Consider the following 118,399-nt stretch of genomic DNA (forward strand, 5'->3'; position numbering starts at 1 on the left):
GAGAAAGAAAGAGAGAGAGAAAGAGAGAGAGAGAAAGAGAGAGAGAGAAAAAGAGAGAGAAAGAGAGAGAGAAAGGGAGAAAGAAAGGGAGAAAGAAAGAAAGAGAGAAAGAAAGAGAGAAAGAAGGGGAGAAAGAAAGGGAGAAAGGGAGAAAGAAAGAAAGAAAGAAAGAGAGAGAAAGAAAGAAAGAGAGAAAGAAAGGGAGAAAGGGAGAAAGAAAGGGAGAAAGAAAGAAGAGAAGAGAGGGGGGAGGGAGGAAGAGAGAGAGAGAGAAAGAAAGAAAGAAGAGAAGAGAGGGGGGAGGGAGGAAGAGAGAGAGAGAGAAAGAAAGAAAGAAAGGGAGAGAGAGAAAGAAAGATTACAGAAAAGAAAAAAACAGAAAACAGACTGAATTGTGAGAGATCATGACTTTGGCCTAGACCTATATGTGATGGATCCTTCTGGCAGTCTAGTGGAGCTTAACATCATTATGGTATTTGTTTCTTTATAATTTAAAAAAAAAAAATTTGGAGGCAATTTGGGTTAAGTGATTTTTCCAGGGCTACATAGCTAGTATCTGAGACCACATTTGAACTCAGTCTTCTAACTCTAGGGCCAGTCCTTTGTGGCTGAAGCACTACTGAACTGCCTTGCTACATTCAAAATTAAAAGAAATTTTAAATTTCATTTAGAAGTTAATGAAGGAAAAATCATTTATTAAATGCTTACTATGTGGCAGGCATTATAGTAAGCACTTAACAGATATTATCTCATTTGATCTTCATAATACCTTGGGAAATAAATGCTTATTATTATTTCTATTTTATAATTAAGGGAACTGAGACAAACAGGGTTAAGTGACTTGCCCAATGTCACATATCTAACAAATATCTGAAGCTGAATTTCCTTCTTTTTCTTTTTTTTCTAAGACAATTGGGGTTAAGTGACTTGCCCAGGGTCACACAGCTAGGAAGTATTAAGTGTCTGAGACTAGATTTGAACTCAGATCCTCCTGACTTCAGTGCTGGTGCTCTATTTACTACGCCAACTAGCTGCCCCTGACATGGGATTTCAACTCAAGTCTTCCTGCCCCTGCCAGGTCTAGCATTCTATCTACCATGTCACCTAACATGGCTTTAATAAAAAAGTGATTTTTTTTTTTTCCATCAAAGTTTGGAAGCCCTAGAAAATCAATACAGGGTCATCTGGTATCCCAGGATAGAAGAAATCTGGGCAAGAGAAGCTGATAGGTTTTTTTGTTTGCTTGTCTATTTTAAGCTCATGGAATCCCAGAATCCCAGAATTGGAAAGGACCTGAGAGATCATGTAGTCCAATCACTACTTGAATAGGAATCTTTCCTATAATAAAATCTCTGTCGGGCAGTATTCCAGCTTCTGTTTAAAGACTTTCAATACCAGGGAACTCATTATCTCCTAGTGGAATGCTCCATTGTTGGACAACCTCGAGCCAATCAATACAAACAGCCCAGCTTGGAGTAAGTACCAAGATTCCAATCCAGCCTCTGGTCTTTACTACCAGTAGTATAATTTTAGGGTACTAAACCTATAGACCTCAGTTTTTTCATCTTAATTATTCTTAATTTATGAATAATTATTACCTCAGGATTGATATAATTAATTATAATTAAATTATAATAGCATTTAGATAGCTATGCAACCCTATTAGGAAGTAGTACAAATACAAAGTAAAACAATGATACCTGAAGTGAAGTATACTATAATAAATGATAGAAATGATATCTTTATAAGATGTATAAAATGCTATCTAGATATTATCTTACTTGGTCCTCACAGTCCAAGTTAATAAAAATTTATTAAGTGATACTATATGCAAGTCAGTATGCTGCGTCAATCAGTCATTCAAATAACAAGCATTTATTAAGCACCTACAATGTGCTAAATTCCAAATGAAGTAATCGCTGCTCCTAAGGAGTTTTTCTATCCAGATAGACAATAAGTACACATATGAATGTTTGTGCCTGTGATATGGAGTCAGTGTTCAAAATAATAGCCTAGCATTGGTAGTTATTATCATTTCAAGTTAAGTGGGGTTCAGAGAGATGAAGAGATGTATTATTAAATCCTAGACATAGTCAGCGTTAGGATTTGAATCCAAGTCTTGTCTGACTCAGAGTAATGAGTAGGTGATGCTATGTTATTTCCTTAAACCCAGACCTAAAACACCTCCAAAGTCTCAGACTTGGAATCTATTCCAGAGAGTTCTACTTTTTTTTTTTTTTTTTTTTTAAACAATTCTCCAATTTTCCTGTTTTCTGGTACTGGTCCAAGTGTCTCAGAGGTCAGCAATGGCCTGGTAGTGATTTGGCATGAATTCACTTGCCTTATGGGATCCTACAATGGAGAGAAGGAAGAGGAAAAAGATTAAAAAGTATGAAAAGGAAGAAGGAAGCAGGATGACGTGGTGAGGGTAAAGGGGAGTTAAGTCTGAATGCTGAGCTTCAAGCCAGGATGGCTTGAATTTAAAATCCAGCTGTGTGATTTTGGGCAAGTCACTTAATTTCCTTCTGCCTCAGTTTCTTCAACTGTAATATGGAAATAATAATAGCACCTCCCTTCCAGGGTTGTTGTAAGGATCAAATGAGATATCCATGAAGCAATTAGTCTAGTACCTGGCACCTGAGAAGTGCTTATTTCTTCTTCTTTCCCTAGAGAGCACCCTGGGAAATGGGTACATAGTAGTGAGAGTGTTAGATTTTGGTGTTTAAGGCTTCTAGATTAAAATCTTAACTTCTGTCTTTTCTTTGCTATTTTTGCTCTTGACTTTCCAGTCCTGTTCTTTCTGCTACAGCAGCAGTGGGTGTGAAGAAGAGACAAGAGGGAAATCCAGTAGGACCAGTCTTCAGAGGAAGAAATGCAAAGTAGTTGCAATACCTTTGTTTTTTTTTTTTGGTTTTTTTTTTTGTGTGTATGTGTGTGTGTGTGTGTCCATCATTCTCAAAGAGGACATCAGGAGGAGATGTCATGACCTTCGAGTGAACTGGATTTCAGTGAGGGAGAACTGGGTGAAGGCGCCTGTCTCACTTTCCCCTCCAGAGCCATCTGGGTCCAGTGGCCAGATGTAGATCAGGATGGTGGAGATGGCCCTGCATAAAATATATATAAAACATGACATAAATATATAATATTACATATATATATATATATATGTATATATATATATATATATATATATATATATATATATATATATATATGTATATATATAGATATATCTCTGACAAAGGAAGACCCTTTAGGATCAAAGGAAGACCAAATATGTAATATCTTTAAATACACTGAGAGGACATGGATCATAAGCACCATTGCTGTCAACTCAGACAATATGCTGGGCCCATAGAAACAAAAGTGAAACATTTCTCAGGCCACTTATAGTCCACTGGGAGAAATATATGCACATGTAAGTTAATATAAATTGACAAGGATAGACGAAGCCAGGTGGCTGAGTGGATATAACACCAGGTCTGGAGTCAGAAAGACCTCAGTTGAAATCTGTCCTCAGTCACTTACTAGATGTGTGATCCTGGGCAAGTCACTCTATTTGCCTTAAACCACTGAGAAGCACACCATGAACCACTGCTGTATCTTTGCCAAGAAAACTTGATGGACAATATGATCTGTGGGGACATGAAGAATCAGACTACTCATATACTGCCTCAACAATAAGATACAAGTAATTTTAGGAAAGGGATAGACTAGGAAAAGTCTTTCATGTAGGATGCGGATTTGCTTTGAGGGAAGTAAAGACTTTATAAGAGTCAGAGATGAGGATGTACCCTCACCTTCTATCCCACATCTCTATTCTCCCCCTGAGGATTCACACTTATAAGTTTCATCCCCAGAGTCCGGCTGTCTATAGGATTCCAAGTAACCATAAGGGTTGGAGTTTCTCATATTATTATTACTCAGGGGTCCCTACCAGTGTGCCTCCATCAATAATAAGGCAGTAGCCTGCACTAGCCTTTAGAGAAAGGAATTACTGAGCTTGTATAATAAGAACAGATGGTAGAATATTGGTATAAAATAATCTCCTTAAAAGAGGGGTTACACATTTTTCATATAAAAACAAGATCCTGGAGAAAGGTGTCACAAAGTATAACAGAAGAATAGAGGTGGCAAAGGGCAATACCCTTTGTAAGGTCTGCATGAAGTTCTCCTTGGCTCTGTTAGCTCTGGGCCTTGGTATTATTACTGAGTCTGCAGGCAATACTCTGCTGGCACTGTACTTGGATGCTGTTCTTGTCCTTGGGGACTGTCTACATCTATAGGTGTTTCCTTCCTCATTGACTCTTACTGATCTAATGAGATCTCTGCATTATTAGAAAAGGAAAAGGAAGAGAGAGATTCTCTGCTTCTGCTTCTCTCTCCTAGGAGTTGCTCCATAGACTTAGCAGTTTCTGGACATTTGAGAGTTCTGAATTGGTTTGTTATTTTTATAGATAGATTCAGAAGTCTGTCCTGTTATGGGCCAGAACTTGAAACAAGGTGCTAAGTCAGTGGAATTGATAGAAACAATAGTTATCTAATTTAGCATGGTGCTTAACAGTTCTCTAGTTCAGTACATGTACTTAGTACTTACTATAGTTCTACAAGATTCGCACCTTTGATAAGACAGCATATATATGCTAGGAGCCTCATCCAGGATTCAGTTGGGGAGATTCAGAAGCCAGAGAAGGAAGGTGGGAGCTCAAGCTCTTGGAACCAAGGCCAAACTGAAGGCTCTTCAGAAAACTACCCAGCCCCAGGAAGGAGATAAGGGATCTGGACTATAAGAAAGCTAAATGGTCCACAGGAAAGGAGACAAGACTTGGAAAGAGACAAATTTAATTCCTGATTACTCGTGTGGTGATTACTGAACTGAAACAAAGGCTGCCTCCAGAGACCCCAAGAAAACCCCAACAAGAGAACATGACATTTTAGAGAGAATATTACATTTTGGCATCTGAACATGGGACAGACACAATCCTGATTTTATTGGAAAAGTCTCTGATCCTGATTTCTTTGGAAAAGTCTCCTCGATCCAGAAATTAGGGTGAGTACAAAAATAGACAGCAAAACTTTGTTAAAGGGCTAAAGTAGTACTTCATCTAAAATGTTTAGAAAACAGCCTTCTTTTCCAATTCAAGGAAAATGTGTAGAGAGCATTGTCAGACTTATGAAAAGCCAAGGTTTGATTATAATTTGGAAGCAGATCACTGAACTTTTAGAAAGTGCATATCTCCTTGGATATGGAAAAAAGAATTGGATCTAGAGGAATGGAAATTAGTTGCTCTCCTAATTCTACAATGAAAATGGACCTGAATCAATTTCCAAAGATACACTTTATACATATAATTTAATACAACTGGCTTTAGGAAATTATATAAGTTATAGAATAAGGAAAAAGAAGAAAGAGTAAGAGGGAGAGGATTCAGATAAACTAGGTGAAAAGGATGAAGAATTAAACAAGAAAGGAGTTAAGTACAAAATTGTACTTAATTGTATTTAATTGTATTTAATACTTTGAGTGTAGTGCTTCACAGCAGAAACCATTAGGGCATTCCCCATGTCATGACCCTCCTCCCTCAATTAACCCTTCATGAGTGAAGGGAGAAGGCAGAGGAGAAGGGGCAGTGACACAATCAGCACCATCTATGAAGCAACCCATAGCAAGATTAAAAAAAGCACTGGTTAAGGCAAAAAATGGACAGAATGTATCTGATTTAATAAATGTATACCCTGTGATTGAAGAGCTTGATTCTTCAGGTCGACAAAGGAGAAGACACGCTCCTTTTGATCTGGAAAAAAATAAGGATTTGAAAAAGGATTGCACTCTTTATGGGGCTACATCATCTTATGTTAAGATGTACTAGAGAGTTTGGCTTATGAAATTTTAACCCCCAGTGATTGGAAATCCATAGCAAGAACATGTTTAGAACCTGGACAAAACTTGTTGTGGTTTTTGGAATATAGTGAATTATGTAAGATTCAAGCCCAACTCAATAAGCAAACTGGAGTTAACATACAAATCATCTTTGACCAACTTGCAGGTGAAGGTCAATATGCAGAGAATTGAGCACAGATTAATTACCCCATAGGAACGGATAAGCAAATTGTTGCTGCTGCTATAAAAGCTTGGGGTTCCTTCCCAGGGAAAGATCGAGGGGAAGCCATCACAAAAATAGAGCAAGGTCCCATTGAACCTTTTGCAGATTTTGTGGGACATCTGCAGACAGCTGTCACAAGAACCATTGGAGAAAATGTAGCTACAGAAATAATGATCAGATAACTGGCTAAGGAAAATGCTAATGAGATTTGCAAAATAATTATATGGGGACTACAAAAAGATGGTCCTTTATAGGAGATCATAAGATGCTGTGCCACGGTGGGCCAAATGCTTATTATACCCAGACTATGATGAACATGGGAAGACAAGGTCCCTCTTGACAAGGGACTTCTTGAGAAATTCTTCAATGCTTTCAGTGTGGAAAAATAGGATATCTGAGAGCCCAGTGTAGATATGGAAATAGAGTGAGAAGACAGGGTGAGAGAAGACCTAAAACCCTATGTCCAAAATGCCACAAGGGCTTCCACTGGGCCTCAAAATGTAGATTGACCCAGGCAAATAAGAGGTGAGGCCCAGCTCCAAGACCTCAATCAAAAGACAGGTAGGGCATGATGGCAGGTGAAGTTATACCTTTAGAAATTCAAAACTATGATGTGATCAATCAGCCAAAAAGCAATCAGGTGGCAGAAAGGGATTACAATTGGGGGGAATATAGGCTTTTTTTTTAACCCAACAGAAGGGCAGTGTCCAGTGTGAGCAGCTCCATTGTAATTGCCAGGCCATGAGAAGAGATTTAAAAAGTGGTAAATAGAAGGGAATAGATAGGTTAATTGCTTGGGAGAAAGGATTTGTTTGCATTTCTATAGATGAAGAAGGAATCAGATGGATCCCAAGAAGCCATATTTGCCTTATCCATCAGAGAGAGACAGAAAAAGGAGAAAAACCTCAAAACAAAGGAGAAAACCTAAGAACAAAATCTGCAGGAATCATTGGATTCCATAACACATGATGAGACTATTGCAGGACTTCAAAACTTGCAGGAATTACTGGATTCCTGGCACATGAAGGAATGGACAATATATTCCTTTTGGACTATTTCTAGGACTTAAGGACATGTGTAATTCCTCATATTGTTTTATGTTATTTGTTATATCACTACTAGCCTATGTTACTATGTGCTTATGTAATTTATGTAATTATGTGTACTACCTCCCATGTTGATGGATTTCTGTATACTAGTTTTAAGAGTGAGCCCCTAAGAAACTTGATAATCTGATTGGATTTCCCATTTCCTTTGATGTTTTTATCTCCCTTTCTGAGAGTCAGGGAGGGAGGGATCATGTCCTTTTATGGTGTTTTCACCCCTTTTTTGAGCAGTCAGGGAAGACGTGATCACCTCTTTTTGGGGTTCTCACCTCCTTGGGAAGTCAGGGAGGTCATGACCACCTTATATTCTAAAAACAAAAGAAAGCAGGAGATGTTATGGGCCAGAACTTGAAACAAGGTGCTAAGTCACTGGAATTGATAGAGACAATATTTATCTAATTTAGCATGGTGCTTAACAGTTCTCTAATTCAGTACATGTACTAACTACTTACTATAGTTCTACAAGATTCACACCTTTGATAAGACAGCATATATAAACTAGGAGCCTCAGCTGGGGATTCAGTTGGGGAGATTCAGAAGTCAGAGAAAGCACGAACCAAAGCCAGACTGAAAGGCTCTCCAGAAAGCTGCCCAGCCCCAGGAAGGAGTTAATAAAGGATCTGGACTATAAGAAAGGTAACCAGGCCACAGGAAAGGAGAAAAGACTTGGAAAGAGATAATAAAGGATTTGGACTTTAAATTCTGGCTACTTGTGTGGTGATTACTGAACTGAAACAAAGGCTGCTCCCAGAGAACCCCAAGACAACCCCAACAAGAAAACATTACATTTTAGAGAGAATATTACATGTCTAATTCTTTCATCAAATCTCAAAATATTTCCTTTATGGTTCCATCTATTTTTATCCAATGATCAAAGCACTGGATCATTCCCAAAGTGATCAAAGTTATGTTTAAATCATGTTTCCATTTCTGATTGACTCATTTAGATGTCTGAGCCTCCTGGAGACTGCTAGGTAGTTCAGTGGATAGAGCAATGGTCCCCTAAGTCAAAAAGAGAGGAATTTAAATATGACCTCAGATGGTTTCTAGCTGTGTGATCTCTGGGTAAGTCACTTGATTTCTGTTTGCCTCAGTTTCCATTACTGTAAAATGGGGATCATAATACCATTTACCTCCTAGAGTTATTGTTTATTGAGAGGATCAAGTGAAATAATATTTGTAAAATGTTTAGTACCATCTGGCACATAGTAGGTGCTATATAAATGCTAGTTATAATAATAATGACAATTATTATTTTTATGTAATTATATTAATAGAGATGGAGTTATCATCCTTAAACAGGCAAAAAGGATAGACTGTGTAAAGATAGGGAAATGTTATACTGTATGGCAGGAATAGCAAGAATGCCAGTTTTGTTGTAATATAAAGGGAGGAATAAAGGGGGAAGAATGTGAAATAAACTTGAAAATATAGGATGGAGTCAGATCATGAATGGTTTTACACATCAGAAAGAGATGTTATTCTGTCCCTAACAGGGTCTCATTAAGGAAGGGAGTAGCAGGGCAAAAGCTATGCTTGAGGATATCACTTTGTTTGTGGAAGATGATTTGGAGCATCTGAAGGCAGAGACCAATTAGAAGGCTATTGGATAAGTATAATATTAGGTCAAAAGAATCAAGAAGGGATCAAAAATGCTTTATAAAGGTGCAAAAACGAAGAGCTGGGGAAGTGGAGTGGGGGGAAGGAAGAAGAAAAGAAGGAGAATAGGGGAAACCTCCTTGAAGAATCTGGGCTGAGGACAGAAGGAATAGAAGGCTTCTGAAAGGTAGAGATGAGGAAGGCTTGGGAAATGGCCTGTATGAATGCACCAAAGCTGAAGATGAAACGTTGAGTTTGAGAAATAGTTCTGGTTGTCTAGTTTAAAAGCATTGATTGAATGCCAATCTTTCATTCTTTTTTTTTTTTTTAAAGGATTTTATTTTTCCAAATCCATGTGAAGATAATTTACAACATCCATTTTTGTAAAACTTTGTAAAAAAAAAAAAAAAACTAAAATTTTCTCCTCTTCCTTCTTACCTACCCCTCCCCAAGATGGCAAGCAATCTAATAGAGGTCAAATATGTCCAATCCTTTTAAACATATTTCCATATCTATCATTCTTTCATCCTTTTTTGACTTGTGCCTCATGATGGTAAGAAAATTTGCAAAAGCTCTGTCTATAGAACAGAGGTTCTAATATTGTTCAGCTGTTTCAGTTCTATCTACCTTACTTTTTGTGACCCCACTCGGAATTTTCTTAGCAAAGATACTCTGGAGTGATTTCCCATTCCCTCCTCTGGCTCATTTTATAGTTGGAGAACTGAAGCAAACAGGGTGATGTGTTTTGCATTGGGTTATATTAGCTGGTGTCTGAGGCTGGATTTGAACTCAGGCCTTCCTAATTCTAGGCCTAGAGATATGAATTTCTATCAGGTCCTGCTATTCAGGAAAGACTTTTAGTCAGCAATACTCTATTTGTCATTTGCAGAATTAACTGAATGAAATGTGGAGAGGGTCATCACCAGACGACCGGCTAAAAGAAGGAAACAATTTTTGGCAGTAGCAAATCACGAAATCATTTTTTAAGATGTGGCTGATCTCTGCTCTAAATTAGTATAAGCAATCCATGCAAAGATAAAAAATTAATAAAGATGCCAATATAAAATATATTTATATATAATATATATTATATACGCACATATGTGTACATATTCATGCATATGTATGTGTCCATATGTTTATATGTTGATATATGTGCACACACACATATAGCTTTATATTACTACACCACATATAGCTTTATGGAAGATTAAAAGATGAATAAAATGCAGTCCCTATTGTCAGAGAACTTACACTCCCATTAGATTATAAAACTCACTGAGGGCAGGAGATATAGCACAGTGCCTTGTACATACATAAACACCCTTAACTAACATTTATTCAGCTGAATTGTAGACTCTAATAATGGAGATAAAAGATGGAGGCAATATAGCCTATTGGCTAGAAAGCCTGTATGGATTCAGGAAGGCTGAGGTTCAAGTTTCAGATTGGTTTTTAGTTCTATATCGGTAAAGGGGTTTTCTCTTAGACCATTAAGTTCAAAAGAAGAAAAAAACAAAACAAAACATAGACACAAGTTATTGAAATACAAAATAGCACATGGGAAATGCAGAGGAGACAAAATATTGAGTCCTGAGAAAGGAGGGACCACTCACTACTGGATGGCTGGAGAACAGACAACTTCATGGAAGGCTTTCTTCCTTGATATAAATAGAGGAACTGACCTCATTGTTGTAATCCTGTGAAACCTAGAAAGTATACCAGTTCCATGCCAGGAAGCTAAATTGCTTCCATTTGAATTGACTTAGGAAGATTCTGAAGATCACCTGGTGGGATAAGGTACCAACACTAAGGTCCTTTCTTAAACTAAACTGCCAAGCATTCCAACTCTATCTGCAGCAACTCTAGCCCAGCTCTGTTGGGCTAGCCACATTATTCAAATGCCAAGTGTATGCTTGCCAAAAAGATTATTTTATGGAGAACTCACACAGGGCAAGCACTCACAAGGTGATCAGAAAAAGCAATACAAGGACACTCTTAAGTTCTCTCTTAAGAACTTTATAATTGATTGTATGACACGGAAGACACAGGCACTGGACTGCTCAGTATCAGAGAAAATGCTATGAAATTGAATTAGCCCAAAGGAAATGTGAGATGTGCATCATAGAGACTATGTGTGTCCTACCTGTGGCAGAGCATCTTGAGCTTGTATTGGTCTGCTCAGCCACAGCTGGATACATTGTAACTAGACTCTAACTTAGTAATGTCATTCTGGTCCTCTTCAAGAACCAAGGACAACAACCAACCAATTAGAGTGTTGAACTAGATAATAATCTCAAAAGCCCCTTTTCAGTGCTAATATTCTATGATACTTAGATAAAAGACAAATTATACACAACTGGAAATTCATTCATCCAAAAATTACTTATTAAATCGATTACTCACATATACACTTTTGTGCCTATTTTGCTGGAGAAGACTAACTTTCCTGGAGCAATTAAGTAATCATAGTAAGCAGTTCATGCTTAAGGCCTTAGAAGAGTGATGGAGATATTAAAAGCTGTATGTGATGAAGGGCCAAGTGATTTATCCCTTCTAGATAGATGGTGAAAGTGAATATGAGAAAGGACAGGCAAAATAAGTTAAAGGAAGAGCTAGTTGGGGGAGATCTTGTAGAAAGAAGAAAGGAGAAAGGAAGACTGTTGGATGGACAGAACAGAGACTTAAGGGGAGGAAACTTCTGGAGCACTGTATTCATTTCTGAGTGCCATATTTTATGGCACTTTAAAAGTGGGCAATCAGAATGGTATAGAAGAATATCTGAATATTAACCTAACATTTCTTAGTTTGGTTTCCTCATCTATAGAATGACTTTGTTCTACATTATCTCTAAAACCTCTTATAGATTGAGAGACAATGGTGAAAAGACTTGATGATTGAAATAATTATTAAACATTCAGATTTACTGTGTGCCATGTAATGGAAATATAAAGATGAAAAAAAAATGAAGTCTTTACCATAACAGAACTTATATTCCTATGGAAAGGTAAAGTGTATATATACAAATAACTATAACATGTATATAAAGAAATTTGGAAAGAAGTAAAAACTATTAATAATTGGGGACTCCAGGATGGGAGTAAAAATAAAGAACAACTCAGGAAAGGCCTCATGTAGGTCTGGAGTGGTACCCATGTGTCCTTGAAGGAAGTCAGTGATAGTAAGAGTTAGAAGTGAAGAAGGGATGGCATCCTGTGGGAGGCAGAGAGCTAGAAGAGCTAGAAGAGACCTCAGAATTTACAGATGAAACTCAGATTGAAGATGTTGAATTCTAGTTAGTCAGATTTGTGAAAAGCTTTAAATGCCAGACTTTCCAGAGCTTGTATTTTATTTTAGAGGCATTAAAAAACTTTTGGATATTTTTGAGAATAAGAGAAGGTGGGTGACTGGATTAGATTTGTGTTTTAGGAATATCCATCTACTTGGAGTATGGATTGGAGATGAGAGGAAATGGGAGTCCAATCTGAGTTCAGAAAAATTGATAGATGTTAGTTTTTTAGAGGTAGATTCAAAGGCCATACAGCAAAACTGCTGATCAATTAGTAATCAAGTCCAAAAAGTATTTATTAAGCACTGAAGTTATTGCTTGTTGACAGCACCTACTCTGCATGAAACTCTGGACTAAGCCTGTAATACAAAGGAAGGCAGAACAAAGTTCCTGCTCTCAGGAAGCCCACAGTCTAAAGGAGGAAGACGATGAGAAGTAAGCAACTACGAAAGAACAATACGAGTTCAAGAAAAATGTTTACTGTCCAAAAGTGGAGTAAAAGCTAATAGGAATTGTCCGCTTAATGGAGATTTTAAAGAAACGACCTGAGGGCAATTGGTTTTATTTCATTCCAGGCTCTTAATTCTTTGCCCCTTTTTCCTGTAAGGGATTCTTGCGTAGTTAACTGGTTGGACTAGATGGCTGAAGAAGGAAAGGAGATTGATGGGCTGAGGAGAAAGTTGGAGGCTCCCCGTTACGACAGTCAAGGAAGGAGAGAGACAAATCGGGTGTGTGAAGTTGGAGGAAGATTTCGGAATCCGGGGGACTTCCAACAGGAGTGAATGGGAAGGAAAATGGAGAAGGCAGGAGGGAGGATGGGGAAATGAGGCTAGCCGAAGCTGGTGTTAATAAGCCACCCAGCAACCCAGGAGGGGTGTGGAGGCGTGCACGTTCCCAACTCCCATATGGTGGAAAGGAAATTAGCCACAGCGCGCGTACACACACACACACTCCCTCACTCACTCACTCATGCACACGCACTCCACGCAGCCACCCCTCCGTATCCACAAAACACAAAGATATTGGGCGGGGAAGGGGAGAGGAGGGAGAGGTGTGGCGAGCCCGGAGCCCCGAGGACTAAGACGCCCAAGTCCGTGCAGCTCCTCGCTTACAAAGCATTGCGCAACAGGCGGCCTGGGCTCGCGGAAGGAGGCGGAGGAGGGAGAAGGGCGGGCGGTCGGGGCTGCTGCGTGCAGAAACAGCAGCTGCGGGGACTGTCGGGGAGAGGAGGGCGGGGCCGCAGCGGCTATAAAGCGTCCTCGCCAGTCAGAGCCGGACATAAACAAACCTCGCGCTCTGCTGCACGCTTGCTGCGCTCACCCACGCTTTCGGGCTCGGAGTTCCCTGCTGGACCCCAGACTAGGGCGCGGCTGAGTGTCTTCCTCGGATCGGCGCTTCTCATCTCCCAATCCTTACTTTCCCCCCAGGTAAGGCGAGCCACTCGCCCCCCAACTCCACCACGTGGACCCTGATGGGGAGCCCCGGGGTCGTTGGTTTTCCCTTTCCGCCTGGATTGAGCCCCGCGCCTTGGAGCCTTGGGACCCCGCTGTGCGCCCCGGGCGCAGTAGGCTGCTGGGGTGGGCGGGGTGCAAAACTTGGGGAGAAAGGGATGCTGGAGGGTGGCAGGGGTTTGGGGTTTGATGGGTTGGGGAGCGCTGATTGTCGGCTGCAACTTGGAGGTGAGGCAAGAGGGCTTAAAAATGGGCGTGCTCCACCCAGTCCCTCTAGGATGACCCCACGAGCCCTAGGGTGGGAGCCGCGACCCCTTCCGATGGAAGTCTGTGAACTATGAGTGCATATGTGTACACACATGGAGGGTTGTGAACACCTGGCACACTTCGCCCTGGTTCCGTGCCCAACTTCACAGCTGGCGCCTCTGCCCGGGGAATCATGCGCAGCGTGGGCGCTTCCCGGGTTTGGGCCAGAAGAGGGAGGCGGGCCAGAGTATAGACCAGAAGCCCGGAATAGGGCGCTTCAGCAGAGAAACCTCTCCTGAGACAAGGGCAGAGGGTAGCGTGCGGGCATGGGCGTGCATGAAATGTGATGCACACTTGTGGGAAAAAAGAGAATGCGAGTATTTTGACAAAAAGGGTCTATTGTGGGTTTCGATCTCGCACTGGGAGGTGAAGGAAAGAGAAGGAGAGTGAGGGATGGGGGTGGGGAGGGGTGTCTTGCGGCTCTTGGGATGCTAGGGTGGCGGAGCTGTTCTGTCATCCGATTCATTTCGTACTTTTAAATGACTCGGTTTTAGAGAGTAAGCCTTAAGCACCCCTCCCCCCTGCCACTCCTGGCCGACCTCCCTCTCTCACCCTCGGTCCGGCCAACCCCTATGGCTTACAAGTAGTGGAAACAGCTGGAAGCGCGCAGATAATTCTTCTGCAAGAAGCTTTGCCGCTGGCTTGATTCTGCTTCTTTGAAAGTCTAGGGAAGGGTAGATAGGGATAGAAGACCCTGTCCTCTCTCTGGGAAAAGTGCTTGCGCCCGTCCGGTTACGAACTGAAGCTGCCATTGATGCCAGCTCTCTCTGACTCGTCTGACTTTCTCCCCATCATGTCTCCTGGAGGGCTGCTCCTTGGGCAGGAGATGTTTTTGGAAACGGGAGTTGGACTTGAGAAGATGCAATTCTGCCCTCTTGCTTTTGAGACTGGCAGGGAAAGAGCCCACCCAGGACTGGCAGACTTTAGTCTCTTTCGTCATCTCACTTGCGCTTCAATTCTCCAGACTGTATATCCCAGTTGAAAAAGCCCTCCTCTCTCGGCTCTTATCGCCGATCTCCCAGATTTTTTTTTTTTTTAAATCACAACTACAAGAACCCCACCTTCTACTAAACCTTTCCCAACCCTTTATCATTCTAATATTTTCTATTTATCTCGAATCTAACTTGCTTTGTTTGTATGTTTGCATTGGCTCCGCCCATTAGCTTGTGAGTTCCTGGAGGAAGGGGACTATTTTTATATACCCTGCTTAGATAGCCCAATAACTACTAGTGGGCGTGGAATTGATTAAAGTGAGAGTTGGACTAGATCAGCCTTTCCCCACGGACCTCAGAGGGTTAATGAATAGATTTCAAGTGGTCTATGAACCTTCAAGGGAGAAATAAATTGCACCTTTATTTTCACTACCTGAATCCCAGTATTAAAATTTTTATTAATTTTTTTTTTAAAGAAAGGGAACAGGGATTTAACTAGACTAACAGGTTACCGGGGAGGGGATGGCCCATGATACTAATAAAACTAAGAACCTCTGATGATGGCTTCAAGTCCCTTCCAAGTCTTAATTCAAAATTTGCTGCTGTGTTAAACCCTGTGGAAACTTATAGAAAAATTACATTCTAGAGTACTCTGGTTCTAGGTAGATGGCTAATTATTTTTTCTTTACTTGCCTGGGGTTGGAGTGGGTGGAGTTTTGGCCTAAGAACTGGGGAGACAAATTAGAGGCACCCTATTTCTTTTTTTGCTGAAAAGCTTTGTGATTGTAGGGGATGTCTTTTTTTTTTTTTTTTTTTTTTTTTTTTTTTGTCAGTTTAAATAGACTTTGTGTAAGGGTCCTAAGTTATTTCCTTATACCTCTAAAGCAGTAACAATTCAGAAGACTGAATTGTTGACTGAAGACAGAAGTACCACCTCCTTGGCAGAGCTGGGGTTAGTGCCTGTGGAACAAACGATATTCTATCTTTATTGATTGTTTTTTTCTCCCCACAATAGTATTATATCTTTATTGATTGTTTGCTACAGCTGCCGTTATCTTCACTGGCCTTGGTTACCATTCCCATTTCATAGATAAAGAAAACAGACTAGACCAGAGTGCCTTGCCCGGGATCACACAGCAAAGGACCATAAGAACTTGGACTTTGATTCAGTTTTCTTGCTTCCTAAGTCCACCAGTCTTATAAAATACCATAACGCTCAATCTACCTGGCTTGATTTCCAGTTTTCTGGGCAAGGGCTGTATATTGGATGACCTCTAGGGTGGCTTGACTTACTTTTTCAGAGCTTCTTCAAAGGGCAGTTGAAAATAAGACTTTTTACTGAGTATGTAATAAAATGAATGTCAAAACATAGGATACTAGATGGTGGAGCTGGAAGGAATTCTTAGAATTTAGAATGTTAGAACACTGCATACCAAATATTATTAATAACCACCAGTATTTATATAATACTCTAAGATTTACAATTATTATTTCACTTAATCCTTATAACAATCCTGGGAGGTAGATGCTATTACAGATGAGAAAACTTGAGGTAGGCAAATTCCAGAGTCTTGTCACACAGCTAGTATCTGTGACTGCATTTGAGATTGGTCTTCCTGACTTCAAACCCAGGGTTCTCTACTGCTCCATCTAGCTGCCTCCTGGAAAGATGAGGAAGTTGGACCAGAGCGGGGCTTCTTAACATTTTTAATGTCATAAACCCTTTTGACAACTGAAGCCTATGGACCTCTTCTCAGAATAAAGCTTTTAAATGCATAAAATAAAATCTATAATATTTGGAATGATAGAAAATTGCATGTTCCATATCAAATATTATTAATAACAGCTAGAATTTATATAATACAATATGTAATTGCATTTATTATTGCATAATTGCAATTATGTTGCTTCCCTCAGCTGCTTTAAAGGCCATTCCAGCTGGAAATTCTATTTTTCAACAAGTCAGTCAGTCCTCATTTATTAAGCACCCTGTTTGCCAGGCACTATGCTGTGTGCTGGGGATACAGAGGCCATTTCTCCCAAAAGCAACAACAGAAGCATCAAAACCAAAGATTTATTAATGCATAGTGAAAATCCAAAGAAATAGTCTCTGTTCTCAAAAAGCTTGTTTTTTCAGAGAAGTAATAGTATACAAAAATAAATACGAGGCTATTGGGTAGAGGTCAGAAAGACCCCAGTTTGCATCTGACCTCAAACACTCACTAGCTGTGTGACCCCTTGCTAATCAGGTAACCTCTGTTTACATTGTAGAAGGAAATGGCAAACCACTAAAATATTTTTGCCAAGAAAATCCCATATAGTTTCAGGAAGAGTTGGACTCAACTCAACAATAATATGAACAAAGCTATTACTCTCCAGCTAAGAAGACTGGGAAATGTTTCCTGTAGAAGGTGATCTTTGGGTGGAGCAGTGAGAACCACCTAGGATTCTACTAGGCCGAGGTGAGGAATGAGTGCTTTCCAAGCATGTGGGAAAGAGCCAGCACAAAGAGTGAGAGAAGAGATGAAAGTCTGAGGGAGAAAGAAAGTCCAATTCACTGGATGGGAGAGGGTATGAAAGAAACTAACTTATGGGAAGATACCTTGGGGGTTCATGGATACAATTTGGCCCAGGTTGCTACCTTTGAAATAGACAAGGAAATTGAGTTCCCTAAGCAGGAGGGGAGTAGGATGCAGAGAGGGGGCTAGAATCTACATGAACTGTTCAAGGTCAGATCCTGCATTAAATCCTTTGCCAATTGTCCCACTGGAAAGGCCAATTCCCATTTTAATAATTTTATTTTGTTTTGCGGAGTGGGTGTGTAGACAGTAATAATGATAGAAATCTAATTTTTGTGAGGCTCCCAAGAAATGGGGGCGGGTTGTTGGAAGGGGAATAATCTAAATCATACATTCATGAGAGACCAAAAAACAAACTGGGTGACAGTGGGAGAGCCTGGGAGGTTGTTAGTAGGATTCCATTTACCCTTGTGATGGGGAACAATTCAGAACCCTACTGTTTGCCCCTTTGCTTTTTTTAAAAAAACTAGGGCACATGACCTGAACTGCACACCCACTGGGAAAGAAAGATAGTATTGTTTGATAATGGCCCTCACACTAACCGAGCTTGCCTGGAAAGAACAACAGAGCCATGAGTCAAAGATTTTGTACCTTCTAGACGCCCAGGATGACTCAATGTTGGAAATTCTTGCATTTGAAGCTGGAAGGGAGCTTAGAACAGATATGTTGGAGCTGGAAAAGGGTCTTAAAACTGCGTTGGAATATAAAGTGGTACCATTTGCACCCTTGAACAGAGGGAATTGGAAGAGTTCTTAGAATGCTAGAACAGAATCTTAGAATCTGGCAGTTGGGAGGACCATCTCGGAAGGCCATCTGCTTTCTACGTGCAAACTGACTAAGGAATTCTTTCCACTATGTCCCTTCCTCATTAGTGACTCAGGAAGAATGATACTTGTTTTTGAAGGGCTACTGTGTGGAAAGATTAGATTTTTTCAGTTAGCTTCTAAGGGCAGAGCCTGTAGCTATGGGTAAAAGTTGTAAAAGAGCTGATTAAGCTTGTAGGAAAAACAACAACAACAAAGAAATTTAAAAGACCAAACTTTCTAATACCTTCAGCTATTGGGCTGCCTCCAAGAGGGTGGGTTTCCCTTCTTTCTGGAGCCTTTGAAGCAGACTGGGTACCCCATTTTCTTGGTTGTGTTATAAAAACTTGGTTTTTAGTTGGGGGTGAACTTAAATGCCTCCTGTAGTATTTTAGGACTCTGAAATTCTGTGATTTCTGGTGGTCCTGAGTCTTGGAATACCTGGAATGAGAGTACCCAGTCACTCTTTAAATATAGAAAATTAAGGCCCAAATGAATGGTTTAAGACCACCTGCATAGTAAACAAGTGGGATTGCACCCAAACCTTGACCCTGAAATCTGATGCTCTTCCAATGTAGCCTGACTTGAAATTTAACTCTTGGAGTCCAGCCAGACCATAGCATGTATTTTCCATGCCTGGACAATAGCAATGACTTAGCTACACTCAAGAGTTTGAGTAATGTTAGGAGATATAAATAGATAGATAGATAGACAGACAGACAGACATAGATACACGTGTGTGTGTGTGTGTGTGTGTGTGTGTATTTATTTATTTATTTTTATTTTTTTCCTGGTTTGCATCTCTTTCAGTTTAATATTTGATGAAAAGGGCCTTGTGGATAATCTGCTTTAAGAGGCCCTCCAGTAAGCCAAGAGTCTTCTTTATCTAAGAAGTAAATCTTAGGGATTCTTCTAATTCCTATTATTGTTTCCCTGACATTGGGCCTGGCCTAAGGCCTGCCCACCTATGGTCTTTCCTTCTCCACTTTTACCCTGACATCTCCAGGGTGAGGTGTGTAATAGAGAACCTCATTAATATATACATTTGGTACTGAAATATCAAGTACCTCAGAGTACAGTTTTTAGAACTAAGAGACTGGAATCCAGCCTTGCCTTAGACTCATTGGAGTTACTGGGCAAGTGAATCACTCCAAGACTCATTTTCCTCATTTTAAAAATAGAAATTACATTACTTGAACTGCTTACCTCACGGGGCTCTCCTGAGAATCAAATGAAATAATGGATTAAAAAAAAAATTTGATGGGTTTAACCATCCACATGGGAAAAATCAGGTGGATGAAAAATTGTAATTGTCCAAATCATGCTAAACTTCTAAATGGGCAATTAATAGAACTTATCTATGGGAGTATATACATGTGTATTGATATCTACATATGCCTGTTATGTATATGTGTACATGTATATGTATATAAATATATATTTAACACAGATATATGTGTGTATATATATGTATACATGTGAATTATACAACTAACTAATAAAAAAAGCAGAATGTGATCAAAGCCATAATGATACTGTGGATTTGATTCTGGAACCAAAGACCTGAGTTCAAATTATACATGAGAGGTTAGACCATAGGGAAATAATATGTGTGCATATGTATGTACCTGTGCATGTATATTCACACATATTTAACATAAATAAATATATACAAATAACTAAAAATATATACAAATAACTAAAAAACAAAACAAAAGAAAAACTAGAATGTAAATTTAGGGCCATCATGATATTGTGGATTTGACTCTGGAGCAAAAGACCTAAGTTCAAATTCTGCCTGTGATACTTATTACTATATGACCTAACTCTCATGTATATGTATGTATGTGTATGTGTCTGTCTGTCTATCTATCTATATTTAACATAAACAGATCTATTTAACAATTTATACAAATAACTAAAACAAACAAACAAACAAACAAAAAAACCCAAACTAGAATGTAATTAGAGCCATGATGATATTGTGGATTTGACTCTGGAGCCAAAGACCTGAGTTCAAATTCTGCTTGTGATATTTATCACTGTGATCTAACTTCTCATGTGTGTATATATATGTATATATACATATATTTAACATAAACAGATGGATTAAAAATTTATACCAATGACTAAAAAAATGCAGAATATATCAGAACCACAATGATATTGTGGATTTGATTCTGGAGCCAAAGACCCAAATTCAAATTCTACCTGTGATACCACTATGTGGCTTAAACTCTCAGAGCCTTGGTTTTCCACATCTGTAAACTGGAGAGTGGGATGTTTTCTAAACACTGTGATCTGTATGTATATTGGATCCTTTCCCAAATAATCTCTTCCTTTTAATACACACTAATTATGCCTTTAAAGGAAATCCTTCTGTTACAGTGAATGTCATTGTAGCCCAGGGGCAGACACAGGTTCCAAATAAGCATGTGTTTGTTTTTTGTCATGCCCTACTGTAGTAACACTGGCATTGTTCATAGGATTACAGTGAATTCTCTAATAGCCACTGGGCACATAATTGCCCATATCTCAAGTTCAGGGAATAGTCCTCCAGTAAAACTAAAAACCTCTTCTTTTCCCCCTGGTGCTTATCCTCCGGGTCCCCTCTGCTCCAGTATTTCCATGCCAGGAAAAACCTCAAGCCTGCCAAAATACCATCTAGACAAAAAGACCTACAAGATCCAGGAACTCAGCAGAGGGGAAAAGGTGGGTGGGGTGCAGGGCCCTTCCCTAGGTCCCCTGCTGTGAGCTGAGCAAGTTATTTTCCTCTTGATTGGCTCAGTGCCACATTTAGTACAAGGGGGTCTGTCTCCCAGCCCCAAAGACTGGGAATGTGCAACCAGTAGCATTCCCTGGACCCAATAATACTGTACTGCCATGATCCTGTCTAACCTCCCAGAACTTCCAGACAAGGACTTTTTTTTTTTTTTTTAAGGGTTATAAACCTTTAAGAAATTGAGTTTTTTAGCTAGTTAAAATTTGCAAATACTTATACATTTGCTTTAAGCCACTCATTTAAAGTCAGCCTGGAATCATAATCTCTGGCACCTATTAATTATGTAAACTGGAGAAAGTTGATGCCTTAGGCCTTATTTTTATTTATTTTTTCAATCTGTAAAATGCAGAGATTGGACAGAAGGATCCTTATGGGGCAGCTAGCCTAGAGTCCAGAAGTCTTTTAAGTACAAATTCAGCTTCAGATACTTCCTAGTTGTTTGATGCTGCAGGTAAGTCATTTAATTTCTGTCTGCCTCAGTTTCATCATCAGGAAGATGGGGATAATAATAGTACCTACCTGCCTGTGTAAGAAAATTATCAAATGGTAATATTTGTAAAGTGTTTAGTATAGTGCTTGGCACCTAGTAAGTGCCATATAAATTATTTACAGGACCCCTTCCAGTATTAGGGAGTTAGCAAGCTAGTCTTCTCTAATACCTCTTTGCCTCTTTGAGATAAAAGTATTTTTTTCCAGTAGCTTCTTTCAAAAGTCCACTTGGTTCATGACTTTCCCAGTGCTTCTATTAGTTTTCCCTTCCACCTCAAGTTCTCTTGTAGTTACTGATTAAATGTAGTACTGACTACTAAAAAAATATAATCTGGCTTTAGTAGATTGTAAACTCTGGTACTAGAGCCATGCTTTATCCAATCCAAGAGACCAGGACCTGTCTAGCATTGTTCTAGTCTTTTTTGCTTAAGGAATCCAATCAGTCCTTACATTGCTAATGGAATGGGCATGTCAACTACCAATCCCTCAGACTAGACCAGGAGTTGTTAACTTGTGGCCTATGAACTTGTTTTTTAAATCACAAAAACCATATTTTAATATATTTGATTTCCTTTATAATTCCCTTAATTTTATTTTATTCATTTTAAAATGTGACTCAAAGAGGTCCGTAGGCAGACTTCCAAAGAGCATTCATACCACAAAAACTTGGTTAAAAACCTTTGGACCTAAGCCCTAACTTGCTTCTAATATAGAATTTCTCCCTATCAAACATTTTTAATCTGGGGTCCATCTCCCTTCCACACACACACTGTAAGGTCCTTGAAGAAGGAGACTTGCTCCTTTTAATATCAGTATTCTGGCACATGATGGTCACTTTTTGGAAACTTGGTCCCTTTAATATCGGTATTCTTCAGAGGCTTGGCACATGATGGTTACTCCTTGGAGACTTGGTCCCTTTAATTTGGTATTCTTCAGAGGCCTGGCACATGATGGTCACTCTTCGGAGGGAACCTTTATCTTAGTAGAAAAGACATTCCTGTCAAAGGACCTGGGATAGTCCCCTTGACTTGTGTGGGCTTTATCTGTAAAATGAGGTTGGACAAGATGATCCCTTTCTAAGGTCCCTTTTCAGCTCTGATTCTAGGCTACTTTAAATCTATGACAACCACAGGGCTCTGCATTTAATTTCTATAATAAATAAATTAGTAATTCAATAACAAACAAGGCTGGTTGTTATCCCTGTGATTTAAGTATTCTAATCCCATTATAACGAATAAGATATAAATTTCACTACAGGGGGAGAAGAATGGGGATGGCAGTAGAGAATTTTTTGCAATGGGTGTTTTTATAGTATTTATCAAATTCATTAACCTTGAGAATTTGAATATTCTATTTCCTTCTCCCTATTAAATTTTTTTTTCGAGAAAAACATTTTTTTATCCAAAAAACAATAGACTCACACTTTCTTGTTTATGGTTTCTGTAAGAAAACATTTAAAATTCAGTTTGCCAACATTCTTGCAGGCTTGGGGCTGAAGAAGGGCCAAGAATGTGTTTCAAGAAGCTGTATTTTGATCTCTATCCGATAATCCAGGGCAAAAAAGTCTATAGACTGCTCTCCCCAAGTGAAGCAGGAGATCTGAGAGCATCCAGCTGATGTTATGAACCATGCACTCATCGCTCCAGGAAGAACTTTGGCTTTGTATTTGGGGAGGAGGAAGAAGAGGAAGAAATAGGGATGGTAGTTAAAATTCAAATAAGCTATAATAAAGCATCAACAGAATTTTTAAAAATCCATCTTCTGAAGAGCCTACTGCTCTGGAAAGGACACTCAGCTCTCACGGACCTCTTCAAAGTTAGCCACTGGGAAATGGATGCACAACATAAGGCATGTTAATAGGATTGAAAAATATCTGGATGTGACCACAAGGAAAAATTTGGTGATTGATGATCAGTGGAAAACTTTCCAGCAAGCCTCCTCACTCTGTCCCCATTCATTGGGCCTGTTGCCCTATCTTAAACCACTCTAGCCTTGCCAACCCTCAATCTCCTACCAAGTCTGTTTTTATCTTAACAATCCAAGTGTAAGTCATTTTTAGGTCATATGTGATGATTAAAAAAAAAAAAAAAAAAAGCTGTGTATTAGTTGTGGAAGAAAATAAAGGACAGAAAGAGAGGAGCACTTGTTGAGACTAGTTGAGATTTCATTGGGAGCTGGGGGAATGGGGATTTCTCAGGTTTGGAAATTGTTTGCATTGATGGTAGATTGGAAATTCCATCCTACTTTAATTTGTGGTCTTGGTGACCTGGAGCAAACAAAGGCAAGCAGCTATGTGGGCAGGGGAGAGAGAGCACTGGGCCTGGAATCAGGAAGACTTCTAGAACACACTTGGTCACTTATAAGCTGTGTAATCCTGGACAAGTAACTTAGTTTGTTTGCCTCAGTTTCTCCAGATGTAAAATGGGGATAATCGTAGCCCATTTCCTTCACCCTAGTATGAATACCTAGAGTGAAATTTGGAATTGGACTCTTCCTTCTGTCTGGCATTCCTCTGTGTGATTCTGGACATATTATTTTAATTTTTCCCATGTAAAATGGAGGTGGGATTAGACTAGAAAAACATGTATGATCCCTTCCAGGACTAAATTCTGTGACAATATAGCTACAGAATGCCTTAAGCAACTATTAGGGGTAATACATGATTCTAAAGGTTGGACTAGATGACCTTTTTACATTGAATTTCATGAGGGTCTAGTCAAGACTTCCCAACTTAGCCAATTATTTCAGAACTGGGGTTTCTCTTACTATCCTCCCAATCCTTAGCCCACTGCTGGTGGCAAAAACAAACAAACAAGCAAAACATCATAGGACTCTGGAACCTTTTTAGACACTCCAGATTAGAATAAACCTCAAGTCATCCCCAGCCCATCTAAGATAACTGAATCAAGCAAAGTTAAATTGGTTGTTGTCAAGATGAGTTTTGTGACCCAGTCTGGCATATTGTAGCCCATTGGAATCCCAGTTCCTCCTCTTAAGACCTAGGTGACCTTGAGAAAGATTAGTCTTTTGGAGTTTGATTTTTCTGGACTTTGTTTCTTCCTATGTAATTTTTTTTTTTTTTTGGGGGGGAAGAAAACCCTGTATATGATCCCTTTTTGGTCTAAAATCTAGAATAACAACCATCAGCCTAACATCCTTTCAAGCTACAAGTCCCATATCTTAAGTTATAGGAAGGAAGGAAAGAAAAAACACATTATTATTTAGTACCTACTCTGGACTAAGCACTTCATAGATATCTCCTTCAGTCTTCATAATAACTTTAGGAGGTGAACATTCTCATGATCCCCATTTTACAGGTACAGAAATTGAGATAGATTACAGTTAAATGAATTTACCTAGAGTCACACACCCAGTGTCTGAGTCTGGCTTTGGACTCGTTTTTCTGACTCTAGGCCCACCACTCTATCCACCAATGCTTCAGAGTATCTTAGAATTCTTCACCGGGAATTGGAAGAACCTTCAAGGTCACCTTCTTTAGTCCCCTATTTCAGGTGGGCACTTAAGTTACTGGTAATTGGCTGGATGATTTAGTGTCTAAAGGAATTTGACGCAGGTTTTCTGGTTGAGTGAATAAACTCTTGAGGTTTTCAAACCCTGTGTTTCCTGTTCAGGTTTTGTTGGGCAAGATATACAGCTAAACAGTAGCTCCCTGAGGTCAGCAGCCCTTCAGAACCAATACTTATTAATCTGGAGTTTGCCCTGTTCCTCCTTGAGTCCCTGGCAGGGATGGCAAGGACAGAACCTATCTTCTAGACAGCCTGAGTATATGTACTTCTTGGGGCTCCTTGGGACTGCGATGTGTTCCTGGATGCCGATTTGGAGAGAAGACAACATCATTAAAAATAGTAGCCAGTGAGGTTTTACTGAAAGACTACTGAGGTCAGACAGTGGAGGAGTTGGGGTTCGGTGATAATTCCTAGCCTTTATGAAATGCATTACAAATCCTAGCTCCTTTTGTTCTTACAGCCTCCTTGTATGTGTCAGGTATAAATGGTTTTATTATTTATTCCCACTTTACAGATGAGGAAACAGATTGGCTAAATGACTTTCCCAACATTACACAGCTAGGACAGTCTTCCTGATTCTACTCCGTCCACTAACTGTCTATTATGATGGTAATAATAGCTCCTGCCTTGTCTCCTTCTCTCACTTCCCTATTTCTGTCAGTTAAACCCACCATCTGTTTGCCTGGCCAGACTCTTGTGCCGAATACCATAGTTCTGTCTTAACTCTTCCCTCTCTTGAGGAGACTATCAAGTCTTATTGATTGTATGTTTCTTGACAACTTTTGGACTCTTGGAATATCTTTATTATCAAAACCCTGTCTGGGCTTCTGAGGTCTTAAATGGTGACTTCTCTCCAGTCTTCTACCAATATCATAGTAGGTACTGTGACCACAGATTATGTGGATGTGTGTGTCTGTCCAAAACAACAACAACAACAACAACAAAAACCCTAAACAAATTTCCACCATTTCATAGAAGTCTTTCAGTGTTTCTCTGAATTCCTCACGTTCACATTTTTGTGTGTGTAATAATAGTCTGTTATGTTTATGTACTATGATTTGACCTGCCATTTATGAGTTATTTTGAAACTGTTATGCTGCTATGGTTATTTTGGTCCATACGGCACCTTTCTGTCTGTCATTTTAGTGACTATCCATAGTAAAAGAGGAAGAAATTGAGTCAGAAGGATTAAGGGACTTGGCTTTATTATTAAAGTGATGGAAATTTATTTCAAGGTAAGTAAGGGTCAAAACAGGATCTGGCATCCCACTATTATATCTTTCTATCTTAACCTTGTACCTATTTCTGTGTGTTCAGTGCTTTAGCTCGTTTTCTCAGCCTTGTCTTTATTTCTCTTACTTAGGCATTAGATGTCCTTTGCTCTTCTCTTTACCTTATGACCTTAGTTTTCCACCCCTCCATCTTTTCCTCCCTTTCATCGGTCAAGGTAATGCATTTTCTTCTGTTTATGTCTCTCCACTGAACTTACCTTGTAACAAGTCTATACTCTTGATATTAATTATGAATGCATTAGTATTAAAATATTATATTATATAATAAATATATTAATAATATTAAAGTCTCTATCATTTAATAATATTAATAAATGGCAACAAAATATCTCCAGTACTTAAATACAAAATGTTTCATTTATATTCTTTTACTTTAATTAATATTAATAATATTAAACAAAGTCTCCATCACTTAATATTAATAAATGGCAACAAAAGTCTCCAGTACTTAATAAAAAATGTTTCATTTACGTTCTTTCACTTTAATATTAATTAATAATATTAAACAAAGTCTCCACTTAATAATATTAATAAATGGCAACAAAATGTCTCCAGTACTTAATACAATATTTTGAGACTTATTAGTCTCAAATAACAAGTCTTAATATTTGAGGCTTATTAGTCTTATTCACATTCTTTCACTCCACACATCCAGCTGGTTGTCAAACTTTATTCTATTGCCATAACATCTTATGTGACTGACTTCTTTTCTGCTCACATAGCTAATATCTTTATTCAGGCCCTTTAAGCACAACCTTCAAATTAGTCTCTCCCTGACTCAAGTCTCTGCTGACAGGGGTGTCCTTTTATAGTTAAGTGTCCTCATTAAACTTCCAGTGGTTCAAGGAAAACAAAAGTAAACTCTTCTATTTGTCTTTTTAGCCTTAAATAAACCTGAAAATTAACCCTTTCCTAAACTCTATACTTTGACCAAATTGTCTGGTATCTTACAGGTGAGAAACTCTGAGTCTGATCTCTTTTTTCGCCTGCTGCATACTTCCAAAAGTGGTTACATCAATTTTTAAGTTGAAAGGAAATTTCATCTAGTCCCAAATTGTTAAATAATTGGACATACTCATTCACCAAACTTTTAATTAAGTACTTATTTTTTGCAGTGTGCTGGGCTAACTTGGCTAGACTCTGGGGCAATAATTGATTTCTTCAGACATTCATTATCTGTCTTATCCAATATATAGTTCCCAACTTTAAGATACATTCCCTGCCCTACTACATCTTAGTCTTAATAAGATGAGATGCAAACATTGATTACTGTAATATGTAGTAATAAAATATGGACTCTGGACTCCACAAGGTTACAACCTAATAGAGAAAGGTGTGTATAGGGGATGAAACATAATGAATAAGATGTGGACTTCAGAGAATACACTGGGCTCTGCCTTATGATTGTATTTGTCCCATATGTTCTGTTCTTCTTGGATTCTCATAACACTCCTGTAAAATTAGGCAGGCTTAATGCAAATTGAAAGCCAAGGGAAGAAGCCAAATCTTTGTAGCTTTAAAACTGGAAGGGATGTTAGAGATATTAGAGACTCCCAAGCATGAAGGGTGGAGACAAATGGCCTTAATCTTGGAGGCAGAAATCTGATAGATGGAGAAATTTGCTCTTCTGGAAGTTATATTCTCACTTCTTGATATCATTTCTTGATTCCTTTCCCAGGAATGTCCATTTTAGGGAACCAATATTGGGGGTGGATGGGTAAGGATAATAATAAAAAAAAATTATCACTCTATTTTACCAGTGAAAAAACTGTGACTCAAAAATTATACCAGGGCTTCCCATTACAAAACCAGTGGGTTCCTTCCCAACTCTTCCCCTTTCTTCTGAACACACTCTTAGTTGGATTAGAAATCTAGTTTTGATTTTTTAACTATATCTCTGTCTTCTCATAAATCTCCCCCCTTTAATTAGATTAATTTATTTAAAAAAATAATTTAATTAGACCCTCCCTGAGGGTCAGGACTGTTTTTTTAAGCTCTGGCTTGCCAGATTTTAGTCACTTAATAAACAACAATAATTAAACAGTCATTAAACAAGAGACCATTATGTAGACTGGACCCCTGTCCCCAGATCTTTTACTATGTGGGTACTACTGCCACAGGCACAGTGGCTAGCCCTTCCATTAATCTTGGTTCTTTAAGCATAGCCAGTTCATCTTCATTTGCAGTCGTACATCTTTGTTATGTCCTTTCTGCAGCTTATTTGCTGAAAAACCTGTAACATTTTACTTACTATTACCATGAATGAGCTTTTCCATCATCTTTGGGGTGCCCTGCCATTTTAGTTATTTAGAACCTGGCAATACATGACTCGCTGTCAAGTTAACAAATGTTTATTATTTATAATATTTACTAAATGGCAGGCACTGTGCTAAGTGCTGAGGCTACAAAAATTGGCAGAAACCATGGTAGTTGCTGCCCCACTCACATTCTAATGGGGAAAACAACGAACAAATAACTTTATATGCAAGATGTCAATCTTGCAGCTCTTTGGCTTTTGTGAGATTAAAGAAAAAGGGGCCCAAAGAGACTTGAGTGGCATGTGCCCAGAAACACAGCAGAAGCAGGGTTATCTAGAACCCAAGCTTGCATACGATTCATGCATCTACTAGCTCTCTTAAGTGGGTTTTTGTTTGTTTATTAGGTAGGACACTGACTGTGAATCACAAGGACTTTTTTTCTGTTTTTTTGCTCTAAGGGAATACTGCCAGGCCCCCAAGTTTTGGAATGTCCCTGTGACAGTGTAGGCGAGGTATTCTGCTGGCTGGGCCCTCATGACCACAGCACGCTGACTTTGCAAAGCCCCAAAGGAGAAAAAAAACAAAAAAACTTGTTTTCCCTCTGTTCCCACCCCTTCTTTGCTAACCCCCCTTTTTTTCTACCTCCCCTCCCCCCAAAAGAAAAACTTGCTGATCCATCACAAACTTTGTCTCATGAGAGATGAATAATGAAGTCGTTGGGGTTGTCTTCCTGGGGAAGTGGTGCTGTTGCTACATGGAGGAGCTCAGCCCAGAGTAGTGGGGGTGGAGTAGAGAGTGAGTACATATACATGTATACATAGTGTCCACTTTGCAATCAATCAGTTTATTTTTTAGAAATTGTATTGAAATCAGCCTCTGCCATGGAGTTGCCGGAGATGCCTTTATTTATCTGGAGATTCTCATGGAGTTGGGGAGATAGTGCTACTAAGGGAAACTGACAAGGTCCAAGTGGTTGAGATTCTCGTGGAGTTGGGGAGATAGTGCTACTAAGGGAAATTGACAAAAGGTCCAAGTTATTGAGATTCTCCTGGAGTTGTGGAGATAGTGCTACTAAGGGAAATTGACAAAAGGTCCAAGTTATTGAGAGTCTCCTGGAGTTGTGGAGATAGTGCTACTAAGGGAAATTGACAAAAGGTCCAAGTTATTGAGAGTCTCCTGGAGTTGTGGAGATAGTGCTACTAAGGGAAATTGACAAAAGGTCCAAGTTATTGAGATTCTCCTGGAGTTGTGGAGATAGTGGTACTAAGGGAAACTGACAAAAGGTCCAAGTTATTGAGAGTCTCCTGGAGTTGTGGAGATAGTGCTACTAAGGGAAATTGACAAAAGGTCCAAGTTATTGAGATTCTCCTGGAGTTGTGGAGATAGTGCTACTAAGGGAAACTGACAAAAGGTCCAAGTTACTGAGATTCTCCTGGAGTTGTGGAGATAGTGCTACTAAGGGAAACTGACAAAAGGTCCAAGTGATTGAGATTCTCCTGGAGTTGTGGAGATAGTGCTACTAAGGGAAACTGACAAAAGGTCCAAGTGATTGAGATTCTCCTGGAGTTGTGGAGATAATGCTACTAAGGGAAACTGACAAAAGGTCCAAGTGATTGAGATTCTCCTGGAGAATCACTGGGAATATAAATACAAGGAAGTCATCCTCTGTCCCTCAAGGAGCTTAGATTCTAATGGAAAAGACAATACAGAAAGGAGAGCTGAAGGGAGAAGTTGAGGTACCTGCCCACAGACATGGTGACAAAGTCCAGAAAGTCAAAAGTACAGCCATAAGGGGAATGAAACATCCTTTATTCATGATTATCTCTTAAAAAGGAGATCCCAGGAAGGAACCTCCACTATGGGAGAGGGCCAGCCTGGAAGCAGAAGTTCTAGGAGTTGAGTGCTTTGGTGGTAAAGTCTGGAGAGTGAGAAGAAGATGGAGAAGTGGGCATTACAAAATTGTGCCATTCTATATCAGGGAGGTCCGTGAGGAATATCTGAAGACCACACTAGTCCATTTATTAGCTGTGAGATTCTAAATAAGCAACTTTTTCGGCCTTCATTTCTTTGCTTGTAAAATCAGGGCATTTGCTTACTGCTTCTAACATTATTAATTCAAGTTTACTTCCAATTTGAGCCCTTGCTTTTTTTTTTTTTTCTGCCCAAAATCTATAGAGGAAAAAAGAATAACAAGACGTTCATTTGTCCCAGTTCATTTGTCAGTAAAGAATCTGGCCTTTCTGGGGGTAGGGAGAGGAGAGAGTAGGCCGGAAAAAATTCATAGCAATTGACAGCAAAAATGTTTCCCTTTTCCCTATACAGGCCTCTCCTTCACTGCCTGGGGTTAGTTTCCAGCAGAAGCTAACCTCTGTGGGCCTTGGTGGTGGCATGGTGGCAAGGGCCCTTGCCTGGCACACAGCAGGCCTGACCAGCCTCTGCCCCCTTGCTGAGCTGGTGATTCCCAGCAAATCCCTTTTCTTGAGCGCCTTGGGATTTTCCAATTTTAACATGAGGTCATTGATTTAGGTGATCTCTGAGGACTCTTCCCAGCTCTGACCTTCTGTGTCCCTAGGGTCCATCAGCTAATCTGAGGGCTCATGGTGCAGAGGGATGGGCAGGAACTGTGGGGAAGCCAGTCTTGGGGTTTTTCAGTGTTTGTCTTTGCCTCCCACTGGGAGACTGCCTGCTCACTCTCTACCAGACATGGCAATCCAAAGACCTGTGGCCATGAATACTGAAAATGCCTCCTATTTCACAGCTTGTATCCTCAGCTCCAGATAGGGCTGGCTCCCTGCTGTGCAGCAAATACCATATTTAGATTTCCCTCAATGACTTCTTGCTTTTTTAGCTAAGGTCATAAGCTGGGTCTGTGCATAGATTTCCTGGGGTACATGAACGTGAATGAGAATCCCTTTTCCTTCCCTCCCTGCCCCATGCAAATGTGTGTGTATGATATATATCTATATATAATATACATACTCACATATATGATATATATATATATACTCATAATATTTTTGTGTTTATATAAATCTGTATATAAATATACATATTTACACATACATACACATGTACATATGCACACATATTTTTGTTTATGTAAATCTGTATTATACATACAAATACATACATCTTTGTATATAATATACATGTGTATATATACATACAAATATGTGTATATATTTTTGTGTTTATGTAAATCTGTATATATAAAATACTTATTAATACATATACAACACATATATATTATTTGTGTTTATATAAATATACCTATGTATACATACATACATATATTTTGTGTTTATAAATTTGTATGTTTATATATATATATATATATATATATATATATATATATATATATATATATATATACACATGCACACACACACACATATACACACACACACAAAGTTATAATATAAAAAGAGAGTTTTTATTTTCACCAACCCCTAACTGAAGTTTCACATTTCCTTCAGTTATTTAAAGGGAAGAGGTCTGTGGTCTTCACTTGACTGCTCAAGTAGGCCTGTGACATCCAAATAGTTCAGAACCACCTCAAGCACCCAGTTTTCAATCTCACTTTTCTTTTTCTTCTCCTTTATTACATTTAGTCTATATTGCCAAATTGGATTAATATATGCAGACACTTGTGTCACCCAAGTTATAAATTGAGCTTGTGAAAAGGAAGGTTTAGGTGAAACGTTAGAAAAGTCATTAATTCCTTTTTTTTTTTTAAATAAAGTTTTTATTTTCAAAACACATGTATAGATAGTTTTTAACAGTCATTTTGTTCCTTAGGTCCAAAGTTAAACAGAAAAAAAACTGAAGGTTTTGGAGGAGGGGGAGAAACAGGGAACTGGAGGATCTTTGATTTAGTATTGTAAAGACCTTTGTAATTACACTTTGTTCTTGTGTACCTGTACTGTCCTTTAAACTTTGCTGCATTCATTCATGGTACAGTGAACAAAGTATTAGATTTGGATCTTCAGGTTACTGGAAGGAGGAGGTATGAGGACATAAAGGTATATGGCTTTAGGCAAGATGGCTCAGTTATTTATTCTTGTACAATAGGGAGATTTGCCCTAACATTCCTTCCAGTTCCAAAGCTGGTATGAAAACTCCAGAGAGTCCTTGCTCTTTGTAGAATCTTACTAGGAGACTTAAAAAAAGATGTATTAAGGGTCTATCAGATAGATGGTCTAATATTAAATGGCCTTAAGACAGGCTGTTTTTAAGTCCCATAAGAGACAGCGACAGCTATAGGAACTGTGAAATAGAGGGAAAAGGTCCTGTATTTGGAGTAGGAAGATCTGGATTTTAGGCCCAGTATATTCATGAGGTTGCAGGTTGACTTTAAGCCAGGCCTTTCACCTTTCTGTGACAATACTTGTATGACTTCTCTTGTAATTATAAATCTCAGTTGAGAGAACTTGAATGAATCCCTTTGGGATGTTAGAAAGTGCTGTACAAATGGAGAGGTTATCCATGGGAGACTTTACGTCGTCCTTTACTACTCTCCCCTCTACCCTTAATTCACAAAAATCTCTATCTTATGAGCTAATAATGGGCACCTTGAAGGCATTATACAGTCACAGAATGTTAAGAGTTGTGGGGCACCGAAGAGCATTTAGTCCGGACTTTTCATTTTGCAGGTGATGGAAGCATGGATTTAGCGCTGGAAGGAAATCTTTGAGACCATCTAGTCCAGACCTCTCATTTTATAAATAAGGAAACCTAAGGTCAACGAGATTCAGGTCACTTGTTTAGCAAGTAGCCGCATCAAGAGTTGACCCAAATCCTGACTCTATTCACTGAGGCCCAGGGACAGGAATCAAATGTTACTTCTGAGATTCATTTGCCGGCCCTGTCCTGTCAGGATGGGAGTGGGGTGGGAATTACAAGTGTTCATTAAGGGGTCTTTGAGCTCTTCCCTCAGTACAACTTTCTACTGGGAGGGGTGATTATAAGGGGGGAAATAAAAGTCTGGAACAAGCATTACTGACCCTCCTTTCTTTGGTTTTCATTCTTTTCAGGTAACAGTCTGGGACCATGTCGAGAGATCTCCAGGAAGTAGACCTTGCAGAGATCAAGCCTCTGGTAGAGAGAGGAGAGGTAAGAGAAAAAAATTAATTTTTCATCTTGGGCAATCATAAACCCTAAACTGTTAGCTTTTGGAAAGCTTGAGAGATGTCCTGTGTGAGAAATTATAAAGTGATTAAGTTTTTAAAATGGGAATCTGGTGAACTAGGTATATTTGTGTTTATTCATTACCTTTTATTTTATGGTTAAAATTAAAAAAAAATTAGTGAATTCTGAGAACAGCTACTTAGAGATTACCATTTTTAATCTGGTAGTCTTTGAGGAAGTATTTTTTTAAAATTAATTCCTTTCTTTGTTTGCCCAGTAGTTTAGTTAGAGATCAATGCTAATTAATAGTAACCTGTATAACTGATCACATAGTATTATAGAACAGGTCTTGGAGAGCAAGTCCCGCTCCTACCCAAAGCATAAATCATCACTGCAATATCCCCAATAAAAAACAATTGTCCATCTTTACCTTATTCCTTTTGCTACTAAAGTTGGACAAGTTCAAGGAGTTTTTCCTTATGTTGAATGAAAATTTGCCTCATATTTTTTACCCTCTGGTCCTAATTTCTGTCCTATGGGGCCAAGGAGAACAAGTCTGATTCTTCCTCTATGTGATGGATATTTGGAAACAGCCTTATGGTCCCTCACAGAGGTCTTCCTTTCATAGATTGCATACCCTGAGCCCTTTAGCTCATCCTCATGAAGTACAGTTTCTAGACCCCTCCTCATCTTGATTGCTCTGGAAATCAACTTATCAGTATCCCATGTGACATGTGACATCCGGAGATTTTTTCCATAGTTGATATTTTACACTCAAATGCAGGGTTTTCTATTGACTTATCCCCAATCCAACTTCCCTTGGCCCGGCTAAATTTTTTTCTTGCTGGTTTCAACCCCTATTGCAACTTGTTGAAATCTTTTGCATCCTGGGGTATCTCTCTCTTAGCTTTTCATTCATCAGAGTAGGTCATTTTTGTTGGAACCAAGTATTCACTCAGGCCCAGCGCTAAAGACAATACAACTGACCCTAGTTTAGTCATTAATTGCTAGAGATACAGAGTTTGGATGTTCAAGACAACTTCATCCCTGCTATTGAATATATAGCTTATTAAATGCACAATTCAGAAGTATGCTCTGGCATCTGTGAAGGGTCTCTTACTATAGTTCAAAATGAATTTTGGAAATGAAATAAATAAACCTCATCTTGTCCAGTTTTGGTTACTTAGTACTTTCTTGGAAAAAGATTTATTTCTCTCCTTAATGGTTTAAAGGAAACTGCTTCCTCAGAATTGTCACAGTAATTCATTGCCTTGTTTAGTGTGGATGGCTCCCCCTCCTACATTGTACCCATTTCCCAATAATCTAAAAGGGGGTGACTGCCTGCTTGCTTTTACGCAAAGCCCTGGTTCATTCCTCTTTGCCACTAAACTAAATTCCCAAACTCTGCTTTTTTTTTTTTTTTTTTTTTGATCAGAGGGCACTGTTGGTATAAAACTATTTTCATTTTTGATAGAAGTTGTATTTTTTAAAAAATCCATTTTTCTTGCTCCTGATTCTCCCTACTGGGGCCTCATTCCCAGAGTGTGGATTTTGTTATTTCCTCCAGTCACTTCCCTCAGGGCTTTGTCAAAATTATTCCCAGAGAAACAGCTCTGCTGATGTGGTATGAGGGCCTCTTCAAAATCATGTGGATTTTGAAACCATAGCTGAGCAGTTAGCAGAGTGTATGATATCACTTAGCCGCAATCATAAGAGATAATATTTGTTAAGAAAGAAAGAAAGCAAGGAAAGGAAAAGTTAGTAATTAGCCCAGTGCTTGGTACACAGTATGTGCTGTATAAATGCTAATCTTTCCTAATGCCTGAAAACAGTGTATCAAATGGAAATTGCTTAGGTATGGGGGGTAATTTCAGGAAGGGCGAGGCTCCCTGCTGGGTCACTGATAGAAGTTCAGCCTTCCTCCATTCTGAACAGAGAAGAGGGACTGATATTATATCAGTCAGCATCAGATATAGCCACCCTTCGGTGGAGTATTTTTTATCTCTTTACATTGGGGGAGTCCTCAAATTGTGGTCTAATAGGAAGACAAGGAGCAGTGATTCTGGAGAAGTCATGTGTTTATTATCCCAACATATTAATTGATACCCCTTGCTTTTTGGATGTGGTCCCTCTGCCCCCTGGCTATATGTAGCCCCTGTCTATACTTGTTATTGTAACAGTTGACTTTGTTGGGTTTGACCTGTGACATCTGAATGTAATGGGCGGATATTCTCCCAGAAGGTGTAGAAGGGAGAGTAGCTGGGAGCACAGCTATCCCAGAGTAGCCCTCTTCCCTTTGGAAGGTGCAGACCCTCAATCCTGTGCATTCTCCCTCATGATTATGTTTGGGGGAAACTGACTGTGACCATCTCTTTACAGACCATCACTGGCCTCCTGCAAGAATTCGATGTTCAGGCAAGTAAAAATTTTTTCTTTTTCTCTTCTTTTACTTTCTTTGAAATTGAACACTATTCAAAACCTTTGTAGGAGGGGGAGAAATCAAACTAAGTTTACATCCCCATCTGGGGTAGAAAAAGGGTGAAATGTTTTGAAAATTGTCCAAAGACATCGAAATCCTCCTCTAACCCCTGAAGAAAAATGAAGAAACATTCTAAGTTGGGGATACTTGGTAAAAAAGTCTGTGGGCTGAAAGAAAGGCATGGACATTTCAGTTTAGGCTTTTTCCTAGCCAGGGAATGTGGCTGGAGGGTCTTGAGTTTTGACAGCCCCACAGGAAAGTGAAAGGCCTTTTCTTGGCCCTGAATAGAAAGCTGCTGGGGTAGTTCTCCAGGGCTCACCTCCAGGAGTTTGTGTTCCTTATGAGAATGGGGCAGCAGGAAGGGTGATGGATGGGCAGGGCCAGTTGAAGTGAAGACACAGATTTCAGATGTTTTTATTCATACACTCAACACATACTTAATTTCCATGTGTGTAATTTGCTTGGTTCTAGAGAGAAAGGATGAATACATAGATAAGATAGGCTAGATAAAATAGAATAAATATGTGCCACGTACTTATGTCATGTTGGGAATATAAATAAGCTCAAGTAAGACAGTACTTGTCATGAAGAAGCTTTCAGAAGCACAAATTGGAAGGATTTAAACTCAGCAGCACTCAATCTTCTGTAAACTGTTTGGCCAATGCTTTATTTTAGCCTAATCTTCCCTCTTGGGGCTCAGTTTTATCCCTCTGGTAAAGGGGTTTGGCCTGATGTGGCTTTAAGTTCTCCTTAGTTGTAAAAGTCTTGAATCATTTCCATATTTGTTATTGTTATTTGTCTGATTTTGTTGATTCCATTTGGGGTTTTCTTGGCAAAGAGACTAAAGTGGTTTGCCATGTCCTTCTCCGGCTCATTTTACAAATAAGGAAACAGACAAAAGGGGAAAGTGACTTGATCAGGATGACACAGCTAGTAAGTGTCGGAGGCCAGTTTTGAACTTGGAAATTTGAGTTTTCCTGACTCTGGGCCTAGTTTCTTACCAATTGCACCACCTTGTTAGCTGCCTTATTTACACATTACTGAGACCAATATTGGAGCTATTAGAAATTCCCTAATGATATGGTTGCTTAAAACTGCTAATTATATGTTTCCTTGCTGAATGGTTCTGCTCTTACAGAGATAATGGGATACTGAGGCCTTAAGCACTGATGATGAGGATAATGACCACTCTCCATTATACAGATTGTCTAGTGGGCTTGCACAGTATCTATCTTCTGACATTTTCTTAGCTCTAGGAAGCAAGTGGAGCCTGTATGACATCTGTACTTCACAAGTAGGGACACTTAGAGATTAAATGTCTGGGAATGCACTTATTCAGTTAGGCTTTCTCTGTGTTCTAGCAGACCATGTTAATCAGCAAACACTTATTAAGTGCTTGCTATGTGTCAGGAACTGTAAATACAGTAATAATGTTGGATGTTCTCCTCACACTCAGTACAGGCTTACTATGTGCTAAGTGCTTTACAGTGATCATCTTTGACAACTTTGGGAGGTGAGTGTCATTATTATCCCCATATAAAGGTCTGAAAACTGAAATTAAGTGACTTGTCTAGGCTCACACAGCTCAGTGAAGTGTCTCTGGCTGGATTTAAACTCGGATTTTTTTGATGGAAATACTGAAGCGATTGGACACTTCCTTTTTCAGCTCCTTTGACAGATGAGGAAACTGAGGCATACAGGGTTAAGTGACTTAAACTAGGGTTACATAGCTAGTAGGTTCTGAGACCAGGTTTGAACTTGGGCTTATGTACTCTTATCTCCTGTACCATCTATCTGCCCTAAGAGAGAAGGTTAGGAGTTTCCTATGTGGGAGTTGCTTTAATCAATAAAATCATTTCTTCAAATCTCAACTCAGAAGCTTCTGGCAAACCATTCAACTCACTGCCTTAGTTTTTTCATTGTGAAACAAAGATTTAGCATGTTGAGTCAGAAAGACTCTTCTTTCTCAGTTAGAAAAAGTACCTTTAAAGTATATAATAAACATGTAATAAATTCACTATGTAGCTTTCAAAGCTATCTGGCTTGACTATGCTTCTTTCCAGTTTCCTTCTGTTCTCTTTATTAAAAAAAAAAAATGACTCAATGATTCTTTTCTTTTTAAAAAAAGATGACTCTGCCCTTTTTTTTGCTTCCTTTTCATTTCCTCATTATCTCTATCTCCTTCCCATTGGGGAAAAATAAAATAAAAGCAAAGACCTTGAAAGAAATTAGCTGTGTCTGAAAATCTGTGTCTTAACTTTGCATCTTAAGGCCATCACCCTTCTGACAAAAAGAGGGATAGCAATCTTAAGCTGCGGAGGGTAGGGGAGTTTGGTTTTTTAATAACACACAAAGGATGTTTTTTAGAATAGGTCAATATAGGTGATTATTTTTGCCTTGAACTTGGTAATGGACACAGGCCCATCAGTCATGGGGAAGCAATATGTAGGGCTATGGTTTGCTTTTCTAAGATCTTGCTTCCTCTCAGGGCCCCTGCATGGCTTTAAAAGAATGCAATCAGACCTGAAATACGGGGGAAAGTCTGTTGCCTCATTTAGATTTAGAATACCTTCCTTGGGGGTATATGGTGGTAGTGGGAAAGGGGGAATTGGTAGCATCAGGAACAGTCAGGAAGGAAATCTGCCATCTCACCACATAGTTTCAGTTTGTCTCTTCTCTGCACCCCTTCCATTTGAGGATGTCACCCACCTCTTGGGAAATAAGATGGCCTCCTTAGGGTGACATCAGAGCAGGATACCTGGGCAACCTACAGAGAAAGAGATGGAATTTTCAGCAATTTCTTGTTTCTTTTCCTTAGAGCAGCGAGGTTTCATATATACATATCTTTTCTTGCTTCCCTTTCTCCAGGACAACACAACCCCTTCCAAAATTTCTTGTTGTTCTTTTTTTTTTTTTTTTTTGCCAACTTTTTAAAAATCAGTCAATCAGCTGAACATCTACTTAAAGGAACCCATTTTGAACAGTAATGATAGAAAGGTTCTTAGGGAGCTTTTAAAGCTACCTCCACCTCTCATTTTACAGATGAGGAAACAGAGCTCCATAGAGGGGGGAGGAAGAGAACTTGGTGAGGGAAGGGAGGGTGTGGGTAGAGGGCTGGAAATATAAAAATACACCTGGGCCCTGATTTCATTCAGGCAGGGGCCAGAGCCTTGTAATCTTATAAGCTTAGATAATTAATAAGGTTATAGATTTATAGCCAGAAAGGATCTTAGAGGTTCTAGCACAGTGCCTTCACTTTTTTTCAGATGAAGAAATTGAGGCTAAATGTCTTGCCCAAATCCATGCCGGTAATATGTGGCAGAGAAAATCAAGGCCTTTTCTTCCACTGCCTCTCTCAAGATCAATTACACAGCCGTTTAGTGCCTGAATTAGTAGGGCTTGAATTTGCTAACTCCCTTTCTAGTGCCTTAAAAGTAAGTTTTATGCCTTAATCTTTTTTACATGTTTGCTTGCCAGTTGACCCTCTTTCCTTGTTCCCTAATAAAAACCTTATATATAGTTGGAAAAAAAAAAGAACAAATATAGTTGAATAGAACAAATCAGTATGTTGGCTATATCTGGAAACATGCCCCATTCCTTTATAGTTTATTGACCCTCTGAGAGGCAGACATGAAACTTCTTCATTGGTTTTCAGGGCCTTAATACATGGCAATAAGGTGTCTGGGATATTAGGGCTTAGACTTGATCCTTTGGGGTTCATCTTATCCTGCCACCTTCATTTTACATAGATAGGTAGAAGGAAATATAATAATGAAGGAAAGAAATTAAATTTATCAAATGTCTCCTAAGTGCCAGCAACTGTTCAAAAGAATGCTTGTGAAGTGGGTGCTAATATTATTCCTATTTTACATTTAAAGAAACTGAGGCAGACAGATGTGAAGTGATCTGCCGAGAGGCCAGATTGGAAGTCCTACCTCTATCCATTGTACAACCTGCCCATGTAGCTTATATGTCAGGTGGAATATGAGCTTCTGAGACTAGGATGAGGATGAAGATGGATGGGGGTTCTTTTTCTATCTTTCCAGTCAGTCCTTTTCTCTTAGCCTTTGTTCTCCACATTTTGCCTACCTTCCTTCCATTCCCCCTCCCCTCCCACTTACAGGAAAGTTGCTGGATTTTGACCAAAAATTAGTCATTAAGGTCCCCCTGCATCACTGGGTTTGATGTGGTCATTAGGCTAAGGCAGCAGGTACAGGGAGAGTTGTTCCAGCCTTGCCTGGGACATTTATATGATCATATCTATCAACCCAGCAAAACTTGAGGTTGGCTGGGTGCCCCTGGACCCTGTGTCCAGCAGCAGGGCTTGGCACAGGCTTGGGCTCTTAGGAGTTAGCACGGCCTGTATGTATGTAGCCCTCCTTGACATCATCTTGAGTCATTCTTCCCTCTCCCTTTGTTAATGTCTCCTGTGTGGCTTTCATCAGCTGCTCTTGCCCCTGCATTCCCAGTCCATCAGCTCTGTTGCTCTGAGGAACCAAGAATCCTACTTAAATCAGCCTTCTCTTCCTTCCACCTTCTCCTCTGAGGACATTCTCTTGAGAAATGCTTCCAGCTAACAAATTCCAGGCACTGTGCTAAGCAATTTACAGTTATGACTCCAGCCACCCTGGGAGGTAGGTGCTTATTAGTCCCCATTTTACAGTTGAAGAAACAGGTAGCCAGTGTCACACAGCAAGTAAATGTGGGATACAAGGCTTTAAGCTCAAGTTTTTTAACTCTGAACCCAGTAATCTTTCTATTTACAAAGCCTGTCTAGACATCATGGCTTAACTCTAAAGTAAAAGGAATCAATGGACAGTTAGAAGGATGCAGCCCTCACTCATGATGATATTTCTCTCTTCCATCGCCTCCTTTTCAGAAACAAAAAAATCTTTAGATTATTTTATCCTTCTTTATCAAATATGTAGTATCCCCAAACTGCACTGACTTAGTCTGGAGCTTCCCAGGCTCTCTTCTTAATAATGAAATTAGTGTGATACAGTGGGTACAGCATTGCCCTGGGAGTCTAAAGAGTTTTGTTTTGGAATTAGACAGGGCCCTATGTCATCTAAGCCAGCTACCTTTTAGAATTGAGATCCATTTAGAGTTGAGATCAATAATGTGCCTTAGGGTTACAGAATTCATTAACAGTGGTCACCAAGACCAAGAGCTCTCCTGATTTCTTTCCTCTTACTGGAACCTCAGCTTTATGCAAGTCACAAATCCTGGCAAGTTGCTTCCATCTCCTTTGTTAGGCTTTCCCATTAGTTTAGGGAGGAGAGTAGTAATTGTCCTGTCTCCTTTAAAGGGTCTCATGGCCCACGGCAGTCACTTAACCTGGATGCATAGTTTCCTTATCTGAAAAATAGGAATGATAATAATGATAATATCCACTTTATACATTTTCTACCTAAATCAGATTGCTTGATGTCAGGCCTCACTGTGTAGGTGGAAGGCACTTAGAAATAAAATGTTTATGATTTTTATCTTTCCTAGAAAAACCAAGAAAGGACATCTTAGTCTTTCTTTTTTCTAAGGTTGAGAAACTAAAGTTCACAGCACTCCTAAAATTACAGACTCTGATCTGGAGATGTTTTTAGCTCATTCCTCAAACGTACACAAGGACACAAATTAGAAATGAGCCCATTCTGTTTTCAAGTCTCTTGTTTACTTAATCTTAACGATGATTATTATAATAACTAGCACTTCTGTAGCACTTTAAAGTTTGCAAAGAGCTTTACAGATATTTTATCCTCACCATAACCATAGGAAGTGGATCTTATAATTATTCTTATTACTATTTTTCTTAATAATTCCCTTAATAATAATAATAATAAAAGTATTTTAATTATTTGAATATGTGTAAAGATAATTTTCAACATTCATTTTGGTAAAATTTTGTATTCCAAATTTTTTCTCCTTACCTCTCCTCTGCAAGACACAAACAATCTTTTGCACCTCTGAATCTTCCCAAGATATCTTGGGGTTACTTACTAGATTTCTTTCTAAGGACCAGGCCTTAAACCAAAACCAATCTGATTCTAATTGGTCACCAATAGGTTCTAGGCCAAGTCTCATTTGGTCATAGTTTGGGTCCTGATTGACTCATATTGAATGTAAATAGCAATCATTCTTGCTTTGGTCAGAAACTCTGAGGATCTTCCTATCCCAGAGTCATTCATTCATTCATTTATTCTTTTATTTAGATTTTTTGGACTAGGTGATCTGAAGTCATATTTGAACTCAGATTTAATGATTCCAGGTCCTATTATTATCTGCTATGTTCCATCCAGCTATCTTTATATAATATTTATATAGAGTCAATTCTAGACACCTTAGACATGTAATCATGGAACTGCTCTGTAGATCCCAGATTTAAAAGTCCCTGGTGTTGGATAATTGGACAGTTTGAATTCAAAAAGCTTTTCTTAAATGTCTCCTATGGACATGACCTTGTGTCAGACAGTGAAGAAACAAAAGCAAATCTAAAATCCTGCATTTAGAAGTTCCACTGAGGTTAATTAGGTGAATATTTGAATAAGTAGCCCATCCTTGCTCCCCATCCCCTTTGTGAGATCCCACTGCTTAGATAAGAATCTATCCCATGTTCTACATCCAGATTGAGAACTCCAAGGATCATGTGATGTGTGAGTTAAGAAATACAATACTGGGCCAGCTAGGTGACTCAGTGGGTAGAGTACCAGCCCTGAAGTCAGGAGGACCTGAGTTCAAATGTGGCCTCAGACACTTAACACTTCCTAATTGTGTGACCCTGGGCAAGTCACTTAACCCTAATTGCCTCAGGGAAAAAAAAATTACTCTCAGAGGAAGGAGGACTAAATTTAGGAGATTGCTTGGAACTTAGCCAGTCATATCATCTTCAGGAAACGTTTGTGGAAAAGACAAGTTATTTTTAAGTTGTCAACCTCATCAAACCTTGTAAATCAGAATTGGATAGATGCCATCCATGATCTTATTCGTGGATAGACTCTTCACCTTTGCAGACTGCAATTGAATTTGCATTTTACAAATGAGGAAACTGAGGCAGATAGCTGTATTGACTTCACCAGGGTCTCAATATTTGAAGCAGGATTTGAATTTGAGTCTTGACCCCAGAACTAAGGCTCAGTAGTAGCCATTCATTTACCTGATGATTCAGCTAAGGCACAAGTATCCTACCCTTGGCTATTTTATTATCATTCCTTGTTTCTCATTCTGACTTACTACCTCTTTGACATAGCTTTGATAATCTCACACTTCCACTTCACATTTAATCTCTAATTAGCTACAGCCGATTTAGACTCAAAACTTTTTCATTTCCCTTTAGATTATTTGTTATCTTGATTCTATTACTGTATTCTTCCAGAGAACCTTGGAATGCCCTGAATCAGAATGGTATTTGAAAATTTAGATAGGACTGGCCCCAAATTGACCTTTCCACTGACCATAAAAACCATAGGCAATTGGATAGTGTAAACATTACAAGGAGACATTTATCCCTAAACCTTGAAAACAAACTGTTGTCCTTTTAATTGAATAATTGGTGGCTAAATACAAGTCATCCTAATCTCTTCATAAAAAAGATCATCTTGACTTGTCCCTTCTATGAACCTTTTAAAAGAGCACATAGCTTATTTAATTAAAATTTGATCACAGACTTTTCTCTCTAACCAGCCTCATCTTATTTTAGAGCTTCTAGCTTTTACTTTCATGAATAAAATCTTTAACCTGTGGGCTAAATTGAATAATGCTTTTATCATCCTTTGATGCTTCTTTGTGGCATAGAGGTGAACTTGTGTTCTCAGTGGTTATGCTAATGGAGCACAATGTGTGCCAGGCCTTCCAAGGCTTGGAGAGGTCTTGAGTTTGGGGCTGATTTTCAAAATCACTTTTGAGCTTTTCCATGGCCTGAGCTCAATTCTTTTTTTTTTTTTTTTTCCAATTCTCATTTTTCTTGGAAGCTTTGAATGGAGGAACTTTGACTTTGTTATCATCTTCTGAGTGTGTTTTGATCTTCCTTGTCATCATAATAACTTTCAATGCTCAGAAACCTTTTCTGTTGTCTGCTCATTTTCCTAGTCTATTACTTGGGTTTTAAATCTTTATTAAAATAGGCTGCTTCCAGAGTGGAGGGGTGCTGTCTCAAGCTTCAGGACTTTTATCAGCTGCCTTGGGGCTGTTAGGAGTGCCCTTGCCCCACTATGGCTATAAGATCTAGTATGTTAAAGCAACAAAGTCCTGCTTTGCTGATGCTGAGGCTGGAGTTGGGGCTAGGCTATGCTAGTGCAGCTTGCACTGAGACTGGCTGCTGGATTCCCATCCCAGTCTCACAGAACTTTTCTGTTGAGCGTCTTAAGTTTTCAGCTGAAAAATATTCCACTCCATCTTGGTGTCCTGATGCTCTGAAATTTGTTCATTCATTCATTCACTCATTCATCTATCTTATTCATTCATTAATTTATTTATTTATTATCATTGTTATTCATAGGGATTTGGAGACATTTGGGAGAGAGGTTAGGCAAGTTCCTGCCTTCATTCTGCCATCTTGGCTCTGGTTATGAAACCTTGGCTTTTAATGTATAAAACTAGAGAAAGACTACTGTCCTGTCATAGTAGTAACCACAGTTATGAAATCATCTAGGCTTGAAATAAATATTTAATTAGATTAATTATTTCCAAGAAGTACATACTGAATTCATCTCTGGATATTGTGCACTGTCTAGTTGTGGGACATCCTTGAGCTATTGCCTTTTTAGAAAAAGACCAGAAAGGAGATTTGATCAAAAGTTTCCTTTGTTTTTTAGTTTACTGCCTGGATACTTTGGGCAAATGACTTTTTTGGTTAGGGTCAAAGTTTCCTGGTTATTAAATGAGAAATTAGACTAAAAAATTTCTAGTGTCTCAACAATTGATTCCTAAGACCTGTTAGAGAATTGTGTGGTCATATCCCATCCTTTATAACCCCATTTGTGCTTTTCTTGGTTTGCTATTTCTTTCTCCAGCTCATTTTACAGATGAGGAATTTAGTGAAGTGACTTTTCCAGGGTCAAACAGCTAGGAAGTAGCTGAGGCTGGATTTGAACTCAGGAAGATGAGGCTTCCTGACTTCAGGCTCAGCATTCTATCCACTGTGCTATCTTCTGCTATAGAAGAGCTCTTCAAGATCCATTAATAGATGAGTATTACCTAGGACAATGTGTATTAGTAGGAAAGGTGCAGAAAGTTGAATATACAGTAGCCCATGAAGTAATTCAAATGTTGGGTCAGTAAGCAGGTATTAAGTGCTTACTGGGTGCCAGCTACCATGCTAATTCTGGGAATACAAATAGAGTTGATTCTTGCCCTCAAGGAATTTAAATTCTAATAGGAGAAAACAGGACATAAAAGAAAGCTAAAAATTCCAGGAGAGAAAGTACTCTTGGGTATGGTAGAGGAAGTCTGGAGAGAATTGAAACCTTCTGGCTTGGGTCTCCACCTTAAAATGGAGGCAGCTGTAATAGTGAAGGGTGCTTCCAGTGTGAAAAGTCCACGGGAACATTGATTTCTTTGATATAATAAAAATGCAGAATTAGGCAGGAGTACAGCCTTTCTGGAAGGTATCAAAGACTGGTTGAACAGTTCCTTCCCCATGAGTGGACTTTGGCGAGAGATTCCCAGTTATAGCTGTGCAGTAATTATGGAAGAGAAAGACCCCATGTTTTTGTTGGAGAAGTAAACAAGTAAGTAAACAAGCAAGGTTGGGGGAGAAGAGAGTGATTTGGAAACTTTCTGGTTGAGTGTAGATTTTTGTTTTTTAAGTTTTCTTTTTGGGATTCAGTTTGAAAAAGGGGAATTTTGCTCTGGGCCCCATTCCTCATTCCACATCCTCTTTCCTTCTCTCTATCCTCACACAAACATAACAAAACAGCCAATGTTTTCAAGTGCTCCACAACCACAGACTTTGTGGGGGCTTTTGTGGCCGGTTTTCCTAAGGGGCCATTAGGACTGCAAGTGGACCATGGAGGGAGATGACAGAAGAGGAAATTCCATCTTTATTTCTCAGCCACCCTTACAGTAGCAAGAAAGCAGACATACCTACTGGACAGAGAAAGGCAGCTGGTTTGAGAATTGTCCCGACGGATATGTGAGAGGTCATCTCTAGTTTGGGAAGCATCCTTATTAGAGAGTCTGGTGCAGATAGCTTTGGGGAAGAAGGCAGGAGCATTTTACGGGGACTGGAATGGATGCTTTTGGCTACTTGAATTGTGTGTGGTTTTTTGGAAAGGGAAGGTGCTTTTTTGGTTGTTAGGCTTATCCATATATTTGAAAGGGGCTGTTTTTAGCTTTTACAATTATGTGGTTAGGGACTACAAAATGATTTTACTTCGGTTATCTGTTGGAAGTTTTTGTTGTGGTAATAAATATGGGCACACTACAAAAAGTTCGTTCCACATGGCAGAAAACCACAGGATTTGAGTGGGAAAGAATCCCCCTCCATTTCAAGCAATAGAACCCCTCTGTTAAATTTGTAGGCTATTTAAGAGACCTAATAATGAGTAACTATGTCATATTAAGGTGGTGGTCATCCTGCATTTTGTGAACATTTATTAGGTCTATAATATGCATGAGACCATCATCTGTAATTGTATTCTTACCTTGCTGCATAGAACTCTCTAGGTTTAATTGAAGGGATAAAACCAGCAGAAAACACATAAATTCTACATTCTTTTTAAAAATAATATTTTCCCCTAATCACATGGCAAGACAGTTTTTAGCTTTTTTTTTTTTTTTTTTTAATTTTTTTGCTGAGGCAATTGGGGTTAAGTGACTTGCCCAGGGTCACACAGTTAGGAAGTCTTAAGTATCTAAGATCAAATTTGAACTCAGGTCCTCCTGACTTCAGGGCTGGTGCTCTATCAACTGCGTCACCTAGCTGCCCCCTGCCATACATTTTATAAGATTTTGAGTTCCAGATTTTTCTCCCTTTCTGGATCACTTCTCTTCCTAAAATGGTAGGCAATTTGATGTAGGTTTTACATATACTATATGGAAAACATTTCCATATTAGTCATAGTTGTAAAAGAAGAAATAAATCAAAAGAAAAAAAAAAGAATAGAGAAAGTTAGGGGAAAAGAATCTATATTCATTTATTCCATCAGTTCTTTATCTGGGTATGGATTTTCCTTCTTAAGTCCTTTGAACTAGTCTTAGATCTTTGTGTTTTTGAGAAGAGCAGAATCATTCACAGTTGATTCATGAACAATGTTGTTGATATTGTATACAATGTTTTTTTTTTTGGTTCTGCTCATTTCACTTTGAACTGATACATACAAGTTTCTGTAGATTTTTCTGAAATTTGTTCATTTTTTATTGCACAATAATATTCCATTGTATTCATTTATCACAATTCCCCAATTGATGGTATTCCTTTAGTTTCCAGTATTTTGCCATCATGAAAAGGGCTGCTATAAGTATTTTTGCACAGGTAGATAGATCCTTTTCTATGATTTGTATGGAATTTAGACTTAGTGGTGGTATTGTTGGATGAAAAGGGTACATTCAGCGTGATTGTCCTTTGGATGAAGTTTCAAATTGCTATCCAGAATAGTTGGATCAGTTCACACCTTTACCAACAGTGAATTAGGTGCCAATTTTTCCACATCCTCTCTTAACATTTTCATTTTCCTTTTTAGTCATATTAACTCTGATAGGTGTGAGGCAGTATCTCAAGAGTTGTTTTAATATTTTTTTTAATCAAGAGCTCTTTTTCATGTCTTATATAGATAGCTTTGATTTTTTTTTTTATCTTAAAACTGCTTATTCATATCTTTTGACCATTATTAATTGGAAAATGACTTGTATTCTTATAAATTTGATCTGGTTCTCCATTTTTTGAGAAATAAGGTCTATATCAGAGACACTTGATACAAAAATTGTTTCCTGGCTTTCTGCTTCCTTTCTAATCTGGATGGCATTGGTTTTGTTTGTATAAAAATTTTTAAATTTAATATAATCTAAATTATTCTACATTTTGTAATGATCTCTCTTGCTTCTTTGGTTATGAATTCTTTCCTTTTTAGATCTGACAGATATATTATTTCTTGTTCTTCTCATTTGCTTATGGTGTCCCTTTTTATGTCTAAATCATACACCCATTTTGATCTCATCTTGGTGTATAGTATGAGATGTTGGTTGGGGCGCTATTATTCCCCTTTTCTCAGCAGTTTTTGTCAAATACTTCTTGTATTTATCAAATACTATGTTATTACTACTGTTATTATTACAGTCATTTACTACTGTGTCTTGTGTTCCTTATCTGTTCCACTGATCCACCACTGATTCTTAGCTAGAATCATATAGTTTTGATGATTTTGCTTTATAAAGTAGTTTGAGATCTGATTTTGCTAGGCCTTGCTTTGTATTTTTTTCATAAATTCCCTTGTTATTCTTGACCTTTGAGTTTTCAGATTAATTTTGTTACTTTTTCTAACTATAAAATTGTTTGGTGGTTTGATATGGCACAGAATAAATAAATTAACTTTGTTTGTTAGAATTGTCATTTTTATTATATTGGATTGGTCTACCCATGAACAATCGATATTTTTTCCAATGGTTTAGATTTGATTTTGTGCTTTAATGTTGTTGGTCATATAAAGAAATACTGATGATTTATGTGGATTTATTTTATACCTTGAAATTCTGCTGAAGTTGATAATTATTTCAGGTAGTTTTTTAGTTCATTCTTTAGGTTTCTCTTAATATATCATCTTGTCTCTTCTAACTCTTTCTATTTCTTTTTCTTCTCTTATTGGTATAGTTGACATTTCAAGTACTGTATTGAATAACAGTGGTGATAATGGGCATCCTTGCTTCATGTGAACCTTGATCTTGCTAGGTAGGCTTATAGTTTATTCCCATTGAGATAATGCTTGATGATGATTTTTGGTAGATACTCATCATTTTAAGGAACATTCTATTCCTTTGCTTTCTAGTGATTTTAAATTAGAAAGGGATGCTATATTTTGTCAAAAGCTTTTTCAGCATCTATTGAGATAATCATATGATTTCTATTGTGTTTGTTATTGATAAGGCCAATTATGCTGATAGTTTTATGAATACAGAAAACCTTCCTTTGGGATAGGAGTCTGTGGACAAAAAAGAATTGATATATGTATGGTTTCCTTTGTAATACTATATATTATATTATGTTCATTTAAAATATAATTTTGGAAGAGGTCCATAGTTTTCATTAGACTATCTTGTGGAATAGGGGGTGGGAGAAAGTTGAGTTTTCCTTGTCCTCCTCCCATACCTTGTGAAGTGAATTTGGAAATGATTTTTTTTTTAATTGAAGATTTTTATTTTCAAAACATATGCAGGGATCATTTTTCAACATTGACCTTGTGTTCTACTCCCCCCCCCCTTCCTCTTATCCCCTCCCCTAGTTGGCAAGTAATCCAGTATATGTTAAATATGGTAAAATACACACACACACACACACACACACACACACACACACGTGTGTGTAATGTAAATTGAATATAAGCATACATATTTATACAATTGCTGAACAAGAAAAAAGATGATTTTTAAAAAGCAGATTTAAAATTCAACCTAAAAAAGAGTCAGGTAATGGTTAGTTGGATAGACTATTTGTAAAGATTCAAAACTCCTTGAGGGCAAGGCTTGTAACATTTTTGTATAGTACCTGGCACATGGTGAACAATTAATAAATGCTTATTGTTAAAGTCTTAAGGAATAACATGACAAAATTTGAATATGGGAGATCACAGAATTTCTTATATGACTAGACCAAAATTAGTTCTAATTTGGCCAGAGTGAAAAGTGTGTGGTGATGGCAGTAGTGCGAGTTAAGAAGGCAGACTATTGAGAACCTTAAACAATAGCTAGAATTTCTCTAATGATAATGAGTTTTTATGGAGAGCTTTAAGATTTACTGTTTTATAAATGTTATCTTATCCTGTTATCAACCTTGGGAGGTGAATGGTATTCAGATGAGGAAACTGAATCTGAATGTTATTGGGTGGGCAATGGGGAATCCTTGAAGGTTTTTTAATTAAAACTATGATCTCAGAGTTATGTATCCTCTTACCTGAATACTTCCAGGATCCATGATTTCATTTGTGTGATAAATTTCCCTTTACTGAGCTAGATCTGGTTTTCATAGACAGTCTTTGAGGTGGTGTGGCTATATGTTGACTCCTTCTTGGCCAACCTTCTGTGTTGAGCCCCTGTCCTAAGTTGAGATGCTCATTGAGAAGACATGGCATTAGGCCCCATCCTCAAAGTTGGTTCCAGGTTGGTAGCCCCTCCCAGATTTACTTATATTTTATTTACATAATCTTTAAGAACCTCCATGCAGTAAATGAGGCAAAATGTTCTTCCTTGAACATTGCCCACTTTCGAGGGGGGAATCTAGGAGTTATTTTCCTTAAAATTATATAAAATTTTAATTTAGTGCCTTTTCTTATGCTGTGTTATTTTTATTTTTGTTTTTCTAAATATCTTTGATTGGAGATCCACTTAACATACTAGTAGCTCTCTTTTGCGGCTTTAAATATTGTAGGTTCTGGGGCAGCCATAGAGAAGATTAGTATTTATATAGTGCTTTAAGGTTTGCAAAGCATATTACAAATATTGGAGCTTAGGTGCTGTTACTATCCCATTGCATGTAAATGACTTACTCATATAGATACCTATAAAATATCTGAATCAGGATTTGAATTTAGGTCTTCTTGACTTCCAAATGAGGTCACTTATGAGTTAGACACAACTTAACAACTTCCTGACTTGTATCTGGCTGTCTACCTAGCTGCCTTTCATAAGCTCCTTTTGAGGTTTAACTGAGGAATATTAATGTAACCGTGATGGAAAGGAAAGAATATAGGGCAGGTGATAGGTAATAAGGTGTACATAAGGAATATTAATGTGGCTGTGGTATAAAGGAGAGAATATAGGGCAGGTAATGGGTAAATAAGGATAAAATGTGATTTGCCTCAGTTCAATAAGTCTATATTGAACACCAGCAGTGCAAGACAGGATGCTTAGGTGCTTGAGAAACAAGAAAAAGGCAAGCTGATCTGTGTTCTCACCAAGCCTACATTCCACTAAATGTGATCCTGATTGAGTACCTGTTACTGCAGAGAGCTAGAAAGGCCTGAATTCAAGTCCTGCCCCCTAATGCTTATTGGTTCTGTCCATGACAATTGGCAGCCATATGAAGCCACCCACACACCCCCAGCTCCCCAAGAAGTAAGTTTGGGAGGCCCCCAAATCTAAGTTCTTTGCTCTTATCCTCAGTTCTCAGCTCAGGGCATTCATTATCTTTCTTAATATGCACTTAATAAACATTAAAAGTAAGTTGGGTACAGGGGACCTTCGTGATCATCTTGTCTGTCATCCCCATTGTAAAGGTAAAGAGACTAAACTACTTAGGTTCATCTGCTGCAACCATGCTCTGAACAGTTAAGTCCCCTTCTGTTTGATATTCTGTTCTATTTTTGGATAGAGACATACACATCTGCAGGAGGGAGGGTCCTCGGAAGTCAGGAGACAATGAAGAATATCATGGTCCAACACTGGGCCATTGTGCCAGCATCTGGCTCAGATACTATACTGGGCCTGGCCTTGAAATCTGTGTGGATTGAGTGGCTGGTCCAGAGGCTTCCTTAGTAATCAATGAAGCCAGCCAATTCCCTCAGTTACCTCCAGTTTACAGTTTATCTTGTAGTTATAGGTAGTTGTTTGCATATTGTCTCCACCATTCCAATGTAAGCTCCTTGAGGGAAGATCATATCTTTGCCTGTCTTTATGCAGTGCTCTGTACAGTGCCTAGCAGATAGTAAGTGCATAAGAAAAGCTTGTTGTTGATGATGGTGATTATATGTACAAGGCAATGTGATATGGTGGGCAGAGCAATGGACTTTTTTTTTTCCTTAATAGTATTTTATTTTTTTCCAATTGCACATATAGTTTTCAACATTCCTCTTGTAAGGTTTTGAGGTCCTTCTCCCTGCTCTCACCCAAGATACCAAGACATCTGATATATTTCCATATTGCAATGTACTTATTTTCACAAAACATGGGTTCTAGCCCCCAGCACTACATGGTGAAGTGTTGGATTTGCAACCACGGTCCAACATGCTCCCTACCTGTGGGAATTTGATTAATGAATCATTCAGTAAGCATTTATTAAGTGCCTACTAGATAACCAGATGTATGCCTTCAGGGAGCTGACATTATACTGGGAGGCAAGACATATGCAAATATGCACTCTACCAAACATAGACTGTTCTAACTTTATGTAAGTGGACCATTCCTCAGTCTTCTACATAAAGGGATTTTTATGTAATGTGAATTTGCCCTTATGGACACGAGGAAGGGAGCCAAGCACCCTTTTAGGGAGATTGCTGTCACTTTTTTTCAAGAGCTGGAGATGTAGAAGCTAGAGCAGGAGGAGGACCAGCCATGTGGGGGACCTGCCAGAACCCAGGGGAAGATCACATAGGGGTGGACGCAGACACAGAGAGGAGAGGGTGGGTGACACTTGGGGACCAGGGACACTCCTGAGCTACCCAAGATGGACAGCAGAAGAAAATACACAGGCGGGTGGGAGGAGCAAGACAAGGGCTTCCTTTCTTTGTGCAGAGCCTTGATTTGGGACAATAGCCGATGCTTTTCACTTGGAGGGATTTTTTAAGCTTTTTTGGGGGGGGGGGGTTGGTAGGGAACTCAGCAGAATGCTAAGCTAAGAGGCAGGAGCAGAGGGGGAGTACTGTACAGAATAGTTAACATAGAGTTTTTTTGGGAATGTAGATTTCTTTGGAAATTCTTTATAAAATTGCATAATGTGAATTTTATGTAAAGTAAGAACTATCTATAAAGGTATTGGGTCTGAAAAAAAGGCCAGAAAGACCTTATAAGTATTTGAATTGAGATTTGAAGAAACTGAGGATCCCAGAGGGAAATGAAAATGGAGCAATTTCTTGTCTTTGTTATAAAATGACTCCATGACCTTAAGATTTCTTCCAGCTCTAGATTTATGATCTTATGATTATAATAAGCTTCAGTAAAGGTGCTGAAAAGACGCCCTGACCTGGTAGTAGGTATAAGATGTTAGGAAGGTAGGCAGATATTTTTAGACACACAGCATGGATCACAATGAGAAAGCTGTGTGTCCCTTAGGTAGAGAATAAATTCCCATTCATTCCTTGGTATGACCTGAGTTTAGCTGTGGTATGGGTGAAGAACATGGAGGTTATTCTTAATGCTTCGCCAGCCCACACATAGGATTGCCAGCAGCTGTAATACTGGTCCAGGTGTGGAAGTTCTTTGTGAAAAGTGTTTTGGTTTTTTTTTTTTTTCCCCCACACAGGAGCAGGACATTGAGACTTTACATGGCTCAGTTCATGTCACCGTTTGTGGAACCCCGAAGGGGAACCGTCCTGCCATCCTCACGTATCATGACATTGGCATGAACCGTAAGTTGCCCAAGGAAAATTGTTATTCTGCATTGAGAGAGTTATTGTCCCGAGCCACAGAGGGGATGAGCTGGCTCCCTGGTCGGCTGCCCCGGCCAGAGTCCATCAGCATGTTGTGGGAACAGCAGTGTGATGGGAGAAGGGGGGGGGATCCAGTACCAGGCTAAATGTTCTAGCTTCTGCTATTGGACACATAACTATGAATGTCCATTTTCTGTTCTATTAAATGAAATAGGGACTCATTCTGTCCCTCATTCCGTGGCTCATTCTGGCTCTAAACCTGTGACTCTGTTGAATATTATTCTCTGGCAGAGAACTGTAGTAGAAAGTGACAAACCATTCCAGTATTTTGCTATGAAAACCCCACATGGGATTTTACAAAGAGTCACACAACTGAGAAAAAAGGCTGAACAGCACTATCTCCACAGGGCAGCCGTCTCATTGTTTCAGCAACAATTAGGGCGATGAGAATGGGGATCCTGTCATGAGAACCAGTAGAAGGGACTGAGGTTATTTGGTCTGAGGAAGGGGGGATAGAATAATCATGACAGCTGTTTACGAGTTTTTTTAAGGGCTGTTTGGAGGAAGAGAGATTAACTTTGTTGCTCTTGGCTCCAGAACTTGGAGCAGTGGATACATAGTTGCAAAAACTCAAGATTCTGGCTGGGTACCAAGACCAACATTCTTTTAACTGGCGCTGTCCACAAGTGGGCTGCTCCAGAAAGGATGGGCTCCCCTTCCTGAAGGCCTTCCAAGGAGGTCTTGTTGAGGAGTTTCGTGTTCTTGTAAGGGATGGATTAGGTGACCTGTGAGATTCAGTGATTCTGAGAATCAGAGGCTTTGTCCCTCCCCAGGAAGGAGAAAATAGTAAGAGGAAGTTTGTATTCTTCCTTTTAAATCTGGTCTTCTCAGAATAGCAGAGCTACAAATGGTGTGGCTATTAGAGTTCTTGGTATTCTGTATTGAATTATTACTTCCTACTGTATGGGAGCCATAGTGGAAGTACAATAAGTTCTCTTCTGCTGGAGTTCAAATGTACCTCAATAGATGTTTTATTAATAATAAAATAATAATTTTGACATTTATGTTATGCTTTAACCTCCATTGTTGCAACATAACAATCCTATGGGGGCAGTATCGTGATCCTCATCTTAGAAATAAGGAAAATGAAGTTAAAAGAAAAAATTTGGCAATTGGGTCTGATGAAATCTAGTGAATCTGGTAGTGTTATTCATTCGTTTTCAGTCATGTCTGATTCTTTGTTACCTCATTTGGGATTTTCTTAGAGAAGGGATTAGAATGGTTTCCTTCTTAGGCTGATTTTACAGATGAGGAAACGGAGACAAACTGTGCTAAGTGACTTTTCCAAGCTCACATAGCAACTAAGTGTCTGAGACCAGCTTTGAACTCTGGAATATGAGTATTACTGATTCCAGACCTCAAACTTCATCCACCATGACACTTAATTGTCCCCATTATAGCTTAATTATAACTCTTCCTAAGAGTTAGCCCTCAAGGAGTTTTTAGTGTAGTGAGTGTGAGCTAAGACTAATTATTTATACAAGTAGCTGATAACAAAGGGGATACAGTAACTATCTATGGGAAATTAGGGCTAAGGTAGGGGTTCTTATCTCTTTATGTGCCACGGAGTGAATGATGCTTTTAAAACAATATTTAAAGGAAGTGTTCAATTTCACTTGGATGGTAATAAAATAAAGCTGTTTTCCCATCCAAATTCACAAACTCTAGGAAGTCTATCCATGAACCCCTTGGGCTGGGGTTGGGGACCACCCCATACCTTCAGGAAAGACTTCATGGAAGAGGAGGCAGTTTGAAAGGGATTTTGTGGGATCGGTTCTCTTTCACAAGGATTAAAGCAGTGTAGTGGTAAGGAAAAGGTCTTGGAAGCTGAAGAAATTTGGTTGGGAGACAACTAGTAAGGAATAAAGGTAGTAGGACATAAATATTGGAAAGATAATTTAGAGACATGGTGTAAAAGCTTTGAATGCCAGACCAGAGAGTGGAATGAACCTTATTTTGTGGGCTATGGTAAAAGGAGTATTCTCATTTGTTGAATTACCAAATTTCTAGCATTAGTGACTTTATCTGTCTGGGTGCTTCTTAATCACTTTAGACTACAACCCTCATAAACTTTAGTATGATTGATAGAAAGACAATAAAACTCCTCATTCTCTGGGCATCTAGGTGGTGCAGTAGATAGAGCACCAGCCCTGAAGTCAGGAGGACCCAAGTTCAAATATTTCTTTTTTATAATAGCTTTTTATTTTCAAAAATAAATACAAAAATAGTTTTCAACATTCACCCTTACAAAACCTTGTGTTCCAAATTTTTCTCCCTCCTTTCCCTTTACTTTCCCTTTCCTAGATACAAAGTAATACAGTTTAGATTAAACCATGTGCAATTCTTCTAAATATATTTTCTCATTTATCATACTGTATGAGAAAAATCAGATTAAAAAGGGGGAAAAAAGAGAAAAAAAAACATCAACACTCACCCTTGAAAAACCTTGTGTTGTGAATTTTTCTTACTCCTTTCTCCCTGTCCCTCTCCCCTAGATAGCAAGTGGTACAATATAGGTTAAACACTGACATGATTTTTAATTAATTAATTTTCAATTAATAATTTCAATTAATTAATTTTAGTACCTATTGTTTTATGAATCATGTTGGGAGAGAAAAATCACAACAAAAGGGAAAAGAGAAAAGAAAAAACCCTAAAAAAAGAAGTAAACATAGCATGGCTTGATTTACATTCAGTCTCCTTAGTACTTTTTCTGGATGCAGTTGGCATTTTCTGTCCAAAGTCTATTGGAATTGCTTTGGATCACTGAACCACTAAGAAGCACCAAATCTTTCATAGTTGATCATTATACATTCTTGCTGTTAATGTGCAACGTATTCCCGGTTCTGCTTCTTTTGCTTAGCATCCCTTCCTGTAAATTCAGGTCTTTCTAAAATCAGATTTTTAATCAATTTTAAAAATAGAATAATATTTCATTACCTTCATATACCATAATTTGTTCAGTCATTCCTCAATTGATGGGCATTTACTCATTTTCTAATTCTTTGTTACCATAAAAAGAGCTGCTACAAACATTTTGCACATGTGACTCCTTTCCCCTCTTTTATGATTTCATTGGGATACAGACCCAGTTTCTGGGTCAAAAAGTAAGCACAGTTTTATAGCCCTTTGGGCAAAGCTCCAAATTGCTTACAACTCCACCAACAATGCACTAGAGACTAACATGACTTTTAAAAAACAATTCATTATCATCACTCTAGGAGGAGGCAGAAGGCATGTGCAGAGACCTTGAGTGGAAGAACAACTAAATTTATCATAGGATGCTAGAGAGTTGGGGTTGGGAGGGACTTGGGCCAACCCTTTCATTTTATAGATGAAGAAACAGACCTCAGATGGTGTATGTCTCTGCCTCAGTTTCTTCATTACAAAAAAATGCAAAATTTGCAAAAAAAATGCAAAAAAAAATAACAGCAGAATTAAAATGATAATATCTATAAAGCACTTCACAAAACTTAAAGCAATATATCAGTGCTATCATTGTTGGCTCTTAGTATCTAGTCTAACCTAGTCTGAATCCCCTTTGATAGCATAATTTAGCCCCACTGCTAGAGGACTGAGGAGGGAGAATCCACTGTAGCCCATTCTACATTAGCGTAGTTGTAGTTTCTGGGCAGTTTATCCTTACATCAAACCTTTCTGAAATGACATTTTCACTCCTACCTCCTGCAGACGTCAAGTGGACAGTTGTGATTCCTCCTGGACAAATCATCTATCTCTTAGCAAACTCCCGATTTGAGGGACAGGTGTCCCATTGCCACTGGCAGACCTCAGTGCTGCATTCCCACTCACAGCTGTCACACTTGTGGGAAAGCAGAAATGTGTCCTAGAGTTAGGGGGAAGATGTGCTACCAAAGATAAGAATTTCAAATCTAACTCAAAACTCTTTTTTTTTTTTTTTCTGGGTAATTATTAATATTATTATACTTGCAGATATTAATAATTAATAAAGCTAACTCAAAACTATTAACAAGGCTTGGCTCTCTGGATAGCATTCCAGATGTGGACCACTTCGGTGGGATTCAGATGTGTGCTAATTCACGACAGATGTGGTTTGCTCTTTATTTTTTTTTTTTTTTTTTTTTTTTTAAATTTTTTTTTTTATTATATATATATATATATTTTATAATATTATCCCTTGTATTCATTTTTCCAAATTACCCCCCCTCCCTTATTCCCTCCCCCCGACGACAGGCAATACCATACATTTTACATGTGTTACAATATAGTCTAAGTAAAATACATGTGTGCGAATATCACTTTCTTGTTGCACAATAAACATTAGAATCCGAAGGTACATGCAACCTGGGCAGACAGATATTAGTGCTAACAATTTACATTCCCCTCCCAGTGTTTCTTCTCTGGGTGTATCTACCTCTGTCCATCATTGATCAACTGGAAGTGAGTTGGATCTTCTTTATGTTGAAGATTTCCACTTCCATCAGAATACATCCTCATACAGTATCGTTGTTGAAGTATACAGTGATCTTCTGGTTCTGCTCATTTCACTCAGCATCAGTTGATTTAAGTCTCTCCAACCCTCTCTGTATTCCTCCTGCTGGTCATTTCTTACTGAGCAATAATATTCCATAACTTTCATATACCACAATTTACCCAACCATTCTCCAACTGATGGACATCCATTCATCTTCCAGTTTCTAGCTACAACAAAAAGAGCTGCCATGGTTTGCTCTTTATAAAAGTGTCAGAAGGGGGATGTGAATCTGGTTTGCAGATTTTTGGGTTCTGATTTTGCTCCGCTGCCTATTGGAACCAACCTCCAGATTGTCACTGGACCCAAATGGCTCTTGAGGGGAAAATGAGGCAGGTGACCTTGCACAGCCTTCCCTCCCTCCCTCAAATCCAATTCACTTGCAAGTCAAGGCTTCATCTCCCAAAAGACAAACAACTAGAGTCTTGGAGGGCCAATAGATAGAACATGGAATACTGAATCCCATTTCAGATACTGGCTGTGTGATTCTGGGCAAGTCCCATAAACTTTCTCTCTCCCGGTTTCCTTTAAAATAGTATCTATTTTCAGAGACAGAGAGAGTGAGACACACAGACAGACAGAAAGAGAGAGAGAGAGAGAGAGAGAGAGAGAGAGAGAGAGAGAGAGAGAGAGAGAGAGAGAGAGAATCAGAGTGATAACAGAGGTCAGAAAGAACTAGAGATTAAAAAACAATCTGAGAGTAAAAAAATAGTTAAAAAGAGGAAGAAAAATTGAGAGAGAGAGAAAGAGAAGGAGGAAAAGGAGGAGGTTAGGATAAGAGAGAAATAGCGACAGACAGACAGAAGGAGGGAGAGAGAAGAGAGAAGAGATAAGTGAGAAGAGAGAAGAGAGAAGAGAGAGACAGAGAGAGAGACAGAGAGAGAGAGAGAGAGAGAGAGAGAGAGAGAATAAACCAGAAAGAGCTAGAGATAAAAAAAAAAAAACACTGAGAAAAAAAAAAATAATAATAATAAAAAAATAGTATCTATTTCCCAGGGTTGTTGTAAGGTTAATGAAATACTTGTTAAGTGCTGCTTGCAAACTTATTGTATAATTATTAGCTATCATTATTTAACAGAATTTAACAGTGAAGGTACTGAACATAATAATTGTTAGCTATCATTAACAAGATTTAACATAATAATTGTTAGCTATCATTAACAAGATTTAACGTAGTAAAGATATTGAACATAATAATTGTTAGCTATCATTTAACAAAATATAACATAATAAAGATATTGAACATAATTTAACATAGTTATGGTCAATATCTGAGTAGCATTATTGGGAGGGAGAATCTGATATTAATCCTGAGGGTAGACCCTAGGACTAGTGGGAGCTAATTGAAGGTTTGAATTTAGTCTAACTAAAGAGGTATTTCCTAATAATGGAGCTGTCCAGCGTTTGAATGAGTTGCTTTTCTGATAGAGGCATTCTCTATTATCTATCAAAGGGGGGGGCTGCATGATAAAGGATTTTAAAAATCTGATGATTTCTAACTTTCGCTTCTGTAATTCAGTGATTGTAGGTGCAGGAATCTGTGCATCTGTCTCCTGTTTGGTGTGAGCAGGAAGAAAAGTGCGCCTCAGATCATGTAAAATTAATTCTTTGCTCCCCTTTTTTCTTTCCATTCTACAGACAAAACCTGCTACAACCCCCTCTTCAATTCAGAAGACATGCAGGAGATCACCCAGCATTTTGCTGTCTGCCATGTGGATGCTCCAGGGCAACAGGATGGAGCAGCATCCTTTCCTGTGGGGTGAGTGTTGGAAGGATGCATGTCCTTTGACTCTAAATGAAATCTTTTCAGATAATGTTAGAATTGGAACAATACTGAATCTTAGGGTCGTGAATTTAGATTTAGAAAGGGATATTAGTGAACATCTGTCTCAAGTCTAGCTCCCCTTATTTGTCAAATGGGGCACTGAAGAAAGAGAGATGAATACTCAAATATTAAGTGGCCAAGCCAAGGTAAAATTCATATTCTCTTGACTTCCAGTACTTTCTAATGCACTGTATTAGACCTAGGGTAAAGATACAAGGGGGAGAGAAATAAAAGTTTGAAGAGATGAAGAAGGGATGACAAATTGAAGAAGAGCAAATGTTAGCAATTCATCTCTGAGTTACTATTTTTCATTTGGAGCACCTGGGGGGTTTGGTCCGTAGAGAGATGAGTTCATATGTGGCCTCAGACACTTAACTAGCTGTGGGACAATCATGACTTCTATCTCAGCTTTCTTATCTGTAAAATGGGGATAATAATAGCTTTTGTGGGTTGTTAGGAAGATCAAATGAGATAATAGCAAAATGTTTAGAACTGTGTGCTTTTACATTGAAATCATGTTATAAATATAAGTCATTTCCATAATTTGTAAAATGCAGATGTTAGATTAGGAAGAGTCCTTTAAGGTCATATTTTCTCTCCTCTTTTTTATAATTGGAAAAAACTGAGACCCAAATATAGAAGAGTGAATTATCCAAGGCCCAAATTTGTTGATAAAGCTCTCTTCCAGTAATTGACTATATTATAGACATTGCTCAAGTTCCAATTCCGGCAGTTTAGTAAGATGTGGGGTGCAGAGGGAGAAAGTGACAAGAAAGGTCCTAACAGGTGCTTCCATGATGCTCTAAGGGGCTTTCCTTCATTTCAACACAGTTACTGACTCCTGCCCTTCTCCCCTAGTTCCATTCTCCTCAATAAATTATCTTAAATGATTCCTAAAGTCCCTTTGAGACTCAGCCTCCAATTCTCTACAGTTTTGACCTTTTCTGATTTCCCCTAGTTGTTAGCATCTGCAGACTCAGCCTTCATTTCTCTACAGTTTGGGCCTTTTCTGATTCCCTTAATTATTGACATCTCTTTTCCTCAAGATTTCTTTTGCCTTTTGAATATATTTTGTGTTTCCTGATCTGTGTAAATGTCTCATCTTCTCCTGAAAAAAAAAAAAAAAAGCTCCTTGAGAACAGGGACTGTATTTCCACATCTAACATAGTGCTTGATATATCATAGACACTTCATAAAAGCTTTTTGAACTTGAAGAAGGAAATTAAAACCCAGAGGAAGGAAAGTGACTTGCCTAATAATGCTTTACACCCAGTTAGTTAATGGCAGACTGGGATGGAAAGCCCTGCTACCTGAGTTTTTTCAGTAGAGTGAGATTCTTTTTAGTAGAATAGCCCTTCCATTCTGCCACATGGAATGGACTATGCCTGTAATTTAATTATTATCAAAGCCCTTGGGACTTAAAACAACATGATTTTTCTCTACCACATTATTATATTACCCTTTCAATTTTCTAGGCAGATGGAACTGTACAGAGGGAGCTCGCCACTGTTGGAGACTGATCTCTTAGAGGGCATCTTCTTTCCCAGCCCCCTTCTGATTATATGATCAAATAATGAGATACTGGTGGAGGGAGGAAGAGCACCTCAGTGCTTAAGGGATTAAAAATGGGATTCTGATATCATTAGAAATGGGCATTTATTCCTTAACTCATAAAGAGATGGAACTCATGCTGACCAAGTAATTGAAATGAAAAGGCTATTGAAAAATCAAGGACTTGGTTAATTATTAACCAGCTGTTAAAAGTAATGAGTGGTCAGTAAATCTACCTTTGGGAGAATAGAACCATTTGACTTGCTAGCTTAGCAGCTTTCACTCAGAAAGGCCTTTTTGAAAAAGTTTGTCTCCATTGTCTCATGGAATTCCTTCCCTAGGACTACTCTATAGCAAGGTTTCTTAAATTTTTCCATTTGCAAATGGCTTTTCATTTGAGAAATTTTTTTATGTGACTTAAGTATATAAAATAGGTATATTATTACTGATAATAAATGATAATTTTGCGACCTCCACATTCAGTTTTGTGATTTCATGTGAAGTTTAACTGACAATTTAAGAAGCTGGGCCCTAAAGAATATATTTTTCCATAGTTTGAAACCTGGCTTCATTTCTTGGATAAATCACTTTTTCTCTGAGCTTTCAGTGTCTTTATCTGTGAGGGTTATTAATACTTTTCCTAGCATATTGAAAGAGTATGAGCCTTGACCAGAAGAACAGGCGTTCTCCTATCTACAGCTCTCAAGAATGATCCTCTCAGCCTCTGCTTTTTAAAATCTCCAGGAGGGAGGTCTCCGAATCTGGAGGCCAGCTAGTGCCCCTTTGGAGTTCTCTTGTTATTGCTTTTCCTTTCTATTGAGCTAAAATCCACCTCTCTGCAGCTTCAGACTTAAGTTCTGCCCACCAGGGCCAAGTAAAAAAGACTACTCCCTCTTCAAATATGTGAAAACAACATTTCATCTTCCCCCTGAATCTTTTCCAGTTTAAAAATTTGCCAGCTCTTTCAACTTATTCTTGGATGTTTGGGTCTTGCCCTTTACCATCCTATTCCCCTCTCTGAATGTATTCCATTTTGTCAGTATTCTTCCTAAAACATGTCAAACAATATCACCACCACCATCCTCCTCTTCCTAGCTAAGCCTTATATTCCAAGCCCATATGACCAAGCTCCCCACTGAAGTTAGCTTCAGAGTCTGATTTTCTGTTGCTTCCTGCAGGTAGATCAGCCTCAGAGACAGGGCCAGAGGAGACCTTAGAAAGCATCCAGTTCAGCCTGCTTATTTTACAGATGAGGAAACTGAGTCAGATTGAGGTGAAGTGATTTGCTTTGGGTAACTGGGCTTTGTTATTAGATAATACTCTTTCTTCCCACAGGTACATGTATCCCTCTATGGATCAACTGGCTGAAATGATTCCTGGAATTCTCCACCAGTTTGGGTAAGAACAATAGAAAAACATTTTTTGGATAGAAAATAGTTTTTGTTTTTTGGTGCCTTTAGTTGTAATCCTTTTTCTGCTAGAGGCACATGGATATAAAGATGGGTTTTGGACCTTGAAAAGAGGAGTGGTACATTTGTGTACAGGCTTGTTTTTATGTACATTATTATTATGTATATTATCTTTTATATATATTCCTCAACTATTCTATAAATTAAAAAAAGAAAGAAATTGGCAAATGGCACAAAAAATTTTGCCTCATATAATTGAGGCAGCTTAATTTTCTTCCACTGTGTACAGTCACCTGGGAGTGTAGAAATATAGTTTGTAGATAATAGGAGGTGTCCAACTAACCAAAATTTAGTATCTATTGTATACCCAGTACTTGAAGCATGTTAAGGCATCAGTGATAGGAAGAGAAGGGGAGCAGAAGAACCCCATATAGAGGAGAAGGCATTTATTGAAAGACATGGCAGGGAAGGAAATTAGGCCATTACAGGACTGAGAGACTGGCAGAAGAACGTGGAAGAGTTAAAGGGTAGCAGCTAGTTGGGCAATCTCCCTTACTTCCAGCCTCCAACCTGAATAGATTAGCATCTTGATTTTGAGTAGAAATAGTCCCTTCATGTTTGTCTCTTCCCACTTACTTTCTTCTCTCTTGTTATTTTATTGAAGACTGCTTCTTTCTTACAGAATTTTTTTTTTTCCACCCACTAACAATGATCATCAAGTACAGAGTCCATCTTCCTGAGTGAAAGATGCTGTGTTGTAAATAGTCATTCCAGTAAATGTCACAGACTCTAGCTTTCAGAAAATTGGGAGACAGAGAAGGAAGGGCATGAAGCCATAGCGATGGAGAGGTCACGGTCCCCTGTCTAGTTACAAAGCACTGATTTGTTTGGGGGAGAGGAGAGTGTTTTGCTATTTTGATAGGATACCATTGTGGCTGTTGAGTTAGCTGTCAACTCAAAATAAACCTGACCTCATCAGAAGGGGGCAGGTAACTAGAGCAGAAACTGGGCTTTTGTTATTTGTGGGTTTTTTGGGCCCATTTAACAAGAGGTCCTCTTGTTCCCTTTGGGGGGCATTTGTTTTCTTCCTACAGACTGAAAAGTGTGATTGGAATGGGAACTGGAGCCGGTGCCTACATCTTAACTCGATTTGCTGTAAGTCTTCTAGTTTCTCAGAAACTTTTGAACTCATTTCAGTGGACATGAGACCACAAACAGACTGTTATCTGTCATGCCCCACTTCCAGTGGGTGGGAGTCTTCGTAATAAATGCATCAGGTTTAAAGATGAAATACATCCCTCTTGGCTTTGGCAAGCCGCAGTAATCTGCATTCTTTACTCAATTTTCAGAACTTCTTAAAAGAATTTGAGTTTAAGAGGAGGAGGGCCAAGGTCTCCCCTTGAGCTAAATGACCCTTTTTTGGGGGGATGGGGAATGCAGACTGAAATGGAGAAGATGAAAGGATAATAGCCTGCATCTAAGATCTCTCCTAGTGGCAGCCAGGCAAGGCACTGGATAGAGTTTTAGTTGAAATCCAGCCTCAGATACTAGCTCTGTGACTCTGGACAAGTCACCTAACCCTGTTTGCTTCAGTTGCCTATTCTGTAAATGGAGCTGGAGAAGGAAAGGGCAAACCATGCCAGTATCTTCACCAGGAAAACTCCACACGGGGTCACAGAGTCAGACATGAATGAAACAGCTGAATTGTACAGCAGGACCTCTCCCTAGCTGTTCAAGAGCAGTAATAGGTAGAAGCTGCCAAGTGTCCAGTTTAGACACTAACTTCAGCAATTAGAATTTCCTTAGGAAGCTGTGAATGCCCCTTTGTTGATGATCTTCAAGCAAAAGCTGGCTAGATTTTATAGTTTTTAAAATTTAATTTAATTTATATTTATTTAAAAATAATTTTTATTATATTTTATTTATGTATATTATATTAAAATTACTAAAATTTGTTATAGTGAGGGTTACTTTTGGGTATGGATAAATTCAGATGGCCATTGAGATTTACTTCCAAGTTTCAACTATAGTGTGAGGGGAACATAGCCTTGCGTCCAAATGTCAGCTCTGACACTTGGTAGTTTATGGTGAATGGGGTCATTGACTTGATAGCTAGAAGGGGCATCAGAGATCATCTATTCCTGGTTTTTCATGAGGAAATAGACCTAGAGAGGGAACCTCAAAATCCAAGGGTAGCTAACAGAGCAAGGATTTGAAATAAAAGTTCTCTAGTCTCTGGGCTCTGAGAGACCCTTCTAGTTACAAAATGGTATTTCTGCTTACCTGTTATATTTCTCATTTTATATTGTCTTCTTTCACAGCTCAACCACCCAGAGATGGTGGAAGGACTCGTCCTCATCAACGTGAACCCTTGTGCTGAAGGGTGGATGGACTGGGCAGCAACCAAGGTAAAGAAATGCAGTTTTGGAAACATGCGTGTGTTTTCTGTAAGGAGATCTGTAGGCCGGGAGCCATGATCTGCCCTGATAGGAAGCGGTACCTTGAGCTCTGTCTTATTCCTGCAAAAAAGCATTTTCCTTGGCCTGGGCCGCCCTTCAGCTGGGAGCTCTCAGTAAATGTGGGTGGGAAAAGCCCCTGAAGCTGCCCGTTCCTGAAGCAACAAGGGTCCTTCTAAGCCAGCACTGATCCATGCAACTCTTAGCTAGACATTTATTGGGTTTTTTTAAAAAAATATTTTTTTTGGAAGTATCTCGCATCTTTGCCAAGAAGAGAATAAATTGTTCCAGATGAAATGAGATATATAGCCTTTCAGTCTGGGAGCAGTTCTGACTTTTCATTTTGAAAATGTGTTTTTGCCAAACTTGGGGTGGCTATCAAGTGACACGGAGGCGGTGAAGTCATCTCACAGCTGAAGGCTTGATGCTCCCGGCACATTGAGTTCATCTGTGCAATCTTTCCCTCTTCTTCCTCAAGCGTGGGTGGAGGTACAAGGTGGAGTCCCTCCCACCCTTCTTCACTGGAGGTCTTCAGATGCAGCCTGGGTGATTGGAGATATATTGGAGCGGGGTTCTGGAAGGGGCTGGAATGGGTGGTCTTCAGAGTTGTGACTGTATCAGGGCTCTGAGCTCTGTAGCAGCCTGAGACCTTTCACAGTGGCTCATACATATACCAGTTCAGCTATGTGCAGTGGAAAGAACCCTAACAAGCTTCATAGCACATTCATTTCCTTCCTTTTCTCTGAATCAGAGGAACCAAAAAGTACAACTTTAAAACCAGGCAGGATTAGGACCTTGCCTTTCACGATAAGAGAAAAACCAGGGGTCTTAGTTCATAGTGTTATTCTGATTTACTGTTACATTTACTGTTGAGTTTCTCTATCACTGTATCAGGGCCTTGAGCTCTGTATCAGCCTGAGACCTTTCACAGTGATTCAGACTTAGCCCATTTCAACAGTATGTGCAGTGGAAAGAACCCTAACAAGCTTCATAGCACATTCATTTCCTTCCTTTTCTCTGAATCAAAGGGAATAATGCCTAAAACTACAACTTTAAAACCAAGCAAGATTAGGACCTTGCCTTTGAGGAGGCTTAAGAGAAAAGCCAAGGGTATTAATTTACACTGTTACTCTGATTTAATGTTAAACTTTCTGTTTCTGGTAATCACTTCTCCCTGTCTTTTTCGGGATGGGGAAGACTGGGGGACATTGTGCTTAAGAAAAGTTGTATTTTGATTTTTTTTTTTTTTTTTTTTTTACACAAGATCATTTCCCAACATCCCATCCTTCCCCTTGGAGTCATTCTGCTTTTGTAATAAAGAACAATTAGGCAAAACCCAACAGACAAATGGCCACATGTTTTAAATTCAACAATATCTATGACACCTATTGTTACCAAGAAGGCCAAGATTGTTCATTGCAATTAATTCTTGTTTGACTGCTTTTTAACCTGGTTTTTGTTTATATTGTCATCATTCTGGATCTTCCATTATCATTTGTTTTCAGAGCATCTATGCTTCCCAGAACTCTATTTAGTAATTTTTTTTAAATAAAATTTTTCTTTGCCATTTTTCTTTTTTAAAATTTATTTAAACCTTAAATAGAAAATAGCAAAAGGAAAGAAACAATCTTTGCCATGTTCTTAACAGAACATAGGAGAGGATTCAAAATATAAACCAATAAATTTCCATTTCATGAAAGCCTATAAAATAAATACTACACATTGGGTTCAAAGTTTCCATCTTTGATTCCTGGTGAATTTTCTTTTGTTTTCTGCTCTGTACTTTTTACTTAATTTTTTTTTTCTTCTTTCCTTCCCCCAGAAAGTTACAACTAAGTATGGATATATGTAAATATACATATTCACATACACACACATACGTAGATATCTTATAATTATACATTCATTTCCATCTGTGTATGGTCACACTGTGTTTGTTTCTCCTCTTTCTCTGAATCATCATTTTTCATCATTTCCAACATCACAGCAATATGTCAATCTTATATACACTGTTAGTTATTTTAAATAGTCTGAGGATTTTTAAAAAAACAATAGTATTCTGTTACATTTACATTCCACAGTTTGTTGAGATTCCCCCTTGGACAGGACCTGCCTTTATTTCCAGTTGTTAATGCCACGGGGAGTATTGCTAATGAATATTTTTCTGTGAACAACCTTTCTTTCTGTCACTGAGGGGTCAGAAGTGCCCAGAAGTGGGATCACTAAGGTACAGATAGTTCAGTGACTTGACTTGCTCATTTTGTTGTTTTTATCTGGTTTATCTGGTTTAGATCTCTGGGTGGACCCAAGCTCTTCCAGATATGGTGGTGTCTCATTTGTTTGGGAAGGTGAGTCATTAGAACAAATCCTACAAGAACAGGACCCAACCCTAACCCTCTAGATCCAGATCTACATAGGTTAGCTCACACCCCTCAGAACACAGGCAGAGGAATCTCAGGCTTTCTGTGCTATAAGGAATGAGCTTCTGAATGAAATTTACCCTTCTTCCCTTATCTAATTTGATAAAAGTGGTACCTTTGTGTGCTACAAGTAGCAATGAACAAAGGCTGATTCGTGGGGATGACATTATTTGTGATATGCATATGTCAACCATCTCACACCCATGTTTGTTTGTTTTTCTTGATAATTTTCTAATCATTTAGATTTTTCTCCTCTGTCATTCTTTTTTCAACCCTCCCAGTGAACCATCTTTTAGATAATACCGATTTTTTTTTTTAAAGAGAGAAGGAAAAATTCCTTCAAAGCGAATCAATAGCCTCAAAAAATTGACATTATAATGTATCATTTCGCTCCTGTAGATCCCAACTTTGCCACTCATATTTAGTACAGATGCTTCAGATTTCTTTGTCAGTAAGTGGCAATTTTACATTTAGACTCTTGACTCTGGTTTTATTTGGCTGGAGTATTTGGTGGGGAGAAACCCCCCTCATTTCTTTCTTCAGTAACTAAAACTGGTAGCTCATTAGTAGTAGGCCATCTCCTTAACTCGACTTATCGCTGACCTTTGAGGAGCTAAAACTTTTTTTTAGTTCCATGGGATCTTAGAATTTCAGAGATATATTAGCTCCCCTTCTCCTTTGGAAGCCACCCTAGTGGTCCCTTGACCATAAGCTTAAGATTCATCTCTACGTTGAATATCTTGCATTACTTGATGGTTACCCATATGGGTATCTCCATTAATGGGGACCTCACTATTTTACGAGGCAGCCCATTCTGTTGTGGGGCACTTTTCTTGTGGGATGGTTTTGCATATTCTGAGCTAAATAAAATCTCTCTCCTTGTAACTCCCATCTGTGGCCCCCGAGTTCCTTCTGCTGGAGTTCTCATGAGAGTCTTTCAGATCCCTCAGCCTCTTTACATCTTTTCAGGCTGGTGAGGCCTTTGGATCCCTTCTCAGAAGTGGTTTCTCCTCATATTTGCAGAGAAGGATAAATTTCATTAAGAGGCTAATAAAAGCGACTCACAGACCCCTTAGAATTAACCAAACCTATCCTATCAGTATGATGCTAAGCCCATTTGTCTCTCCATGAACACACATGTGGCAGGACGGCTTGCTTCTCCTTGGCTGCCGGTTTCTGCCAGTTGGTTTTAATCTGAAATAACAGAAGGGTTACTCACAGGCTAATTCTTCTAGTGGTGTTTGTAGCTGTTTGACCTTTTTCCTCCTTAAATAATCCCAGACTCTGTTTTGACAACAGTCCCAGCTCTACATGATTAGGGTCTCCGCCTCCTCCTTCACTAGCTGGATGTTACTGATTAGGTAACACTTCCAAGCCCAAGCCCCATGCCCATCCCTAGGGCTCTCTAGCCAGAGGGGAATGTTGTTTTGAGCTGTTGTTTGGCCAATTATTTCCCAAAAATAAACAAGAAAGGAAAAAAGAAACTGGGTTTGTGCTGAGTTAGGGGGTCAGACTATGTAGATTGGAAGTGCTCCTCCCCTGCCTCCTGCTTTGTGGCTTAAAAATGTCGCACTTCACTGGTGCTGTTGGCTTTCAAGCAGAGAAGGCTGGGTAGCAGTATAGTGGAGAAGGATTGAGTCAGGAGCAAGAATTCTGAAGGCTACCCTAGATTCTGTATATGATTGTATCACTTTCCCTTTATGGCCTGGAATTTGGACTGGATGATCCCTAAGGTCCTTTCCCACCCCAATGGCTCACATTTATAATGCTGTAATGCATATAGTAGGGCTATAGATATTATTATACCTGTTTTATGAGTGAGGCAACTGAGGCCCAAAGAGATGGTGACTTTTTTCAAGGTTAAACCAGTTAGTAAATACAGAAGCTAAGTTTTAACTCCCTCCTCCAAATTCATTTCCCATTTCCCATAAACCACCATTTTACAATTCTAGGCAAACCCTGCTCTGATATTTCTAATTGGCCAAACTTGACTGGGGCTTTCCGTTCCCATTCCTTCCTTCTGATATGGTCTATTAGTTGATGAATTCATTGATGTTTTTCTTCTCCCTCACCCACTTCTCTTAATCACAGGAAGAAATGCAGAACAACATAGAGGTAGTGCACACCTACCGCCATCATATCATCAATGACATGAACCCGAGCAATCTCCACCTCTTCATTAATGCCTACAACAGGTAATGCCTTTGGAATTGGGTCACTTTCTCATTGGCCTTCAGTTTTCTTGGTAGAGAAATGTCCAATTAGGTCTTTCCTAGCTCCAGTGTTCTAGGTTTTAACATTTTGTGTCCAATTAGGTCTCTTCCAGTTCTACTGTTCTAGGTTTTAACATTCTATGTCCAATTAGGCCTGTTTAACATTCTAAATTTTCAGGTGCCTTCCATTTTCAACACAATAGATTCCAACAAATTGTATTCACTCTAACATTTAATGATCTGCAGACCCTTACAGCTCTTTTTGTTTTATAATTCAGATTTTGCATATAAATATATTATAATGTTGGGTGCTATAGAACATTAGAGCTAGGAGATTCCTAATAAGACATCGAATATTATAACCTGCAATGTTGGAGCTTGAAGACACTGGAAAAGTTAAAATGTTAGAGCTGAAAACTTCATAGGATATAGAATGTTGGAATTGGAAGAGATCTAATAAGACATAGAATGTTAGAACCTACAGTGTTGGAGCTGGGAGACACCTGCACATATAAAATATTAGAAGTGTTAGAATTAGAAGTACCCTTTGAGCATAGAATTAGTAATGAAAAGACTCTCAGAACATATAACTAGAATGCTGTAAATAGTAAGAACTTTAGAAGGTTCTGTACAAAATGTCAGAGCTACCTTAGAGATCATCTTAGTTTAGGAAACGGACTTAAAATTTGTTTAGTTAATCTTTAAAATAGTTATTTCTTTCCTGTGCCCATTTTTTTGGTCTTAAGTCGCTTTGCTGGGAAGGGAGGAGGATCATGGACAGCACCCTCCCCCTTCTCTTCTGTATAGATGGAAATTCACAAAAATGCCATTTTCATTTTTTCCCCCATCCAGGATTGTCAGAGTAATGGTGGTATTAGCTTTTCATGAAAGATTGAGTGCCCTTGTGAGAAAAACCATATGTGGGACATCCAGGAAATAATTCTGCTCATTTCCCCTGAAGTGTCCACACTTGAGCTTCGGTCTCCTGGCAGACCGGGGCTTCCACCAGACATGTTTTCACCCTCAGTGGGGCCAGGAAGGCTCTATCAGCCTAGCACCACAGCTGATGTTGATGGGTTTCGGGGCATGTAGAGTCCAGCGGGTCATCCCTGTTCCCAGGTCCCCTAGTGCTATTGATCTTTCTCTGCTGCCCAAGGCAGCATCTGTTAATTACTTTGGCTTATTTCCACAGTCGCCGAGATCTAGAAATCGAGCGTCCTTTCCCAGGAACCAGTGCTGTCACCCTACAGTAAGTGGCTGCCTTCCATATGTCTGTTTGCAGGCTGAGCCTTGCCTAGAATTCCCAGATCTCTTCCAAAATGACATTTGTAATCCACTTTTTATATAAATTGTCTCATTTGGCCCTTACTATTCTGTGAGGTAGATGTTCTTTCCATTTTTTTTTTTGGAAAAGCTCAGAGAAGGGAAATCATCTCAGGATCAAACATGAAGTTTCAGAGCAGAACCCTGTACTAGGTGATGCAGAGGAAGACCTGAGTTCAAATTTTGCTCAAGACACTTATTAATCTGACCCTGGTCTCAGTTTCTTCATCTATTAAACGGAGATAACAACAGGCTCAGCTGAATCTCAATTTCTTCATCTATTAAATGGGGATAACAGTAGGATCAGCCTGTTAGGGTAGTTGTGAAGATAAAAAGAAACGACAGCACTTTGCAGACCTAACAACAAAAAAGATAGTTACTATTGGCAGGCAGGCTCAGGATTAGCTGTTCTATGTTTTCTGATTTATAATTCAGTTTTATTCCCAATGGGTAGATGTAGATAGTTGGCTTAGCCAACTATCATGGCAACCACAGACAGAGTTTTCTTTGACGGGCATTTCGAGTCACATTTTTGCTGGAGTTGCCATTTGATTTTCTGGGATCAGTACCTGAGACAGTTGCTTTTCTGCAAGCTGTGCCTAATAGATACAAATGAGCATCTTTCCCGAGTTCTAATCTGACAGGATGAGAGGATAAAGCTGATTTTTTCTGGAGCTTTTCTTGATTAAGGAGAACAAAACAGTGTTCACTCAGGGACATAGGAGTGTACTGGATGGACTTAAGGGGGTGGCCCAAAGACCCAGGTCCTAAGTCCACCTATGGCTGATATCCACTACATGGAATATAAAACTTTGTGTTCATTTGTTAGCTGAAAATAAAGATGTCTCTGGTAAGGTCCACTTTAGTCCTAGACCAAGTCCCACTTGGTCATTGCTTAGGCCCTGATTAACTCAAGTAATGGAAATAGCAATTGTTTCTATTTTGGCCAGAAATCCTCTCCCAGAATGATTTTTTTTTTTTGACTAGGTAAAAGAGGCCATTCTTTACCTCAGTTCTTACCTAGCCTTAATCAGACTGGGTATTGCCATAGTAAAACTGAGACCTATTAAAGACTTTCCCTTAAAAAGGCCCAGGTCTCGCCTTGTATCCATGGTCATCTCCAGTCGTCCTTCTCTATGTCTGGCTACTGGACTTAGTGTTGGCCCTTAGGACTGACACAGTTCCTTTCTCTCTGGTCATACACAGGTGCCCTGCATTGTTAGTTGTGGGAGACAATTCACCTGCGGTGGATGCTGTGGTATGTAATTATTAAGTTTTTTGTAATTACAGTTTTGCTATATAAAATAAGAGCTTTGTCATCTGTTGTGTTGGAAAGACCCAAAATATGGGTGAAGAATAAGTGCAATTACAAAATAATCCATATTAACTCTGTCAGGTTGTATTGCCCTAAGGGTTTTCTCTATTAGACTACAGGGAAGTGAGAATCCCATTATATTTTGCCTCCATAAGTCCACACCTGGAGTATTTTAATGAGTTCTGGGTACCATCTTTTAGAAAGGACATGAATAGGCTGGAAGGGTGATCAAGATGCTGAAGGAATTTGAAATCCTGCCCAATGAGGAGTAGTACAAGAAACAAAGACGAGCCTAGAGGAGAAAAAGAATTCTTAGAGGGAACTGGATCTTGTCTCTTCTTGTATTTGGAGATTTGTTGGGTAGAAGAGGGAGTAGACTTCATTCCTGAGGGCAAAATAGAATATTGGATGGAATTTAAAATATATTTTATTGATGCTTTTTTTTTTTTAAGAGAAAAATTACTCTTGTCACTTCCTATTGACAATTTACTCCCCTTTTCCTCGAAAAAGCTTTATTCTTTCCCTTGTAACAAAGAGATTAAGTTAAAAACAAATCAATATTTTGTCTGTGAATATACTTCATTGCACTCTTGTAATCTGCTAAGAGGCAGCAAACAGGCGTAGTCAGCCTCTGAAATCACCCTAGATCTTTGCTTTGAGATCTCTTAATATTGTTTTCCTTTACATAATTGTGGTCATAATGTAAATTGTTCTCCTGTTCTGTTTACTTTGCTCTGCTTTGTAGGTGGAAATTTCAGGTAGACAGATTTGGACTCAGCTTGAAGAAATACTTTCTAATGATTGGAATGGCCCCAAATAAAATTGGCTGGCTTTGGGAGGGAGAGAGTGCTTTAAGTAGGGACTGGCTGGGTAGCCAACTGTTAGAGAAGGTGTAGAAGAGCAAATATATTTGTCCCTGGCTCTTTACAACTCTTGAAATTCTATGAATAACACACACAACTCACTATTGCTTACAAAAAGCAAAAAAGTCCCTCTTTTTCCTTTTCTAATAAAGGACTAGAATTCTAAAGACTATCTTTTCCCCCGGCTTAGTTCCTTTTTGGCAACATCATAGGCTCTAAAGTTGGAGAAATTCTTTGAGATGACTAAGTTCATCTTCCTTATTTTTATAGATTAGAAAATTGATGCTCAGAGTCAGAATATAAAATATGGAGAATGTGCTATTCATGCCCTTGTGAGGAGAGATGGGCCCCATATGAGAAATTCAGTGAATCAGTCAATAAGTATTTACAAAGGACCAGTCAACACGAATTTATTAGTATATGCTAGTTATATTAGGCACTGTGTGCTAAGTACTAGGCATCCAAAGAAAGGCAAAGGAGAGTTCTTACCCTCAAAAAGCTAACTTTCTAATAGGGAAACAACTATGTGCCAATAAGAGATATACTGGATAAAAAGAACTCATCAATCCAGGGGAGGCACTAGCCTTAAGGGGCATTGGGATTTCTATAGAAGGTGGGATTTGAAAAAGCATACAGAAATAAGGAGAATATTGGAGACAGCCAGGAAGAATGGCTGAATGACTAGCTCATGGGTCCCCCACCCCTCCTTTGAAGGTTAAAGAGAGATGCCCACTTGTCCTACTTCTGAGATTCTGGGATTCTATAAAGTGGCCAAGCTGAGATTTGAACGGGTCTCTGACTTGAAATCTTGGGTTCTTAACCAGCATTTGATAAATGTTGACTATCAGAGTTTTGACCATTATCTGGGAGAGAGCAGATCTCTCTCAGTCAGCTCTGCCCAGAGTTTTTCCCCAAGGCTCCTACCCAGGACAGAGAAAAAGTCAAGATTCTGAAATTGGCCTTTTTGAAGTTGACTCCTTGCTTTTACCATCCATCTGGGGCTGTTCATCCGCTTGCCTCAGATGTCCCTCCCATCCTCACCCCACACTGGTCGCCCGGATGACTTCACCTAAAATGCCATCAGCCTTAACTCAGAAAACCAGCTGGCATTTTTGTCTGCTGCCCTGTTCAGCAGAGGCAGCCCATCCTCTGGAGGCTTCGGTTGCCTGGCAACAGGGCCTGCATCTCCTTCCTCCATGTCTTCCTGGCTGCTTTTCATTGACTTTTTTTTTATAGGCATGTTTGCACTTGGATCTTGGGCCTCCAAGTGGCTTATTGAGCTTTTGGATGGTATGGCCATCTGACTTTCCTGTCAGAGCAGTTTAGAGGGAAACTCAAGGAAGCTATGAGGAATTATAAATGCCCAACATCTCTACTAGGATTCTGGGTTGGAAGGATTAGAGAGGGAAAGAAATCATATTTAAAGAGAAAAATCAATAATTGGAATGTGATCTTGCATGCACCTTATTATGGTCAAGGAGAGAATTGGAGATTGATGATTCTAGAAATCATATTATTCAAACATGACAGAATAATATGAAAAAGATTGGGGTTGGGGACTGGTATTTTTAAACTAAAAACCCGAAAGTTATTTGAGAATAAGCTTTTCTTTGTATCCCTTGTGCTCAGTACACAGTAATTGGTTAATAGATGCTTTTAAAAATTATCATGCAGCTATTCTGAAAGGTAGCATGACCTCAGACTGCGTTAACAAAAAAGATGGTATCTAAAGGAGATGTGATAAATCTTTGAGCTTCTCAGATGACCTGAACTGTGTTGAGTTCAGGATCCCCCATTTTAGGAATAACATTGACAGACTGGGTTATATTTAGAGATGGCCACCATCTGGAGGAAAAGGCAAGAAGTAAATGTCCAGGCAAATCACTTAATGAGGATGTCAGACCAGAAATAGCTTTTCAGGTGATTCAGAAATTTCCTCCAATGCAGAGAATCTTTGAAATAGGTAAAGAATTATCCTGTAGAAGAAGAAAACAGAAAGCAAGGTTGTTTCTGTGTGGTTCCAGAATGCAAAAGTGAGACTTGGATGCAAGTTAGAGGGAGGCAGATTTTGCGTCAGTGGGTGGAAGAATTTTATGATAAATTAGGGCCAGAACCAGAAGGGGCTGCTTTGGGGAGATAAGTGATTTCTTTAAGCTGTTTATATAGAGAGAGGATGAATAAAGCCTCTTATAGGGGCCCTTATAGAAGGGTCTCCAGCACCAGGTAGAGGGTACAGGTTGACTTCTATATTCTTTCCAGCTCTTAAGCCTGTAACTTTGCAGAATTTTAGAAATAGAAAAGGCCCTAGAGATAATTCACTTCATTTTATTCATGAAAAGACTGCAACTGAGAGGTGTAATGGTAATGGTTTGCCCAATGTATTTAAAAATGTGAAAATAGGAAGTTTTTTTTTTAGCCCTATTTGTATAGGATCTCTTTGGAAGCAAAGATAATACATGCAAATCAATTCTTCTCTTGCATAGGTGGAATGCAACTCTAAACTGGATCCAACCAAGACCACACTCCTAAAGGTAATATGGCAAGTTGAATGGGTGTGGTGGGGAAGGGGAAGGAAGTTAAGACCCAATAAGAAGCATTTATTTATTAAATATTTGTAATGAAAGAAGACTGCATACAAAAGGGAGCTGATAAAAATACTAGTGATGGCCAGGAAAGCACTGTCAGGATAAGAATGAAACCTGGTCAGCCAGGCTCTGTCTCCAGTATGGAGAACATTGGGAAGATCTCACCAGTGGGACAAGGGGGCCAACCTGATGGACAAATAATGTTTCAGGGCAAAAAGTTCCAGGAATTGGAGGATTTTTAGTTACGTGGCAAAGTTCATAGAATTAGGTGTGGGGTCTGGGTGGGACACAGGTGGGACATGAGAAAAGTACTGAGTTTTATTTCTTGGATAAATGCATTTTCTCTTGGGAATCCAAAGGATACTGAGCCCAAATTTAGACCAGGCAGGTAGTGGAGGGCAATCCCAATCCACAAGAATTTTGCAAAGTACTATATTTGGTGCTGAGAATAGAAAGTTACAACTCAAAACAATTTTTGAGTCAAGAATGACCTTGTTTTGTGACTTTAGTCAGTGTGGGTATTTGCCATTCTAGTACCAGTCACCACTGTGCCTTCTCTTTGTGACATATCCTTCCCTAAATTTTCCATAAAAATACCACTTTATGAAGGCAACTTTGTCCTTCCAAGAACTTAAGATAGCAAATATTTACATAGTACCTACTCTGTGCCTGGCCCTCTGCTAAGTGCTTTACAGTTATTAGCTAGGAAGTATCAGAGGCTAGATTTGAATCTAGGAAGATGGATATTCCTGACTCCAGGCCCAATATTCTGAACACTGTCACCTATTGCCCAGTAAGAATGTAATACATATTTTTCCATCCCTTTTAGTCTTTTCTGGATATCAGTGTGACACTCAGATCATCCCAGCCTTCAGTCTGAATGCGTTCCAAGCATATATATCTCTGATGATGGGGCTAACAAATGCTTCCTCACAGCAGCCCTCTGTTGTTTATCTCCATTTTCAGATGAGCTCATTGATGCTCAGAGAGAGTACATGACCTGTTCCCAGCAGTGCAGCAGATTTCAGGGAAGGCTTGCTTTTTATTCAGTGCCCCCTCCATAGAGGAGGGCCGCTGCTGGCTCAGGAGATGAGAGAGACCTTGACTCTCAAGGCCATTGAAGGGCAGACCCGGGCACTGGAGCCCAGCCAAGAACTCTGCTGTCTGTTTGGGAATGTATTCCATAATGGATTTTTAAAGCTAGCCTGAAGGGGAGTCCAGTAGACCAATGGCCTGTGGTTTCATTTTGCTGTTGCTTTATAACAGACGAAACATATAATGAATTGGTAATAAATAGTCCATTTGCCTGGGATTTCTTGTGGATCCCTGTTGGGGACAGGGAAATTATTAGAGTTTTCTTTGTTTCTTATTACCTGGGCTTGGGGAAGGGCTAGCAGTTCCATGAGAGGAAGGGTCACCTTTTCCTCCCAAAGAACCTTTGAGTTTGGTCAAGGAGGCCTGGGCAGGGGCCTCCTGCATTTTTAAAATATAGCCACTTCCCAAAGATGGTAACAAGAATCTTCCAATTCTGGTCTGCCATTTAGTTATCCCGATAAATCAATAACCACTTACTAAGTATTCATTGAGACACTGTGTGCTAGGCATTAGGGAAACAGACAAAAAAGAAACTAAACCTACTGTGAACACGTGTTATATTCAGGAAAAAATAGGTTGCATGTTTATAATTTTATGCAAAGTGAATGCAAGAGTGAAAAAAAAAGAAAAAGTTTTTTAAGGAAAATTAAGATTTGAAGACAGGTGAAGAAGGGAGTGTGTTCTAAGTAAAGGAGATGGGCTTTGCAAAGGTCCACAAGTGTATATAACAAGCATAGCAAGATTGGTTTTGCTGGACAGACAAATCCATGAAGGGAAAGGAGTGTGGAGATAAGTTCTATGATATGCTGGTGAGCCACCCGACTTAAAAAAGCCAGGAAATTCATTGATGGTCCTCATTGTCTGAAAAATTGAGTGAGCATACCTATATGATTACATGTGTAATGTTTTCATGCTGTTTCCTCTCGTAACCTGAATTTTCTTTCTTCTAGATGGCGGACTGTGGAGGCCTGCCACAAATTTCTCAGGTAATATTTGATTACAGTTGGCATTTCAAAGAGTGCTTAATGTCTGTTAACATTACAAAACTTGGAAGTGGGGTTTTAATGCTCTCAGCATTCAAGATGGGGACAAAAGTTCAGCTGTAGCTTTAGGAAATCATCAGGCCCTTCTCCACAGAATAGTTTTGCAACAACAGCTCTACCCATATTTTCCCTTTTTTTCCCCTAACTGATCCCTACCTTTTCATCATCACCTTGTCATCTAGCACTTACACTACATATAGTCAAGCATCAGCTATGGTAAATGCCCTTAGCATTTATACCACACACAAGGATTCTCAGGGAGACCTCTTCATATGGCATTTAATCATTGTTTTTCATTAACTCCATCCCCATTCCCTCCATCCCAAATCTTTCTCATTTCCTCCTCATTTTCCCCTTTCTTTTTCTTCCCTCTTTTAATTTTTCCTTCTCTTTTTCTCTCCATCCTTTTCACCAACTCTTGCCTTCCCCCCACTCCTTTTATTCATTTTCTTTCTGCTGATCATGGTGCCTGGAAAACAGAAGGCACTTAGTAAATGCTTGTTGATTGGATCTCCCTTCCTATTATGATATTCATTCTAACGATGAGGAAACAGCCCCATAAAAATTGAGGTCCCTTCTGACCCAGATTCTTCCTTTCTATATTATTAAATATCCTCCATCTCAATTTTAGTTTTGGCTTTTCACTTTTCCAAAAAACAAACAAAAACCTTACCCCAAAACACCTACTCTCAAACTCTTTGCATAATTCATCCTCTCATTTTGGGAGCCGGGTAGTACCTAGAAAATGCTTGTCTTGCCAAGCTCCAGAAGGAACAGATGGCCTTGTAAACAGAAACCTGCTTAGGTCTAAGCTGCCAGACATGCTAATACCCGCCAGTTACAAGCTTTGGCACATTCCTAATGCAGCCTGCCCATGAGTGTCTCTGCTGAAGAGTTGACCTTAAGCCCTCACTGCCTAAGATAACTAGACCTGCCATTTGAAAGGTACAAGAGATCTAATTAAATATTTTATTATAGACCCTAAAAGCAGTATTTCTTCACACCATTTTATTTTATAAGGAACAACTAAATGTGATGTAATTTCCCTAAATAATTGTGCTGATGTTTTGGAGGCATCCAAAGGTGGGATGCAGGGGAATGAATTTTCTTCAAAAATCACATTTCTCCCATACTTTGAAATCCCTACGCTGAAATATTTAGAGCTGGGGTTCTCAAACTTCGGCCCGCAGGCTACATGCGGCCTACTGAGGACGTTTATGTGGCCCACTGGGTTACGGCAAATGGGCTGAGGGGCGGAGACAGAGTGTGAGGTTTAGTTTTTACTATAGTCCGGCCCTCTAGCAGTCTGAGGGACAGTGAACTGGCCCCTATTTAAAAAGTTTCAGGACCACTGATGTAGAGTAACTGGAGAGAGGGTCGCCAGAGAGTTGTCAAGCAGAGCTGGAAGATCCCTTAGGGATCATCCAATCTATCCTGCTTGGAGAGATAGAAGAATAGATTATATATTAATCTATCTAGTTGGAAAAACTCAAAACCAGAAGAGGAAAAAGAATTTAAGCCTGTCACAAAGCCAGTAAATAACTTAGTAAAAGTCATAATCATAGATAGTCTAATATTGTAGATTTTAGATCTTAAAGAAGGAACCTCAGAGGCAGTCCAGCTAAAACTAAGGCTGAGATTGTCTATATATATGATTTGTCCCTCTAGTCTGTGGCTCAGACAGGATTTGAATATAGGACTTTCTAAATCCAGGTCCATTGCCCTGTTCACAATGCCTAGCTGCCTCTCAGAGTCTTGGAGTTTGCTGCTTTTCCCAGGCCATCCAAACCCTCAGACATAGACTTTTCAGGGTATATCACACAGCCTTCTGTAGATCTCATTCCTGGGATGGAGAACAGAGTTTTCAGGAAAGTAAAACCCCATTCCCCTAATTTCCCCCACTTTTATATTCTATATCACCAGGAACCTTGAGTCTGGGTCCAGGTCCATTTCCCTCATTTCCTCTCACTTTTATATAGCACCAAGTCCCAAGAACCTTGAGTCTAGATCCAGGTTCTAGTAGTTCAGCAGAGGCTGAGGATGCTCAGGGCCCTGGCTTCCAGGTTGGAAAAATGTCCTGACCAAATCTTTCCCTATTTTCCCCCTCTCTTGCAGCCTGCCAAGCTCGCAGAGGCTTTCAAGTACTTTGTCCAGGGAATGGGATACAGTAAGTATATGCTTGTTTTTTTCCACAACATAGAAAGAGGGTCTGAATTCAGTATTGGGAGGAAGGGACTGAGTCAGAGCCCAAAGAGGAGAATTTGGCAATGTGGTCAAATGGTCAAGGTGAAAGTCATTTGTACAAGAGGATAAGGGGGTAGGGATTCTAGCATCGTTGACATAGGATGTCCTAGGCTAGGACCTTTCCTATTAAATGCCACATTTATCAAGTATTTGTTTGGGCAGGAGTATCTGTGATACAAATCAAAAAACCCTACCAAAGCCATTATCCACTCGTGCTTCCTTCAGAAGTACATTTTATCAGATTTGGGTCATTTCTGGTGCCGTGTTACAATAAAACCCCCATTCTAACTGTTAAAATGGTGCAGGACAGGGCTTTTTACTCATGACCCCTTTTTTATGTGATTCCAAGTATAAAGGAGGTATACAAATCAAACATTTACTGATAATAAATCATAATTTTGCAACCTCCACCCCATTCAGCTACAAGGCCCCACATGGGACCATGAACCACAGTTTTAAGAAGCTGGGCTTTATGGTATTTTGTTTTGACACTAAACAGCCCCCAGATGCTGTGGTCAGCCTGCTTTTTTCCTTCTGTCCTTTCCGTGGATATCAGCCAGTACTTCTTGGTGCTATTGTCATGCTTGCTGTGGGCAGAAAAATAACCCCCTACCCATTAGAATTATTTGTAACAACAACAGAAAGACTTGAATATTAGGATAAAAGTCCACTCACCTCTCCTGCAAAATAAGGCACAAAAGTTTTGTTTGTGGCAACTGTTTCAGATGCTGAGAAGCTTTAAATCCAATGGACAAATTGTTACCCTCCTTTTCTCTTGGGATATCATTTGCTTTCATTCATCCCAACATCCCACTCTGCTTTAGGTGATTTAGGGAGCTAAAAGTAGGTTAAAACAATATGCTAATGCCTATCAATGAATTACATAGGACTGGCTTAGTCCCTAGGGTCCAGATGGGGCACAATTAAGTGAATAATAACAGCTTACACTTATATAGAGCATATTACAGTTTATAACAGCTCTGGGAGGTATACAGCAGAAATACCATTAACCCCTTTTAACTGATGAAGTCCAGCTGACATTCATACAAGGTTACCCAGTTAATGGGGGCATACTAAAATAAGTATTTATTTTTTCCAATGACATGTAAAAAATTTTAACATTTGATTTTTAAAATGTTAAATTCCAAATTCTCTTCTCTCCTTCTCCTTTCTTGAGAAGACAGGTAATTTGATATAGGTTAGATTTGGGTCACTCACATTTCCATAGCACTTTTTCTGTTTGAGAACAAAGATGGCTCTTCCAACAACCCTATGAGACAGTACAAATACTATCTTTGCTCTTCCAGTTGAGAATGTGACAGGTGAACTTGACTGTGACCTTGAACTCAGTTGTCCGTTTTCTGCATCCAGTCCTCCAACATAACCCATAGCCATGCAATACCTATTTAATACCTTCTGTCCTGTGGCCCATTTACCTGGTGATGTCAAAGTGCACAGAGCTTAGGTCTAGAATCAAGAAAACTCATCTTCTAAAACTCAAATCTCAAATCTGGCTAGCCGTGTGACCCTGGGCAAGTCATTCAACCCTGTTTGCCTTACTCATCTGTATAATGAGCTGGAAAAACTCAGCCAGAGGCAACTGAAATGTTTAAAAAGCAAAAAAAAAAAAACCTTAACACTGGCTGACCTTTCCAGGAAGAAAGAATCAGGCTCATAAATTATGTGTTGACTTAGGTTTCTCTTCTTCAGGGGCTAAGTGTTTCGGACTGACTGCCTGGCTTCAAGCCCTGCCTTTATGAAAATATTTAATTCTTTGGTGTAAAATGCTGGAAAGATTATAAAAGTGCTTTGAAAACTTGTTAAGTGTCTTACAATTAGAATTTCTGATTAGTTGATTGTCTTAATAATCACGCAGAAGACCTTAGTTCAACTATTTGAATTTAGAGCCAAATTATAAACAGAAGCAAAATATATGAATTTGTCATACTGTCTTTTGTGCTGAAGCTCAAGTTTGTTCTTCAGCCAGGACAAATACACACATGGCCCAGTTCTCAAATGTGGGCTCATGCCCAAGACAGATGCTGTGATTTCCTGTATTCTCTGTTTAGGACTGTGCCAGTGGTAGCTAGTCACAGGCCACATTCTCTGGAATCTTTTTATGAAAAGGGACCCAGAGGTAAACTTGTCCAATCCCCTGCCTTCCCCGAGATGCTTCAGATACTACATCTTTTGAAGTATTTGTTCACTCTCTGATATTTGGACAATTTTTTTGGAATTTGTCAGGGAAGAGAAGAGAACTTATTGACAGAATGGGAGGATCAAGGGAAATGTGATTTTAAAATATTTTCTTTTCTTTTTTGGATAGAAGATATTTGGGCACTTAAAACAGATAGCCTTATTACTTCACCTTATATCCAGCCTGTTAAACTGTAGGCTCTTTGAAGGAAAAAAAGGAAGCCATCTTTGGACATTTCACATAGCTTTAGGAAAGCTTCGAAAATCATTTAGCTCGGCTCCTGTCTCATGTCTCAAGAAAATCCAAAGGCCAGAAAAAGCAGTGATTTGTCTTCAAAGTTACACAAAGCTCTAAGTGGCAGAGCTGGAATCCACATCCACCTGACTCCATGTCCAGCAGTTTTGGCTTTGTGCAGCCATTCCCATATGTAATAGTCACATGAGGGAAGGGAATAAGCATTTATGTAGAGTCCACTGCAAGCCAGGCACTCTAGGCCATATAGAGATATTATTCATCTCATCCTTACAACAATCCTGTGAGGTTGATGCAGTTATCCCCTTTTTTCAATTGTGGAAACTGAGGCAGGTAACAGTGAAATGACTTATTCAGGATCACACAGCTAGTAAGTGTGAAGATGGTCTTTCTGACTCATACTACCTAACTCTAATAAATATCTAATGAATGAAAGAAGGGATTGAATTTGTATATATTTACTCATGCTCTCATTTTGTATATGTGTGTGAGAGAGAACGAGTAAATACACATGTATATGTATGATACAGTGTATATATGCACTATATAATGTATCCATACACACATGTGATTACAGGTGTGTGACTATTGCATGTATGTATGTAATATGTATGTAGACACATGTGCCTCTGATATCTAATGAAGGCATTTGAATTCGTGTTCTCATTTTGTATGTGTGTGAGAACATGAATTAATACACATGTAAATGTGTATGTGTAAATGCATATATGCACTATGTAATGCATCTGTATTCACATGTGATTATAGGTATATGTGCATGTGTGTATGTTTATAATATGTACAGATATCTACCTCTAATATCTAATAAATGAATGAATCTGAATTTGTATATATTCATTCATGCTCTTATTTTGTGTGTGTGTAGAAGGATAGTAAATAATGTGTGTATTATAACACTCCATATGTGCACTATAGAATGTATCTATACACACATGATTTCACTGTGCAATTGTATATGCAGGTATTTATAGTATGTATGTAGATACATGTGCCTCTAATAAATATCTAATGAATGAATGAATTTGAATTTATATACATTCACTCATGTTGTCAATTATTTTACAAGTGTGTGAGAACACAAGTAAGCACATGTATGTGTATGTATAATAGTGCATGTATGCACTATATAATGTATCTACACACATGATTACACGTGTATTACACATATATGCAACACGTGTGTGTACAGGTGTTCCAAAAATCTCAGTACAGCTTTAAGATTAAGAGTTATAACTTTAAAGCAACACCAAGATTTTTTTTTGGTGGGGGGTGCCTTGTATATAATAGCTGTTGTTTATATAGTGATTTAAGGTTTGTGGGATACTTCAATAACTAATAGCACATACTACTTGAAGGCACTAAGATTTGGGGGTGCCTTGTATATAATAGCTGTTGTTTATATAGTGATTTAAGGTTTGCAGAATGCTTAGAACATCATGTAGGACTTTAAGATATGGGAAGGGCTTTGCACATGTTCTCTTCCATTGGTCCTCAAAACAGTCCCATGTAGTAGGTTCTGTTATCACCCTTCCTGCTCTTTCCCCCTGGCTCTCTTCTGTTGCCATACACAGAGATGATGATCCTTATTGTGTAATATTCTTCCCCCCCATCCCCTCAAGGTGACCTGTGTATCATTTATTCAGCTCTACAGGACACAGACTCTTTTTCCTGTGGCACCATTTCCCAATGGTCCAGTTCTGTCTCCTCCTATCACTCTCTGAACCTTTTGAGCTAAGTAACACTTACTGGCAAATGAGGTAATCAGAGAGACTCACCGGCCCTCTCATATTTGTTTAACTTGCAGTGTGTAAATCAGGGCAGATTTGCCTTGGAGCTAGAGCTGAGTGTAGGCTTTCCTTCCCTTCCTCCCTCTCCCCCCAAAAAAAAATGTATGCTCTTGGTTGAAGAAAAATAGGGAAAGCTGAGTCAGGCACTTATTTTCCTCCCAAAGCAGCTGTGCTTTTTTCTTAGGAGTCAGGTTGCTTATTAAGAATGGGGAAAAAGAAAAAGCAGGACCCTTGGAACCTACTTATTCTTGCTTGTTTGCTTGATTTAGGGAGGGAAGAGGTCATGGGGACAGAGCACAAACTTGTCTGGTATGCATACAAGTATGACAGTATGTGTCCCTATTATGCAATAAACAGTGGCATCAGATGCCTGTAAATCAGATTAATTGTATGTATTTCTTTCTTCAGCAAACACTGCATCCTATGTATACAAGCTATTTGACTATTAGTCACTGTGATGTACTTACTGGTAGGATGGGGAGGATGCAAGGAAGGTCTGGGTTAAGAGCCTACTATGTGTCATTGCACATAGAAAGGGAGCTCACCATCTAAAGGAGAAGACATATATACAGGGTAACTTAACAGAGAAAAGTATCAGTAAAGACTTCTTGTAGAAGGAGAATAAGCTATAAAATGACAGGAAAAATTGGGGGAAGTGTGGAGGTGTTTGAACACCAAATAGGATTTTATATTTATTCCTGGAAGTAATAGGAAGTCACTAGAGTTTATTGAGGAGGGAGATGATGTGATTGGACTTGTTCTATTCTTCATGACGTGATAGTTTTTTACCCCTGATTGGTTGAAAGAAAAGGTGACTACAAAACTGGGGGGTAGGAGGCGGTCGAAAGATCTGAGTTCTGGCTACATAACTATCCATGTCACCTCAGGCAGGTAATTTCTCTTGTTCTGTCCCTCCGATGCTTTGTTTATAAGATGGAACATTGGGCTGGAGGGACTTGGGTCCCTTTCCTCACGGCCCTTCCATGACAGTCTCCATCCCTTAATCTCTTCTCAGTGCCTTCTGCCAGCATGACTCGCCTCATGAGGTCCCGCACAGCCTCTGGCTCCAGCGTCACCTCCTTGGAAGGCAACCGCAGCCGCTCCCACACCAGCGAGGGGACCCGCAGCCGCTCCCACACCAGCGAGGGGACCCGCAGCCGCTCCCACACAGACACCCGCCTCGAGATCACTCCCAACTCCGGGAACACCGGGGACAGTGGGCTCAAGTCCATGGAAGTCTCCTGTTAGGCAAGGACCCTCTTGGAGCCTAGTAGCTTCCTCCTGGCTCTGATTTGAACTCTGTTTTAAGTAGCTGCCTCCTTTTCCTCCTCCCCTCGCCCCACATCCCACCCCTCCTATATCACACTGCAGATAACTTGGTATTAATCCAAAGCTTATTTTTTAAGAGTGAGCTCTGGTGAGAACAAAATGAAGCGGATTGAGGGAGAGTCGTTTCGATGTTAGGGGGTGGTTGTAATGTGGAAAGAAATGGAGACCAATCTTAACGCAGGCATCCAGAGATGGGTCTCTTGATTAAATTGTTCACAAAATTCTGGTTGCTGCTGTCTTCTCTCACTCACATCAAGCTTGAAAGAGGCATTTTGCCCCCCAAAAAAAGAGAAGAGAAGAGAAAAACTTATGTTTAAAAAACAAACCTTCAGGCTGGAAGAAAAGTCACATAGGCCTTTGGTCAATGGTACAGCCGATCTACTAACTGTTTCTTTGCAGGAAAAGGAAAAACTGACCCAGTGTGTAATACAGGCAACACTATTTGGATGTAAGGAGGGAGAGTCCAGTGCATTGTGAATAGCTTTTTTTTTTTTTTTTTAAATGAGGGAAACTGGTAAAGCTCACATTTATGCTGGTGGGTTTTGGGGGGGAATTTTTTGCAAACTCAAACTATCATAATTGTAGATACTTTAAAATTACATTGTGCATTTATACACCTTTTAATTTTGAAGCATAAAAACCCATTTTCTTCTCAACCATTAAATTAGCCAATGTAAACATGAGGCTTTAAACATAATGAAAGTCATTGATGGACTTCTGGTATTTCATGTTGGTAAGATTTTCAGCCTTGTTGCACCTTTGCTTAAAATGTGGTGAGGAACCTTCCTTCTTTTTTTGATTCCCACCTTATTTAAAAGGAATTTTCATTCCTTGGGGATTTCAGTTTTGTGACATAGGCTGAAAATTCTGTTTCTCTCTTCCCTGGTCCTCAAATTTCCTCATGTATGAAATAATGATTTTTAAGGTTCCAACTCTGATGCTCATTGTTTTAATGTTCCATGCTTCTAAACTCCTTCCATCTTGAACAGTCTGTTCTATGATCTGAGACATTTTCTAGCTCTCCTTGATAGTTAATTCCATGCTTTCTGCTTTAAAGACCCTTTTAAGTTTGAAAAATCATTGATTCTACATTTATATGAATAATGGGGAAGAGAGTTATAATAGTATTCAGTCTGAGGCCTAGAGCTAGGCCTGCTATCTAACCATACCTAAAAGATGGGGTACAGAGCAGGGTTGGATTTTTCACATTGAACAGAAAGTAGCTCTTTGTAGTTCCTTGAAGGAGCATTTTAGTCTAACATCAGTTTGGCTAAAGAAAGGCACAGCCCCATCCCTCCCCTTTCCCTTTCTTACCCCCCAAAAAAATTAACACTCTGGAATCTTGTGTCCTGAAATCAATTTGCCTCATAATTCTGTTGTAAAGAATAAGTCTTAGAATGATGGCATGACCTTTAAGAAAGATAGCTGTGAATTTTGACTCTGGCATAATGTTGTTACTTGTTAAGAACCATTTCCTTAAAAAAGGAATTTTTGGTCAAGTGATGGATGGAGAGAACACTTGGGGAAGGTGGTGGGGGGTGGTGATGATGGAATCTGGTAAGATGTAAGAATTCTGGAATTCCTGCATTGTTTAGTTAACTCCCCTCTACCTTTTTGGAGAAGGCATTGTCTGCCAAACAAAGCAACCAATTGTGGTGATTTTTCATGGACTGCTCTAGCTAATTAAAGAATTTTCCTATTGGAAGGATGTTAATTGCTAATCAGCCTTTGGTTCCTAGTAACACCAACTTTAGAGTTGGTAGAAAGTATATTTTTAGGGAGGATGACTGGCCTGGAGTTTTGTTAATTGACTTGCTGGAAGCCTCCATCTTTGGGGGCTTCTCAGGATCTTTGTTCCAGAAGTTGGTGAGAGAGACAGAAGTGGCTAAAAGCCAGAGATGGACAGTGTGGTGTCAAGTCTTGCCAAAAAGGTTTCTTAATGAGATATTTGTATTTATTTCCAGACCAATAAATTTGTAACTTTGCAGTTCCTTGTGTCTTTATCTTTGTCTTGTACATCGGCCTTTTTGCAGGGTAAACAGACCACAAGAATGCCAAGTTTACTGGCAATCTACATACTTTCTCTTTTTGATCCACAAAATACATTTTTTGACTTGAAACATGGGTCTCAGAGGTGTTCCATTAATCTCTAGATCATCCAGTTCTTGCATGAAGTTAGACATAAGATTTAAAATATAAATAGCTCTTGAGAGTAGAAAGACCTTGGACTCTGACTCGTACATACAAGTGCACATGGCTACCTAGTTGTTAGTTGAGGCAATACCCGTTTTTGAAAGTAAAATTTGTAGCCATACACACTTAAAAATATATGCTGGTATACACATACACACATATACACGACAATCACATAGATAGGAATTTGCATATAAAACTGGAACAATTTATGTTACAGATTGAAAAACAGCAAATGAAGTCCAGATTAATAATAAATCAGATTGGAGAGATGAGTGGTTTATTATAGAATCAATGTAATATTTGTTAAAATTAATGGGGAAAAATGAGAACTCTAGATACTTGAAAGGATAACCATGAAAAATGGGCATAAGGAATCTGATTTAGGGCTCCAAAAGAATTTTGTTCACTCCCTTTTTTCAGGGGTGTCCATATATGGAAAATAAGGCATTCTTTCATTATTTAAAAACCCCCTTACATATGAATAAGTTGGGAGGGTGCCTGTTATAATGTGAGACACACAGTTCAGCCTCTGCTTAGGTACCTCAGGTGATACAAAGCTCCTTGCTATTTGCAGCCATTATTCTCCTTGGGCACATTTCCAGAGGTCAGCTTCATACTAAGCCAAAACTTATCTCCCTATACATTTCCCCACATTGTTCATGTTCTGTCTTCTGAAAACCAGATGTTTTCATCATTTAAGATTTTCATTTTGGTGCCTTTTATGTCTAAAGGGTCTAGGACACACACAAAAATCAGGAATCCCTATTAGAAAGTGTTAGGACCTTCTAATGATAGGCTAGAATACCAGACTCAAATATCTTGGCCATAGAGGGAAAGGCTATGGAGGAAGTGGAAATATTTGCAGGGGACCACAAAATTTACAAAAGGGAAATTTAGGAATCCAACATCCATTCCTAACCTCATCCCCATGGAAGATGCTTCATCAGAGATAGTACACACCAAAACTCTGTTACGAATAAAAAATGAGGGTGGATTAGGAATCACCTGGTAAAATTGGAGACCCCTAATCAACTTGGTTAGATTTTAGGATGTGGGCTATTATTTGAAGGCAACTGGACACATACTAGACCTTGAATGAATTTGAACCATCAACATAAGACCAAGGCTTTGCCCTAGGGCACTGACATAGTCCTTCAAAATAGATAGAAAAGGCTTGGGGGGGAGAAAGGGTTGAGATTAGGGGGTAAGAGTTTAAGGGGAGAAAGGGTTGAGATTAGGGGGTAAGAGTTTAAGGGGAGAAAGGGTTGAGATTAGGGGGTAAGAGTTTAAGACCATCAGGGAAGGCAGAGAGATTCTGGCTTGAGGACTGCTATATTTTGGCCCTGCCCAACTGCTATTGAGAGAAACCTTGGACTGCCATTCTAGCTTTGCACTTGTAGCTGATTGTGAAGATACAGAGCCTTGGAACTCTATAAACCTAGAACAGAGGAGAAGTGGGTTCCAGACCAAGCAGGACAGGAGTCTAAGTGGAGTCCATCTACTGGTAGGACAGGCTGTACTGTGAGCTATCCAGTAGCAGTGAGTTCCTACAGACTCCTCTGCCCACCAGGTGTCTGAAGAGTATTTGCCAACCTCAGAGAGTTTCAAAATCCACAATTTCTGCCCTTTATTCATTGCCCATCTATTCCTGGGAGAAGGTATGTGTATAGGGAAAGGAGGAAGCAGACTCAACCCTATGTATCTGTTTCATTGCTACTTTCTCTTTGGAATCATCTGTACAATATTGTTACACTGGAATAAGAGATATCCCATTGTGCTTTCAAAAGAATCATGTAACCTTTTAAAAAATTGCTCTGAGACTGGTTGGTAGTGAATGAGAAGGGGAGACCTCCTGTAAAGCAGGAATGAACATTTGAGAGCAGAGATGAGAAATTTTACTATTTAAAAAAAATGAAGTTGCTCATTTTTTAGTATCTTTAGTCATAGATGTCTTTTATTTTAAACTTGCTTACCAAACTCTTTGTTACAATATATATATGACTCAAAATATTCAAATAACAGTTGAATGCAATATCTGTCATATTTCCACTTACCTCTATTTTTGCCCTTTAGAATTGGATGGTAGAATGATTTGGTGAATAGAGAGATGGCTTCTGAAAAAGGATGACCATTTGACACATAATGGTTTTGTGACTGCGCAAATCGCTTAAATTGTCAGGATTTTAAGAAACTCTCTAAATGATAAATTACAGGCAAGGTGCAGACTTGATAGAGGGTAGATCATCTGGGAGAACTTATACCACTCAAATTACAGGATCCCTAAATACCTTCCTTACCTCAGGAGAGAGTAGATAACTCCTGTATAGATCAGCATTTAGAGGAGTCCACACTGATCACAATGTGTACTGATAGCCACAGGCAATAGCCACCTAGTGTCCAAAATATTTAATAACAGCTAGCATTTATATAATGCTTTAAGGTTTGCAAAGCATTATAGTATAGGTTATTTCATTTGCATCCCATAAGGCTCATTTTACAGATGGAGAAACTAAGTCTCAAGGGATTTGCCAAGGAGTAGATATAGAGAATATCTAAAACAGAATTTGAATTCAGGGCTTCTTGATTCTACCTCCAGCACTCACTGCCCCACTTAACTTAAACTTAACCAATTGCTTATTACAAGCCTATTGTTAGATTGCAAAATGCTGGGGTCTTATCAGAGTGCAGGTGATTATAACTTTGAGAGCACCTACACCATCTGTCATGTGAAGAAAATGCTTAGTCAACACCAGGAGTGATGGAGATGTACATCCTTGCTAGTAATAAACACAGATCCTTTTTCTGGGTGGGACAATAGGTTGTATCAGAGTGCATTCAATGGTAACTTCTGTTTCTACTGATTCAGAGAACATTTGTTTCTTCCAGCTGATAAAGAATTTAATACCCTCCCCATTCTCCCTGTTTAGTTTCAGATGATTAGGTTGTTGAGAAATGGAGGAAAAAGGATGCATCAATAGAAGTATTAAGCTGCTTTTGCATAGAGTAAGTTAGCCAAGGAAGAGATATGGAAATCAGGTTCTATTTGAAGCTCTTGAGATATTCCATTTTTACCAGCTGTGTCTCCTTCCCCTATCTTTATTTGTTTGTGTTTGTGTTTCCCTTGTCATCTGAAGACTATTCTGATCTGGAATGCTTTAAATCTTGTAACAGCTGTTACTCTGGGCTGGGCCCAGTTTGGCAAATCCTTTCTATGAGCCAAATACAGGATTTATGTTTGAACCCACTGATTAAACCAAGATTTAAGCTAAGGACAGCAAGGGTTTTAGGGAAGTTCATTCTCGTTCTCTGTAGGGCCTCCCTTAGTAACCTATTTAATTATTAATAGAATATTTGAATTGGAAAGGACTTCCAAACATACAGTGTTAGACCTAGAGGGAACTTCAACATAAATTGCTAGATCTGAAAAAGACCTTAGAAGCTAGAATATTAAGGATAAAAGAGATCTTAAAAAACAGAATGTTAGAAAAAATAGGAGAGATCTTTACAATATGGAATGCCAGAATCAGAAGGGATCTTGGCAATCTTATTCCCTCATTTTATGGCAAATAGGTGGCAGTCTTTGGACCTTGGAATGGGAGAATTCTGAATTCAAATTCATTCTTAGTTACAATATATATGACCCCAAATATTCAAATAAAAAGACAGTTGAATGCAATATTTGTCATATTTCCACTTATCTTGATTTTTGCCCTTTAGAATTGGGGGGGTTAGAATGATTTGGTGAATAGAGAGATGGCTTCTGAAAAAGGATGACCTGCATCTGACACATAATGGTTGTGTGTCATATGTATAATTGCCTCATACATTCACTAATTCTGGCATTCTAGACAAATTACTTAGCCTCTCTGTGACTCAGTTTTATCACCTATAAAGTAGCTAATAATAGTACATACTTTACTATCAGGATCAAATGAGATAATTATTAAAGTGCTTTGCAAACCTTTAAATACTCCTCCTCCTCCTCTTCTCCTTTTCCCTCTTCTTCTCCTCCTCTTCCTCCTCCCCTTCTTCTTCTCTTTCCCAGCTTATTCCATTTAAAAATACTCCAATTATTAGAAAACTTCTTCCATATATTGGAATCTAGCTTTAGACATTTACTAGCTGCTGTGATCCTGAGCAAATCAGTTAACCTTTCTCAGTCTGAATTTCCTCATCTGTGGAATGAAGATAATAGTAACATATACACATAATTCAGCACATAATTCAGACCCTGGGCAAATCATTTAACCCCGTTTTCCGCAGTTTCCTCATCCGTAAAATGAGCTGGAGAAGGAAATGGCAAATCAGTCCAGTATCTTTGCCAAGAAAACCCCAAATGGGGTCATGAAGGGTCTGACATGATTGAAAAACAACCTAATGAGACTGATTTCCATACTTGAAGAATGGAGCAGATTTGTCCTCTGACTCTAAATAAGTGATCTTTGTGATAGATATCTCCTAATCCTTCTTGTAGCATTATTAAATCAGTCAGTTAGTAAACATTTATGAAGCAGCTACTATGTGGGAGGCACTATGCTAAGTGCTGGTGATACAAAGAAAGACAAAAGATGGTTCCTCTCTTTGAGGATTTCACTAATAGAGGAGAGAACTAGCAAATAAATACATAAAGACAAGCTATTATCTGGACAGAGAGGAAATAAGAGAGGGAAGACACTAGAATTAAGACGACTTGGGAAAGGCTTCTTATAGAAAGTAGAATTTTAGTTAGGACTTGAAGGAAATCAGGGAAAGCAGGAGGCAATATGTAGGAGAAAATTTCAGGCCTGGGGAATAGCCAGAAAAAATGCCCAGAAATGAGGGAAATGTTTGAAGCACAGCAAGGAAGTCACTGTCAGTGGATTGAAGAGGAAATGAATAGAAGGTAAGTTATAAGAAGACTGGAAAGGAGAGGAGGTAGGTTATGAATGGCTTTGAATGCCAATAGAGGATTTTTGTATTTGATCATGATGATGATAAGGAGCCAAGGGGTCAGCCTCTGTGCTAAGGAAAAAAAAATCATTTTGACACTGAGTGGAAGATGGATTGGAGTGGGAAAACTTGTGGCAGGCATAGGTTATTGCAATAGTCCAGGTATGAAGGGATGAGGACATCCATTAAGGTGGTAAAAGTATCATCAGAGAGAAGGGGACATAATTGAAGGTAAAGTCAAAAGACTTTGGCAACAGATTAGATATGGAGGTGTTGAGTAAGTCACTAACAGACAGTAGATATGGAAACAGATGGTAAAAGTTTTTTTTTTTTTTTTTTAATCACATTCTAGTTACTCAGGTTGAGATTTCTATTTTATTTTTGCTTCTAGAAGCCCAAATGAAACACTTTGTACTGGTCCATTGATCATTTTGCCGGTGATTTATTATTTTTCAGAAGAAAAGTCACAAATTCAGAACTGAAGTAATAAAAATCTTCCACTTTGGGTAAAGAAGGACCATACAATGATGAGCAATGAACAACATCATGAAACATGGGTGTCTTGAGCTCATTTTGCCCACTATTTGTAAATCCTGATAAATTTCTCTATGCTTTAAAATATCCTTTACAAAAATACCTCTGTAAGATTAAATATTAAGTCACAGTTTGAAAATTATACATATATATATACACATACACATACATACATATAGACAAAGTTATGCAATTGGCCATACACCATTAGTTAAATGATTTCACAAATAATTAAGCAAGGCATTGTTTACACATTTCTGTTCAACTAGAAACCTTTAGAAAAATCAGAGATACAATTTGACAATGTTTTTGGATTACATCACTTTTTCTACCACATACAGAAGAACAACACTGATGAAATGAATGAAATGATAAATGACAAAACCAAAGGAATCTAGTTTCTTTTGCCTTTACCAGGCATCCCACCCCGTCTATTCTTACAACACAGATATGACTGATGGGAACTCTCCAGAGATCTTTGCTCTCCTTGATATACATAGAGGATACTCATACATGGATGAAAGCCACAGAGAGTCACATGACTTACAGACATCTAATAATGGTACCCAACATGCTATCACATTGGAAACCCTATGGATCTGGATCCCAGGTACCAGATTACCATTTCTAATCAGCACCAGGCTTCTGCCTTTATAAGATTAGGATATGGTACCACCATCTCTTAACCAAGAGTGGCCAATTATATTAGTCTTTGCGTCTAATTTTATATTTCCGATATGATTGAGTTACATCTGTGTCCATTAATTAGTAAACAGCAGATGTCTCACTGCCCCCATGCTTCCTCCTAGATCTTTTTATTATGTGCAGTAGGGTATCCTTTCTATTTGGTTCCCAAGGCAAAGTGATAGGGAAGGTTGTGGAGAAAGTAACTGGGAGGACTGATAAAGGTGTATGGAACAGCCTGGAAGCATCAGCTATGAATTTCTCAAGCTCCCTATGCTGGGGAGAGTTGATATTGTACTATACGCCAGTTCACCTAAGAAATGACCCAGATAGCAGCACATGCCTTTTGTTGTTATTACTAACAATAGCTCACATTTGTATAGCACCTTAAAACTTTGTGATGATTCTCTTTGATCTGCACGAAATTCCTATAAGATAGATGGGGCAGGGATTATTATCTCCATGATACAGATAAAACTATGGCTCAGAGAATTTGTGACTTATCCAAGGTCATACAGATAGTAAGGGAAAAGGCTTGAACTTGACCCAAAATCCTATGTCCTTACTTCTTCCTTTACTATCAGGTTAAAGTCTAGATTAGATATTGAGCTATTTGCAGAAGAATAATGAATTGGGAGAACTAGTTAAAAGAACCCTGCCTCAGAGATAAACACTGAGTTTATCTATGAGATGAAAAATGCCCTTAATGTATCAGTTAAAATGCTTGGGTTTTTGCCAGTTGGGTTTTTTTGAAGGGAAGACTCATTTACTTAAGTCTTAGGCAAAGAGAAAATGAAATACAAGGATATATCAGATGCAGGTTTTTTTAGGAAAAGAAATAGAAGTAGAAAATAACATATTGCATTACCTCTACCCCATCCCACTTTCCCAGCACTTTGGAAATAGAAGGTAAGGCTTGTTAAAAGTGACTACATTTTCCTACATTATAAATAGTTGTTAGGTAAGCATGAAATGCAGTAACCACTTTGTCTATTTAATAATAGCATTTACAGATAATGTTTTAAGATTTGTCCATTTGAGGCATTTGAATCTTTTTTTTTTTTTCAAATAGCATTAAATGCTGGATGAAAAGAGTTTTCTCGACTTAAAGAGTTAAGGCAGAAAATGATCTACATGAGAGAACCCAATTCCTGTTGATTAACAAATAATTTGCCGCTTGGAAGGGCTTGGAATCTGTCAGAGTGTGGAAGGGAATGAGACTATGAAACTATGTTATCTTTGACACCATGAAAGATGGTCCTCCTGGGTCTTGAGGATACTCTAGCCTTCCATCTGCCTAGTTGGCTATTTCTGTGTAATCATGGTACTGTTCTAGGTCTGCAAAAATGTCGTTGGGATTTCTACAGCTCAGGTTGCAAAAGCAGGCATTGATCCACATAAGTTTCCAAGAGAAGCTTGGGCCATCAGGACACTGGAAATGCACAACAATGGTCTTGGACTTGTAAGGGGTGCAGCATCTATTATCTGTGCAGCTTCCACAGTATTTGGGCCTGTAGCTGTTGGTGCTCACGCAGCCAGAGATGGTTAAGTTCATTGGAAGCTCTGGTTGATATACAGCCAAGCACTTCTTCCCTGGCTAGAGGAGAAGAAAGCAAGATTTATTTAGTTTGGTCTTGAGTACTCTTTGGTTGACTGCTTACTTTCTTTTGTCTAAATCTTTGGCCCCCTCCTTTTAGCTTAAGTGATCCTTCTTACTTTGGAATCACAGAATTTAAGAACAGAAATATTCTACCATGCAAGATATTAGAATTGAGAGGGACTTCAGAACATAGAATTGGAAAAGAATTTAGAGCTTGGAATGGGATGTTAGAGATAGAAAAGATCTTAGAATGTAGACTATTACAACACCCAATGTTAGAAGCTAGAAGAGACTTTAGAGCTTGTAAATGTTAGGACACAGAATGCTAGACTTTATAGCAGGAAGTGAATTTAGAATAAAGACTATTAAAATCCAGAATGTTAGAGCTGAGAGCATCCTTAGAATACTGACTAATTCCTAGAACCAGGAATTGATTTGCTCAAGGTCATACAATGAGAGACAAGTCAAAGGATGGCTAAGTAAGAAAGTTTTCATAGACTTCTAGAAAAGGTAACAATAATCCATCAATTGATATCCTCATCAGAGACATAAAGCTGGATTGGAGGAACCAAAAAGCTTTATTTAGTGGAACCATTTTGTTGAGTTTAATACATGTATTCAGTGATATTCCACTTACCAAAGTGGCTATGGATTAAGGTTGTGTGTGTGTGTGTGTGTGTGTGTGTGTGTGTGTGTGTGTGTGTGTGTGTGTGAGAGAGAGAGAGAGACAGAGACAGAGACAGTGACAGAGACAGAGACACACAGAGAGAGACAGAGAGACAGAGAGAGAGAGAGAGAGAGAGAGATTGTGTGTGTGTGTGTGTGTGTGTGTGTGTGTGTGTGTGTGAGAGAGAGAGAGAGAGAGAGAGAGAGAGAGAGAGAGAGAGAGAGAGAGAGAGATTGTGTGTGTGTGTGTGTGTGTGTGTGTGAGAGAGAGAGAGAGAGAGAGAGAGAGAGAGAGAGAGAGAGAGAGAGAGAGAGAGAGAGAGAGAGAGAGGGAGAGGGAGAGAGAGAGAGAGAACCAGAGAAATAGAAAGAGAGAAACACAGAGAGATACAGACAGAGACAGAGGGAGGGAGGGAAGGAGGAAGGAACAGAGAGAGGAAGAGGAAAATTGAGAGAGAGGTGGGGTGAGAGGAGAGTGTTGATTTTATACTCTCCAAGGCTCTTCCCACAGAACATAAGCTCTCAAGAGGTCTACCACAGTGCAAAGGCTATTCTGTCCTGGCAATAGACTTATTTACTTTTTAAAAATTTTTTTTCCTGAGGACTAGACCAGCTAAGTATAGAGACATTTATGATAAGTAGGCTAGACAACTCACCTCCTGCCAGAGATTCAAAAACAGGCATATCCATTTTGGGCATGGATAATTTGGGAATTTGTTTCGTTTGACCATACCTTTTATGCTGAGGATATTTTTATTGGGGGGAGGATAAAGGGAGGAATATGTTATAAGTGCATATAAAAGTAAATAAATTTGTTTTAAAATATAATAACACATTTTTGAAAAGTTATCTGAATAATTGGTGATGCTTTTCTTTTTAGTCCAACAAGACTGCAATGACTAAACAACAATAACAATGATAACACTCTATGAAGCAAAGAAAAATATAAAAATAAACTCAGTCTTGTGAGATCCTTTTCAGCTTTCACATGGATGGTCACAATGATGGGAAAAGGGGGCAGAAATGGTAGTGGGAGACGTCAAAATTATACAAAACTGAGTGAATTCATAGATATAGTAGAGCTAGCTCTTGGAGGGTTTGGGCTGATTATTAAATTTTCAATGTGAATATTTGCATGTAAGAAATCAGTAAAGGCTACAAATCAAGGATCTATTTTTTATTATATAGATTTAAGAAAGTGGTGGATAAAATGTTAATAATACAAATTAAATGTAAGTAATATATAGACTTTTTTTTTCTTGGAAAGTTGGTTGTTAAACATTTACCAGCATGTTCCTGTGATGATCCCAAAGAGAATGCAATCAAGGTGGAGAAGTCTAGGAAAAGTGCTACAACTTGGTAATGTTATGGAAGAGTTCATGGAGAGAATGACACTTGAACTAGATCTTGAAGGAAGGGAAGAATTATTAATAGCAGAAAGAGGACAGGTAAGTCCATTCCTAGGAATCAAAAACTTAAGTAAAAAGAGATACAGGAAAGAATTAGGTAAAATCAGGGAATGACAAGCAGTCCAGTTACGTTAAAGAACAATACACCTCACAAATTCATAGATGAGGAAACAATCCCACAGAAGTAAAGTGCTTTGTCTAAAGTCCAATAACTAATAAAAGGCAGAGTCAGGATTTAATAACAAAAAGCAGACTAAACTAAGGGGCATGACTATCTTTAGCTTGTTTTTCTATTCCTAGTGCAGGTGCTTGGTACAATGCTTACCTCATCTTAGTTGCTTAAATAAATTTTTATTGATTGATTGAACAAAGGAGAGAGAAGAAGGAAGAGAGAAGAGGAACAAGAAGGATGATTTTTAGCTCACTATGAGAAAGATTTCTACTGAGTGAATAAAAACTTACAAGTGCTGTGAGTTTTTTATAATAAGTAGTTATCTAATAATAGAATGTGCTTTCTTGTGAGGTAGTGAGTTCTGCGTTACTGCAGATGTTCAGGTAGAAAACAGATGACTTGTAGAATTAATTTGAAATTCTACAATACAACCAGACTGCATGCTGAGAGAATTCTTCAATCTTATTGGAAAGTAGCTCCTACCTTGATGTGCTGGGTGATGTTCACCTCACAGGGTCTCAGGTTACATAGGCGACTCTCCTTTGACAGGCGACATTGCTCATTGTTGTTGGAAATTCTGGTAGAGATTCCCATCCCACAGCTTTTAGAACAGGGGCTCCAGGAAGATGTGTGGACAATACAGTTCTTTTGCCATGACTCAGTGTTTCCTTCAGAAGCTATGAATGATAAGAATAGAATCAAAGATTTAGAGATGGAATGGATTTTAAAGACCAATGAGGCTAACCCTCCTACTTTATTTTCTCTATTATCATGTAACCTATAATTTCCACCATGTTTACCTATCTATCATTTATCTAAATATTCTTTTATTACAAACATAAGAAACATCAATTAATATTAAATAAATAATAATTATTAAAATAAATATTAATTAAAATTAATAATAAAATTAATATTAAAATTAAACTGAGAACTTGTGTTGGTTTTCAATTAATGTTAAATTTAACACAAGTGACTAAAAGGTCTTGCTTATCTGTTTTCTTCTGAATTTCCTTCTCTTTTATTTTGAAAAATATTTCATTGAACTTTGTTCTTTTTCTCCTCCTCCTCCTCCTCCTCCTCCTCCTCCTCTCTCCTTCTTCTTTTTCTCCTTCTTCTTCTTTTCTTCTTCTCCTTCTTCTTCTTTTCTTCTTCTTCTTCTTCTTCTTCTTCTTCTTCTTCTTCTTCTTCTTCTTCTTCTTCTTCTTCTTCTTCTTCTTCTTCTTCTTCTTCTTCTTCTTCTTCTTCTTCTTCTTCTTCTTCTTCTTCTTCTTCTTCTTCTCCTTCTTCTCCTTCTCCTTCTTCTCCTTCTTCTTCTTCTCTTTCTACTTCTCCACTTCACTTCTATGGGACTCATCTTCCTGAATTCAAATCCAGCCTCAGACACTTACTAAGTGTGTTAAACCTAAGTAAGTTTGGCTTGGTTTCCTCATCTGTAAAATGAGCTAGAGGAGGAAATGGCAAACCATTCCACTATCTTTGCCAAGAAAACCCCAAATAAGGGTCTTAAAGAGTTAAACATGACTAAACAACAACACAAAATAGAAAGAACAATGGAGTAAAGTCCCAATCCTGCTACTAACTGAGTGTCCTTCCTGGACTTTAGTTTCTTCATCTGGGTGGACATCATTAGACAGTTCCTTCTAGCTCTAATATTTCATCATCTAATTTTGGCTATAATTCTCACTAGCTCTGTGGGCCTGAGTAAACCTTTTCTGGGCTTCACATGTCTTCATTGTGGATAACATATACATCTTTTGTCTATACCATAGGTTTTTTTATTTTTTTATTTTTTATTTTTTTTTGGCAAGTATCAGATGAGGTAAGACCGGAGAGTTTTTTGAAAAAAGTATAAAACATGGCAGAAAAGATCAGATGTTTGGAAACCTTTGACTTAGGAATTATATAAAATGAGTATATTTTCTTTGTATCTGTGGGAGACAATGGGGAGAGATGGCCTGATAGATAGAAAACAGTAAAAAAAATTAAAAAAAGAAAAGAAAAAAAAAAGTATTGCATTTGGAGTCAGGAGAGCTTGGGTTTGATTCCTGGCTTTGCCACTTTCTTTTTGAGAGTCAGTGGATATTTTTTTACTAACCAAAATACAGCAGGAAAGCCAGAGGCTTTATTGTTGACAGATACAGATAATAAAGATAAAATGTGGCCCAGGAGAGTGAACGCTAATGACCTTTTCATCTTCCTTAGCTTTTGTGCTTGCTTGGATTCATTTCAATCCAAATAGGATTCTAGAAGAAGGCTTCACTGTCTAACTTCCTTGTTGCTCTTCTGGGATTTCTTAGGCACAGCCTTCCCAAATGGGTTTTAATGGTATAGGATCACCATAAAGAGTTAAAAATGGGAGTTACAAGGGAATTCCATCCCTAAATTAAAAGAGATTTGACTATAACTCAACCCAGACTTTGAATTAAAAGAAAAATTATAACCTGAAAGTGCTGTACCTGGCTTTTGTTCTGAAACCCCTAAAAAAGATGTGATGGCTCACAGCTTCTAGCTGGGAACTGCTCTCTTGCCTTGTCAAGGAGAAACTCTGATCACAATGCCCTGGAGAACGGGAGCCTGGTTGCCTCGCTAGTGACTCTGTAGAGATATATCTCAAAAGTTGGTGCCTTGAAGCAATGCCAAAGACTGACTATGATTAGTGAAATTATGCTTATACAAGAGGTAGCTTGCCCAGCCTTGACCACCAGACCAATAAAACTACAATAACCCTAGCATAGAAAAGAGATAAAATATCTAGCTGAGAACAGATTAATGACATTACCTTTACTGTAGTCATCATCATCATCATCATCATCATCACCATCATCATCATCATGATCATGATTATTATATCAGGGTATTTTAAGGTTTGTAAAGTGTTTTATAAACATTTTATAATTACATCAATAATGGATGGTAGATTACAATTACTACTCCTATTTTATATATGAGGAGACTGAGGCAAACAGAAGATTAAGTGACTTGTCCAGCTAGTAAGTATCCAAAGCTGGATTTGACATCAGGAGACTATATCAGCATTCATGGGATAACAGAGTTAAGAGTTTTCCTTACCATGTGAATGCCCTGGCCGTATATGTCTTTATTCCATGTATTCCTTTCTTCACGTGTTCCCTGAATTCATGTTTTCCCTACAAATGTTCCTTTTGTGGTAATTCTCTGATCATATGCATTTTCTGTGGTTGGGTTGTCCCCACTGGTGTTATGACATTATGTAGAAGAATGTTCTCCATGTATGCAGGGGAATTTTCTTTTGGCACTCTATCTGGTAGGTTGCTTGATTAAATTTTTTGTTTGTTTGTTTTGTTCTAATGTTTCTTGTGGCTGACTGATAAAAGTAAAGGCAGGATCTGGAGCTTATGAATTATGGTTTCGAGTAGGTGTAAGAAAGAACCTTAAACCTGCGGTAGTTTTTCAGAGGAACCAAGTGTGAATTCAAAGGCTACATTAGAAAATCTATTTAATTTCTTTAGGTCTCATTTCTTCAGTTTCTTCACCTACAAACCTAGAAAATCATGGACATGATTTCTGAGAATGGGGAAGGAGAAAGGGATAAAAACAAGATCGTTTTTAAAAATTTTTATTATTAAAGGTTTTTATTTTCAAAACATATGCTTGGATAATTTTTAACATTCACCTTTTCAAAACCTTGTGTACCAAATTTTTTTTTCTCCCTTCCGCCCGACCTCCTCCCCTAGAGGGCAAGTAATCCAATATATGTTAAACAGGTGCAATTTTTCTATATATATTTTCACAATTATCTTGCTGCATGAGAAAAAAAGGAAGAAAAGGAGGAAGAAAACAAACTACAACAAGTTGCAAGCAAACTACAACAAAAAGAGTGAAAATACTAAGTTGTGATCCACACACAGTCTCCATAGTCCTCTCTCTGGATGCAGATGGCTCTCTTCTTCACAAAATCATTGGAACTGACTCTAATCATCATCTCATTGTTGAAGAGCCATGAAGGAAATGTTTTTTTTAAAAGGAAGAAAAAAAGAAGATAATAAGGAGAGGGAGAGGAAACAGAAAGAGAGAGGAAAAGAGAGAGATAGACAGAGAGGGAGGGAGGGAGGGAGAAAGACAGAGACAGAGAGACAGAGACAGAGAGACAAAGACAGAGAGAGAGAGAGAGAGAGAGAGAGAGAGAGAGAGAGAGAGAGAGAGAGAGAGAGAAAGAGAGAGAGAGAGACCGAGAGAGAAAGACACAGACAGAGAGAGACAGAGAGAGAAAGAGAGAGAGAGAAAGAAAGAGAAAGAGAGAAAGAGAAAGAGAGAAAGAGAGAGAGACAGAGACAAAGAGACAAAGACAGAGAGAAAGAGACACAGAGAGAGACAGACAGAGACAGAGACAGAGAGACAAAGACAGAAAGAGACACAGAGAGAGAGAGAGAGAGAGAGACAGAGAGACAGAGACAGAGACAAAGAGACAAACACAGAGAAAGAGACACAGAGAGAGACAGAGAGAGACACAGAGAGAGAGACAGAGACAGAGAGACAAAGACAGAGAGAAAGAGACACAGAGAGAGAAAGAGAGAGAGAGACACAGAGAGAGACAGAGACAGAGAGACAAAGACAGAGACAGACAGAGAGACGGAGACACAGAAAGAAACAAAGATGGAGGGAGAGAGGGAGAGAGAGGCACACATACATTGAGACACAGAGAGACAAAAACAAAGAGACAGAGAGAGAGGCAGAGAGACCCAAAAAAAGATGGAGATAGAGAGACAGAAGACACAGAGAAAGTGAGATAGACACACACACACACACACACACACACACACACACACACACACAGAGACAACATATAGACAAACAAGAGGCAAAGAGAGACAAAGAGAGGGGCATAAAGAGAGACACACATACACAGAGGAAGAGAAAGAGAGGAGGGAGGAAAGAAATTGAACATCTGAGCTCAGCAGCCCTGAAGCAATTGGTTTAATTCACAGGATATATCGATTTTTGTTTTATTTCTAGGTCACCATGGCCCTGGATCTGCAGTAACCAAGTGGCTGCCACCAGAGTACATGCTGGCTTTCTAGCCAGTCTCAGGAGCAGCACCTCATTCCCCACCCCCAAACAGATGCCCCAGTCATGGAACCACAGGCTTTGTAGAGAACTGTTGCAGCTTGTCTCACTTACCTTGCTTCTCTTGGATACTTGTGTGTGGTAAACATTGGTTTCTTTTTTTTTGCTTTTTTGTTGTAGGAACAGGCCCTGATTAGCCCTTCTGTACTGACCCCTTGGGGTAGTTACTGAGGAAAGGTTTGGTGTTATATTGTTAGTCAGAAACTTTGAACTCAAGTCTCTGAACTAATTATGTGATTATGAGAAAAAACACTTTACTACTCTGATCCTGTTTTCTTATCTATAAAATGGTAATAAGAACATTTATATCACTGAATTCATAGGGTTGTTTTGGGAAAAAAAAACATCTGCAAATCTTAAAGTGACATTAGAATAAACTGATTGTTCTTTCTTTGTACCTGGCACAAAGCCTGGCACATAGTAGACATTTAATAAATACTTGGTTTATTGCTGGATTCAGATCGAAATATGATCTATTATCATCATACTGCCTGGGATCTCTACCAGCATCTTTGATCCAGTAACTTTGGCCTCTTGGTTATTTCATGAACAAGATACTCCATCTCTTGGCTTTGGCCATTCTCTCTGGCTGTCCCCTCTGCCTGAATGTTCTACCTCTTTGATTTCCATTAAGCCCTAACTAAAATCCCTTTTTCTACAGGAAACTTTCCATACTCCTCTTAATTCTAGTGCCTTTCCTCAGCTGATTATTTCCTTATGATCTTGTATATAATTTGCTTTATATATATTTGTTTGCATATCGAACCTTCTTGTGTTAGATTGTGAGTTCTTTGAGGGCAGGGCCTATCTTAACCTCTTTTTGTATTTCAGATGATCAACACAGTGCCTGCCACATAATAGATGCTTAAATGTTTATTGAATTGAACTGAATTGCAGCACTAAGTATGCTGAGCTTGAATTCAGAAGGCCCAATATCATGTGATGTGATGACAGGAGCACTGGACTCAAATCAGCAGACTTGAGTTAGAATTATGGATCTTCTCGTAATGTGGAGCTTAGAAGAGATGATTTCTCTAATCCTATGAGTTTCTGTTCTAAATCTCTGTTCTGCTTCTATCTTGTTAAAAAGTCCTTGAACAAACCATTTAATTTTCATGAGAATCAATTTTTTAATCAGTAAAATGAAGGGGTCAGACTTCACTAAATGACCTCTAATACCCCTTCTAGTACTATCAGCTATATGATATTTATGAAGGCAGGAGGGGAGACATGTAGCCATGAGTTCATCTATGTGGGGAATTCTTGGCATGAATTCCATCCACTAATATTGATTCACAACTCATCTATAATTTATAGTTTTTGCGTTGCCTGAGGCATAAGAACTTAAATGATGATCTCACAGCTAATTTGTACCAGAGAAAGGACTTGAACTTCGCCATTCCTGTTTCCAAGGTCAGTTCTGTACCCTCTGTTCCAAAGTTTCTCATCATTCTATCTTATCTTCTGTAATAAATTGTAAATTTGGGAAGATAGCAATCTTACTTTTATTTTCTTTGCATCCCACATAATACCAATGGGTAGAATGCTAATAACATTGTAGGCACTCAATAATGTCCTACTTTATTAATTGAGTGATTGGTTGTCTAGCAAACACTGGACCATTGCATAAATTCATTGTTAGAATTAAAATAGAAGTCCAAATTCTTCCCAAACTGTCAATCCCTTTCCCTACCCTTACCTGAGGGAGAGATATGTCGTGGCAAGGTCTTCCGAGGTTTCTTTGAATCATCACAGATCCACTGCTCACAGCATCGGCCTGCCATCTTGATCCTCTTAGGGTTGGGGCACCAGAGCCGTGGTGGGCGAGAGTTGGTGCAGAGTGGAATGCAGCCCACAGCTCCATTGATGCAAGTACAGTTGAACTTGCAATTGGGCTGGAAAGATTGGCCATTCCTGTACCTGACCCCATCTAGGACACAGCCTACACCAACCATTTCTGCAAATACACAGACACCAATAGTGGGGTAAGGTTCTTAGTAGGAAGGTAACTGTGGTATAATAGAAAGGGTTCTTTAGACTTATGAGATTGGGGGATGAAGATACCCTAGAGGTGTTTGGTCTCCAAGAGGCAAAACAAACATTTGAGGAGGGAATAGACAGAGAGAGAGCCAACAATGACTATACCTGGGAAAAGAGACATGGGGAGTGTGGAAGTGACTTGGTGGTCATTAAGGAATGGAAGTCAGGGGCAGTGAGGTGGGTTCACTGGCTCTAGAGACAGGAGAGTCAAATCCAGCCTCAGACACTTATTAACTTGGGCAAGTCACTTACATCAAAAAAGTGGGAGTCAAGGAATCATCCCCTAGGAAATCATGGGGTTTCTAAGCTGCTGAATGGAGAATAGAATCTCCAGGATGATTCCACCCTCTGAAGTTTCCACTTTATAGCAAAGTTTCATTGACCCCATTCCCATCATGGTTCTTGAATCAAAAAACCTTAGCTCTATTTCTAGATTTGTCATTAGCTTGCTCTTTGACTACTGACAAATCTCTTTAACTCTCAGAATTTCAATTTTCTCAGTCATATAAAATGGGGACACAAATATTTGTACCATCTTCCTAAAATCATAGAATTTCAGCATTGGAAAGAATCTCAAGTAGTACAACATGTATCCCAATGAAAGTAAATAAATAGCATTTTATGAAAGACTTTCTATAAAGTTATGAATTAAATATAATAAGTATTATTATTTCCATTTTAAAGTTAAAGAAACTGAGGCTCATTGTGGTTAAGTGGTTTGTTAAGTTAAGAAGCTAATAAATGGCAGAATTCAAATTTGAATCTTATTCTCTCTGACTCCAAGTCTAGGAATCTTTTTGCTAGATCATTAAATATCCCTCATGGTTTTATTGTGGGAACAGTATGCTATTATCATAATTAAATGTGATGACTGCTATTATGACTAATGATAATAAAACAGTAATAAATAATAAAACAATTGTTATGATAATAATAATTCTTCAAGGAAAACCTTGCTGGAGTGCCTCATGATGTTATGTAAGTGGTCCTGGGTTCTTAAAGCCTCTAGGAATGGAACACAAGCCCTGGCAGGTCCTATTAAGCTGGAAAAAATGGACTTAGAGTCTTTTGTTCCAAGACTTGGAATAATAAACACCTTCACTCTATCTGATATGAAGCTGAACCTGGTTCTGTCCCTTGTTTTATAAGGGTGAAGGATTTGGAGTTGAAGGAAAAATTGAACTTATCTGGTTTATACTTGACAATTAGATAGTGTAGTGGATAGAGGATCTAGAGTCAGGAAGACTAATCTTCATGAGTTCAAATCTGACCTCTAACACTAGCTGTGACCCTGGGCAAGCCATTTGCCCTGTTTGCCTCAGTTTACTCATCTGTGAAATGACAAATTACTTCAGTTTCTTTGCCAAAAAAATCTGGAATGGGGTCATGAAGAGTTGGATATGACTGAAACTATTCAACAATAGCAACCACATTGTGGCCATGCATGGTAGCACATTCCTGTGATCCCTGCTTCTGAGGAACCTGAGACTGGCAAGTGGATTAGTCATGGGAGCTCTGAGCTATAGCAGAGCTAAAACCAATCTGGTATCTACTAATCTGGCACCAATAGGGTGAGCCTATGGAAGTGTGAGGCTATTAGTTTCCCTTCAGAAGTCAGATCAGAAAAACAAAGTGGATCAAAAGTTTTCTGCTGATCAACATTGGGATTGGCCCACAAATTCCAGCGCATCTCTCGGGAAAAAGGGAGACCTGATTTCAAAAGAACAAATAAACAAACAAAAAATCCAATCTTCTCTCCTCTTTACCAGTGCCGCCCCCTCCATCTATCTATATATATCTATATCTATATATACATGTATATATATATTTAAGAAATCCTTTGAAATTTAGAAATTATTTGCTAGAGGATCTTTAAAAGTCTTTACTAGCCTTAAATTCAAGAAGCCTCTGAATGGAAGCTGGTGAGGAATAGACACATGACATTTTGATTCCGTGACACCAGCCTTCTGGTTGTTCTGCAAACAAGACTCCTTTATCTCAGTTCTGGGAATTTTACCTGTCTGTTCTCCATGTCTGGAATGCTCTCCCTACTTATTTCTGCCAATTGGCTTCTCTGGAATCCTTTAGATACAAGCCCAAATACCATCTACCATAGAAAGCCTTCCCCAACTCCTCTTAATTCTAGTTTCCCTTTCTTAATTATTTCCATTAATTCTGCACATAATTTGTTTGTGCATATTTGTTTGCTTATTGTCTTCTCCCCTTAATTTGTGAGATTCTCAAGGACGAGAATTGATTGTCTTTGATATTTTTCCCCCCTTTCCTCTATCCCCCCTCCTTCTTTTACTTTATGTCTCTATGTCTGTTTGTTTGTCTATCTGTCTGTCTTTATTGCTCCATCCCTGACTTTTATCACAGTATTTGGCACATACTACTAGGTTAAAAGATTAAGAAAAAAACTGATCCAACTGGAGATAATGTGACTGGGGTGGTAAAAGCTACTAGCATTAAAGGGCATCAGGAAAGGTTTGTCATAGAAGGTGGGTCATTAAACACATTTGTTGTTGTTTTACTGTTGAATTGTTTCAGTCCTGTCAAACTCTTTGTGAATCAATTTAGGGTTTTCTTGGCAAAGATACTGGAGCTGTTTTTAATTTCCTTCTCCAGCTTATTTTACAGATGAAACGGAGGTATACAGGATAAAGACTTGCCTAGTGTCACACAACTAGCATATGTCTAAGGCTGGATTTGAACTCAGGTCTTCCAGATTCCAAGCCTGGCTTTCTATCCCTTGTACCACCCTGTTGTCCTAATAAGTATATAGTGCCAAATAGATGCTTATTGTCTGCCTGACTGATTTTAACCCAATTCAACAGTTATTTATTTAAAACCTACAGAGCCCTGTGCTGTGTATTGAGTTTAGATAAAGCTTAGTTAAGACCTGTACACTGGTGAAGTATGTAGGACAGTCTGGGGCCTCTGAGACTGGTCTGATCAAAAAAAGGATGTTGAAATCATGAGAAGTCTGCTCACTAGAATTCTAGACATATTTCTCCACATCACACTCCAGCAATGTTCTCCTCCCACATCCTATTTCTGCCTGTTGACATGCTGGCAAACTATCAATTTGGACTCAGTTTCATCTTCTGTAAAATTGGTGCAAACTCAACACACCTAACCTCAACATTCCTATCTTCCAGAAAACCAGGGCCAAGCCAGACATTTTGTTATGTCCTGTGGTGTCCCTTCCTGCAATCTGTTTTCCCTTTCTAACTTCTTGAGCGGTAATTATAGTAATCCTACCATTGTTCCTGGAAAAGGGATGGGATAATCAATTGTCCTATAATGCATAAGTCCCTGGGTCTCCCCAGGCCAAAACTCCAAATTCTGGATGGATATTGTTTCCTCTGATTAGAATGAAAGCTCCATAAGGGCAAGACCTATTTTATTTTGTATTTGTACTAGTGTTAGGCACTGTATCTGGAGCATAGTAATCATTTGTTATATTTAGTCAATCAATAACCATTAAATAAGTGTCTATGGGCCAGGCACTGTGCTAAGCACTGAGAATGCAAAAAGTGGATAAAGAGTGCTGGTTTCAGGGGAAGGCAGGTGGTGCAGTGGATAGAGCACCAGCCCTGAACTCAGGACAACCTGAGTTCAAATCTGGCCTCCGACATTTAGCATGTCCTAGCTATGTGACACTGGGCAAATCACTTAACCCAATTGCCTCAGCAAGAAAAAAAAAAGAATGCTTGTTTTAGTCAAAAAATTAAAAATAAAATAAATTTTTTAAAAGAGGAAAAAGTTCCTGCCTTGAAGAACTTACACTCTACTTGGGGAGATATTCATTATTGATTCATCTATCCATCCATCTATCTGTTCAGGGTTCAAACAAGACCTATATTAGTTCTATTATTTTGTTTTGGAATAAAATGATTCAAATCCCAGTTCCAATGCCTCCTCCTCTATGAAGGTTTCCCTAATTTTTTCATGAAAAAGGATCTTTCATCCTAAAATTTCAAAATTTCCTTTCATGCATATATTTGAATGAGAATTATAGTAATTATAGTAATTTTGCCACAGGTTCCATTTCTCCAACTAGACTATAGTAAGCTCATTGAAGACAGAAACTATTTTATTTGACATCATGGGATAATCTTAGAGAAGTACTTTTCTCTTCATACTATTTTCCCTTCTCCTAAATTCAACAAATAATAAGTTTGTTTTGCTTCCTTTTAAGTACTATTATTAAATGCCTACTTTGTGCCTCACAGTGTAGTGAATAATATGCCACATGCACAAATTATTATAATAGGATGTATTGGGGACAAATAAAATACTATGTGAAGTCTGAGATGAGAGGTACTGCTGATTGAGGTGGGGGGTAGAGAAGTCCTCCTGAAAGGCGAGACACGCACTAGGGCTTTAGCATTTAATAGAGCACAGGTAGGCAGACATTTCTTGCACATGAACCAGCATCTACAGCATTGTAGAAGCAAGAAAGCATGGGGTCCTGGAGGGCCAAAAACATTCTAGTTTGACAGTGCAGAACACATAAAGCAGAGGAATATGACAGAAAGCTAGAAAGGTGGGATGGCACTAGAATGAAAAGGGAGCCATTTCAGGATCTTGAGCAGAGGAGTTAGGATCTTTGCATAAGAGAGCTAAACCTAGAAGCTTAAGGTAGGGATGTCACTTACGTGCACACACTCCTATTGCGTACCTCGGACGGTCCCCACTGTAGTCACAGTACAAACCCCGATGAGGGTCACAAATGGCTGCCTCTGTGCAATTGTCACCAAGCTGCTGGGCACACATCTTGCAGCACTCGCAGCCATCAGTGATCAGGCTGATGCCAGGGGGGCATCGGGGTGGGGTTGGGGGGCATTCACATGGCCACTTACAGAACTGAGGGCGCAATGAGGTGTCCTCCACAGGGACTGAAGTCTGGGGCATGATAGTAGAAGACTGGATAAGAGCCTGTATGAGAGATAAAAAGGGAGAGAGGGGAGAAAAAGTATGAAATTTTAGACCCCAATGAGATATTAGTCATCATTTTAGTCTAACCCCTTTGTCTTACAGAAAAGGAAGCTTAGATTCAGAAAAGGGAACTGACTTGTCCAAGCTTAGACAGTAGAGTTGGAAATACAATCCAGGTATCCTGAATCCTAGTCCAGTGGTTTCTCCATTATTTTATTTTATAACTATAATGGTGGACAGCTAAGTGAGTGGATGAGCATCAGACCTGGAGTCAGGAAGACCTGAGTTCAAATCTTACCTCAGATACATACTTACTGTGTGACCTTAAACAAGTCACTTAACCCTGTTTGCCTCAGTTTCCTCATCTGTGAAATGAGCTGGGGGAAGGAAATGGCCAACCACTTCAATATCTTTGGCAAGAAAACTCCAAATTAGGCCACAAAGAGTCAGACATGACTGAAATGACTAAACAACAAAAATAGTGCTAGTAGGGATGTTACCTAATTGGAAACTTCTTCTAATGATGCTTCCATTATATCAATTTACATTGAATTGCATCTCGAGGCATCCTATGATGTTCCCCTGTATCCCACCATATCCCGTTGTATTCCAATGCATTCTACTGTATCCCATTATATCCCAGTGTATCCCATTGTATCCCAATGTATCTCACTTTATCTAATGTACCCCAGTGTATCCCAATATATCTCACTGTATCCCACTGAATCCTAATATGTCCCACTATATTTCATTGCATCATATCACATTTCATTCCATTCCATATATATTAACAACCTATAATGTACTCAGTATTATACTAGACACTATGGATATAAAAGTGATAATTTGCCCATTTCTCCTCTTATGAAATTCACAATCCAGATGGTTACAAATAATTATAATAAGGATTATAATATGATAATGAATATTTGAGAAAGGAAAGATCATTTATAGTTGGGGAGATCAAGGATACATCTATAAATTATGTACTCCTGAGTCAGACTTTGAACAAAGGGAAGGATTTCAGCAAACAATGGTAGGAGTCGGGAGTGGGGGGGAAACCATTCTGGTGAGGGAGACAGGATGAGCCAAGGTACAAAGGCAGGAAAGGACAAGATTTGGGTTTGGCAAGCAATGCAGTTTGTTTAGAGTACAGATTGTATAAAAGGGTAATAAGGCTAGTGAGTTATATTGGAGCCAAATTATAGAAGGCTTTGTATCCAAGGTTATTTGGTCAAACAATCGGCAGGGGAAAGCAGAAAGGAAGAAAGATGAGAGAATCAGTAGCTTACTGGATGGAGGAAGACCTGAATCAGGAAAATCTGAGTTTCAATCATATATCTAACACACTGGCTGGATGGCTTTAGTCAAGTCGCTTAACCTTTAGTCCCTCAGGAATTCATTTTGGACCATTAAAATGTGACTTTCTTGAGAGCAGGAACTATCTCTACTTTCCAACTTGTATCCTCAATGCTTGTCACATAAGAAGCTCTTTATAAATTCTTTTTCATTCATCTATTCATTGTACCTTACAATAAGGTATAGAGTAGATACTAAAATGAACTGCATTGGTGCAAGGAATTTCCTCCCTGGCAATTCCTTAAACCAGTAAAATCACATACTCAGTAAAAACAAATAAACAGCAACAACAAAAACCAAGCAAACAAAAATTATCCTTGCCTCCCTCCAAAAATAGTCCTGGGAAGACATGTGCAAAGGAAACAACATGGTGATGAAACTACATGATGCTCTGTTAAATAAAATCTTAGATACTTAATAGCAAGTAAGTTACTTAACCCTGATTGCCTCAGTTTACTTATCTGCAAAATGGTCTGGAGAAGCAAATGGCAAGCCACTCTGCCAAGAAAAATACAAATGGGGACACCAAGAGTTGCATACAACTCTAAACTACTGAACAATAATAGCTTTCCATCTCTCCCATGGCCTCATTCAATCCAAGATGTTATCCCATTCATGTATTTTTGAAGAACATAGAAACCTAAGTACACAGACATACAACAGGAAGGAATTTTAGATACCTTCTAGTCCAAGCCTCTCATTTATGATAAGAAAACAGACCCAGGGAGAATAATTGACTTTCTTAGGATCACACATGGACTAAACCTCAGAAGTGAGGTTTGAATCAAATTCCTTGGACTCTAAAGCTTGGTCTATCTACACTGAACCTAACAGAGCTGGAAAGGACAGCCCATCTAACCTGTTCCCCATCGTTGTAGAGGCCCAGAGATGGGGAGATTGATCTCCCTAAGATCAACCAATAAATTAGTGGTAAGTCAGCCCTGGCACTCATTGCATTTCCTTTTTCATGAAGGTGGAGCTTTGTTGAAAAGGGAAGATTGTCTTCCCAGTCTTCCAGGGCCTGAGCAGACTAGTCTCTAATGTATACTTTAGAAAGCTGAGCTGGTTGAAGGAGCAAGCAATGAGCTCAGCTCATTTTGCTTTTAGGCCAGAGTTCACCTTAGAGGTATTGCCTTTTAAAAAAAATATCATTTTTCTAACCATCACAAATCCAGTTTTTTAGACCCCAAATACACCATCACTCTTATCATCTGCCCTGGACCTTAAACCAGGTACAACAACAGCAACAACATCCCCAGTAAATGTATTGGGGATACAGAAGTATAAGCAGAAAACTTAACATTTTAGAAGTGTCCAACAATACCTCATTTATAGATAAGATCACCAGGACCAACAGGAACAAAATGACTTGTGTGTAGTCACCTCCTTGATAGATTGGAGAGACTTAAGATACTTAGCACAGTGCATGGTACACAGCAGAACTTAGTAAATGTTTATTGGATTGGGTTGAATGAGGCCATGGGAGAGAGAAGGTTGTTACTGTTAAGTTGTTTCAGTCATTCCTGACACTTCATGACCCCATTTGGGGTTTTCTTGGCAAGAGAACTTGTAGTGATTTGCCATTTCCTTCTACAGGAGGAAACTGAGGCAGACAGGTTAACATTAATTGCCCAGAGTCACATTGCTGGGAAGTGTCTGAGGCTATATTTAACCTCAGGTCCTTCTTTCTCCAGAGCCATTGCTCTATCCACTAAGTATTTTGAGATAGAAAGACTAGGTATTAATAATAATGTGGATGATGATGACAATGGTTATAGTAGCTGGAGATCAGTTGTCAATGGTAACAAATATCCAGACAGGATGATAAAATTATATTGTATGATCCTCAAAGCAAGGTCTCATTGCTTTGCCACCTAATTGCCCTCACTGAGCATCTTAAGCCTTGGTTTCCTCAAGTTAAGGATGCCTTCTAAAGACTCTTACAAATCAATATCTATGACTATGGGAGATTATAAAGCTTAGTTCACCGTTCTATTGTGAACATCCTGTCAGAGACAGCTGTGCAAGTGGGAGGAATATTACTGGGCTGGGAATCACGTAGAGATTAAATTGTTGAATGGAACAATGAAAGAAAAAAAGAAAGGAAGAAAAGAAAGAAGAAAGAAGGAAAGTAAGGAAGAGAGAGGGAAAGGAGGAAATAAAGGAAGAGAGAAAGGAAGAAAGAAAGGATGAAAGAAAGGGGAAGGAAAAGAAAAGGAAGGAAAGAGAAGGAAAGAAGGAAGGGAAGGAAAAAGGAAGGAAAGAACAAAGGAAGAGAAAAAGGAAGGGAAGGGAAGAAAAGGAAGGAAAAGATAAGGAAAGGAAGAAATAAAGGAAGAGAGAAAGGAAGGAAGGAAGGATGAAAGGAAGGGGGAGGGAAAGAAAAAAGAATGGAAAGAGAAGTGAAGAAAGAAATGGAAGAAGGGAAGAAAAGGCAGGAAAAAAGAAAGCAAGGAAGAATGAAAGGAAGAAAGGAAAAAGGAAAAAAGGAAGTAAGAAAGAAAAGAAGAATGAAAGGGGAAGGAAAGAAGAAAAGGAAGGAAAGACAAGGAAATATGGAAGAGAAGGAGAAGGGAAGGAAGGAAAGAAGAAAAGGGATGGAGGAAGGAAGAGGGAAGGATAGAAAAGAAGAAAGGAAGAAAGGATGAAGGGAAGGGGAAAGGAAAGAAAAAAGGAAGTAAAGAAGGAAGAGAAGGGGGAAGGGAAGGAAGAAAGGAAGGTAGGAAGGAATGGAGGAAGGAAAAAGGAAAGAAGGAAAACAAAGAAGTAAATAGCATTTATTTAAGAACTACTATGTACCAGATACTATACTAAGATAAGGGATGAAAATACAAAAGCAAGACAGACCCTGGCCTCAAGGACTTGCAATCTAATGTGGATATGTGTGTATGAGGTAACACATATAGAGAAATGGTGGCCAGGAAAAGGTATTCTGGACTTTGAAGTCTTGGAGACAGTAAGCAGAAGAGTATAGCAGTTAATGGGCGTACTCTTTCCAGAAACAATAATAGAGTTGATTTGATTTATGAAAAACTGTGAAGGGGAGAGGGGATGATTAGGTAGTACTCCAGGCACAATGGTGGCAGGATGGATAAGAAGATACTTCTTAGCTTGTCGCTTGCCATAGTGGGAGATGTTTTAAACCTTTAAAATTCTTACAACTACCAGCCCTTCATGAATGATACTCATGGTGCATGGTGGTTGATTGCTTGTGGGGTTGCTTTCCTTGGAGGTTGGAATACTAAGGAAATAGTGGAGCTTGGGTTTGGGGATTCATTCCATCATTGAAAAATGCTCTGCTTATCTAATTGTTGATTGAGTAGTTTCACTGGTGAATAGTAATTTTATTTCCCCATCTAACTATTTTTATTTTTGTTAAACATGAATATGGTCTCATTCCCCATCATCTCAGAAGTCATATCTCAGAGAGAAATGCATTTGATTTCTTGTGACCAAAATGTTTTTTTCCTAATTTCCAAGTATTTATTTGGTCCCATTCATGAGATTAAGCAGAGCCTGTTGTCTCTACAGACATTGTTTTCTGCTGTGTGATCTGGGTTGGTTTAATATGGTGAACTCTTAACAGTCAGGATTAAGGAAGGAAGGAATCACTTATGAAATATTTATTATATGTGGATTAAGAGCTTTACAAATATCTCATCTGAAATTCTCACAATAATGCCATGAAGGAGTTGATGCTGTTATTCCCATTTTACGGTAAGTATCTGAGATTGTATCTGAGAACTCAGGTCTCCTTCATTCAGCCAGTTAATAAGCTCTGGAAATTCAATAAAAGGCAAAAGAAAGTGTCAGATTTTAAAGAGCTTACAATATAAAGATGGAAACAATGTACAAATAAGTTACAGACAGGAAAAATTGGAGATTATCAGCAGAGGGAAGGCACTGGAATGAATTAGAAAAGGTTTCCAGTTGAAAATGGAATTTTGTTGGGACTTGAAGGAATTTGGGGAGGTGGAGGTGGGAGAAAGAGAGAGACAGAGAGAGAGACAGAAAGAGAGAGAGAGACACAGAGAGAGAGACAGAGAGAGAGACAGAGAGACAGAGAGAGAGAGAGACAGAGACAGAGACAGAGACAGACAGAGAGAGAGACAGAGAGAGAGAGAGACAGAGAGAGAGAGAAAGAGAAAGAGAGAGACAGAGATAGAGAGAGACAGAGAGAGACAGAGACAGAGAAACAGAGAGAGAGACAGAGAGAGACAGAGAGAGACAGAGAGACAGAGACAGATACAGAGAGACAGACAGAGAGAGAGACAGAGAGACAGAGAGAGAGAGAGAGACAGACAGAGAGAGAGAGAGACAGAGAGAGACAGAGAGAGAGAGAGAGAGACAGAGAGAGAGAGAGAGAGAGAGAAAAGAGAGAGAGACAGAGAGAGAGACAGAGAGAGAGAGAGAGACAGACAGAGAGAGAGAGAGACAGAGAGAGACAGAGAGAGAGAGAGAGACAGAGAGAGAGAGAGAAAAGAGAGAGAGACAGAGAGAGAGACAGAGAGAGAGACAGAGAGAGAATATTTTAGAAATGGAAGAGTCAGAGAAAATACCTGGAGCCCAGCCCAGATATAGAGTGTCTTATTTGAGGAACAGGAAGGAGGCTAGCCCAGCACTCTCTCCTAGCTAATGAAAAGCTCTAATCCAGGAGAATGTCTCCTGAGGTCCCACTCAAGATTAGTGGTCCAGTAGCCACTACTCTTAATTTTATTTTTCACATTTACATAGTGCTTTTAGTTTTATGAAACATTTTACTTCTAGCAACCCTATGAGATCAGCAGTACAATTATTATTATCCCACTTTACAGATGAGAAAAGGCACTTGTCTACAGTCAAATGGCGTCTTATTTCCAAGGATGGGGTTCTTCTGGGGGTTGGGGGCTATTCTAGTATTTCTTTGTTTCTCCCCACATTATTTTGCTCAGTGTTGGGCTGCATAAGCAGATGATCCAGCCATGAGAGGCAGTGAGAGGCTGGCTAGAATACCAAACTGGAAATCAGAAAGATCTGGGTTTAAATTATACCTCAGAAATGTATTAGCTATATGATCTGAGTCGTCACTTAGTCTTTTGAGTTGATGGCACCCCTAACCTCAGAGGATTGTTGTGAGGATCAAATGAGATACAGCACATGGACCCTTTTGAAACCTTAAAGTACAATTACTATCTTATTTGTTCCTCCCATTAACCCTTTGAGGAGATAATATATTATTCTACTTATTTTACAAATCAAAAACCTGAGGATCAGAATACTTCCTAGTTATTTGCCTAAGGTCACACAGATAGTAAATGCCAGAAATAGGAGTTTGTGGATGCCGGCAGTTCGTAAGATTTCAAGCTAAAAGAAATCTCAAAGATACTATTAGTCTCTCCTTCTACATATGGGAAACCGAGGCCCAGGGAAAAAAAGGGGTTCCATGGCTTATGGTCCATACCAAAGGCGGAGTTGAAATAACCCCAGGAGAGTAGATTGCTTTCTTAGCTCTGTATTCTGATAAAAAAAAAAAAAAAAAGCTGCTTTCCTTTTCATCAATGTGAGCAAGACCTTCTCTCCTGGTGCCATCTAGTGGTGAGTGATGCTCTTGACTTATAGCTGGGGAACTGTCCCGCCTATCAAGGAATGTGTGTAAGGAGCTGATACACTTGATAGAAAGGAGAAAAGTATTTTGCAAACTTGAATGCACGATGTAGTTACAAACTCTTTTAAATTATCCCAGGAAGACAGAATGTAGATTGTCATAAACATGATACAAGGTGGACAATGCAGAGTGGTGCAATGGAAACTGAATCCTGGATTTGGAATCAAAGGACTTGTGCTCAATTCTTGACTTGGCTCCTTTCTATCTGTGTCTTAGGCAAGTCATCTAAATGTCTTGGGATTTGGTTTTCTCACCAATAAAATGAAAAGGTTGGAAGGGAATAAGCATTTTTATAGTACCTACTATGTTCCAGGAGCTGTGGTAAGCTTTTGACAAATAATATCTGATTTGATTCTCACTATAAAGTGAGTGCTATTATTATCCACATTTTACAGTTGAAGAAACTGAGGCAAATAGGGATTAAGTGCCCAGAATCACACAGCTTATAATAATAATAACTGACATTTAGAAAGTGTTAACTATGTGTCAGACACTGTGCTGAGTGCATTCTACTTATTATTTTATCTTGATCCTTACAATAGCCTTTCAGGAAAAGTGCTATCATCCCCATTTTACAGCTGGGAAAACTGAGACAAATAGGGGTTAAATGACTTGCCCATGATCCTGACATTTACAGAGCATTTACTATGTGTCAGATACTTTGCTAAGTGCATTATACATATTATTTTATTTGTTCCTTTCAACAGCCTTTTGAGGTAAATGCTTTTATTATCCTCAGTTTACAGATGAAGAAACTGAAGCAAACAGAGATGAAATGACTTGTCCAGGATGACATAGCTAGGAAGTGTCTGTTACTTAATTAGAACTCAGCTCTTCCTGACTCCAGGCCCAGCTCTTTATTCACACTGAACCAACTAGTTGTTTTTTTTATCTAATCTAATAAGTAGCCATATGGAATTGTTACACAGCAAGAAAGTATCATAAGCAGAATTTGAAACCACGTTTTCCTTACCCCAGATGCAGTACTCTACTT

At 38.8% G+C, this 118,399-nt stretch overlaps 2 protein-coding genes across 3 annotated transcripts; one reads left to right on the plus strand and one right to left on the minus strand.

Moving 5' to 3' along the window:
- The first annotated feature begins 13,132 nt into the window (after positions 1-13,132).
- NDRG1 (N-myc downstream regulated 1) lies at positions 13,133-88,109 on the plus strand. The gene is made up of 16 exons (XM_074265060.1): positions 13,133-13,525; positions 33,551-33,629; positions 36,024-36,059; positions 53,498-53,603; positions 59,833-59,953; positions 62,906-62,968; positions 64,074-64,134; positions 65,301-65,387; positions 67,727-67,783; positions 69,947-70,050; positions 71,261-71,317; positions 72,598-72,649; positions 76,053-76,100; positions 78,200-78,235; positions 80,408-80,459; positions 85,809-88,109. The coding sequence occupies exons 2-16, from the start codon at positions 33,567-33,569 to the stop codon at positions 86,039-86,041; spliced, it is 1,176 nt and encodes a 391-aa protein (XP_074121161.1). The 5' UTR covers positions 13,133-13,525; positions 33,551-33,566; the 3' UTR covers positions 86,042-88,109.
- A 5,564-nt stretch (positions 88,110-93,673) lies between these two features.
- CCN4 (cellular communication network factor 4) lies at positions 93,674-110,424 on the minus strand. Of its 2 annotated transcripts, none has more exons than XM_074265075.1 (4): positions 110,123-110,424; positions 105,118-105,375; positions 98,796-98,989; positions 93,674-96,062 (listed from the first exon to the last, which is right to left on the minus strand). In XM_074265075.1, exons 1-4 carry the CDS (start codon positions 110,376-110,378, stop codon positions 95,763-95,765), a joined length of 1,008 nt encoding a protein of 335 aa, XP_074121176.1. In that variant the 5' UTR covers positions 110,379-110,424; the 3' UTR covers positions 93,674-95,762. The 2 variants fall into 2 exon arrangements, with proteins under 2 accessions (XP_074121176.1, XP_074121185.1); XM_074265084.1 differs by having other exon boundaries at positions 110,146-110,398.
- Positions 110,425-118,399: the final 7,975 nt, after the last annotated feature.

This window comes from Sminthopsis crassicaudata, chromosome 1 (genome assembly GCF_048593235.1).
Source record: "Sminthopsis crassicaudata isolate SCR6 chromosome 1, ASM4859323v1, whole genome shotgun sequence".
In the NCBI taxonomy this organism is placed as follows: domain Eukaryota; kingdom Metazoa; phylum Chordata; class Mammalia; order Dasyuromorphia; family Dasyuridae; genus Sminthopsis; species Sminthopsis crassicaudata.

Bases quoted from the DNA above. Each gene is read 5' to 3' on its own strand.
- NDRG1 (XM_074265060.1), top strand. From the start codon at position 33,567: ATGTCGAGAGATCTCCAGGAAGTAGACCTTGCAGAGATCAAGCCTCTG. The intron at 65,388-67,726 runs GTAAAGAAATGC...TATCTGGTTTAG, and splicing joins TGGACTGGGCAGCAACCAAG to ATCTCTGGGTGGACCCAAGC. The intron at 67,784-69,946 runs GTGAGTCATTAG...TCTTAATCACAG, and splicing joins TGTCTCATTTGTTTGGGAAG to GAAGAAATGCAGAACAACAT.
- CCN4 (XM_074265075.1), bottom strand. From the start codon at position 110,378: ATGCCCCAGACTTCAGTCCCTGTGGAGGACACCTCATTGCGCCCTCAG. The intron at 105,376-110,122 runs GTAAGTGACATC...GTGTATTTGCAG, and splicing joins CGCAATAGGAGTGTGTGCAC to AAATGGTTGGTGTAGGCTGT. The intron at 98,990-105,117 runs GTAAGGGTAGGG...TATCATTCATAG, and splicing joins ACGACATATCTCTCCCTCAG to CTTCTGAAGGAAACACTGAG.